This window comes from Salmo salar, chromosome ssa22, assembly GCF_905237065.1.
Source record: "Salmo salar chromosome ssa22, Ssal_v3.1, whole genome shotgun sequence".
In the NCBI taxonomy this organism is placed as follows: domain Eukaryota; kingdom Metazoa; phylum Chordata; class Actinopteri; order Salmoniformes; family Salmonidae; genus Salmo; species Salmo salar.
In genome coordinates, this window is record NC_059463.1 from 2,955,984 (window position 1) to 3,100,162 (window position 144,179).

Here is a 144,179-nt window from a genome sequence, read left to right on the forward strand (position 1 = left end):
TGACTTCATCACTACTTTTATTTATGAGAGGTATTTGACATGTTGAATGCACCGAGCTGTCTGTCTAAACTACTGGCACACAGCTCAGACACCCATGCATACTCCACAAGACAAGTCACAAGAGGTCTCTTCACAGTCCCCAAGTCCAGAACAGACTATGGGAGGCACACAGTACTACATGGAACCATGACTACATGGAACTCTATTCCACATCAAGTAACTGATGCCAGCAGTAAAATTAGATTTAAAAAACAGATAATAAAACACCTTATGGAACAGCGGGGACTGTGAAGCAACACAAACATTGGCACAGACAGACGCGATAACATATATACATATATAACTTATGTACATATACATGGATTTAGTACTGTAGATATGTGGTGGAGTAAGGGCTTGAGGGCTCACAGTGTGTTGTGAAATCTGTGAATGTATTGTAATGTTTTTAAAATTGTATAAACTGCCTTAATTTCGCTGGACCCCAGGAAGAGTGGCAGCTGCTTTGGCAGCTGATGGGGATCCATTACGAATAAAAATCTGCAATGAGCACAGATTGGCTTGCTGTGACAATGTCAGCCGCTGTGGAGAATACTTTTGCTAGGGACAGAGGTCCCAGGCACAGCCAGGTAGCGCCTTGCTAACATGGCAACATGAGGGTATATTAACTCTTTGGTCTTCCACCATGTAAGTGGATCAGCATCCAGGGGAATACAGTCCAGTTCCCTGTATGAGGACACCTCTATGACCTTGACGTTTGACTTGGTTCCCTGCTCCTGGGTCGTGAACAACTTCCCCCGAAAGCTCAGCCATGGCAGACTTATTTTCTGGAAGAGAACCCCTGTCGTCTGCCGTCTCTGGAGAGGGGTTGGCTCCTGTGGTATATGGCTTGACCCTGCAAAATTCTATTTGATGAAAATTACTTTCTTTAGTGGCTTTAAAAATATGATTTGTTGTTAGAAATATCTATCAGACACTATTATGACAATTACAATTGTTACTTTATAATGAATTGTTAAATCACTAATGAATAAAATAAATGTCACATTAACTAAATAAATACAACACCTGTTGTATATTGGTAACAATCTCTGCTGTGAGTTCATTGTAGACTCTCAGACGAGCAGCAGCATCCAGGTGCAGCAGGGTCTTGAACCGGGTCGTCCAAAGCGGTGCTCTTGTGTAAGAAGTATTGGACACCAGGGTCAGCATATCTAGGCTCCAGGTTAACTCTGATAGCAGTCTTGACATCCCTTACTGCGGGTTCATCTTCATCAGATGCCACCATTGATTTCAGGATCATTGTTTTCATAGGCAGGACCATGGAAACTGATGGAATGCTCTCAGTGCATATCAGTGTTGTGACTGTTTTGAGAGGTTTGCACACTTTGATATCTTCTGCTAATCTTATGTCATTTTCAGACAGTCAAAATATATATGACATTCTTCCTCACAGCTTGATCAGTCAGTGTAAAATACACTGCAACTTTCTGCTCAAGGTATCTCTTAACCATGTCATGGCTTGAATCTAGTAGGGACATCTTGGATTAGTTTGTGGTTTGGCAGCTCCGGCTTCTCCTATTTCATCTTGAAAACGTGTGCAGCAGTTGTGCTTTTATGAAAGAAGGATACCACCTTCCTGATCTTTTGCTATGAGGCGAGAGATTGGATTCACTGACATTGCTTTTTGAGATGCTATATTAATAACGTGAGCAAAGCATCCTATCTGTGGCCCCAGTCCAGCTGGTGCAACTGCATTTACAATATTTCTACAGTTGTCAGTGGTCACAGGAATCGTTACATTATCCCTCTCCAACTTCCACACTGCAAGTACGTCCCTTAGCTCTTCCCCCAAGTTTACACTGGTGTGACTACTCTCAAGGGGATGTGTTTGAAGGACAGGGCTGAAGGACAACTCGCTCTCAAGTTGATATTTTTTTTTTGTATAAGGCAGGTATTAATGTCTGGGCAAAATGTGTACGGGAAGGAATAGTGAAGCGCGGCTCGAACACTTTAAACATGTTTCTGAACCCCGCATTCTCTACCACAGAGAAGGGTCTCATATCTGCCGCTATGAATTTTGCTATCGCTGCGTTGATTTCTTTATCTCTACCGGAGTCAGCCGCATATTATTGCATGAAGGCTGTGGGAAGAAGCGGTTGCCCATTTGGTTGCCGTTTCATTTTTTCGCCTAGTCCCACCAATTGACACTTTGGGGTGATGTTGGCGCAAATGAGTAACTCGTATTGCCACTCGAATAGGGTATCGGCAATGAACAGAGCCTACATGTTGTAGAAGTTTTATCCACCACTCGTTGGCAATCCCCGTTTTAGTTTACAGGGAAACAGAAATGTTCCCAGATGGCTGTCACGTCCTGACCAGTAAAAGGGGTTATTTGTTATTGTAGTTTGGTCAGGGTGTGGCAGGGGGTGTTTGTTTTGTGTGGTTCGTTTTTTTTCTTCTTTTTTTTCTACATTTTCTATTTCTATAGGTTTATCTAGTTTTTCAATTTCTATGTTGGGTTTTGGTAGGACCTCCAATTAGAGGCAGCTGGTTGTTGTTGCCTCTAATTGGAGGCCATATTTAGTTGGGGTTTGTTTCACTTGTGTTTTGTGGGTGGTTGTTTCCTGTATAGTTTGTGCAACTTACGGGACTGTTTTCGTCGTTTGTTTTGTTTAAGTGTTTTTCCTTCAATAAAGAAGAAGATGATAAATATACCCGCTGCATTTTGGTCCACTCCTTACGACGCCCATGACAACGGCAGACCTGAATGATACTGGGGCGTCTTCTAGTTCTGATATGCCAATGCTTGCCATGTTGCTCCTTTGCATTTAGCTAACTGCTAATTCCTTCTTAAGCTAATTGCTGCTACGACGGTCTCAGCTCTGTTCTCGCTAGAGTGAAATAACTCATGAGCAGAGCTGCAGAGCTACGAGACGAAATAACTTTTTTTTTTTTTTAAATACAACTTTATTACTAAGTGGATATTTTTCCCACGTTATTTTATACGCCATTGGTTAATGCAATATTTTTTTTACAATGAAATATATATTTTCCTAGCTATAATATATGATTATTGTACTGCACCGTGGACTCTGTACCGAATGGTTCAATACGAATACACGTACCGTTTCACCCCTAATATTTACCCATGATAGAAAATGTCAGAATATTAATATTTGACCTGAATGACAACCGTTCAGGAGATATAGGTCCTCAAAGTTGGACCATTTAGCCTATTCTTGGACCCTCCCCCACACTCTACCATGAGACATCAATATCTTAGTCATTGATTAAGACAAAATGTTGATTTTTAGGTCATTTTGAGGTTTTAAATAATATTCTCAATCTTCTATAGGAAACATACTTATATGATAGAATTGACATTCCCATTCAAGTTGACAGTGGGAGTACTGGTGTTGTGCCGAAAATCTCCCCCCTGCCAGAATTCCCCCCCCATATAAAAGTCTGGTTCTGCCCCTGAACAAGGCAGTTAACCCACTTTTCCTAGGCCATCACTGAAAATAAGAATTTGTTCCTAACTGACTTGCCTAGTTAAATAAAGGCAAAAAAATGTAAGCTAAACTGACAACAGAGTAAAGAGCAGAAAGCAAGTCGCAGCAATGAAGAACGCGAAGCGGGGAGAATTCTGGCAAGGGGAGATTTTCAGCACAACACCGGCAGCCATCTTTGTGGTAGTAGTTGGAAGTTACAATGTCAATGCTTTTTCAATTTCAATGGTGTACCAGCTAGGATCTGAAAGGATAGGTCCAATCTGTGAATGATATTTGTCGGATTGAAATTACACCCACCCTGTATTCAAGAGTATGCTGTGTTACAACAAAGTAATGTGTAATGTGCTTTTGAAGCCAAAGAAGTGGATTTGACGTGCAAAGAAGTGCTTTCCGGAAAGTATTTAGACCCCTTCCCCTTTTCCACATTTTGTTACGTTACAACCTTATTCTAAAATGGATTCAATTCAATTAAATTGATTGGACATCATTTGGAAAGGCACACACCTGTCTATATAAGGTCCCAGAGTTGACAGTGCATGTCAGAGCAAAAACCAAGCCATGAGGTCGAAGGAATTGTCTGTAGAGCTCCGAGACAGGATTGTCTTTAGGCACAGAGCTGGGGAAGGGTACCAAAAAATGTCTGCAGTGTTGAAGGGTCCCAAGAACACAGTGGCCTTCATCATTCTTAAATGGAAGAAGTTTTTCTAAGAGCTGAGCCGCCGGGCCAAACTGAGCAATCAGGGGAGAAGGGCTTTGGTCAGGGAGGTGACCAAGAACTCGATGTTCACTCTTACAGAGCTCCAGAGTTCCTCTGTGGAGATGGGAAAACCTTCCAGAAGGACAGCCATCTCTGCAGCACTCCACCAATCAGGCCTTTATGGTAGAGTGGCTGGACGGAAGCCACTCCTTAGTAAAAGGCTCCTGACAGCCCGCTTGGAGTTTGCCAAAAGGCACATAAAGGACAAGATTCTATGGTCTGATGAAACCAAGATTGAACTCTTTGGCCTGAATGCTAAGCGTCACATCTGGAGGAAACCTGGCACCATCCCTACGGTGAAGCCTGATGGTGGCAGCATCATGCTTTGGGGATGTTTTTTAGTGGAAGGGACTGGGAGACTAGTCAGGATCGAGGGAAAGATGAACAGAGCAAAGTACAGAGAGATCCTTGATGAAAACCTACTCCAGAACCTCAGACTAGGGCAAAGGTTCACCTTCCAACAGAACAATGACCATAAGCACACAACCAAGACAACGCAGGAGTGGCTTCGGGACAAGTCTCTGAATGTCCTTGAGTGGTCCAGCCGGAGCCTGGACTTGAACCCTAACTAACATCTCTGGAGAGACCTGAAAATAGCTGTGCAGCGACGCTCCCCATACAACCTGACAGAGCTTGAGAGGATCTGCAGAGAAGAAAGGGAGAAACTCCCCAAATACAGGTGTGCCAAGCTTGTAGTGTCATACCCAAGAAGTCTCGAATGTAATCGCTGCCAAAGATGCTTCAACAAGGTGCTGAGTAAAAGGTCTGAATACTTATGTAAATGTAATATTTCAGTTTATTTTTAATACATTTGCAAAAATTTCGAAAAGCCTGTTTTTGCTTTGTCGTTATGGGGTATTGTGTGTAGTTTGAGGGGGGGAAAAACAATTTAATCAATTTTAGATTAAGACTGTAGACAGTGATGGCAGCGTATGTACCCATTAGATTAGAAAAAAGCACTTACAGACTTGTAATTCCACAGTAGCTCAATCACCCAAATCAGTGCTGCTATGAATATGCTAAACTTGTTGGGACCACATGTATACAGTACATACATATACAGTACATACAACGTTTTTTTTGTTTAATTTAAAGGGAATCAGGTTTGCTTCTACTGAACAAAAATATGAACACAACATGTAAAGTGTTGGTCCCATGTTTCATGAGCTAAAATAAGAGGCAAGACATTTTCCATATACACAAAAAGCTTATTTCTCTCATTTTGTCAATTTTTTTACATCCCCGTTAGTGAGCATTTGACCTTTACAAAAATAATCCATCCACCTTACAAGTGTGGCATATCAAGAAGCCAATTAAACAGCATAATCATTACACAGGTGCACTTGTTGTTTGGGACAATAAAAGGCCACTCAAGTGTGCAGTTGTTGTCACACAACACAATGCTACAGATGTCTCAAGGTTTGATGGAGCGTGCAATTGGCATGCTGACTGCAGGAATGTCCACCAGAGCTATTGCCAGAGAATTACGGGATTGTCTGAGGAGGGGAAGGGGGGGTGCTCAGGTGTATTTCTGTCTGTAATAAAGCCCTTTTGTGGAGAAAACCTATTCTGATTGGCTGGGCCAGTAGGTGGACCTGGCTCCCAAGTGGGCGGGCCTACCCCTGCCCAGTCATGTGAAATTCATAGCTTTGGACCTAATGCATTTATTTAAAATTCCTTTAATGAACTGTAACTCAGTAAAATACTTGAAATTGTTGCATGTTGTGTTTATATTTTTGTTGAGTATATTTATGAACTCAAGCCTTGAGGCGAAGGAAGCTGTATCTTCAGTCATAACTTTAAAAAAAATGATTTTAAAGACACCCATGTGAATACACCAATCGTTCTAATATGAGCAACTTAATTTATTCTAAAAACATTCTTTGGAATCCAGTTGACATGGACAGACCCTCAAGGTTTACACAGGCAGGCAGCCCAATTCTGTATTTTTTTTTATTACTATTTGGTCTTTTGACTGATCAGATCAGCTCTTCTGTCAATAATTGAGCAAAAGATCAGAATTGTGCTGCCTGTGTAAACGTAGCCTATGTGTTCTGTCTGATTCTAACGAAACAGGCTGGGCAACTCCTACCTCACATTCCTCAAACATTAGGAACTTCCCCTTTAGAAAAAAAACACTGTTATAGGTCCTCATTGAATCAACACCTATGTGGATAGGAGATTTTGTCAGAGGTTCAGGTGACAGCATGTGAGCTACTGGTCTCCACACTGAAACAGATCAAAGCTGTACGATGATATCTATTGGATACAGTTACATACTTTAACAGAAACATGTCCATCACTGTCAACCTGAAGAGGATCATCAATTTACCTGGGACGTATGATCGAAAAGTGGAGTTATCCTTTAGAGGTACATAAGTGCAGTTATTTTGAGCTTTCAGGGATTCAGCTTTCATGAATATGTTTGATGTGATTGTCTGCCATGGATGCAACTTATCCTCTGAACATTTATTGTATTTGACTGACATGAAAGTAAATGTTTGCTTTACCTGGATAGGAAACCTGAGGTTTAACTAGATGAAAGAGGATAGTTTCATATTGGGTGGTGGTGTACATTTAGTAATCTTGTAGATCCACAAGTGTATTACAGTTGTTCTTGAATTCTGGTGACATTTGAAGCCATAAAGTGTTTGTTTATAATTACATTGTTAACAAACAATGGAGTGAATGCAACTTATCCACAAGCTTTTGGGTTCTGATAAAGTTAGACAGTTGAACTAAGTTATATTCTTTAAGATTCAATGGCTATATACAGTTTAATTCGGAAGTTTACATTACACTTAGGTTGGAGTCATTAAAACTTGTTTTTAAACAACTCCACAAATGTCTTGTTAACAAACTATAGTTTTGGCAAGTCGGTTAGGACATCTACTTTGTGCATGACACAAGTAATTGTTCGAACAATTGTTTACAGACAGATTATTTCACTTATAACTTACTGTATCACATTTCCAGTTGGTCAGACGTTTACATACACTAAGATGACTGTGCCTTTAAACAGTTTAGCTTCCGTCCCTCTCCTCGCCCCAACCTGGGCTCGAACCAGGGACCCTCTGCACACATCAACAACTGACACCCACGAAGCATCGTTACCCATTGCGCCACAAAAGCCGTGGCCCTTGCAGTGCAAGGGGAACAACTACTTAAGGTCACAGAGCGAGTGACTTCACCCGATTGAATCGCTATTAGCGCGCACCACCGCTAACTAACGAGCCATTTCACATCAGTTACACTTGGAAAACTCCAGAAAATGATGTCATGGTTTTAGACGCTTCTGATAGGCTAATTGACATAATTTGAGTCAATTGGAGTGCTAACTGTGGATGTATTTCAAGGCCAACCTTCAAACTCAGTGCCTCTTTGCTTGACGTCATGGAAAATCAAAAGAAATCAGCCAAGACATCAGAAAATAAATTGTAGACCTCCACAAGTCTGGTTCATCCTTGGGAGCAATTTCCAAATGCCTGAGGTACCAGGTTCATCTGTACAAACAATAGTACCCAAGTATAAACACCATGGGACCACACAGCCGTCATAACACTCAGGAAGGAGATGTGTTCTGTCTCCTAGAGATGAACGTACTTTGGTGCGAAAAGTGCAAATCAATCCAAGAACAACAGCAAAAGACCTTGTGAAGATGCTGGAGGAAACGGGTACAAAATGATCTATATCCACAGTAAAACACTCAGCAAGGAGCCACTGCTCCAAAACTGCCATAAAAACCTTGACTACGGTTTGCAACTGCACAAAGATTGTACTTTTTGGAGAAATGTCCTCTAGTCTAATGAAACAAAAATAGAACTGTTTGGCCATAATGACCATCATTGTGTTTGGAGGAAAAAGGGGGAGGCTTGCAAGCCGTAGAACACCATCCCAACCGTGAAGCACGGGGGTGGCAGCATCATGTTGTAGGGGTGCTTTGATGAAGGAGGGATGGGTGCACTTCACAAAATAGATGGCATCATGAGGGAGGAGAAGTATGTGGATATATTGAAGCAACATCTCAGGACATCAGTCAGGAAGTTAAAGCTTGGTCGCAAATGTGTCTTCCAAATGGACAATGACCCCAAGCTTACTTCCAAAGTTGTGGCAAAATGGCCCAAGGACAACAAAATCAAGGTATTGGAGTGGCCATCACAAAGCCCTGACCTCAATCATATAGAAAATTTGTGGACAGAACTGAAAAAGCGTGTGTGAGCAAGGAGGCCTACAAACCTGATTCAGTTACACCAGCTCTGTCAGGAGGAATGGGCCAAAATTCACCCAACTTATTGTGGGAAGCTTGTGGAAGGCTAACCAAAACGTTTGACCCAAGTTAAACAATTTAAAGGCAAAGCTACCAAATACTAATTGAGTGTATGTAAACCTTTGACTTCAACTGTATCATTCATTTAAAACTCAGAACATTTATGTAGCTATGGCAGATTGCCCCTTTAAATGACGATCAAACCTAAGGTCATTAACCACTTAAATAATTTAATAGAGTGATATGATTAAGAATTTTGCTCACAATGTAATTTCCCTTCATTTAAATTGAGTTACACCAATGACACTCAATTAAGACATCAAATGATCAATGCGATTAGCTAATAATCCTCTTTAATATAGACACCTCCCACGATAAATTTGCTGCTCAAGGTCCTTGTGTATCTTTGTTGTAAGTGATTTTCAAGGCGTTAACACCAACAACAAAATTTAGGGATGATTTATGTATTTTTTTTAATCAAAGTTATTTTTAATAGGATTTTGTTTTTATTGATCTGTACAATACTTACTTTCTTGCATTCAAAATGATATATATACTATAAATTCCCTAATGTCAGTACAACTGTACTGGATTACTACTGGGATGAGCCAAGTACTTTAAACAAATCATAAACATAATGTTTTGTAGTATAAAGGACTTGCATTATGTTGTATCAATGGTAAACAGTTCAATATAAACAAAAACATGTATTATGTGTAACTATTTGCTATTTTAAAGTGTGTTTCATGGTTGCAAAGGAGGGGGACGCAAATGCCACTGCAATTCAAGAACGACCCATTCAATTACTTACAAGAAAACAGTGTCTTATTAAAACTACGGTGGTTTATATACTCATTTTCGAGTTGTTGCCAGTGTAATTGTCCATTGTTTTCTGTCCTACAGTATATTCATACAATGTGTGTAATATGTCTGCAGTCTTCTCAGCATATTTATCCATTTTCTAGGTTTTACCCACAAAACCAAGATTCTTCAGTGTGAAAATGTTGCCATTTTCAATGAGGTAAGATCCTTCTTGAATTAAATATTTGGCCCAGTGTCAGGGTTGTAGTCAATTTGAGTTGGAATCATTCAATTCAGGAAATTATTTTACGAACAATTTTTTCTCCTTTTCAGTTTATTGAAAAGAGATGCCCTATTTCAATTATTGTAAAGGAATTTGAGTTTATTTCCTAAATGGACTGATTTAAATTCGAATTGACCCCAACCCCAAGTTTACAGTAGGTACCAGTCTCTTCACCTTATCCACTCCCTGTAATCCATGTCATGTACCAAAGAATCTGGCCTTTCTGCCATCGTTAAATATAAACATCGATTATCCAAATATTTGAACTCATCACTTTTTTTTCTCAACAGAACACGTTGGTATCTATTTGTTTGTCCAGACGAAACCAGTTTGTCAAAAGTTGCTTGCTCACGTCTTAATTCTCAAACGAAGTAAATACTGCAATTCCAACCACAAAACGTCTTAGTTTTAAACCTCAAAATACTGCTTAATCCATCAGCCAAGCAATTTATAAACTTGATCTCCAATATAAAAAACATATAGACATGATCTCACATTTATTCTAGACAAATATTTCGTTTTCAACAGCGGAGATTTGTATAAACCTTGCTGTCTGTCTCCGACATTTTCAACATTGTTTCAATATTCAAATTCAATCTCCAGCTGTCCCATAGTAATGAACGAGTCGGGACGAGACAGACAGGCAGGCAGCGATTCTCAGCCAGTCGAAATCATGAATCAACAGGCAAAATTTGTATGGATATATACAAAGAAATGTCAATTGAAAAAAGGTAAAATGAAACAAAGTGGAACTACAGTCTTTCCAGCATCAGTTTGAAGTGATTGTGTTAGCTGTGTTGTAGGCTAGCTCCTCTGAACAACAGTGTCCTGACGAATGAGCAGATTTTCTACGGCAGGCGAAATTGCGCCTCATTAGCTCATTGCAATGGATGTATCCAAATAAATGTCACTAGCAAACAGTTTAAACAAATGCAAATGCATCTACTTTGCTGTTATTCTGGCTGCACTTTTTGACGTGACTTGTAGCTAGCTAGCAAGCAAGGGATAAGAACGTTGGCAGCAAGTATGGCAATGGAACATTTAGAACGAACTACTGCGTCCATAGATACAGAACAAAAAGACTGAAATACTGGGTCGCGTCTCTGGCAACCAGCCGGCTTGGGTAGCAACCCTAGATTTGTGTTGGGACTATATATTGTGGACAGATGAAATAGTATGAATACATTTAAGAAAATATGTATCATTATTTGAATATATTGGTAACCAGTTGTATAAAAGTGATAATGCCCTCGGAGCCGGTGTTTGGAGGATATATTGGCAGGGTTTCCCGGCCCGAGACGAACACCCGTGCCAATATTTCCTACCAAACACCTGCTTTTCGGGCATTATCACTTAATTATATCATGGTATTGTTGAATACTCGTTTCTGATTGGCTTGAAGGGAATTCTAGAGCGTGCATTATTTCCCTATAACGCACAGTATATCAGCACGGTAGAATTCAATGGCTATAGTTCAATCTTACATGTTCTATGTTTAAGCTGCTTTTGAAAGCTAAAGTCGAATTGAAAACATTATTGGCATGGTTGAATTACATTTTCATAATAGCAAGCTAGGACTGATGGTTTGATTACCAAGGCAACTACTGTAGCTAGCTATGTAGTGAAACTGCTACCTACTTCAGTGGATGTTGAACACATTTTTACCTGCAAAATAAAAAAATGTTTGCAGCAAATGTGTTAAATTATAGCCATGGTATAATGGGGATAATCAACTCGGGGCTCTATGCATTCTCTGGAAAATAAGGCAACTTCTGTGGAAAGTTAGTTCCACTCCATTATAGTGTCGTGGAACACCTTCCACATCGTTCATTATTTTCCATAGAACACATAGCCAGCCCCTCGTTGATTATCCCTAACGCCTCATGTCCACCAGATGCATCAAACTCTTTGTCTTCAGGCGGAAGTCATTCATTGTCAATGGAGCAGTCCAATACGCTACATAGCACTTGGCGTGGTGCGTTCTGTGCCTGATTGTATTCAATATTTTCAACTCGTGCATTGTTTTACTCTGCGGTGGTACAAACATAAATACACACAGACTCCAACTAGCTAGCATTTAGCTAGTTGAAAAGCAAAGCACGTGCGTCGTACGGAAAATGTGGGTTAGACATCTGGCAGAACAAAACGCATATGCAGCTGGTGAACATCGGAGCATTTTACACGACGCAACTTGCACACAAATGTAGTTGCTTGCAACTGAGTTGCTTTTTGATTGCTATGTGAAACACCCCCCTGCAACTAATAAGCAACTTATCTGCAACTTGGTTGCATTCAGTTGAAACTTTTCAACTTTGTGCAACTAGTTCTTATAATTTCTTCTTCTGTGAGGTTTAACAGCGGTCGGCATCCAATATGTTGCATTACCACGCCCAACTGAACTATAGTATAGATCCATTACACTTTGTGATACAAAATGGAGGAACCAGGATTTTTTTTAAATAAATAGAAATAAACATATATTTGAGTTACTCATTAAAACCCACCACCTTATTCCACTACTTTAACCATATCTGATCCTACCCCAGGCCAACGGCCTGAGAGGACAGGACACTGCCACTCAACACACTGTAACTCTTCTTAATTAAAATCTTGTACCCCCAAGTACTTCTCTGCAGCTGCCACAACAACACCTAGTTTCTGTGATTTAAGTTCCATTTCTGCTGTACAGTTGATAACCATTGCTACAAACGCTAAGAAGACAACCTTACTGAAGCATATTTCACTAATTGGCATATCCCTCTGTTCGCACAGATCTACTATTCACAGGGATCCTCTCAGAATCCCTCACCCTTGACGCATCATCCTCTACTTTCATCACTGCTTCAGCATACCACACTTTTTGCACTACTCTGACTTTAGCCACCTCAACCTGCCTCTCTCACTCCAGAAACTTCCAATCCCCAGCAACATGTGCACCCCTTACAGTTGACACACACAAATGTATCCACCGAAACTACACAATCCTCTATCCCATGCCCTCCTGCACACTTCCCACATCTTAGAATCTCCCTCCTACACACTGCTGTGACATGACCATAAACGTTGCCCTTGAAACAGCGCAGTGGATTCGCTACAAAAGCTTTAACAGGATAACTGATATGTCCTAACGTGACCTCGTATGGTAAAGACTGACTCAAAACTCAAAAGGACTGACAGTGACTCCTCTCTTTCACCATGCTCCCACCGGGTCAAACGGTGGGCATCACGAACATCAGGAATTTTCAACTTGAATTGTTCCACCTCCACACTTAACACTACCACAGATAATCACTCCCCTCAATGGTGCAATGTACCTAAGCGCAAAGCAAGATACAGGTCTTTCCCTAAGTTACATCGCACAGAGCGCCTGCTCCCTCTGATCTGAAGACACACAAACAAACACCACATGTCCACTTTGGATTTGTGCAACTAATTGCAAGCAACAGCCAATCAAAACGAATGCTTTTGTCACATGATCCATTCGAAGGTTCGGAACTCCGGCCCAGTTGTCATGTCAACAACACAGCTGTCAGTGCTGCAGAACCATGATCAAGGTGGACAGAAGAGACATTACCCAAACGGAAGCTGTATAAATAAATACTAGCATCAGGGCTAGTGAAGGTTTATGTACATGGTTTGGAAGTCAGTAGCTTTCCATCCAATTGGCGACGGATTTTCATGAGAATATTCTAGAATCCGCATAAAGAAAATATGAGCACTTTCCACCAAATGGACTTGTTGCAGATAAAATCAGTGCGTGAAGTTCGATGTGCTTCCATTGTATTTTCAAGTCTACTGATAGTTTTGTCACAAAAACAGCTGCATTAAATAGTAAATGTGCTTACTCTTGTCTTGGCACCTGCGCTCTAGACAGTAGCTCGCAGATACAGTGCGGGTAGGCTGTGCGGGTTGTCTAGTCTACATGGTGATATTACATATCTGACTGTTAATCTAACTGCACTGTCCAATTTACAGTAGCTCTTACAGTAAAAGAATACCATACTATTGTTTGAGGAGAGTGTGCAATTATAAACTTGAACATGTATTAATAAACCAATTAGGCCAATTTGGGCCGTCTTTATACAACCTTTTCAACATATATGCAATCGTTCATTGGATCGGTCTAAAACTTTGCACATAGCCATGTAGTGGCCAAAATCTAAATTGCGCCTGGGCTGGAATAATACATTATGGCCTTTCTCTTACGTTTCAAAGATGATGGTACAAAAAAAATATATGCATGTTTATTTCTTTGTATTATCTTTTACCAGATCTAATGTGTTATTATCCTACATTAATTTCACATTTCCACAAACTTCAAAGTGTTTCCTTTCAAAATGTATCAAGAATATGCATACTTGTTACATTTATCTCTTATTCTTATCTGTATTTTTTGAAACTGCACTATCGTTTAGTGGCTCGTAAGTAAGCATTTCACTGTTGTATTCGGCGCATGTGACTAATACAATTTTATTTGATTTTAAGAATATGCATATCCTTGCTTCAGGTCCTGAGCCACAGGCTGTTAGATTTGGGTATGTAATTTTAAGAAGGGTCCGATCCTAAAGAGGTTTTAAGCATTGGTCATCATGACACCAGAATAAAATTATCGGAAAGCAGCATCAAGCTGTATTTACAATGGTGTTTGTTCTTCACTGGTTGCCCATTTCTTGTGGGAACAGGTCACTAATCTTGCTGCTGTGATGGCACACTGGTATTTCACCCAGTAGATATGGGAGTTTATCAAAATTGGGTTTGTTTTTTAATTCTTTGTGGCTCTGTGTAATATGAGGGAAATATGTTTCTCTGATATGGTCATACATTTGGCAGGAGGATAGGAAGTGCAGCTCAGTTTCCACCACATTTTGTGGGCAGTGTGTGCACATGGCCTGTCTTCTCTTGAGAGCCAGGTCTGCCTACGGTGGCCTTTCTCAATAGCAAGGCTATGCTCACTGAGTCTGTACATAGTCAAAGTTTTGGTCAGTCACAGTGGTCAGGTATTCTCTCTGTTTAGGGACAAATAGCATTCTAGTTTACTCCGTTTTTTTGTTAATTCTTTCCAATGTGTCAAGTAATTATCTTTTTGTTTTCTCATGATTTGGTTGGGTCTAATTGTGTTGCTGTCCTGGAGATCTGTGGGATGTGTTTGTGTTTGTGAACAGAGCCCCAGGAACAGCTTGCTCTCTCTCTTCTTACTTCTTCAAGTTCTTTGTATGATCTTTTATTAGCAATGCTTTTTCTACTTGTAGGTTGGATGGAGCTCAAGGCTCTATTCTTCTCTCTGTGAGTCATCAAGTTGTCATTTACCTTACTGGTAATGGGTGGACATTCTCCACACATAGCAAACACGGGTGCTAAGCTCACAGTGGCACTGGGTGACACATGCATGCACACACAAATACAGACAGACAGAGAGAGAGACTGGGGTTAACCTTTCACAAACACAAATTGAAGGTGGTACTGAATCAACATGAGGAGTCTCCATGTCCCTCGTAAAGAAACTTATTCAGTTTCTTGTTTGCATTCGCAGTTGTTGAGGGTTAGTTAGTGACAGTTATCGACTGCTAATTATCTTTTTGCTAATTACAGGTATGTTTGATTGATGTTATTATACAATTTGAACAAACACATCCATGATCCCATTTTATGGTGTTACTGTTTTCCTGAACAGTTTTTTTACAAATATATCTACAGTGGAAAAACAATGAACTAATGCCTGAAAAGTTTTGCAGAAATTCCAATCATGTTGGTCCCTCTTTAGCAAAACTTTAAATACAGATGTCATCAGTGACTTTTAAGTGTTTTGTTTACAAGATACAAAGTTCACTTCTGTCCTGGGATCCTGGAAATGGCAAGCAAATGTGTGATTGATGAGAGAATATTGCCCCCTCACAAATTACTAACAGCTATTCTATACTCTTGAATGTCTCCATTTCTGCAGCACTTCAGGTGGCCACACTATGGGAAGGTCATCAAGCACGAGGTACTCTCTGTCAGTGTGTACAACTGCAGCAAGGTTTTCAGCAACAGGTCAGTCTACAGATCATATGACGTAACTGTGAAATGCAAGGCCACACATATCAATCAATAGTGGTTCTCTTTCAAATAATTGTTCGATATCTCACGATATCTCTCGTTGGGGTATCAGCACTTCTGTCGAAGACAGACAGGCTGCGCTGCGACCGGGACCCTCCCCCTTTATAAGTCGTTGCGTGTGAAACAAAGAGGCTCTCGAAACTAGGCTAGCTAACACTGCAAAGCTAAGATAACTAGACTTCCTAAAACTGCAAAGCGAGCTAACCAAGCTAGCTAACTCATCAAGGCAAACTAGCTACCGCTTCTAGCGAGTCCTACCCACCAATGGTGGAATTGCTATCCAGCTCCCTTGTTTAGCACACCTAGCATTCAGTCATTTTGTGCTAACTGCCCTGTCCAACCTCACGGTGCTACAGTCAAAGGGACATGCAAGACCGGAGAAAGACGCAACCCACGCGGCTTTCTTCGGCTAGCTTTGTGCTAGCTCAAGCTAGGCTACTAGCCCACGAGGCAAATGCCCGCTAGCTAACTACTAGTTTAACTAACAGCTTAGCTAAAACTAAAGCCTCACAGCTAACGTTGTGCTTAATAGACTGACCCACCTCATGGTGATAAGGTCAGAGAAACTCCAAAAGTGAAGGAAGACGCCATCCACATTGCTATCCCGTGGCTTAAGCTAGGCTACTAACCCACACAGCTAACGTCAGCTAGCTAACTGCCATCTAGCAACTGCTAGCTTAGCGCTCGTATTTATTTCAACTAGCAATCAGTTGCTTTGTGCTTACTAATGAAACCAGTCCCATCACACGGTGATCCGGTCTGACGAGATTACAAAAAACAGGCCAGCTAACGCACCAAGACGAGCTGTGCCACTGCTAGCTTAAGCTAGGCTAAATGCGCACTCGGTTTACCTCTGCTAGCACACTGCTAACTTAGCTCTCTTGTATGGGCTAAAGCCCACATTTACATTTACGTCATTTAGCAGACACTCTTATCCAGAACGACTTACTAATTTTTTTTTGGGGGGGGGGTTATAAGGATTACTTTATCCTATCCCAGGTATTCCTTAAAGAGGTGGGGTTTCAGGTGTCTCCGGAAGGTGGTGATTGACTCCGCTGTCCTGGCGTCATGAGGGAGCTTGTTCCACCATTGGGGTGCCAGAGCAGCGAACAGTTTTGACTGGGCTGAGCGGGAACTGTGCTTCCGCAGATGTAGGGAGGCGAGCAGGCCAGAGGTGGATGAACGCAGTGCCCTTCTTTGGGTGTAGGGACTGATCAGAGCCTGAAGGTACAGAGGTGCCGTTCCCCTCACAGCTCCATAGGCAAGCACCATGGTCTTGTAGCAGATGCGAGCTTCAACTGTAAGCCAGTGGAGTGTGCGGAGGAGCGGGCTGACGTGAGAGAACTTGGGAAGGTTGAACACCAGACGGGCTGCGGCGTTCTGGATGAGTTGTAGGGGTATAATGGCACAGGCAGGGAGCACCGCCAGCAGCGAGTTGCAGTAATCCAGACGGGAGATGACAAGTGCCTGGATTAGGACCTGCGCCACTTCCTGTGTAAGGCAGGGTCGTACTCTGCGAATGTTGTAGAGCATGAACCTACAGGATCGGGTCACCGCCTTGATGTTAGCGGAGAACGACAGGGTGTTGTCCAGGGTCACGCCAAGGCTCTTAGCTCTCTGGGAGGAGGACACAATGGAGTTGTCAACTGTGATGGCGAGATCATGGAACGGGCAGTCCTTCCACGGGAGGAAGAGCAGCTCCGTCTTGTCGAGGTTCAGCTTGAGGTGGTGATCCGTCATCCACACTGATATGTCTGCCAGACATGCAGAGATGCGATTCGCCACATGGTTATCAGAAGGAGAAGATTAATTGTGTGTCATCTGCGTAGCAATGACAGGAGAGACCATGTGAGGATATGACAGAGCCAAGTGACTTGGTGTATAGCGAGAATAGGAGAGGGCCTAGAACTGAGCCCTGGGGGACACCAGTGCTGAGAGCATGTGGTGCGGAGACGGATTCTCGCCATGCCACCTGGTAGGAGCGACCTGTCAGGTAGGACGCAATCCAAGAGTGAGCCGCGCCGAAGATGCCAAACTCGGAGAGGGTGGAGAGGAGGATCTGATGGTTCACAGTATCAAAGGCAGCAGATAGGTCTAGAAGGATGAGGGCAGAGGAGAGAGAGTTAGCTTTAGCAGTGCGGAGAGCCTCCGTGACACAGAGAAGAGCACTCTCAGTTGAATGACCAGTCTTGAAACCTGACTGATTTGGATCAAGAAGGTCATTCTGAGAGAGATAGCAAGAGAGCTGGCCAAGGATGGCACGCTCAAGAGTTTTGGAGAGAAAAGAAAGAAGGGATACTGGTCTGTAGTTGTTGACATCGGAGGGATCGAGTGTAGGTTTTTTGAGAAGGGGTGCAACTCTCGCTCTCTTGAAGACGGAAGGGACGTAGCCAGCGGTCAAGGATGAGTTGATGAGCGAGGTGAGGTAGGGGAGAAGGTCTCCGGAAATGGTCTGGAGAAGAGAGGAGGGGATAGGGTCAAGCGGCAGGTTGTTGGGCGGCCGGCCATCACAAGTCGCAAGATTTCATCTGGAGAGAGAGGGGAGAAAGAGGTCAAAGCATAGGGTAGGGCAATGTGAGCAGGACCATCAGTGTCGTTTGACTTAACAAACGAGGATCGGATGTCGTCAACCTTCTTTTCAAAATGGTTGACGAAGTCATCTGCAGAGAGGGAGGAGGGGGGGCGGGGGAGGAGGATTCAGGAGGGAGGAAAAGGTGGCAAAGAGCTTCCTAGGGTTAGAGGCAGATGCTTGGAATTTAGAGTGGTAGAAAGTGGCTTTAGCAGCAGAAACAGAGGAAGAAAATGTAGAGAGGAGGGAGTGAAGATGCCAGGTCCGCAGGGAGGCTAGTTTTCCTCCATTTCCGCTCGGCTGCCCGGAGCCCTGTTCTGTGAGCTCGCAATGAGTCGTCAAGCCACGGAGCAGGAGGGGAGGACCGAGCCGGCCGGGAGGATAGGGGACATAGAGAGTCAAAGGATGCAGAAGGGGAGGAGAGGAGGGTTGAGGAAGCAGAATCAGGGGATTGGTTGGAGAAGGATTGAGCAGAGGAAGAGATGATAGGATGGAAGAGGAGAGAGTAGCAGGAGAGAGAGAGCGAAGGTTGCGACGGCGCAATACCATCTGAGTAGGGGCAGAGTGAGTAGTGTTGGAGGAGAGCGAGAGGGAAAAGGATACAAGGTAGTGGTTGGAGACTTGGAGGGGAGTTGCAGTGAGATTAGTAGAAGAACAGCATCTAGTAAAGATGAGGTCAAGCGTATTGCCTGCCTTGTGAGTAGGGGGGGAAGGTGAGAGGGTGAGGTCAAAAGAGGAGAGGAGTGGAAAGAAGGAGGCAGAGAGAAATGAGTCAAAGGTAGACGTAGGGAGGTTAAAGTCACCCAGAACTGTGAGGGGTGAGCCATCCTCAGGAAAGGAACTTGTCAAGCTCATTGATGAACTCTCCAAGGGAACCTGGAGGGCGATAAATGATAAGGATGTTAAGCTTGAATGGGCTAGTGACTGTGACAGCATGGAATTCAAAGGAGGAGATAAACAGATGGGTCAGGGGAGAAAGAGAGAATGTCCACTTGGGAGAGATGAGGATTCCAGTGCCACCACCCCACTGACCAGATGCTCTCGGGGTATGCGAGAACACGTGGTCAGACGAGGAGAGAGCAGTAGGAGTAGCAGTGTTTTCTGTGGTAATCCATGTTTCCGTCAGCGCCAAGAAGTCGAGGGAATGGAGGGTAGCATAGGCTGAGATGAACTCTGCCTTGTTGGCCGCAGACCGGCAGTTCCAGAGGCTGCCGGAGACCTGGAACTCCACGTGGGTCGTGCGCGCTGGGACCACCACGTTAGAGTGGCAGCGGCCACGCGGTGTGAAGCGTTTGTGTGGCCTGTGCAGAGAGGAGAGAACAGGGATAGACAGACACATAGTTGACAGTCTACAGGAGAGGCTACGCTAATGCAAAGGAGATTGGAATGAAAATTAACTAAACAACTGGGGAAGCGAGAGAGCAGGGCCTCCCTCACTAACCATTCACTGGTTAGTCTACACACAGCTAATGTCAGCTAGCTTACAAAGCTACCAAACTTTCTCCCTGCGATATGGCTACCCTCACCCCATTCACAAGTCGACTCTAACAAGGCTAAGGACCCCGCACCTCGTCCGTGCGCATGCAGGTCTTTGATTTCAGACAAGGATTCATATCCCCTTTGTATTTCATGTCTGGGGGTTGAGCAGGGCCAAGTCTTGTTCAGTAACCCTGAATCTTGCTCGCATTGTAGTGTGCTGCTAGAGGAAAAAGTCTACAACTTTTTTTTACCAACAGAGTCCCTGTCAAGGGCTGCTCTAGTTCGGATATGTATTGAATAAAAGAGCTCAGACTGCTGACAGCTAGCTAAATACTGCTAGCTCAGCTAAATTAAACGCTGTGTGTTACCACGCTCAAGCCCATGGGTAAGGGCATGTTAAAATAGCCCCAGTTTAACACTAGCTGGGCTAACATCACAGTTGTCACCAAGCACTGTTCCTACTCCAAGGGCACAGGGCCAAGTTAAATCTAGACGTTCCGCTAGCGGAACACCTGCTCCAATATCCAATGATAGGCGTGGCGCGAATTACAAATTCCTCAAAAATCCCAAAACTTCAATTTTTCAAACATACGACTATTTTACACCATTTTAAAGACAAGACTCTCCTTTATCTAACCACACTGTCCGATTTCAAAAAGGCTTTACAGCGAAAGCAAAACATTACATTATGTCAGCAGAGTACCCAGCCAGAAATAATCAGACACCCATTTTTCAAGCTAGCATATAATGTCACTAAAAACAAAACCACAGCTAAATGCAGCACTAACCTTTGATGATCTTCATCAGATGACACGCCTAGGACATTATGTTATACAATACATGCATGTTTTGTTCAATCAAGTTCATATTTAAATCAAAAACCAGCTTTTTACATTAGCATGTGACATTCAGAACTAGCATTCCCACCAAACACTTCCGGTGAATTTACTAAATTAATCACGATAAACGTTCACAAAAAACATAACAATTATTTTAAGAATTATAGATACAGAACTCCTCTATGCACTCGCTATGTCCGATTTTAAAATAGCTTTTCGGTGAAAGCACATTTTGCAATATTCTGAGTAGATAGCCCGGCATCACAGGGCTAGCTATTTAGACACCCACCAAGTTTAGCCCTGACCAAAGTCAGATTTACTATAAGAAAAATGTTATTACCTTTGCTGTTCTTTGTCAGAATGCACTCCCAGGACTTCTACTTCAATAACAAATGTTGGTTTGGGTCAAAATAATCCATAGTTATATCCAAATAGCGGCGTTTTGTTCGTGCGTTCAAGACACTATCCGAAGGGTGACGAAGGGTTACGCACCCGACGCGTTTCGTGACAAAAAAATTCTAAATATTCCATTACCGTACTTCGAAGCATGTCAACCGCTGTTTAAAATCAATTTTTATGCTTTTTCTCGTAAAAAAGCGATAATATTCCGACCGGGAGTCGTTGTTTTCGTTCAAAGACGAAAGAATAAAAACATGGTGTCGCCTCTTGCACGCGCCTCCAGTCTCTGTTCTCTGATCAGCCACCATCCAAATGCGCTAATGTTTTTCAGCCAGGGCCTGCAAAGACATCATTCAGCTTTTTGCCGCCTTCTGAGAGCCTATGGGAACCGTAGGAAGTGTCACGTTACAGCAGAGATACTCAGTTTTAAATAAAGAGAGTGTAGAAGGCGAAGAAATGGTCAGAGACGGCACTTCCTGTAAGGAATCTTCTCAGGTTTTGGCCTGCCAAATGAGTTCTGTTATACTCACAGACACCATTCAAACAGTTTTAGAAACTTTGGAGTGTTTTCTATCCAAAGCTAATAATTATATGCATATTCTAGTTTCTGGGCAGGAGTAATAATCAGATTAAATCGGGTACGTTTTTTATCCGGCCGTGAAAATACTGCCCCCTATCCATAACAGGCTAAGGGTGAATCTCTAGAATGCCACCAGAGTGTCGGAGCACACCATCTCTGTCATCAGGCTTGTGGACAGCTCACTGCCAAAAGGGAGAATTGATGCGCATGTGCAGTTCATCCCTATGCGCTATCCACGATTGCGAGGGGATGCAGGGTTCAGTTCACCATTAAACCACTCATTTTCTACTGGATAAATCTTCCATCCTCATCCAGATCAGCTAGCCCTCTGGGCCTGGCCCGTGAATGGATTAATCTAAATGCGACAGGCCTGCCACATAAGGTTGTTGCGGGTGCCATGGCCCCTTCCACATGTTCACTGTATGACAATAAGTGCTGTGTATCCGAAGTGATATGCTTTTTACAAAACAATACAGGAGGAAAACATCCACTTGTCTGTCATTTTATGAAGGGTGTGCATCGTTTATGCCCAGTTTTAAAGCCTTTAGTCCCTCCATGAGACCCCAAGCCGAATACAACAGGTGTAGTAGACCTTACCGTGAAATGCTTACTTACAAGCCCTTTACCAACAATGCGGTTTTAAGAAAAACAAGAGTTAAGAAAATATTTACTAAATAAACTAAAGTTAAAAAAAATGTAACACAATAAAATAACAATAATGAGCTATATATAAAGCATTCGGAAAGTATTCAGACCCCTTGACTTTTTCCAGATTTTGTTACATTTCAGCCTTATTCTAAAATGGATTAAATAAAGAAAGATCTTCATCAATCTACACACAATACCCCATAATGACGAAGCGAAAACAGTTTTTTTATTTTAGCAAATGTATTAAAAATAAAAAACAGATACCTTATTTACATAAGTATTCAGACCATTTGCTATGAGACTCGAATTGAGCTCAGGTGCATCCTGTTTCCATTGATCATCCTTGAGAATTTTCCACAACTTGATTGGAGTCCATCTGTGGTAAATGAAATTGATTGGACATGATTTGGAAAGGCACACACCTGTCTATACAAGGTCCCACAGTTGACAGTGCATGTCAGAACAAAAACCAAGCCACGAGGTCGAAGGAATTGTCCGTAGAGCTCAGAGACAGGATCGTGTCGAGGCACAGATCTGGGGAAGGGTACCAAAACATTTCTGCAGCATTGAAGGTCCCCAAGAACACAGTGGCCTCCATCATTCTTAAATGGAAGAAGTTTGGAACCACCAAGACTCTTCCTAGAGCTGGCCACCTGGCCAAACTGAGCAGTCGGGGGAGAAGGGCCTTGGTCAGGGACCAAGAACCTGATGGTCACTCTGACAGAGCTCTGGAGATCCTCTGTGGAGATGGGAGAAATTTCCAGAAGGACAACTATACCTGCAGCACTCCACCAATCAAGCATTTAAGGTAGATTGGCCAGACGGAGGCCACTCCACAGTAAAAGGCACATGACAGCCCGCTTGGACTTTGCCAAAAAACACCTTAAGACTCTCAAACCATGCGAAACAAGATTCTCTGGTTACGTCTGCCAAGCGTCACATCTGGAGGAAACCTGACACCATCCCTACTGTGAAGTATGGTGGTGGCAGCATCATGCTGTGGGGATGTTTTTCAGTGGCAGGGACTGGGAGACTAGTCAGGATCAAGGCAAAGATGAACGGAGCAAAGTACAGAGAGTTCCTTGATGAAAACCTGCTCCAGAGTGCTCAGGACCTCAGCCTAGGGCAAAAGTTCACCTTCCAACAGGACAATGACCCTAAGCACACAGCCAAGACAACGCAGGTGTGGCTTCGGGACAAGTCTCAATGTCCTTGAGTGGCCCAGCAAGAGCCCGGACTTGAACCCGATCGCACATCTCTGGAGAGACCTGAAAATAGCTGTACAGTAATGCTCCCCATCCAACCTGACAGAGCTTGAGAGGATCTGCAGAGAAGAATGGGAGAAACTTCCCAAATACAGGTGTTCCAAGCCTGTAGCGTCATACCCAAGAAGACTCAATGCTGTAATCGCTGCCAAAGGTGCTTCATCAAAGTACTGAGTAAAGGGTCTGAATACTTATGTAAATGTGATATTTCATTTTTTATTTTATAATAAATATTTTAAAATTGATAAAAACCTGTTTTTCTTTTGTCATTATGAGGTATTGTGTGTAGACTGATGAGGAAAAAATACAATTTAATCAATTTTAGAATAAGGCTTTAACGTAACAATCTGTGGAAAAACGAGTGATCAAGTCAATTTGCGGGGTTATGGGTTAGTCGAGGTAATTGAGGTAATATGTACATGTAGGTAGGGGTAAAGTGACTATGTATACAGGTTGAAGTCAGAAGTTTACATACACTTAGGTTGGAGTCATTAAAACTCGTTTATCAACCACTCCACAAATTTCTTGTTAACAAACTATAGTTTTGGCAAGTTAGTTAGGAGATCTACTTTGTGCATGACACAAGTCATTTTTCCAACAATTGTTTACAGACAAATTATTTCACTTATAATTCACTGTATCACAATTCCAGTGGGTCAGAAGTTTACATACATTAAGTTGGCTGTGCCTTTAAACAGCATGGAAAATTCCCGAAAATGATGTCATGGCTTTAGAAGCTTCTGATAGGCTAATGTTTAAATGTATTTGGCTAAGGTGTATGTAAACTTCCGACTTCAACTGTAGATAATAAACAGTGAGTAGCAGCAGCGTAAAAAAAGGGGGGGATCAATGCAAATAGTCCGTATAGCCATTTGATTAGCTGTTCAGTAGTCTATGGCTTCGGGGTAGAAGCTGTTAAGGAGCCTTTTGGACCGAGACTTCGCGCCCTGGTAGCGCTTGCCATGCGGTAGCGGAGAGAACAGTCTATGACTTGGGTGACCGGAGTCTTTGACAATTTTTAGGGCCTTAATCTGACACCGCCTGGTACAGAGGTCCTGGATGGCAGGAACCTTGGCCACGGTAATGTACTGGGCCGTACGCACTACCCTCTGTAGTGCCTTGCAGTCAGAGGTAGAGCAGTTGCCATACCAGGCAGTGATGCAACCAGTCAGGATACTCTCGATGGTGCAGCTGTATAACTTTTTGAGGATCTGAGGACCCATGCCAAATATTTTAAGTCTCCTGAGGGGGAATAGGTGTTGTCGTGCCCTCTTCACGACTGTCTTGGTGTGTTTGGACCATGATAGTTTGTTGGTGATGTGGACGCCAAGGTACTTGAAACACTCAACCTGCTCCACTACAGCCCTATCGATGAGAATGGGGGCGTGTTTGACCCTCCTTTTCCTGTAGTCCCTGATCATTTCCTTTGTATTGATCACATTGAGGGAGAGGTTGTTGTCCTGGCACCACACTGCCAGGTCTCTGACCTCCTCCCTATGGAGAGGTTGTTGTCCTGGCACAACACTGCCAGGTCTCTGACCTCCTCCCTATAGGCTGTCTCATCGTTGTCGGTGATCAGGCCTACCACCGTTGTGTTGTCAGCAAACTTAATGATGATATTGGAGTCGTGCTTGGCCACGCAGTCATGTGTGAACAGGGAGTACAGCAGTACAGGAAGGGACTAAGCACACACCCCTGTCTATTGTGCTCTAAGCTACAGTATTTCACTGCAGCCTTTAGAGCCGATGGAAAGCGTGAGTGCCTCTCTTTCAAAACTGCTTTGCTACTTGCCCTTACTTCTGCAAATCAAGAAGTGTGTGAGCTGTATGCAGTTCATCACTCGTGCCTGCAATTTGCCCTGGGGTAATCTAAGGTTACCCTACAGCCTGTCCTACAATTGCTTCAGATTAGAATGCTTTTCACCCACTGCCTTTCTCCTCTCTGGAGGAAGAACAGCTCTATCGTTTTTGTCCAGCGCGCACTTTACGCATCTATATGGACAGGAGGAGAGTTTTAAGGTGGAGTAACCAGCTTTTTGTCTCCTCGGCACCTCCTCACACAAGTAAACCTCTCCGCAGTCCAACCTGTCAACCTTACTGTATGTAGAGTTTGTGACCAACCTTTCTTCACTGAGGGGAAAAATAAATCCCAACAAAAGACAAATGCTGAATTTAATCTAATGTTTAATTCAATTGATATATATAATATGCATATATGGAGGGGTGGTCCAAAGCTGTTTGACCGTGATGTCTCCCTCAGGCTCCTGGGTAAATTAATCATCAGTCTCCAGCATGTGGTGACCTCTGGGAGACTGATACTCCGAGAGCCACTGACAGACAGCAACCACAGCCAGACAAATGTAAGTCAAACACATACACCAGTGGAGGCTTCTGCAGGGAGGATACCGAGAATGAACCTCCACTTTACTGTGGAATGCATTTTTGAAACGTATGATCCTGGTACACACATGCACAACACACACACACACACACAGGTTTATTTATCTATAAAGGCACTTTTTTAATATACTTCATATGTTCAGATATACATTGAGCTGGACGTACGATACCACCCTGTGCAAGGTGCTGCCGGTGGATGGGAGGGTGAGGAATTCCTCAATGTGGAAGACAATGATGAGTGAGTGAAAGAATAGTATGTAGAATACTGCACCATTTCGTCCATCATATTTGTCTACACCTGATAACAGATTGCATGCTCACCGGCGTTATGTTCTTCCTAATGTTGATGAATTAATATATCATTATATTTAAAAAATCTTCAAGTCCCATATCAAACTCTCTTCTCATTTTTTCTCCTTTCCCCCTTTCTCAGCTCAGGTTATGTTATCAGAAACTCAGGTTTTGCTGAGCCTAGGTAAGTCCTAGACACTGTAATTGAGATTGTTATTGAAGAGTGCTCAAATTGGATTGATTGATGCCATTCTGAGATAAGATCACATTCAGTGAACTCTAGTCATATGGAAAGTTTCTGTGGACGATTTCTCAAGTTTAGACATTTTGTTCATTTGTCCAGACACCTGTATTTGTATTTCTTATTGTATTTCATATGACAATGATCCAAATGATGATACTCTGACTCTCAGGTTAAAGCAGAGTCTGCGACCCGAGAAACTCGACCGAGAGACCAGGAAATTAGGGCGCGGTCTGGTCAAAACCGGGGACGAGGATGATGAAGACGATGACGAGGATGATGACGATTATGATATATCAGACATGGAGTCTGCCAACATAATGTTCACTCCCATTTTAAGGTGTTTTTTTCCCTCTTGTTTCTGTAGAGGGATTTTTAGACACAGTAGTTTACATTGAAAACGTTTATATTTTTATGCTGAGTTGTCTGTGTTTTAGTCGTTGCAGACCTCTTTCAAAGCATGTGCTTGCTGCCACACCCCGAGTACAGAGCTTCCAGGTGAGTGATGAAAGTTATGGAGGAGAAGGCAAAGGACAAGTTTCCCCAAACACCATTATTAAGTCACCCTTTAAAAAGCACTGGTTTATGTAATATTTGACATAGTGGGTTATGTCACATTTGACATTGGTGGTTATGTCACACAGTTATGGCACATTTATGAATCCTTGATAGAGCATGACATACAGTCCTAGATGATTTGTGACACAATAATATAGTGATTTTGAAGCCTTTATTAATGCTTGATAAGGCCTTCATAAATTGCACTTAATTTAAAGCGGGACAAAGTTGGGTCCATCTAATCTTTATGATCACACCATTATTTGTCCCATGAAAAACTTAATTCAAGACCAGCATCTTAAAGTGTCTTTTGCTCTTTCTCTCAGGTTAATGTGAATGTATTGGAGGCCCAGAAACTGGTGGGCGTGAACATAAACCCAGCCGTGTACATCAGAGTGGGAGAAGTGAAGAAGAAAACTGCTACACAGAAGTCCACCAACTGTCCATTCTACAATGAGGTGGGCTATTTAACCCTGAGTCTCAGGGGTATAGAATATACACTCAACACCATTTGTATTTGGACAGGGAAGCTAAAATGTTAAATGTGTCTTTATACTCCAGCATTTTGAATGTGAAATCAAATATTTCATATGAGTCGACATTTCAGAATGTCACCTTTTATTTGAGGGTATTTTCATGCATATCTTTTTCACCAGATAATGTTTTGCTCAATAGGAACTGAATGGTGAATAATGTATTGTGCCATTTTGGAGTCACTTTTACTGTAAGTAAGAATAGAAGATGTTTGTGAACACTTCTAAATTAATTTGGATACTAGTGCTACCATGATTATGGATAACCATGAATGAACTGTGAATAATGATGAGTGAGAAAGTTACATAGGCACAAATTCACATACCCCCCCAAAATGCTAAACTCCGCTGTCATCATTATTCATGATTCATTCATGATTTTTCTTTATCATGACATTATCAGAATTAATTTGTGTTCAGAAACATCTTATCTACCAAACTTATAAAAAAAAATGACTCCAGTCATTATTCACCGATCAGCTCCTATTGGGAAAAACATAACCCAAAACACAACTAAAACAAATTGCAAATGCATAAGTGAATCTATCCAAATACTTATGACTTCTTCAAATGGGGGGACTAGATAATGCTTTCATTTCTAAACAGTAAAACCAATATGTATGAAAATACCCTCAAATAATACCCTTGTATGCAACATTTGACCTCAAATCCAAAATGCTGGAGTATAGAGACAAATAAAAAATGTTTGCTTCACTGTCCAAATACATATGATGTTGAGTGTAATCGAATAAGATAATTTACTTTATATGTGGAGGTATCCAAGAGACTTTACGTAAGGTTTCAATTCTCAACACGTTACTTCAATGTTTCTTTCCTCTCTCAGAACTTCATGTTTGAGTTCCAGGAGACACAAGATGTTCTGTTTGATAAAGTTATTGAGATAACGGTAAGTTGTAAAAATAGTTAGTTGTATGTCTGGACTTGATATTTTTGATAATCATAATTTGATTCAATATATATCAGTGTAAAGTGAAAGGAGGTATCTTTGTCCTGAAGCAGCATTTTCACACTGGAACCACAGGATCATGTGGTGTGATACATAATGTCCTGGGCTCACTGAATCAGTTAAGATAATGTAATGTTATCCTTGGATATACTGAGCCTTTGTTTTAACACATAGGTTGTTCACAAAAAGATGCTGGGATTTATGATGACACTTATCGGCACCTTCAAAATTGACATCAGCACTGTCTACAGTCAGCAAGGTAAACAGGATATGACACAAAAACTTGGAAGCATGTATAAAAGGGAAGATAAACTCTGTGGTGCCCTGATAAGACTATGATTTAAAGGGAATAGTCCTTAATCTTTCAATATTGTAATTTTAGGGAGTTGGGATAGTCATTCATTTTGACATCACTATTCAATAGAAATATCAGCCTTGTATTTTTGTACTCATAAAGAAGTATGTCTTTCTGTCACAACAGATCACAGGTTCTACCAGAAATGGGCTCCCCTTACTGATCCCAGTGACACCCGGGCAGGGATAAAAGGTTTCGTGAAGTGCACCTTGAGTGTTGTGATGAAAGGAGACGCAATGGGAATGCCCAGTTTGCCTCCTTTAGGCAGTCAGAACAATGACATTGAGACGTAAGTCATAGCTTTTTCTTGAAGGAACCTCCTAAGAAAAATGCTTAACATTTTATTAGCCATGTAGACTACTCCTTGGTGGGTGGTGTTTATAACTCACTTTAAGCTAAACTCAGCAAAAAAAGAAACGTCCTCTCACTGTCAACTGCGTTTATTTTCAGCAAACTTAACATGTGTAAATATTTTTATGAACAAAACAAGATTCAACAACTGAGACATAAACTGAACAAGTTCCACAGACATGTGACTAACAGAAATTGAATCTTGTAACAGTCAGTATCTGGTGTGGCCACCAGCTGCATTAAGTACTGCAGTGCATCTCCTCCTCGTGGACTGCATGAGGGCTCTCCGGGCTCTTCGCTGGCCATGGCAGAACACTGACATTCCTGTCTTGCAGGAAATCACGCACAGAACGAGCAGTATGGCTGGTGGCATTGTCATGCTGGAGGGTCTTGTCAGGATGAGCCTGCAGGAAGGGTACCACATGAGGGAGGAGGATGTCTTCCCTGTAACGCACAGCGTTGAGATTGCCTGCAATGACAACAAGCTCAGTCCGATGATGCTGTGACACACCGCCCCAGACCATGACGGACCCTCCACCTCCAAATCGATCCCGCTCCAGAGTACAGGCCTCGGTGTAACGCTCATTCGTTTAACGATAAATGCGAATTCGACCATCACCCCTGGTGAGACAAAACCGCGACTCGTCAGTGAAGAGCACTTTTTGCCAGTCCTGTCTGGTCCAGCGACGGTGGGTTTGTACCCGTAGGCGACGTTGCCGGTGATGTCTGGTGAGGACCTGCCTTACAACAGGCCTACAAGCCCTCAGTCCAGCCTCTCTCAGCCTATTGCGGACAGTCTGAGCACTGATGGAGGGTTGTGCGTTCCTCCTGGTGTAACTCGGGCAGTTGTTGTTGCCATCCTGTACCTGTCCCGCAGGTGTGATGTTCGGATGTACCGATCCTGTGTAGGTGTTGTTACACGTGGTCTGCCACTGCGAGGACGATCAGCTGTCCGTCCTGTCTCCCTGTAGCTCTGTCTTAGGCGGCTCACAGTACGGACATTGCATTTTATTGCCCTGGCCACATCTGCAGTCCTCATGCCTCCTTGCAGCATGCCTAAGGCACGTTCACGCAGATGAGCAGGGACCGTGGGCATCTTTATTTTGGTGTTTTTCAGAGTCAGTAGAAAGGCCTCTTTCGTGTCCTAAGTTTTCATAACTGTGACCTTAATTGCCTACCGTCTGTAAGCTGTTAGTGTCTTAGTGACCGTTCTACAGGTGCATGTTCATTAATTGTTTATGGTTCATTGAACAAGCATGGGAACAGTCATTAAACCCTTTACAATGAAGATCTGTGAAGTTATTCGGATTTTTACGAATTATCTTTGAAAGACAGGGTCCTGAAAAAGGGATGTTTCTTTTTTTTCCTGTGTTTATTACTTGAATTCATTGGCTGATTTCCCATTTTATTTTTCTTCTGCCCGTATTGTTCATTCATTCAAAAAAATATTGATGTAGGTAAGCTTTAACTGCTCACTATTCCTGGATTTGCCTTTCTTAATTGCCCCTGAGGGGATAAGTTAAGTTGTATTGATTTGAATTGAAATTGGGCTCATGTTGCTTTCCTCTCTTTGTAGGAACCTGCTCTTGCCCAAGAGAATGCCAATGGAGAGGCCCTGGGCTAAGTTCCTGGTGAAGATCTACAAGGCAGAAGGTTTACCCAGTATGAGCGCTGGCTTCCTGGGTAGCCTCTCTAAGATGATGGGGGACAAAAAGGTCTTCATTGACCCTTACGTGCAGGTCACATTCGCAGGCCAACAGGTACAGGTGCAGGTTCTTTTAGATGTTGAATAACAAGGTTTTGATCAATTCCATTTAAATTCAGTCAATTCAGGAAGTAAACTGAAATTCCAATTCCATTTTCGTCATGAGGAAAATGTACTTCCTGAATTGACTGAATTTAAATGGAATTGACCCCAATCTGTTGGATTATATGCTAGAAATAAGGTATATCAAACCAATTTCGGTCGCATTCATATAACAATAGTCTATAAAATGGTTTTGTTGGTTTTGTGTATTCAGTCATTAGTGCAGGGTTTTCTTTGTTGTGCCAGTTCACATGACAAAATACTGTAGTATACAATTATTTTTTATTTAACCTTTATTTAACCAGGGAGTCATGGCCTATTTTGCAGATGAGCCCTGCATTTAAGTATTCACTGTAGTGTTTTTGCTGTACTGTAGTGTTTTTGCTGACTTTACTGTAGTATAAATACTGTAGTAAAAGAAAACTGCAATATATACTATAGTAATTAATGTAGTGTTTTTGTAGTATACTGTAGTATTTACAGTTAACAGTTAACAGTTAACTATAGTATAAATAATTAATAAATAAATGAAAAAATAAATAAAATAACTTTTTATTTATTTTTTATTTTATTTCACCTTTATTTAACCAGGTAGGCAAGTTGAGAACAAGTTCTCATTTACAATTGCGACCAGGCCAAGATAAAGCAAAGCAGTTCGACACATACAACAACACAGAGTTACACATGGAATAAACAAACATACATTTACGTCATTTAGCAGACGCTCTTATCCAGAGCGACTTACAGTAGTGAATGCATACATTTCATTAATTTTTTGTTCCGTACTGGTCCCCCGTGGGAATCGAACCCACAACCCTGGTGTTGCAAATACCATGCTCTACCAACCGAGCCACACGGGACTCCATACAATCAACATACAATAATACAGTAGAAAAATAAGTCTATATTTAAAAATGTGAGCAAATGAGGTGACATAAGGGAGGTAAAGGCAAAAAAGGCATGGTGGCAAAGTAAATCCAATATAGCAAGTAAAACACTGGAATGGTAGATTTGTAGTGGAAGAAAGTGCAAAGTAGAAATAGAAATAAATGATGGGGTGCAAAGGAGCAAAATAAATAAGTAAATAAATAAATACAGTAGGGGAAGATGTAGTTGTTTGGGCTAAATTATAGATGGGCTATGTACAGGTGCAGTGATCTGTGAGCTGCTCTGACAGCTGGTGCTTAAAGCTAGTGAGGGAGTATATACTATAGTGTAAGCCGTCTAGTGTACCTGTAAGTAGGTTATGGACATTACTGTAGTATATACTACAGCGATTTTTTTTGTGTGGATATTCTACAATATACTGCAACATTCTATAGTTTTTATTTTTTGTATTTTTTATTTAACCTTTATTTTGACAGGGAGTACATTTTTTATTTAACTAGGCCAATTAGTTAAGAACAAATTCTTATTTACAATGACGGCCTAGGAACAGTGGGTTAACTGCCTAATTCAGGGGCGGAACAGATTTTTACCTTGTCAGCTCGGGGATTCAATCTAGCAAACTTTCGGTTACTGGCCCAACGCTCTAACCACTAGGCTACAACTGTTTCCTGTGATAAAAGTGCATCCAAGGGTTTAAGATTAAAAGCAGCTGCACTTCGATAAATAGTATCACCATAATCAAGACCAGGTAGAAAGATCAACTGCACAATCTGCTTCCTGCTGACTGGAGAGAGACATCTGTTTCTGTAAAAGAAAAAGCCACTTTAAATCTTAGTTTCTAAACAAGCTCAGTCGTGTGTTTTAAAACAATAAATCATTGTCAATCTACATACCAAGGCATTTGTATGCAGGGACTCGTTCGATTAAAGAACCATCCAATGAGTAAAGATGTAATCCAGCTGAGACAGTCTTACATGACCTTGAAAACAACGTATTTGTTTTGCACGTATTAAGTACGAGTTTCAAATCAGTAAGGGCTTCCTGCACAACTGCAAAATCGGACTGTAGTCTTGTCACAGCCAGGTCAGCAGTTGGGGAAATTGCGTACATAATAGTATCATCTGCATATAGGTTCAATTACATTTTGATTGACCAATATCATTTATATAAAAAATGAAAAGAAGAAGTCCTAGTTTCAACCCCACGAAACACCTTTACGTACTTCAAGAAATTCGGACTTAAAGGAAAATTCCACCCAAAACGATCTTTTGGTATTTGTTTCATTAGTCATTGTTGACATAGACCCAAAATGTTTTGCTTGTCAGCAATCAAGTTTTCAAAAGAAATAGCAAAAGATTGTTTTGGGTGGAGTTTTCCTTTAACCCCATCAATCACGATGGCGTGAGTTCTGTCACTAAGATAATCATGAAACCATTAACGTGTTGGAGCTCAGGCCTATCGAGGACAACTTATTTAATAAAATGTTAAACAGTATAACATTTTGACAGGTCCACAAACAAAGAAGCACATTTAATTTTAGTGCCTAAAGCATTGACAAGATCATTAACAACTAAAGTGATTGCTGTAATAGTGCTATGCCCAATGCCTAAACCATGATTGGTTTACATTCAAAATACATTTCTCAGATAAAAAAGAGAAAAGTTGTACATTTACCAAGGATTCAAGAATCTTAGCTAGACAACGAAGCCTTGAAATGGGGCTATAATTACGGCCCCGAGTGGCGCAGCGGTCTAAAGCACTGCATCTCAGTGCTAGAGGCGTCACTATAGACCCTGATTCAATTCCAGGCTGTATCACTCCCGGACATGATTGGGAGTCCCATAGGGCTGCGCACAATTGGCCCAGCGTCGTCCGGATTAGGGTTTGGCCGGGGTAGGCTTTCATTGTAAATAAGAACTTGTTCTTAACTGGGATGCCTAATTAAACATAATGGAGTCGCAGCACAAGAGCTGATTTCCATACTTTTGGAATATTTGTTGATAACAATGTTAAATAAAAAATGTGGGTTATTGAGCCAACATTGATGGGCGTTGCACACTTAAGCAGACCAGGATCCAATTTGTCAATAGTAAGTACTACACATGAACGAGGGACACTACAGTGTGTAGTATAGTATTCGACAGTATACTACATACTTCTCTAGTAAATATAGGGGTATTATATAGTAAACTGTAATATTTTTTAATATGGGATGTCTCTTCCTTATTTGAGTTCCTCTCACCTATACCCGCCTGGTCTCGTACAAGCCATCCATGTCCTCCCTGTGATATGCTTGTGTTTCTATGCCTCAACTCCCAACAACACTCACTCTTACAATACACCCACTATTTGTTTACTGGGTTGTGGTCCCTTTATTTGTACAGTACACTCTGTCTTTCCTGGTTAGGTAATGGCAAACACACCACTGTTTCCAAACAAATGGAGTGTGTCACCGTGGCTGCCTTGTCACCTCATTCACATCACGGCACAGCCCTATATTTCCTTTACTGCATTCCTTCTCTGGATGTACTGTAAGAATAGGGATAGGATTACAATAGCACTAAACCACTTTCCGGCTTTTGGGAGTTTTCAAATCAAATAATTAACCTTTATCTAAAATGAAATTAGCCTGATTTTTATAATTTAACTGTAAGACCTACAGTATGTGAATTTATCAATGGACTGCTTCAATTGAGAAATACTACGTTTTATCAAAGGGTGAGACGTCAGTGGAGTCCAACACCAACACTCCTGAGTGGAATGAGCAGATCTCTTTCATCGAGCAGTTTCCTCCCCTTGCCCGGCGAATAAAAGTGCAGATCCTGGATGATGCCAACATTGGCGATGTGGCAGTGGGGACACACTTTCTTGACCTGCAGCAAATCTCCAACCCCAACAGAAATGGTAGCGTCTGCAGCAGAAGACCTAAACTCTCCTTTTAGCAGACTACTATCGACATAGCTTCGGACCACAAGTAGGATCCTGACCACAACTAGGATCTTGATGGGACTTTGGGCTTAGATGGATCCTAGTTGCGTGAGGTTCCAGTGCCTGCCGTCTGAAATCAATACAGACCTAAAGTGTGAACGGTTTCATCCCCCCAAAAATCCCTTCAACAAAGGCATATCCATAATCTCTAGGAACAATACTTACCACCAGGCAGTTTTAAGTTGTCAGGCTTGAAAATCAGTTCAGTTCGCTACCCAAACCAGATCAAACCAGACACATCTGGTTTCAAGTGGCCAAGTCACGTCATGTGATCTGCTACTGCGATTAGTGGACGCACTGGGAATTAGACATGAGATCTGATTACATCAGTGAAAAGGTTATGACTTCAGCTTTTCTTCTATGTACTGTAATTCCTGTAATATGAAAAATTAAGGCATAGCTCGTTGTACAAGCCCTACACCTATGGGAACTGTGCATGTTTAGAGCGCCACCATTAGTTAAAAGATGTAACTTTTTTCTCTCTTCAAAAAATCTACAATCCTTTCAGAATGGTGATTTACCCTTTGCTAATCCGTGCCCCAGAATATGTGGCAACAAATTAACTGTTGTTGAGTCCGACACCTTGGACAAGCTTACATTTTAAATGCATGGAAGCCATTGAGGCCTTCCATTATAGTTTTCATGCAAAAACAAATTGTTTAAATGGCAAAATAATTAAACAGTGCACCAGTGATACTTGCTACTGTGATTCCTGAAATACAGAGCCCGTTGATGGAATATTTTTTCGAATCTGAAATCATACTTTTGTTACATTGTTTGCTAGCTCAGCTGGTTAGCTAGCTCTCAGTCTTATTGACCACCCAATGTTGCTAACGCTAGCTAGCTAGCCAGTTAATATAACTTATTTAAAAAAATGTATATTAGCTAAGTTATTCATGTTATGAAAACAACTCTTATGTGCTGTCGACATTAGGATACGATTTGAGAGTCCCAGTTAGCTCCAAAAGTGGTTAGTAACTTTGGCTGCATGCTGACAGTGCATTCAGAGCCATCCAGTGGCTAGCCACACTACAACCTTCAATTAAAATCCTTCATTTAAAATCCACCTGTATATCAATCTAAGTTGCATAATTTAAAAAATCTAAATCTGTCAATTTAAGCTAGAAATGTCAAGGTTTTTCCATTGGCAATCCACCACATCCGCCTATGTCGTCCTTTGGCTCTACGACCCCCACAAACGTCACAAGACTCATCTGAAGGTAACCCATACAAAGGAATGAAACGATGGAGGTAAATATGTGGTTAAATATGTGTCCAAAAAAGCAAAAATATTATCTGAACCTTCTTAGATCTCCTAGATATAGGACAGACACTTCAAAACCTTATTTCGTATAATTCCTTTTTTTACTGTCTTCTTTTTTCTCCATTTATGAATGTGCTATTCGATATGTTTCTATCGGCCATAGTAGTAAAGAGTCAAATTCAATATTTTATCAAATATTTTTGTTTAATACCTAAAGGTGTTCTAAAATTCAAAATCAAATGGCTAAATGATCCATGTTATGACCATCTTAAAACAATTCCATACTGTATGTTAGCTTAGTACCCCACACCTCCTCCAACGGCTTATACTTTTAGTGGTTTTAACCAGGATCCCGTGGAATTGTAATGATAGTCCATCACAACATATCCGAGAGTCTCCTGATTACCAAGGGGTAGTGTTTAATTTAATTGTGTATTAAAAACACAGTTTGAGATCAATGTGAAGGGATTTTGCCAGTGGTTCATATGGGGATATGGGCTTCCCGGGAAAATGTTGACCGAGGTTGCAACAGTAACTACGGTGGCCAGGCCTTAGAGAATGGTACATATTGTATAAATTGCAATTCATAACATATTGTTCCAATTGCAATTCGTAACATATCGTACAAATTGTAATTGATAACATGTCTGTAATGGATCTTCTTAGAGAAGTGGAGGAGTCAGGCGCAGGACACAGGGATGAAGGTAAACCAAAACGTGTTTACTAAAATTATTAAATCCATCTTCTCTTAAAAATACATAGTCTGGAGAAAACACCTCCAACTACACTAAACGGACAAACAATCACCGACAAGACAAACAGGAAATGCAGAGGTTTAAATAATGAACATAATTAGGGAAACTCAAAACAGGTGTACACAATAAAGACAAAACCAAACGAACAGTGAAACATCGATCGGTGGCAACTAGTAAGCCGGTGACGTCGACCGCCGAACGCCGCCCGAACAAGGAGTCGACTTCGGCGGGAGTCGTGACAGTACCCCCCCCCTGATGCGCGGCTCCAGCAGCGCGCCGACACCGGCCTCGGGGACGACCCGGAGGACGGGGAGCAGGGCGATCCGGACGGAAGCGATGAAAATCCTGGATTAACGATGGATCCAGGATGTCTTCCGCCGGTACCCAGCTTCGCTCCTCCGGGCCATACCCCTCCCACTCCACGAGGTACTGAAGGCCCCTCGCCCGACGTCTGGAGTCCATAATGGCTCGTACGGTATATGCCGGGGCCCCCTCGATGTCCAGAGGGGGCGGAGGAACCTCCCGTACCTCCGACTGCTGGAGCGGACCAGTTACCACCGGCCTGAGGAGAGACACATGGAACGAGGGGTTAATATGATAATCAGGGGGAAGTTGTAACCTATAACAAACCTTGTTCAATCTCCTCAGGACTTTAAATGGCCCCACAAACCGCGGACCCAGCTTCCGGCAGGGCAGGTGAAGGGGCAGGTTTCGGGTCGAGAGCCAGACCCGATCCCCCGATGCATAAACCGGGGCCTCACTGCGGTGGCTGTCGGCACTCGCCTTTTGCCGCCTGATGGCTCGTTGCAGACGTACATGGGCAGCGTTCCATGTCTCCTCCGAGTGCCGAAACCATTCATCCACCGCAGGAGCCTCGATCTGGCTCTGATGCCATGGTGCCAGGACCGGCTGATACCCTAGCACACACTGAAAAGGGGTAAGGTTAGTGGAAGAGTGGCGTAAGGAATTTTGGGCCATCTCCGCCCAAGGGATAAATGATGCCCACTCTCCCGGCCGGTCCTGGCAATAGGACCGCAGAAACCTACCCACCTCTTGGTTGACTCTTTCCACCTGCCCATTACTCTCGGGGTGGAACCCTGAGGTAAGACTGACCGAGACCCCCAGGCGTTCCATAAAGGCCCTCCAGACTCTAGACGTAAATTGGGGACCCCGATCAGAGACTATATCCTCAGGCACCCCGTAGTGCCGGAATACATGGGTAAATAGGGCCTCCGCAGTCTGTAGGGCCGTAGGGAGACCGGGCAAAGGAAGGAGACGGCAGGACTTAGAAAACCGATCCACAACGACCAGGATCGTGGTGTTCCCCCGTGACGGGGGAAGATCCGTCACGAAATCCACCGATAGGTGTGACCACGGTCGTTGCGGAACGGGAAGGGGTTGTAATTTCCCTCTGGGCAGATGTCTAGGTGCCTTGCACTGTGCGCATACCGAACAGGAGGAGACATAAACCCTCACGTCCTTGGCTAACGTGGGCCACCAGTACTTCCCCGTCAGGCAGCGCACCGTCCGACCTATACCAGGATGACCAGAGGAGGGTGATGTGTGGGCCCAACAGATCAAACGATCGCGAACATCAAACGGCACGTACACGCGCCCAACGGGACACTGGGAGGGAGTGGGTTCTGCACGTGACGCCCGTTCGATGTCCGCGTCCACCTCCCATACCACCGGTGCCACCAGGCATGAGGCTGGAATTATGGGAGTGGGCTCTGTGGACCGCTCCTCTGTATCATACAGCCGGGACAGTGCGTCTGCCTTGACGTTCTGGGAACCTGGTTTATAAGAAAGAGTGAAAGAAAAGCGTGTGAAAAACATAGCCCACCTAGCCTGGCGAGGGTTCAGTCTCCTCGCTGCCCGAATATACTCCAGATTTCGGTGGTCAGTCCAAATGAGGAAAGGGTGTCTAGCCCCCTCAAGCCAATGTCTCCACGCTTTCAGAGCCCCGACAACAGCTAACAACTCCCTATTCCCCACATCATAGTTTCGCTCCGCCGGGCTGAGCTTCTTCGAAAAGAAAGCACAGGGGCGGAGTTTTGTTGGGTTACCCGAGCGCTGAGATAGCACAGCCCCTATTCCAGATTCGGATGCATCCACCTCAACTATGAACGCTAAGGAGGGATCAGGATGCGCCAGCACTGGAGCCGTGGTAAACAAAGCCTTCAGGTTACCAAAAGCTCTGTCCGCCTCAGCCGACCACCGCAACCGCACCGGTCCCCCCTTCAGTAAGGAGGTAATGGGAGCCGCCACGTGGCCAAAGCCCCGGATAAACCTCCGGTAGTAGTTGGCAAACCCTAAAAACCACTGCACCTCCTTTACCGTGGTTGGAGTCGCCCAATTACGCACGGCTGAAATGCGGTCAGTCTCCATCTCCACCCCTGACGCGGACAAACGGTACCCAAGGAAGGAGACGAACTGTTGAAAGAACAGACATTTCTCCGCCTTGACGTAAAGGTCATGCTCCAACAGTCGACCAAGCACCGTACGCACAAGGGACACATGCTCAGCGCGGGTGGTGGAGTATATGAGAATATCATCTATATACACCACTACACCCCGCCCGTGCAGGTCCCTGAAGATCTCATCCACAAATGATTGGAAGACGGATGGAGCATTCATTAACCCATACGGCATGACGAGGTACTCATAGTGCCCAGATGTAGTGCTAAATGCCGTCTTCCACTCATCCCCTCCCCTGATACGCACCAGATTGTACGCGCTCCTGAGGTCCAATTTTGTGAAGAAGCGCGCACCGAGCAATGACTCTGTCATACTGGTGATCAGAGGTAGCGGGTAACTGTATTTCACAGTAATCTGGTTCAAACCTCGATAGTCAATGCACGGGCGTAAACCTCCATCCTTCTTCTTCACAAAAAAGAAGCTCGAGGAGACAGGTGAAATGGAGGGCCGAATGTATCCCTGTCCCAGAGATTCAGCGACATATGTTTCCATAGCCGCCGTCTCCTCCTGTGACAGAGGATACACGTGACTCCTGGGAAGTGCAGCACCCTCCAGGAGATTTATCGCACAATCCCCCGGTCGATGGGGTGGTAATTGAGTCGCCTTCCTTTTACAGAAAGCGATTGCCAAATCGGCATATTCGGGGGGAATGTGCATGGTGGAAACCTGGTTTGGACTTTCCACCGTAGTGGCACCTAAGGAAACACCTAAACACCTCCCTGAACACTGACAGGACCATCCCTTGAGAACCCTCTGTTGCCACAAAATAATAGGATCATGAGAAGCCAACCAGGGAAGCCCCAATACAACGGGAAACGCAGGAGCGTCAATCAGAAAGAGACTAATACTCTCTTCATGACTCTCCTGCGTCACCATAGCAATGGGAACTGTGACCTCCCTAATCAGCCCAGACCCCAAAGGACGACTATCTAGGGCATGTATAGGGAAGGGAACATCAACGGGAACAATAGGAATCCCTAATCTATTGGCCAAAGACCGATCTATAAAGTTCCCAGCTGCGCCTGAATCTACTAGCGCCTTATGCTGGGAATGCGGGGAAAACCCCGGAAATCTTATAGACAACCACATGTGAGCAACAGGGGGATCTGGGTGAGTCGTGTGCCTACTCACCTGAGATGAACCACCAGTGTTCCGCCTACCACCTCGACGACCTGGAAAACCTCCCCAGCACCGACCAGCAGTGTGTCCTCTGCGATCACCTCTGGTGCATGGAACGGTTTCCCCTCCGGTCTCCCTAGTACCAGCCCCGCCCAACTCCATTGGTGTTGGGTCTAAGGGACTGGAGGATGGAACCAACGGACCCCGATCCGGACGTCCGCGGGAGGCCAGCAGGTTATCCAGCTGGATAGATAAGTCCATCAGCTGGTCCAGGTGGAGGATGGTGTCCCTGCAGGCTAGCTCCCTACGAACGTCCTCTCGCAAACCACACCTGTAGTGATCGATCAGGGCCCGCTCATTCCATCCTGCACCAGCCGCTAGAGTTCTAAAATCCAGTGCGAACTCCCGAGCGCTCCTCATCTCCTGCTTTAAATGGAACAAGCGCTCTCCCGCCGCTTTTCCTTCTGGTGGATGATCAAACACTGCCCGAAAGCGGCGGGAGAAATCCTCGTAGTTTTCCCGAGTCGGGTCTTCCACCTCGCAGATGGCGTTGGCCCACTCTAGGGCTTTACCAGTCAAACAGGAGATGAGGGCGCTCACTCTCTCACGTCCCGAGGGCGGCGGCCGGACAGCCGCCAGGTAGAGCTCTAGCTGGAGTAGGAACCCCTGACACCTGGCAGCTGCTCCGTCATACGCTCCCGGGAGCGAGAGCCGAATCCCACCGGATCCAGACGGCGGTTGGATAGGATCCAGAGGTGTACCGGGCGGTGGTGTGGCTGGGTCGACGGGACATCCTTTCCTCTCCAATCTCTCCATGGTCAGCAGCACGCCCTCCATGGCCGTCAGTAGATCCTGGATCATTTTAGCCTGCTGCTGAACGTGCTGATTAGGAGAACTGGCTGCTCCTGCTGACTCCATTGGTGGTCGGTGATTCTGTAACGGATCTTCTTAGAGAAGTGGAGGAGTCAGGCGCAGGACACAGGGATGAAAAAAAAAAAAAAAAAAAAAAGGGAAACCAAAACGTGTTTACTAAAATTATTAAATCCATCTTCTCTTAAAAATACATAGTCTGGAGAAAACACCTCCAACTACACTAAACGGACAAACAATCACCGACAAGACAAACAGGAAATGCAGAGGTTTAAATAATGAACATAATTAGGGAAACTCAAAACAGGTGTACACAATAAAGACAAAACCAAACGAACAGTGAAACATCGATCGGTGGCAACTAGTAAGCCGGTGACGTCGACCGCCGAACGCCGCCCGAACAAGGAGAGGGGTCGACTTCGGCGGGAGTCGTGACAATGTCATATGAAATGGTTGATGGACATCCGCAAAATGAATACATGGTATTTAAGTCAGACATTCCAACCTATCTCTTTATGCCCTAGATTTACTATGTTACATCTACCCATGAGTCCAGGTTGGTATTTAAGTCAGACATTTCAACCTGTCTCGTTATCAAAAGTTTAGACACACCTACTCATTCCAGGATTTTTCTTTTTCTTTTTTTAAAACTATTTTCTACATTGTAGAATAATAGTGAAGACATAAAAACTAGGAAATAACACATATGGAATCATGTAGTAACCAAAAAAGTGGGACGAAATCGTCCCACCTACTCAACAGCCAGTGGAATCCTGTGGCGCGATATTCAAATACCTTAGAAATACTATTACATTAATTTCTCAAACATATTACTATTTTACACCATTTTAAAGACAAGACTCTCGTTAATCTAACACTGTCCGATTTCAAAAAGGCTTTACAACGAAAGCAAAACATTAGATTATGTCAGCAGAGTACCCAGCCAGAAATAATCAGACACCCATTTTTCAAGCTAGCATATAATGTCACAAAAAACAAAACCACAGCTAAATGCAGCACTAACCTTTGATGATCTTCATCAGATGACACTCCTAGGACATTATGTTATACAATACATGCATGTTTTGTTCAATCAAGTTCATATTTATATCAAAAACCAGCTTTTTACATTAGCATGTGACGTTCAGAACTAGCATACCCACCGCAAACTTCCGGTGAATTTACTAAATTACTCACGATAAACGTTCACAAAAAACACAACAATTATTTTAAGAATTATAGATACAGAACTCCTTTATGCAATCGCGGTGTCCGATTTTAAAATAGCTTTTCGGCAAAAGCACATTTTGCAATAATCTGAGTAGAGAGCTCGCCATCACGGGCTATTTTGACACTCACCAAACTCAGATTTACTATAAGAAAAATTGGATTACCTTTGCTGTTCTTTGTCAGAATGCACTCCCAGGACTTCTACTTCATCCACAAATGTTGTTTTGGTTCAAAATAATCCATAGTTATGTTCAAATATCCTCTGTTTTGTTCTTGCGTTCAAGACACTATCCGAACGGTGACGCGCGGACGCGTATCGTGACCAAAAATTCTAAATATTCCATTACCGTACTTCGAAGCATGTCAAACGCTGTTTAAAATCAATTTTTATGCGATTTTTCTCGTAAAAAAGCGAAAATATTCCGACCGGAAACCCTGTTTTCGTTCAAAGACTCAAAATCTAAAATGGACTCTTCACGTGCATGCGCACCCCCGTCTCATTGTTCTCAGATCGACCACTTACCAAATGCGCTACTGTTTTTCAGCCATGGGCTGCAAAGTCATCATTCAACGTTCTGGCGCCTTCTGAGAGCCTATGGGAGCCTTAGAAAATGTCACGTTACAGCAGAGATCCTCAGTTTTCAATAAAGAGAGTGTAGAATGCCAAGAAATGGTCAGAGAGGGCGCTTCCTGTACAGAATCTTCTCAGGTTTTTGCCTGCCATATGAGTTCTGTTATACTCACAGACACCATTCAAACCGTTTTAGAAACTTTAGGGTGTTTTCTATCCAAATCAAACAATTATATGCATATTCTAGTTTCTGGGCAGTAGTAATAACTAGATTAAATCGGGTACGTTTTTTATCCGGATGTGAAAATACTGCCCCCTATCCTAGAGAGGTTAAACAAATCAAAATATATTTTATATTTTACATTCTTCAAAGTAGCCACCCTTTGCCTTAATGACAGCTTTGCACACTCTTGGCATACTCTCAACCAGCTTCATGAGTAATGCTTTTCCAACAGTCTTGAAGGAGTTCCCACATATGCTGAGCACTTGTTGGCTGCTTTTTGTTCACTCTGCAGTCCAACTCATCCCAAATCATCTCAATTGGGTTGAGGTCGGATGATTGTGAAGGCCAGGTCATCTGATGCAGCACTCTATTACGCTCCTTCTTGGTCAAATAGCCATTACCCAGCCTGGAGGTGTGTTGGGTCATTGTCCTGTTGAAAAAAATAAATAAATGAAAGTCCGACTAAGCGCAAACCAGATGGGATTGCGTATCGCTGCAGAATGCTGTGGTATCCATGCTGGTTAAGTGTGCCTTAAATTCTAAATAAATCTCTCAGTGTCATCAGCAAAGCACCCCCAAACCATCACAACTCCTCCTCCATGCCTCCCGGTGGGAACTACACATGCGGAGATCATCCGTTCACCTGCTCTGCGTCTCACAAAGACGCGGCAGTTGGAACCAAAAACCTCAAATTTAGAATCATCAGACCAAAGGACAGATTTCCACCAGTCTAATGTCCATTGCTCGTTTTTCTTGGCCCAAGCAAGTCTCTTCTTTTTATTGGTGTCCTTTTGTAGTTGTTTGTTTGCAGCAATTCGACCATGAAGGCCTGATTCACGCAGTCTCTGAACAGTTGATGTTGAGATATGTCTGTTACTTGAACTCTGTGAAGCATTTATTTGGACTGCAGTCTGAGGTGCAGGTAACTAATGAACTTATCCTCTGCAGCAGAGGTAACGCTGGGTCTTTCCAGAGCCAGTTTCATCATAGCGCTTGATGGTTTTTTAGACTGCACAAAGTTCTTGAAATGTTCCATATTGACTGACCTTCATGTGTTAAAATAATTATGGACTGTAGTTTCTCTTTGCTTATTTGAGCTGTTCTTGCCATAATATGGACTTGGTATTTTACCAAATAGGGCTATCTTCTGTATACCACCCCAACCTTGTCACAACACAACTGATTGGCTCAAACACATTAAGAAGGAAAGAAATTCCACAAATTAACTTTAACAAGGCACACCTGTTAATTGAAATGTATTCCAGGTGACTACCTCGTGAGCTGGTTGAGAGAATGCCAAGAGTGTGCAAAACTGTCATCAAAGCAAAGGGTGGCTACTTTGAAGAATCTCAAATATAAAATCTATTTTGATTTGTTTAACACTTCTTTGGTTACTACATGATTCCATATGTGTTATTTAATAGTGTTGATGTCTTCACTATTATTCTACAATGTAGAAAATAGTAAAAATAAAGAAAAACTCTTAAATGAATAGGTGTCCAAACTTTTGACTGGTACTGTATATCATACAGTAGGCCGAAAGGGGATGTTAATCGTTGTTGACTCTTTAACCTTAACTCCTAACCTTAACCCCGAATTGTAATTCCTAACATAACATAAGAAATGGATGATGGACATCCACAAATTAATACATACCATACAATGTCATACTAATTGGAGAGTCCCGGATTTACATTTACTATGTTACCTAACCCTGAGTCCAGGTTGAAATTCCAGCAAAATTTGGAGAGGACAGTTAGCTGACCTAACTTCTTACAAAAAGTGTACTTCTGACTAAGAGCTACCATAGTAAGTACATAGCCATTTTAGACTGAAAGACAAGTTCATTTTGTCAAACTTGTGAGGCTCTCCATGCTCATTAGTTGCTCATTCAACATATTTGCTGCTACTTTACTCAATCCCATTTCAAACGTCTCCATTCCTAACTGTTTTACATTCCCTGAGACCAACCAGAAATATTTCCTTGGCTAAATCTTCCCAGATTTTCATAAAACAGCCACACGTGGTCTCTCGTTTCTGTATCACCACATTTTGCGCAAGGCAAAATAGTAGTACTTGGTGCTTATCAATTAGCTTGTTTGGTGCAGCAGGAGCAGGGGTGTAGTGCTGCAGGGGTGTAATGCTGCTGGAGCGCACTACACCCTCACAATGGTGCTCGTTTAGTAAAGTTAGATCAAAGCTGAATCAGTGTCTTGGAAGATCACATAATGATTATTAGTATTCTACATAACAGAAACAAATATAATAGCATAGCCTTACTGTTACACCAAAAACACCACCTCATTTCTAATAATATTTTAGGATGGTTAGCCGAATAGTAAAAAAATTATTCTCATGCGTCCAAAACTCAACAGCGCGTGCCACTAGGCAGAATGTGCTTTAATTTAAACAAAATACATAAAGGCTATATAGTTTGTTCACACCATCTTCTCTAATTGGCTTACAAAACAGTAATTCAAGAAGATCTAAATGCATATTCCCATAAAAATTATTGAGATCAAATGATTGGCATGCAGATGTAGCTTGGTTGTTTCACAGCAAAACGTGAAGAATTATCATTTTGAAATTCGCTATGCCTTATTTGGGGTTTGAGGGTATCTTATTATTTTTGTATATTTTTTTACTATGTTTGGGCATAGGCAGACGTTGCAATATGTGTATGCATTTTATGCATCTTCCAAAGGGGGGAGTGCTGCTTCTAAAAAGGATTCATGTTGGATACACTGGCCCACGAATGTCCCGCAATATCATCCTGTTGTCCCCCATCTGGGTATTTTAAATGTTGTCACCCTAAATTAGTGAGATATTTTATTTCAAACCTAGACTTTCAAATATTTTATTCCCCAACATGGGGATAATAAATAAATAAATAATAATGATAATACATTGCTTTTCTTTGCCTGCTGTTGCTCTAGCTCTGTAATAGTCAAGTTGTGGGTGACACCTGTATCAGAATCCCACGGTTCCTACCTTTCTAACAGTACTAAGCATGTTTTGATACGACTTATATAATCTAAATGTATCTAATGAGTCAGAGTTTAACATGTTGCCTGGTGGTAAGTATTGTTCTTGGAGATTATGGATATGCCTTTGTTGACAGGAAAAGTTTTTGGGGTGAAACGGTATACTTTAGGTCTGTATTGATTTCAGACGCCAGGCACTGGAGCCTCACACAACTATGATACATCTAAGCCCAATGTCCTGTCAAGATCCATTTTGCGGTCCGAAGCTACTATCGACAGAATGATAAAGGTTTTTCTTGGGGGAAGGGATTTACTATAAAAATATAGGAATTGTCTTAAGTAACACTTACCTTATAATAACTTCTTTATAATGCTATGCATGCACAACATGGGTGTTTATAACTGCTGATAAAGATGCATAATCAGGGGTGGAAATGGGAAGAAATTACTCTGGGAACCAATTCTTATGAATCAAAATTATTTCATGGTGTTACCGTCTTTGGTCCTGTCTATTACAAATTTGATGTAAACATCCATCTGTCAATTATACTGTATCTCTCAGTAATGACATTATCATTCCCCTCTCTCTGGTGTGATCTCCCTGGGTTCATCCTTTCCATCCTCTCCAGGGTTCAACCCCACCTTTGGCCCATCCTGGATCAACCTGTACGGCTCCCCTCAGAACTCTGCCCTGGGCGACATCCACCAGGTTCTGAATGAAGGTCTGAGTGAGGGCATCTTCTACCGGGGCCGCATGCTGCTGTCTCTCAGTGTGGAGGTCTACTCCTCCCCTAACACTGCTGCCGTGGAGAACAGCAAGGCCACAGCCAGTGCCAGGAGCGCCCTTAGCAAGCTCTCCCTCAAGAAGAAGAGTCGGAAGTCCAAGGAAAAGAAGCAAGAAGGTAGCAAACAGTTATTGTGCAAGTTACAATGGTTGTTGTATTTTGGATTGCAGTGTAGTATGTTGTTAGTGTGTGATGTTGTTTTATGGTATAGTGCAGTGCCATCAGTTAAAGGCTAAGTATAGGAAGGGATAGGTTGTTCTGCGAGCTTTGGTGATTTGTTGTTGTTGGTGTGATGTGTACCAGCACCAGGCTCTAGTGGGCCTGCAGAGGAGTCTGAGGAAGCAGGTACAGAGGTACCCGGGGCTGTGACTGTGGAGGTGGAGGAGATTCATCCCTTGCCTGAGGTCAGCACCGCCTACATCCCCCAGAAACCTAACACAATAATAAACCCACTCTGACATAACATTTGCTGCATTATTATTGCCTGATTGTTCAAGTTTGAGTATTTAAGACCCCTTTTCTTGTGTTCTTGTTACAAGAGACTACCTGGTGTATTTGACAACTTGTCTTATTTTGTCTTACAGAATTTCTTTGGAGAAAAGGATGAATTTTTGCTGTTCGCATCCCTCTTTGAAGTAACCATGATTGATCCCATCATTGGAAGCAAGCCAGTGACCTTTGAGTTATCCATTGGTAATACTGTGACATTTTGCCCACTTTTTCAAGATAAGAAACTAGACATTGCTGGGACTAGTGCCAAGTTAATTAGCAATCATCTAACTGTAACCTATGTAATGAAATACATTACTGAAATCTGCCCCTGGTGGTGCAGTTATATCCACCTTGAAGTGTTGCAATACAGGTTAACTTTTCAGTGCCCATAACTGTTTTTCTATCAAACATGGATTTTGTCAAGGTCTTTTCACTGAGATATATTCTGTGTGTTGTGTATTTTTTGGATGTGAACAGGGAACTACGGTAAGGCAGCAGAGGTGGTAGTGAAGCCAAGGAAGGGTCAGAGCAGAGAGGATCTAAGCAGTGAGAGACAGTCTCTGTTGGAATCATCAGAAGATGAACTGGAGAGGGAGGACATTCCAAGCCCAAGCCCCGGGTCACAGGACAGTTCTATCACTGCTCCAAGAAGACCCCAGTTTACTGAGTATGACAGGTAACTCAAAGTCTTATTCATCTGATGAAATATCAACAGACAAACTAACAATGGATGCACCCCAGCCATCTTCCAGATAGATACCAAGGCAGTGTAAATCTTTTTTAAATTTTTTTACATTTACAGATCATTTAGCTGTGTCCCAATGGCATGTGAGAAGCCTTGTATGTTTCTGTGGACCCATTTTGAGGACCACTGCTTCCGTTACCACAATGCCAACTGGCTGCACAAGATGGCTGATAGGCTGGTAAGTGCTCAGATCTAAATACTGTAACCTGTGCTTAACTTGTGACCTGATCTCCATCGGTTCTCTGGAAGCCGCAAAGATACTGATGTTGAGGGCTGTTCCCTCTTCATTAGGAATATGGCATTGATGAGGTGGAGAAACTTCTAAAGAGACCAAGGAGCAATGCCAAGGAGCGCTTAGGGGAGGTGCTTTTGGAGTTTGTCACGAGTTGCAAGTGAGTTGCTACAATACCATCTCAGCATTTGGAAACAACAAGTGGACAACCTGTAGCATTTTAGTCAATTGCTTACAGTAGGTTACGATGATGCTTTTAAATGTTTATCAATCATCCCCAGCTGACAGTTGGCTCATTCATCCCCACTCCTCTCCTCTGTAACTATTCCCCAGGACGTTGCTTTATATGAGAATGTGTTCTCAGTCAGCTTACCTGGTAAAATAAGGGTTAAATAAATAAAACAATTTAATAATAAAAATGACCATGTCTCTCCCTGCCCTGAAGGCAGTACAACTCCAACTCAGATAGGAAGACACCAGCGAAGCGCAACAACCTGGACAAATTCCGCAAGGAGTTTATCAAGAAGAACATTGTGAGTGAGGCAAAAACAAGAGCCACTAATCTCATCCGTTATTATCTTATTCCACATTACAAACCCAATTCTCACTGATTATATTGATACTATGTTTCTATCCTGTGATATGGTATCTATGAGGAGACACACACAGGATACACACTCTACACACACGTACATTGTAATAATGTTGTATGGTGGTATTATGCATTTTGTATTGTAGATATGTAGTGGTGTAATAATGTTATATGTTGTACTGTTTTATCTTTTTTTAATGTAAATATATACATATCTCTTTCCTCAGATTGTCCTAGCCAAGCAGTCTCTGCGAGTGAAGCGGAAGGTGACCAGACGTACAGTGAAGGAAAGACTGACAGACACCAAGAGGATCCTAAAGAGGCTACAACTCCTGACGAAAGAAGTGAGTCGAAGCGAGGGCTTTGCAGGGGTGGGATTGGGTCTTTCAATCGAATTCAAACAAATGTATTTATAAAGCCCTTTTTACATCAGCAGATGCCACAAAGGGGACAGCCAGGAGTAATTAGGACAGATAGTCCTGAGGCATGGTCCTAATGCTCAAGTCCTCTGGGAGGGGAGAGAAAGAGAGAGAAATGGGAGAATTAGGAGCATACTTAAGTTCACACAGGACACCAGATAAGACAGGACAATTTCACCAAATAGGACAGACTGACCCTAGCCCCCGGCACATAGACTATTGCAGCATAGATACTGGAGGCTGAGACACAGGGGGGGTCTGGGGACACTGAGTTTGACAATCCCCCCCGGATAGGGCCATCCAGGCAGGATATAACCCCACCCACTTTGCCAAAGCACAGCCTCCACACCACTAGACGGATATCAACAGACCACCAACTTACTACCCTGAGACAAGGCTGAGTATAGCCCACGAAGATCTCCTCCACAATACCAGACAGGAAGATCATGTCAGTGACTCAACCCACTCAAGTAGAGTATAGTGAAGAAAACCTGGCGTGATGCATCCCTCCTAGGGACGGCATGGAAGAGCACTAGTAAGCCAGTGACTCAGCCCCCTTAATAGGTTCAGAGGCAGAGAATCCCAGTGGAGAGGGGAGACGGCCTGGCAGAGACAGCAAGGGCGGTTCGTCACTTGCCATTCACCTTCGCAACCCCGGACCAGACTACACTCAATCATAGGACCTACTGAAGAGATGAGTCTTCGGTAAAGACTTAAAGGTCGAGAACGAGTCTGCGTATCTCACCTGGATAGGTAGACCATTCCATAAAAATGTAGCTCTACAGAAGAAAGCCCTGCATCCAGCTGTTTGCTTAGAAATTCTAGGGACAATAAGGAGGCATGCGTCTTGTGATCATAGTTTACGTGTAGGTATGTAAGGCAGGACCAAATCGAAGAGAGACACTACATGACCAAAGGTATGTGGACACCTGCTCGTTGAACATCTCATTCCAAAATCATGGGTATTAATAAAGAGTTGGTGCTCGGTGCAATTAGAGGTACATAAATTACATTTCTTACATTGTGTTTGCCAATGCCCCTAAGATCATGTACATTTGATGCAGCATTATGACGACTCATTGTCACACTGGTAGGGATTAACTGAGCTGGTCTTGGATCATTTACCAGTCATTGTTTTAACGCAGCCTTGAAATGCGTGGACAGAGTCCAGGAGCCAAGATGATTTGAATGGACTCCGTCATTCCTGTAGAGAATCTTCTGTTTCCAGAAGGTGTTGAAGTTATCAATAAAAGTGACTCCAGCAGAGCTACTGTAGTCTTTTAGCCAGATGTGTAATGTCAGCAGTCTGCTGAATCTTTCACACCCGTGGCCCAACGATGGTACTGGACCATTAACATTGAAATACTTTTTTGGAGTCTTTTCATGCTAAAATCAGTTCTTTAAATCAAATCAAATCAACGTTTATTCGTCACGTGCGCCGAATACAACCTTACAGTGAAATGCTTACTTACAGGCTCTAACCAATAGTGCAAAAAAAGGTATTAGGTGAACAATAGGTAAGTAAAGAAATAAAACAACAGTAAAAAGACAGACTATATACAGTAGCGAGGCTATAAAAGTAGAGCGGCTACATACAGACACTGGTTAGTCAGGCTGATTGAGGTAGTATGTAGATATGGTTAAAGTGACTATGCATTTATGATGAACAGAGAGTAGCAGTAGCGTAAAAGATGGGTTGGCGGGTGGTGGGTGGCCGGACACAATGCAGATAGCCCGGTTAGCCAATGTGCGGGAGCACTGGTTGGTCGGCCCAATTGAGGTAGTATGTACATGAATGTATAGTTAAAGTGACTATGCATATATGATAAACAGAGAGTGGCAGCAGCGTAAAAAGAGGGGCTGGGGGGGGCACACCATGCAAATAGTCCGGGTAACCATTTGATTACCTGTTCAGGAGTTATGGCCTTTTTGTCCTAGACTTGACACTCCGGTACCGCTTGCCATGCGGTAGTAGAGAGAACAGTCTATGACTGGGGTGGCTGGGATCTTTGACAATTTTTAGGGCATTCCTCTGACACCGCCTGGATGGCAGGCAGCTTAGCCCCAGTGATGTACTGGGCCGTACGCACTACCCTCTGTAGTGCCTTGTGGTCAGAGGCCGAGCAATTGCCGTACCAGGCAGTGATGCAACCAGTCAGGATGCTCTCGATGTTGCAGCTGTAGAAACTTTTGAGGATCTCAGGACCCATTCCAAATCCTTTTAGTTTCCTGAGGGGGAATAGGCTTTGTCGTGCCCTCTTCACGACTGTCTTGGTGTGTTTGGACCATTCTAGTTTGTTGTTGATGTGGACACCAAGGAACTTGAAGCTCTCAACCTGCTCCACTACAGCCCCGTCGATGAGAATGGGGGCGTGCTCAGTCCTCCTTTTCCTGTAGTCCACGATCATCTCCTTTGTCTTGGTTACATTGAGGCATAGGTTGTTATTCTGGCACCACCCGGCCAGGTCTCTGACCTCCTCCTTATAGGCTGTCTCGTCGTTGTCGGTGATCAGGCCTATCAGTGTTGTGTCGTCTGCAAACTTAATGATGGTGTTGGAGTTGTGCCTGGCCGGGCAGTCGTGGGTGAACAGGGAGTACAGGAGAGGATTGAGCACGCACCCCTGGGGAGCTCCAGTGTTGATGATCAGCGTGGCAGATATGTTGCTACCTACCCTCACCATCCGGTGGCGGCCCGTCAGGAAGTCCAGGATCCAGTTGCAGAGGGAGGTGTTTAGTCCCAGGATCCTTAGCTTAGTGATGAGTTTTGAGGGTACTATGGTGTTGAACGCTGAGCTGTAGTCAATGAATAGCATTCTCACATAAGTGTTCCTTTTGTCCAGGTGGGAAAGGGCAGTGTGGAGTGCAATGGGGTCAGTATGCAAATTGGAGTGGGTCTAGGGTTTCTGGGATAATGGTGTTGATGTGAGCCATTACCAACCTTTCAAAGCACTTCATGGCTATGGACTTAAGTGCTACAGGTCTGTAGTCATTTAGGCAGGTTGCCTTTGTGTTTTTGGGCACAGGGACTATGGTGGTCTGCTTGAAACATGTTGGTATTACAGACTCAGTCAGGGACAAAATTACATTTACATTTACATTTAAGTCATTTAGCAGACGCTCTTATCCAGAGCGACTTACAAATTGGTGCATTCACCTTATGATATCCAGTGGAACAACCACTTTACAATAGTGCATCTAAATCTTTTAAGGGGGGGGGGGGGGGGGTTAGAAGGACTACTTTATCCTATCCTAGGTATTCCTTAAAGAGGTGGGGTTTTAGGTGTCTCCGGAAGGTGGTGATTGACTCCGCTGTCCTGGCGTCGTGAGGGAGCTTGTTCCACCATTGGGGTGTCAGAGCAGCGAACAGTTTTGACTGGGCTGAGCGGGAACTGTGCTTCCTCAGAGGTAGGGGGGCCAGCAGGCCAGAGGTGGATGAACGCAGTGCCCTTGTTTGGGTGTAGGGACTGATCAGAGCCTGAAGGTACGGAGGTGCCGTTCCCCTCACAGCTCCGTAGGCAAGCACCATGGTCTTGTAGCAGATGCGAGCTTCAACTGTAAGCCAGTGGAGTGTGCGGAGGAGCGGGGTGATGTGCGAGAACTTGGGAAGGTTGAACACCAGACGGGCTGCGGCGTTCTGGATGAGTTGTAAGGGTTTAATGGCACAGGCAGGGAGCCCCGCCAGCAGCGAGTTGCAGTAATCCAGACGGGAGATGACAAGTGCCTGGATTAGGACCTGCGCCGCTTCCTGTGTAAGGCAGGGTTGTACTCTGCGAATGTTGTTTAGTTCAGGTTTCAGCGTTCGACAGGTTTCAGTTTCGGCGTTTGACAGCGTTCAACAACAACAAACATACGTCGCGCTCTGATGACGTGCTCATGTTATTTATAATGAGGAGAGACCTCATTTAACACAGTGAATGAATTAGGCTTGAGCCATGTTTCAGTCAGGCCAATCACATCAAGGTTACGATCAGTGATTAGTTCATTGACTGTGACTGCCTTGGAAGGGACCTAACATTAAGTAGTCCTATTTTGAGATGTGAGATATAGTTAGAGCCTTGTCTATGTTGATAGATAAAATGAGAGCACCCCACCAGCTTGGATGGAGTCCGTCACTCTTCAGCAGGCCAGGCTTGGTCCTGTTTGTGTGGGAGTCCCAGAAAGAGGGCCAGTTATCTACTAATTCTGTCTTTTGGGAGGGGCAGAAAACAGTTTTCTACGAGCGATTGAGTTGTGCAAGTCTGCTGTAGCGCTCATCACTTCCCCAACTGGGAGGGGGCCAGAGACAATTACTCGATGTCAACACATCTTTCTAGCTAAGTTACGCACTAACATAATGTTGCGTTTGGTGACCTCTGACTGTTTCATCCTAACATTGTTGGTGCCGACGTGGATAACAATATCCCTATACAATCTACACCTGACAGTTTTAGCCTTAACCAGCAACATCTTCAGATTAGCCTTTATGTCGGTAGTCCTGCCCCCGGTAAACAATGTATGATCGCTGGATGATTTTTTTAAAGCCTAATATTGCGGGTAATGGAGTTGCCAATGACTAGGGTTTTCAATGTCGGAACTAATGGTGGGAGGCTTCGGTGGCTCAGACCCCGTATTGGGTGGAGAAGGCTCGGGGTCTGAAACCGACTCCTTGCTTAGTGGAGAAAATCGGTTGAAAGTTTCTATCAGCTAAATGAGCGACACCAGTTGAGCATGCCGACAGCATTTCTTTCCAGATGACATGAGAAAATTGTCGAGCTGCGTGGACTGTGCAGGGGGATTATCACTACTACCTGTATTTACTGGTGGCACAGACGCTGTATCATCCTTTCCTACACTTCAATTGCCTTTGCCTAACGATTGCGTCTGAAGCCGAGCTTGCAACTCGGCTATCCTCACCGTAAGGCGATAGTTCTCCTGTATATTAAGAGTACAGCAACTGCAATGAGACGGCATCATGTTACTTAGCTATTTTTTCGGCCTGAGGAGGTCCTGCAGATCTATGTTCAGATAAAGCGCCCGGGGTGAAAAACATTGAATTAAAAAAGTTATGTGAGGACAAAACTAAGACGTTGGTAAACTTGTTAAATAAAGAGTTTGAATAAATAGTTATTAAGAGTAAAAAGCCACTCAAAAAGTTAGGGCAGGTCAGGTAGCCAAGTAGCAGCAAACAGTACAGCAGTAAGGAGACAATGAGGATCAACAGCTCTTACTGACTTTTAGATGTTAACTATTTCTATGCAGGACTTTTTTTCTCAATCTATTTCTATTTTTGTCTTTCTGCCTGTCTGCCTCTATCTCTTTCTCTCTCTATCTGCAGCCTCAGAGCACCCTGCCAGATGTGTTTGTGTGGATGATGAGTGTAGGGAAACGGGTGGCCTTTGCCAGGATCCCCTCCCACTCCATCCTCTTCTCTTTGGTGGAGGAGGAAAGGGGGAAAGACTGTGGGAAACTCACCACCATATACTTGAAGGTATCTCCCAAATCTCTATATGGTGTTCTATACTAACTGTATTAATGTATAATATGTATCACTGTTTAATTTAATTCATACAAGTATCATATTGCATTTTAATGTTATTCTATGGAATTTCGAGAACTTTGTATTCCTGTGTTTAACAATCAACAAACTCCAAATCAAAGTTCTCTTGTGTCTTTAGGCTCCAGGTTGCCCAGTGGGGGAGATCTTTGCTAAGCTGGAGGTGTATCTATGGCTTGGTATCACCAAATACTCCAAGAACTGTGTTACCAGCCTGCCAGCTGAGTTCAAGCCTGTGTACGAGGAGGCTATGGGCATCATCCCTGTCCCTATGAACATGGCCCCCATCAAACTCTCCTGCGAAGGTAACAGTTCCACCGTTACCTCTGATGACTCCCTCGGATGCAATACACACACTCAAACTCACTCACACACATATGCAGCCTGACACATGTAGTGGACATGAGTTGGGCTCATGGTCTCGTGATGAGGTAGCCCCGCCTTGCGACTTCAAAATCAGTGTCACCCTCGGCTCAAGGGGGAATTCCCTCTTGGACTAATGGTCAAGATATTGTTATTCACCCACACACACCCTTACATTGGCATGCACGGATGGGCACACATACAGATGTCGGATCTTAATTTGACCAGTTTCGTTGCACAAGTAAAATAATCCTGCAGTAGTATTTGATTATTTAAAAAAACAGGAAATTACTTTTTATAGGCTACGGTAGGCTGTAGTTTAGGTGTGAGATCTATTGAGACAGAGAACTGTGGTGCAGGAAAATTCTCTGCAACAGCAAAGTAAAAGAATTAAGATATCATATCTATATACACAAACCTGTTGCAATTTGTCACTCACAATGGATAAACTACACACCCATTATTTGAATCTGACATCTTAATGAGTTTCTCCGGCTTTTCTGTATTTCCAGACAGCCGCTATTTCCAGTTGCGTGCCCATATCTACCAGGCTCGTGGCATCGTGGCAGCAGATGACAATGGACTGTCTGACCCCTTCACCAAGGTGGTGTTCTCCACACAATGCCAGGTCTCACGGGTGAGTGAGTCACAAACCGGAGGCACTTGTTAACCCACCACTAGAGTACCATCTGGGTTTCAATGGGAGGAATGGAGTTCATATACTTCTGGGATAGAAGATAATATACAGTGGAAAATTATACAACTATAGGATGGACAGACAGAATACGTGAAGAATTGAACAGTTTACTATCATATAAATGATCTATCATGATCTACTGTAAAGGGGATATTCAGGTGAACAAAATATATTGTCAATCATAAATCAACCTGGTTTAATACAAGTTGCAACAGGGAGACACCTCTAGCACTGTAGCAGAGAAAATGTCTAACTCGCCTTCTCTCAGCCGGCCCTTATATTTTAATCTCACAGTACCAATGTTCTGTAAACATCAGCCCGAGAGGCTTGAACACAATCAAAACAAAAGACACTGACTACTTTGCCAGATGCTACAGAATCACACAAGGTCATCAATACAATAACTTCTTGGTGACGGGGCAGTATTGTCACGTCTGTCTAGTACCAGTGGAGATGTGGAATCAGGAGCAGGAGACAGAGGGCCGGAGCAACTGTGTTTTAATAATAATAGCAACACGCAATAGCCGTAGGGCACAGGGCGCGTGGCGAAGTCCGCCAGGGGAAAACACCTTCCCAAAATAAGCGCACTGAAGAAAAAAAAGCGCACGGGGCGCAGCCCAGCAATATAATAGACAATAACAGTTTTACAATCGCAACTGTCCTGAGTGGACAATAAACAATCCCGCACGAGAACCCCAACTGAAAATACACACTAAATAACCCCCCACTAATGACAAACACAAAACAGGTGCGAGATACAGACAAAACCAAAAGACACAGAAACAACGATCGGTGGCAGCTAATAGGCCGGCGACGACGACCGCCGAGCGCCGCCCACCTTCGTTAGATACTGTGACAAGTATTCAGAAATTCAGATTAATACGTGGCCAAATTAAACTGCCTGCTTCTCGGGCCCAGAAGGTAGGATATGCATATTATTAGTAGATTTGGATGGAAAACACTCTGACGTTTCTAAACTGTTTGAATGATGTCTGTGAGTATAACAGAACTCATATGGCAGGCAAAAACCTGAGAAAAAATCCAACCAGGAAGTGACTTGTAGTTCTTCTATCTAATCCCTGTTCAAACTACAGTGTCTGTGGGGTCATTTTGTACTTCATTAGGCTTCCAATGGCTGTCAACAGCCTGTAGAAACTTGTTTCATCCGTCTACTGTTACTGGGCAGAGAATAGGAGCTCATTCAATCAGTGGACTGCTTGGGAGCAGTGAGTTGTTTACTGCGCAGGCACGTTTGGCGCACCGCTCCTTCTTTTTCTTCTGTAATGAATACGCTATTGTCCGGTTGGAATATTATCGACGTTTTATGTTAAAAAGACGCTATTGATTGATTGTAAACATTGTTTGACATGTTTCTATGAATGGTAATGGAACTATTTTACTTTTTGTCTCTGGTTCAGCGCTCTCGCGTTATGCCTTTGGATTAGTGACCTGAACGCGCGAACAAAAGGAGGTATTTGGACATAAATATGGAGTATTTCCAACAAAACTAACATTTCTTGTGGAAGTGGGAGTCCTGGGAGTGCATTCTGACAAAGATCAGCAAAGGTAAGGGAAGATTTATAGTACTAATTCTGAGTTTAGTTGACTCCAGAACTTGGTGGGTAACTGTATAGCTTGCTTTGATGGCTGAGCTCTGTACTCAGAATATTGAAAAATGTGCTTTCGCCGAAAAGCTATTTTAAAATCTGACACAGCGGTTGCATTAAGGAGTAGTATATCTATAATTATTTCAAAACTGTTGTAAAGTTTATCAACGTTTATGATGAGTATTTTTGTAAATTGATGTGCTCATTCACCGGGTGTTTTGGTGGGAATACATTTTCTGAACATCACGCGCCAATGTAAAATGGGGTTTATGGATATAAATATGAACTTTATCGGACAAATCATACATGTATTTTGTAACATTGAGTCCTGGGAGTGTCATCTGATGAAGATCATCAAAGGTTAGTGATTCATTTTAGCTGTATTTCTGGTTTTTGTGACGCCTCTCCTTGCTTGGAAAATGGCTGTGTGGTTTTTCTTGTCAAGGTGATGTCCTAACATAATCTAATGTTTTGCTTTCGCCATAAAGCCTTTTTGACATCGGACACTGTGGTTAGATTAAGGAGAATCTTATCTTTAAAATGGTGTATAATACTTGTATGTTTGAGAAATTTGAATTATGAGATTTTTGTTGTTTTGAATTTGCCACCCTGCTATTTCACTGGCTGTACTGCGGGTGGGACGCTAGCGTCCCACAGAGCCCATACTAGATAACATATTGGTGTCCTCAGTCCTTGTACAGCCAGTCTGGCGTCAGTCGCTATCAACAGATATTAGTTTAATACATAACATAATGCATCGAGTCTAGTGAACATCAACCTTGAGAGTCACAAATAGAACTCTGGAAATCATGTGTATTACAGAAAGGGAAAACAATATGCTTAGCATTGTGTTAATCATTCTTAACTGAATATTAACTTTTACTCATCATAAATATTCCCCATTACATCTACTATCATGATCTACTAACATAGATTATCAAAGAAAAGCAACAGTGTGTGCACTAACAAAATCCCAATTCAACCTTCGAAATCACCTGTGACACATGCAATGGAACAATCTGGAACAATGTAGTTTACAATTGGCTTTTGGACTATGTGTTTGAAGTCTGTCAGTACCCATAATAATACAGTAATGATGTCTTTATTAATTAAATGAAAACATGCACAAATAAGTACCCATGTATGTACAGTAGGTCTATATGACTTCCTTTGTTGTTTTTTGTGGTTGTATTTTAGGTGATGGAGGAGACTCTCTCCCCGACCTGGTGTGAGCTGCTCCTGTTTGACCAGATCCTCATGGAGGGTAGTAAGGACGAATTAAGAGACGACCCCCCAGTAATCATCATTAATGTCTATGATTACGACACAATGGTAAACTCTGTTATGCTATGAATCCAGTATGGCTCTTTTTGTAAACTTTGGTGTTGTTGTGAATTATTTGTTCTACTGCCTGGGTTGAGTGCTAAATGTCTGACCTCTTTTGTATATGTGAGGAGGTAGAGAAATAAGTGTAGCCGATCCTATACCACCCCATGTTTAAACCAGAGCATGGGGAGCTTTGCCTAACCATACAATACAGGTTCTTAGAGCTGGTGGGAGGGAAGAGGCTGAGACTGGAATGACGTTCTGATATTTATTATACAGAATGTCTCTTCATAAAATGTATAGAAAGTATTTCAATGATTGGCAAAGGAAAAATAATAGAATAATATGAAGTCCTTGTTGATGCTGCTACTGTAATTTAGGCTGTAGTCCAGATTAGGATCCTAACAGCCGTATTTAGCACTAACTGAAGTTTATTTAGTGCTTTATCCGGGTAGTCGGAAAGTAGAGCATTGCAGTAGTCTAAACTAGAAGTGACAAAAGAATGGGTTAATTTTTCTGCATAATATTTGGACAGAAAATTTCAGATTTCTGCAATGTTACGTAGATGGAAAAAAGCTGTCCTTGAAACAGTCTTGATATGTTTGTCAAAAGAGAGATCAGGTCCAGAGTAACGCCGAGGTCCTTCACAGTTTTATTTGAGACGACTGTACAACCATCAAGGTTAATTGTCAGATTCAACAGAAGATCTCTTTGTTTCTTGGACCTAGAACAAACATCTCTGTTTTGTCCGAGTTTAAAAGTAGAACATTTGCAGCCATCCACTTCCTTATGTCCGAAACACAGGCTTCCAGTGAGGGCAATTTTGGGGCTTCACCATGGTTCATCGAAATGTACAGCTGTGTGTCATTCGCATAGCAGTGAAAGTTAACATTATGTTTTCGAATGACATCCCCCAAGAGGTGAAATATATAGTGAAAACAATAGTGGTCCTAAAACGGAACCTTGAGGAACACCGACATTTACAGTTGATTTGTCAGAGGACAAACCATCCACAGAGACAAACTGATATCTTTCCGACAGATAAGATCTAAACCAGGCCAGAACTTGTCCGTGTAGACCAATTTGGGTTTCCAATCTCTCCAAAAGAATGTGGTGATCGATGGTATCAAAAGCAGCACTAAGGTCTAGGAGCACGAGGACAGATGCAGAGCCTCGGTCTGACGCTATTAAAAGGTAATTTACCACCTTCACAAGTGCAGTCTCAGTGCTGTGAATGGGGTTTAATACCAGACTGAAGCATTTCGGATACATTGTTTCTCTTCAGGAGGGCAGTGAGTTGAAGCGCAACAGCTTTTTCAATTTTTTTAGAGAGGAATGGGAGAATCGATATAGGCCGATTTAGTTTTCTATATTTTCTGGGTCAAGGTTTGGCTTTTTCAAGAGAGGCTTTATTACTGCCACTTTTAGTGAGTTTGGTACACATCCGGTGGATAGAGAGCCGTTTATTATGTTCAACATAGGAGGGCCAAGCACAGGAAGCAGCTCTTTCAGTAGTTTAGTTGGAATAGGTTCCAGTATGCAGCTTGAAGGATTAGATGCCATGATTATTTTCATCATTGTGTCAAGAGATATAGTACTACAACACTTGAGTGTCTCCCTTGATCCTAGGTCCTGGCAGAGTTGTGCAGACTCAGGACAACTGAGCTTTGGAGGAATACGCAGATTTAAAGAGGAGTCCGTAATTTGCTCAATTAAGTTGGAAAAATAGGATGATCGAGCAGCAGTGAGGGCTCTTCGATACTGCACGGTACTCTCTTTCCAAGCTAGTCGAAAGACTTCCAGTTTGGTGTGACGCCGTTTCCGTTCCAATTTTCTGGAAGCTAGCTTCATAGCTCGGGTATTTTCTGTATACCAGGGAGCTAGTTTCTTATGACAAAGGTTTTTAGTTTTTAGGGGTGCGACTGCATCTAGGGTATTGCGCAAGGTTAAATTGAGTTCCTCAGTTAGGTGGTTAACTGATTTATGTCATCTGACGTCCTTAGGTAGGCAGAGGGAGTCTGGAAGGGCGTCAAGGAATCTTTGGGTTGTCTGAGAATTTATAGCACGACTTCTGATGATCCTTGGTTGGGGTCTGAGCAGATTATTTGTTGCAATTGCAAACGTAATAAAATGGTGGTGCGATAGTCCAGGATCATGAGGAAAAACATTGAGTCAATGATGGCTCCGAATGCCTTTTGGAGTGGGTCTGTGGACTTTTCCATGTGACTATTAAAGTCACCAAAAATTTGAATATTATCTGCTATGACTACAAGGTCTGATAGGAATTCAGGGAACTCAGTGAGGAACGCTGTATATGGCCCAGGAGGCCTGTAAACAGTAGCTATAAAAAGTGATTGAGTAGGCTGCAAAGATTTCATGACTAGAAGCTCAAAAGACGAAAACTTCTGGGTTTTTTGTAAATTGAAATTTGCTATCGTAAATGTTAGCAACACCTCCACCTTTGCGGGATGCGCGGGGGATATGGTCACTAGTGTAACCAGGAGGTGAGGCCTCATTTAACACAGTAAATTCATCAGGCTTAAGCCATGTTTCAGTCTGGCCAATCACATCAAGATTATGATCAGTGATTAGTTCATGGACTATAGCTGCCTTGGAATTGAGGGATCTAACATTAAGTAGCCCTATTTTGAGATGTGAGGTATCACAATCTCTTTCAATAATGGCAGGAATGGAGGAGGTCTTTATTCTAGTGAGATTGCTAAGGCGAACACCGCCATGTTTAGTTTTGCCCAACCTAGGTCGAGGCACAGACACGGTCTCAATGGGGATAGCTGAGCTGACTACACTGACTGTGCTAGTGGCAGACTCCACTAAGCTGGCAGGCTGGCTAACAGCCTGCTGCCTGGCCTGCACCCTATTTCATTGTGGAGCTAGGGGAGTTAGTGCCCTGTCTATGTTTGTAGATAAGATGAGAGCACCCCTCCAGCTAGGCTGGAGTCCGTCACTCCTCAACAGGCCAGGCTTGGTCCTGTTTGTGGGTGAGTCCCAGAAAGAGGGCCAATTATCTACAAATTCTATCTTTTGGGAGGGGCAGAAAACAGTTTTCAACCAGCGATTGAATAGTGAGACTGCTGTAGAGCTCATCACTCCCCCTAACTGAGACAATTACTCGATGCCGACACATCTTTCTAGCTAATTTGACTGTTCCATCCTAATATCGTTGGTGCCGACGTGGATAACAATATCCCTATACTCTCTACACTAGCCAGTTTTAGCTTTAGCCAGCACCATCTTCAGATTAGCCTTAACGTCGGTAGCCCTGCCCCCTGGTAAACAGTGTATGATCGCTGGATGATTCGTTTTAAGTCTAATACTGCAGGTAATGGAGTCGCCAATGAATAGGGTTTTCAATTTGTCAGAGCTAATGGTTGGAGGCTTCGGCGTCTCAGATCCCGTAACGGGAGGAGTAGAGACCAGAGAAGGCTTGGCCTCTGACTCCGACTCGCTGCTTAATGGGGAGAACCAGTTGAAAGTTACTGTCGGCTGAATGAGCGACACCGGTTGAGCATTCCTACAGCATTTCCCCTCCAGAAGCCATGAGAAAGTTGTCCGGCTGCGGGGACCGTGCGAGGGGATTTATACTACTATCTCTACTTACTGGTGGCACAGACGCTGTTTCATCCTTTCCTACACTGAAATTACCCTTGCCTAACAATTGCGTCTGAAGCTGGGCTTGCAGCACAGCTATCCTCGCCGCAAGGCGATCGTTCTCCTGTATATTATGAGTACAGCGACTGCAGTTAGAAGGCATGTTAATGTTACTACTTAGCTTCGGCTGGTGGAGGTCCTGACGAACCACGTCCAGATAAAGCGTCCGGAGTGAAAAAGTCTAATGAAAAAAAGTTGAGTGAGGGAAAAACTAAAAATATAAACAGTGATTAAAAGTAAAAACCTTAAAGTTGTCAGGTAGCAAAGTAATTTTAGCAACAAAAACGCACAGCCGCACGTAAACCACCAACTAACTAAGATGTTTTTTAAGGGGTAGATCAGCTTCAATGTTGCAGATAGATCGTGGCTTTAATCAATGTAATTGTCTGCATCATTTCCAATCCTCCATATATACATTTTTTAAAATTATTTTTCCATTATTATTTTCCCCTAACCCTCCCATATCTCCCCTAATTGGAGTAAACTAATGGACAACAACACTTAGGCTTATACTTCCAGTTTATACATACTATATACACTACCGGTCAAAAGTTTTAGAACACCTACTCATTCCAGGGTGACCTCTTGAGGACCTCCACAGGAATGGAAGACCCAGAGTTTCCTCTGCTGCAGAGGATAAGTTCATTAGAGTTACTAGCCTCAGAAATTGCAGCCCAAATAAATGCTTCACAGAGTTCAAGTAACAGACACATCTCAACATCAACTGTTCAGAGTAGACTGCATGAAAATCAGGCCTTCATGGTTGAATTGCTGCAAAGAAACCACTACTAAAGGACACCAATAATAAGAAGAGACTTGCTTGGGCCAAAAAACACAAGCAATGGACATTAGACCCGTGGAAATTTGTCCTTTGGTCTGGAGTCCAAATTGGAGATTTTTAGTTCCAACCGCCTTGTCTTTATGAGATGCGTTGTGGGTGAACGGATTATCTCTGCATGTGTATTTAACACCGTAAAGCATGGAGGAGGACTTGTTATGGTGTGGGAGTGCTTTGCTGGTGACACTGTCTGTGATTTATTTAGAATTCAAGGCACACTTAACCAGCATGGCTACCACAGCGTTCTGCAGCGATACGGCATCCCATCTGGTTTCGGCTTAGTGGGACTATCATTTGTTTTCAACAGGACAATGACCCAACACACCTCCAGTTGGCTACATTGAAGAATCTCAAATATAAAATAGATTTTGATTTGTTTAACACTTTTTTGGTTACTACATTATTCCACGTGTTAATTCATACGTTTTATGTCTTCACTATTAATCTACAATGTAGAAAATAGTAAAAATAAAGAAAAACCCTTGAATGAGTAGGTGTGTCCAAACTTTTGACTGGTACTGTACTTATCCAGCAGTTATGCCACACACTACATACACCGGGACGGCAGAGGAGGGCACAGCCATTGAGGCCACAATAGTGCCGGGCGAGTGCCCCTTATCACTCCTCCATCCCACCTACCCAAAAAACATACCAGGCTTCAGAGGTTACACTAAAACTAAGACTATCCAGGGTGGGATACTAAAACTAAATGCACCAATACATATGCTAAAAGATCCCTTACCAATAAATAATTGAATTACTAAAACCAATAATGTTATCGTGTTCTGGTCACTGATCCTGCCGACTATCTTCAAATGTAACATGGGGGATTTGTATAGCCTAAAGCATAAAAGACAAAGAGAATCTCACTGCCGATAGACTGCCGATAGGCATTTATCACAGCTGGAGGCCATTCCTTCTCTTGCTAGAACAAAAGCGGTACTTGTTGCGTGCCGACCCGGTAGTGACGAACCTACTGTTTCTACTTCGCACTGCTCATCTAGCTAGCTAAACGTTTGGCAAAATTATCTCAGATAGCTTGGAATCTCTAGACCAGGGGTGTCAAACTCATTCCATGGAGGGCCAAGTGTCTGCGGGTTTGAGTTCTTTCCCTTTCAATTAAGACCTAGACATCCAGGTGAGGGGAGTTATTACTAATTAGTGACCTTAATTCATCAACGAAGTACAAGGGAGGAGTGAAAACACTCTGCCCTCTGTCGAATGAGTTTGACACGTGCTCTAGACCATAAGCAATACGGACAGATATGCATTGCCAAACAACGCTACTGCCACCTTCTGGTTTGGAGTATTTTAACAAGGCTGACGACCTCCAAGATCTTTGCTGTGTGAACACAAAATAAATTCTGTTCAGAAGTGCTAAGTATTGTCGGCAGGCAAACGTTTGACAATCCTACCTGTGTGTCTGAGGTTTTACTGTTCCTGAAGCCGATACTACGCCACCTTTTTTTTTTACACAAGGTGGGAGGTTCTCTGGACTATTCTACCACACAGGTTATCTTTCACACAGGGAGGGAAGCGTTGGAATTACCAGTCAGATATCAAAAATACATGTTTAATTCATAGAAACTGGAGCAACTCAAGGAGAGCTTGTTCTCTCTGTCAGTAACTACCATAGCTTTGGGTTCAACAGGTTACAGTTTGTTATCACAAATCAACTTCATCACAGACAGGTATTCAATAAGTAACCTATTCAAGTGTTCAATATCAGGAAGTTTCAATAAACACTATGGTTTCTGGCTCAACAATAATGAAACACAACATTCCTGAGAGGTGTGCCATAAACATAATCACGATTCGTTCTCATCATAGATTTGGTCTAGGCCAGAGGTTCTCAAAGTGGGGTCCGTGTACAATATACTGCAAGGGGTCCGTGGCCAGATCTCAATATACACTGAGTGTACAAAAACATTAGGAATCCCCCCCCCCCCTTTGCTCTCAGAACAGCCTCAATTTGTCAGAACATTGACTCTACAAGGTGTCGAAAGCGTTCCACAGGGATGCTGGCCCATGTTGACTCCAATGGGTCCTACAGTTGTGTGTAGTTGGCATTTGGCTAGATGTCTTTTGGGTGGTTGACCATTCTTGATGCACACAGGAAACTGTTGAGTGTGAAAAACCCAGCAGCGGTGCAGTTCTTGACACAAACCGGTGCGCCTGGCACCTACTACGATACCCTGTTCAAAGGCACTTAAATATTTTGTCTTGCCCATTCACCCTCTAATTGCACACCAATCCATGTCTCAATTGTCTCAAGGCTTAAAAATCCTTCTTTAACCTGTCTTCTCCCCTTCATCTATACTGATTGAAGTGGATTTAACAAGTGAAATCAATAAGAGATCTTAATAACTTGCATCTGGATTCACCTGGTCAGTCTATGTAATGGAACGAGCAGGTGTTCTTAATGTTTTGTATACTCAGTATGTATGTATGTGTGTGTATATATATATATACTGCTCAAAAAAATTAAGGGAACACTTAAACAACACAATGTAACTCCAAGTCAATCACACTTCTGTGAAATCAAACTGTCCACTTTGGAAGCAACACTGATTGACAATAGATTTCACATGCTGTTGTGCAAATGGAATAGACAACAGGTGGAAATTATAGGCAATTAGCAAGACACCCCCAATAAAGGAGTGGTTCTGCAGGTGGTAACCACAGACCACTTCTCAGTTCCTATGCTTCCTGGCTGAAGCACGGCCCTCCATGTGCTCGCCAGAGGTAGCCTGACTGCCATTAGGTACCGAGATGAGATCCTCAGACCCCTTGTGAGACCATATGCTGGTGCGGTTGGCCCTGGGTTCCTCCTAATGCAAGACAATGCTAGACCTCATGTGGCTGGAGTGTGTCAGCAGTTCTTGCAAGAGGAAGGCATTGATGCTATGGACTGGCCCGCCCGTTCCCTAGACCTGAATCCAATTGAGCACATCTGGGACATCATGTCTCGCTCCATCCACCAACGCCACGTTGCACCACAGACTGTCCAGGAGTTGGCGGATGCTTTAGTCCAGGTCTGGGAGGAGATCCCTCACGAGACCATCCGCCACCTCATCAGGAGCATGCCCAGGCGTTGTAGGGAGGTCATACAGGCACGTGGAGGCCACACACACTACTGAGCCTCATTTTGACTTGTTTTAAGGACATTACATCAAAGTTGGATCAGCCTGTAGTGTGGTTTTCCACTTTAATTTTGAGTGTGACTCCAAATCCAGACCTCCATGGGTTGATAAATTGGATTTCCATTGATTATTTTTGTGATTTTGTTGTCAGCACATTCAACTATGTAAAGAAAAATGTATTTAATACGATTATTTCTTTCATTCAGATCTAGGATGTGTTGTTTAAGTGTTCCCTTTATTTTTTTGAGCAGTGTATATATATATTTAAATATATGTATATGTATGTATGTATGTGTATATATATATAATGTTTTAATGAATATTACTAACAGATTAAACAAATGTATCCATGGAATACATTTAGAGGGTATAATACAATGTCATCTTAATCTACAATTTATTGTCACGGTTGTCGTAGGGTAAAGACCAAGACGTAGCGGGAAAATATATACTCATCTTCTTTTTATTTGGTGAAGAAGGGAAACACAATAAACGTATACAAAACACAAACGAACTGGACAGTCTTGTCAGGCACACAGCTAAACAAGCACAATCTCCCACAAAAACCCATGAAAAACAAAGTCCTAATTATAGGACCCTCAATCAGAGGCAACAATAACCAGCTGCCTCCAATTGAAGGTCCAACCCCAATTAACTACACATAGAAATACAAAAGACTAGATAGAACATAGAAAATATACTAACATAGAACATAGACTAACAAACCCCGAACCACATAAACCAAACACCCCTCTACCTAAAAACATAGCCCAAACCACATGAAACAAACACCCCCTGCCACGTCCTGACCAAACTATAATAACAAATAACCCCTATTACTGGTCAGGACGTGACATTTATGTTCTTAACCCTGGGCAACATGGGCCTTGAAGGCTCACAGGGAAATTGCTTTCCACAGTACTGGGGTAATTTTTTTTTTAAACACATAAATGCACTGTAATTTAAGCTTTAAAACTGCAAAGTTTTCTCTTTGCCTCATGGACAAATTTGTAGAATTGCAGGGTATTAGCTTTAAGGTTGCAACAGCAAAAAATCTCTGGAAATTAGCTTGAAAACTGGAAAATGTTCTCTCTGATGTCAAGAGGTGGGTCTTTAAAATGTTTCTTTCCAGGGCCCGAGACTTGTTTTGTCTGGCCATACTCTGCCGAAGTCATAGTAAAACTTATTGTATGCTATTTTTATGTCACTTGAATTGTGTACTGATTATGACTGAAGGGTCTCTGATGAATTTGCTATCACAAAAGGACTCAAAACGTTTGAGAACCCCAGGTGTAGGCCACAGTCGCCGCACTCGTCCTCCCAAGGCACGCCAGCCTGCAAATAGTAAGGGGATCCCCTAAATGAATGAAACGGACAAACATTTATACCTTGGGCCACGTTCTTAATTACAACGAGGCACACCTGGGAACCAACAGGCCAATAGACAGGTTCAAGCATACAATTAGGAATTAGAATAGGATCTCTATGGGTTCAAGACAATTCAGCAGTTCTACCCTGTTACATCTTTCGCATATACAAGGATATTTGTCGACCCTAAAATGACAGGACATCATGATGCCAAATAAGTTATCCTAATATCCAATTAGGATAACAGTTTGTCAATAAAATCCCTTAAAAATAACTATCAGTTGAAAACATGCATACACAGGTGGTCATCAGGTACTTCACCCAGGTCTCATGTATTTCTCTGTGTTAACGATGTCACAGGGGAGTCCTGAGCCCCTCGGCCGAGCGTTCGCTGAGCCGGAGCTGAAGTTTGTTGAGGAGCCATATAAGAAGCCTGTTCTGAAGTTCTTTGACATCAGCCGAGGCAAATCCTCAGCGGGGGAGCTCCTGGCGGCCTTTGAGCTGATAGAGCTGGACTACTCAAGATTTGGAGAGGTCAGACACTTAAAGCATTCATTTCTTATGGAAATAGCATGGTCAGAAGCCCTGCTTTATAAGGAAAACAATATAGCAAGTGAGTGAAAGAGTGAGTGAGACTGGACAGGGGGAGATGGAGGGGGAGAGAGAGAGAGATTGGAATGTCAAAGCAAATAGAGACTAAGTAAGAAATACAATCTTGTACGTTATTAACCCACTATGTTTACACTTATAGTGTGGTAAATATATTAATAATTTAGATGTATATATGCCCCACGAAGGTAGCATTTCTGCTGTGGTTGGGAAAGTATACTCTTTCTGACTTTATTTCTCCTCTCTATCTACCCAGCCATCACTACCTGCTGATGTGGACCCCAGGGAGCCTGAGTATCTAAAGGAAGAGAAGTATTACATCATCCCAGATGGGGTTAGGCCTGTGCTGAAGAAATTTCGTATAGAAGTAGGTGAAAACCTTTCCTCTATAAAATGTGTATGACATTATAATATATGTCACTTTATAAAAGCTTTTTATCCAAAGTGACTTATACAGTACAGTGAGTGCATACAGTATTATGTGTATGTGATCCCTGTGGGATATGAACCCAAAACATTGGTGTTGCTAACGCAACGCTCACCATCTGAGCTATATCACTGAAAAATGTTATGTGGGACACAATACCTTTTGATGGCTGCTGTACTACAGTATGTTGAGTGTGTTTCCTGTCATGTGATGCTGCTGCCTCAGTGCTATTGAGTGTCAGTTGAGACCACTGTGATGCTTGTGTTCATATGAACCTCTTGGTCATGTTCTGTTCTCCCTCATAGCCTGGTTCCTCTCAGGTTTCTTCCTAGGTTCCGGCCTCTCTAGGGAGTTTTTCCTAGCCACCGTGCTTCAACTAGAGGTCAATCGATTATGATTTTTCAATGCCGATACCGATACCGATTATTGGAGGACCAAAAAAGGCCGATACCGATTAATCGGCCGATTGTTTTTTATGTATTTATTTATTTGTAATAATGACAATTACAACAATACTGAATGAACACTTTTAGTTTAACTTAATATAATACATCAATAAAATCAATTTAGCCTCAAATACATAATCAAGCATGTTCAATTTGGTTTAAATAATGCAAAAACAAAGTGTTGGAGAAGAAAGTAAAAATGCAATATGTGCCATGTAAAAAAGCTAACGTTTAAGTTCCTTGCTCAGAACATGAGAACATATGAAAGCTGGTGGTTCCTTTTAACATGTGTCTTCAATATTCCCAGGTAAGAAGTTTTAGGTTGTAGTTATTATAGGACTATTTCTCTCTATACCATTTGTATTTCATATACCTTTGACTATTGGATGTTCTTATAGGCACTTTAGTATTGCCAGTGTAACAGTATAGCTTCCGTCCCTCTCCTCGCCCCTACCTGGGCTCAAACCAGGAACACATCGACAACAGCTACCGTCGATGCATCGTTACCCATCACTCCACAAAAGCCTTGCATTAGCAAGGGGAACAACTACTTCAAGGTCTCAGAGCGAGTGACGTCACCGATTGAAACGCTATTAGCGTGCACCCCGCTAACTAGCTCGGGAGTTGATAGGCTTGAGGTCATAAACAGCTCAAGAGTCAGGGTATATGCAACAGCGAAGAGCTGAAGCACAGCGAAGAGCTGCTGGCAAACGCAGGAAAGTGCTGTTTGAATGAATGCTTACGAGCCTGCTGCTTCCTACCACTGCTCAGTCAGACTGCTCTATCAAATATCAAATCATATACTTAATTATAACATAAAAACACACAGAAATACGAGCCTTAGGTCATTGATATGGTCCAATCCGGGAAACTATCATTTCGAAAACAAAACGTTTATTCTTTCAGTGAAATACGGAACCGTTCCGAATTTTATCTAATGGGTGGCATCCATAAGTCTAAGTATGTCATAATTACGTAAAATTCTGGCAAATTAGTTCGCAACGAGCCAGGCGGCCCAAACTGTTGCATATACCCTGACTCTGCGTGCAATGAACGCAAGAGAAGTGACACAATTTCCCTAGTTTAATATTGTCTGCTAACCTGGATTTCTTTTAACTAAATATGCAGGTTTAATAAAATATACTTCTGTGTATTGATTTTAAGAAAGGCATTGATGTTTATGGTTAGGTACATTTGTGCAAATGCGCGTTTGTTAAATCATCCCCCGTTTGGTGAAGTTGGCTATCTTTGTTAGGAAGAAATAGACTTCACACAGTTCGCAACGAGCCAGGCGGCCCAAACTGCTGCATGTACCCTGACTCTGTTGCACAGAACGCAAGAGAAGTGACACAATTTCCCTAGTTAAAATAAATTCTTGTTAGCAGGCAATATTAACTAAATATGCAGGTTTAAAAATATATACTTGTGTATTGATTTTAAGAAAGACATTGATGTTTATGGTTAGGTACACGTTGGTGCAACGGCAGTGCTTTTTTTGCGAATGCGCTTGTTAAATCACCCGTTTGGCGAAGTAGGTTATGATTCAATGATAAATTAACAGGCACCGCATCGATTATATGCAACGCAGGACAAGCTAGAAAAGCTAGTAATATCATCAACCATGTGTAGTTATAACTAGTGATTATGTTAAGATTGATTATTTTTTATAAGGTCAGTTTAATGCTAGCTAGCAACTTACCTTGGCTCCTTGTTGCACTCGCGTAACAGGTAGTCAGCATGCCACGCAGTCTCCTCGTGGAGTGCGATGTAATAGGCCATAATCGGTGTCCAAAAATGCCGATTACCGATTGTTATGAAAACTTGAAATCGGCCCTAATTTATTGGCCATTCCGATTAATCGGTCGACCTCTAGCTTAAACACCTGCATTGCTTGCTGTTTGGGGTTTTAGGCTGGGTTTCTGTACAACACTTTGTGACATCAACTGATGTAAGAAGGGCTTTATAAATACATTTGATTGATTGTGTTCAGGTGCTGTACTGGGGTGTGCGAGACCTGAAGAGGGTCAACCTGTTTGAAGTGGAGAGGCCTCAAGTGAGAATGGAGTGTGCGGGACAAAGGATCGAGTCAGAGGAAATCGAGGGCTACCAAGTCCTTCCCAACTTCAAAGAGGTTGTCAAACACTTTGATGTGGTAAGTACTTATTTTCCACTGCCAAAACTGGCCCACTGTGTTTAATATTGAACTGTAGCTCCAGGTTTTAGATGTGAATTATTAACATGAGTACTTGTACAGCTAAAATGACCAGAAGGATTACTTCAAGGGGGTTGGACACATGTGCTGCCTTTAGTCCAGCCATTCATTTAGTGTAAGAGTGCAAAAGTCTGATACTTGATGATCAGATTGTATGCTGGTTTTTGTCCCCGTCTGGCGTATTTTAATCAGAGACCAAATTATACCGATCAATGACACTAATTGATCAATTAAGTCTCATAGAGAAATGACAGCCAGAACTCTGGCCCTCAAGGGACTATTCATTTGTTTACCTTTATTTAACTAGGTAAGTCAGTTAAGATCAAATTCATATTTACAATGACGTCCAAACCCTAACCCGGACGATGCTGGGCCAAATGTGCACCGCCCTATGGGACTCCCAATCACGGCCGGTTGTGATACAGCCTGGAATCGAAACAGGGTCTGTAGTGACGCCTCTAGCACTGAGATGCAGTGACTTAGACCGCTGCGCCACTCGTGAGCCCCCAACTAGAGTTGTGCATCCCTGATCTCCAGTTTCTTGTTTTATCCCCCTATAGGACCTTCCAGAGCTGACGTACCTTCACCCTCCTCTCACCATCTTTGTGATGGAGCAGCGGGCGTTTGGCAGGCTGGTACTGGTGGGCACACACGTGGTCCAAAGTCTGATGCAATTTGCACCAAAAAACCTGGAGGAATGGAGAGACGATGAGGAGGAGCCTGAACGTTGGGGTACGAGTGACTAGCATGTTAGTCCTATCTTTTGCCCTAGGTCTTATTTTGTTTACAGATAAACCTATCAGGACTCAGGATAAGACCCAGATGCAGACACAGGAGGCGGATGGTTCAGTTCTCAGATCATTTATTATAACACAGGGAGCAGGCAAAGGGCAGGTCGAAAAGGCAGAGGTTTGTAACCAGATCAGAGTCCGACAGGTACTGGACGGCAAGCAGGCTCAGGGTCAGGGCAGGCAGAAAGGTCAGAACCGGAATAGCTAGAAACAAAAAACTAGAGAGCAGGGAAAACAGGAAACACGCTGGGACGACCTGACAATACAGGACGAACTGGCAACAGACAAACAGAAAACGCAGATATAAATCCACAGGGGATGAATCAAAATCAAATTATATTGGTCACATACATGGTTAGCAGATGTTATTGCAAGTGTAGCGAAATGCTTGTGCTTCTAGTTCCGACAGTGCAGCAATATCTAACAAGTAATATCTAAAAATTCCACAACAAATACCTAATACACACAAATCTAAGTAAAGGAATGGAATAAAATATATACGGATGAGCAATGTCAGAGCGGCATAGGCTAAGATGCAATAGATAGTAAAGAATACAGTATATACAGTGCCTTGCAAAAGTACTCATCCCCCCTTGGTGTTTTTCCTATTTTGTTGCATTAAAACATGTCATTTAAATACATTTTTATTTGGAATTCATGTAATGGACATACACAAAATAGTCCAAGTTGGTGAAGTGAAATAATAAAGTGGTGCGTGCATATGTATTCACCCCTTTGCTATGAAGCCCCTAAATAAAATCTGGTGCAACCAACTACCTTCAGAAGTCACATTATTAGTTAAATTAAGTCCACCTGTGTGCAATCTAAGGGTCACATGATCTCAGTATATTTACACCTGTTCTGAAAGGCCCCAGAGTCTGCAACACCACCAAGCAAGCGACACCATGAAGACCAAGGAGCTCTCCGAACAGGTCAGGGACAAAGTTGTGGAGAAGTACAGATCAGGGTTGGGTTATAGAAACATATCCGAAACTTTGAACATCCCACAGAGCACCAGTAAATCCATTATTAAAAAATTGAAAGAATATGGCACCACAACAAACCTGCCAATCTCACGGAAGAGACCAAAGGTAACACTGAAGGAGCTGCAAAGCTCCACAGCGGAGATTGAAGTATCTGTCCATAGGACCACATAAAGCCGTACACTCCACAGAGCTGGGCTTTACGGAAGAGTGGCCAGAAAAAAAAACATTGCTTAAAGAAAAGAATAAGCGAACACGTTTGGTGTTCGTCAAAAGGCATATGGGAGACTCCCCAAACATATGGAAGAAGGTACTCTGGTCAGATGAGACTAAATGCTATGTATGGTGCAAACCCAACACCTCTCATCACCCCAAGAACCATCATCCCCACAGTGAAGCATGGTGGTGGCAGCATCATGCTGTGGGGAGGTTTTTCATCGGCAGGGACTGGGAAAGTGGTCAGAATTGAATAAATGATGGATGGCACTAAATACAGGGAAATTCTTGAGGGAAACCTGTTTCAGTCTTACAGAGATTTGAGACTGGGACGGAAGTTCAACTTCCAGCAGGACAATGACCCTAAGCATACTGCTAAAGAAACACTCAAGTGGTTTAAGTGGAAACATTTAAATGTCTTGGAATGGCCTAGTCAAATCCTAGACCTCAATCCAATTGAGAATCTGTAGTATGACTTAAAGATTGCTGTACACCAGCGGAACCCATCCAACTTGAAGGAGCTGTAGCAGTTTTGCCTTGAAGAATGGGCAAAAATCCCAGTGGCTAGATGTGCCATGCTTGTAGAGACATACCCCAAGAGACTTGCAGCTGTAATTGCTGTAAAAGGTGGCTCTACAAAGTATTGCACGCTCAAGTTTTCTGTTTTTGTATGTTATTTCTTGTTTGAATAAGTATTTTTTATTGTGAAACAATCAACATTTTCAACAACATCAAAAGCTTTTGACAGGCCCACAAACAAAGCAGCACATTTAATTTTAGTGTCTTAAAGCACTGACAAGATCATTAATAACTAAAGTGGTTGCTATAATAGTGCTATGCCCAGGCCAAAACCCTGATTGGTTTACATTGAAAAAGCATTTCTCAGATATAAAAGAGCAAAGCTGAATATTTACCAAGGACTCAATCTTAACTGGACAAGAAAGCCTTGAAATGGGGTGATAATGATCATTACTATCCCCGCCCTTATGGAGTGGCAGCACAAGAGCTGATTTCCATAATTTGGGAATATTTCCTGATAACAATGTTAAATTAAATATATGGGTTATTGAGCCAACCACGACGCACTCTTAAGCAGACCGGATCCAATTTGTCGTTCTCTGTTGATTTCTTGTTGTCTATTGCTAGCAAAGCATCCAGGACTTATTTTTCTGTAAATATCCCCCCCAAAAAGTTTTTCATATCAGCATCCAGCCCAGTATCATTGTGAATAGACTTAGCAGTTCTTTCAAAAAGAGCCTGCTGAAATAAAATTATTAAATGCATCAATGATGGCATTTTTGTCCAGAATGAGGCCAGTGTCTGAATTAATTTGTTGTGGCAGAGAGGAGGAAGTAGAAACCTTCAGTGATTTGACAGTTTTTCAAGAATTTAGCTGGGTTTCCATTACAATACGAAAGAGCGGTTACATAATAGTCATATTTAGCCTTTCTGATTTGTCTTACACAATGATTCCTCAGTTGCTTAAAAGCTTGCCAGTCCCGTCCTAAGCCTGTGTTCCTAGCCTTGACCCAAGCATCATCTCTTTTATTAATGACTCTGATCAATCAGAGTTGACTTTGAAGGATCTTTAGGGTTGGGCCGTGTAGGCTTAGTCACCAGCTGGGTTAGGTTTAGGTCATTACACGTCTTTTAGATTGTCTGAAGCCTGCATCCCAATCATAATTTAGGTCAACCAGGATAATAACTTCTGTTTTAGTAAAAAGAGGACAACAAAATAAACTCAGCAAAAAAAGAAATGTCCTCTCACTGTCAACTGCGTTTATTTTCAGCAAACTTAACATGTGTAAATATTTGTATGAACATAACAAGATTCAACAACTGAGACATACACTGAACAAGTTCCACAGACATGTGACTAACATAAATGTAATAATGTGTCCTTGAACAAAGGGGGGGTCAAAATCAAAAGTAACAGTCAGTATCTGGCAGATGTGGGACCAAGTCATTGTTTTACAAGTCACAAGTAAGTCTCAAGTCTTAGCACTCAAGTCCCAAGTCAAGTTCCAAGTCAGGAGAGGCAAGTCCGAGTCAAGTCTCAAGTCAAGACCGACAAGTATCAAGTCTCAAGTCCTAAACTTTGTGTTTCGAGTCCTAAACAAGTCATAATGTGCTCTTCACCAAATGTAATACCATTTCATATTTTTAACAAGAGTAATAGTTAGTATATTACATTAACGCAAATCATGAATGCTTTTAAAAATATCTATATATTTATTAGTTTCCAAATAAACGTTATATTTCCATGGAAATACATGGGTAGCCACGAGAACCCCCCCCCCCAATAGTGATTGCTATGGGGCGCAATCGGGCGATGTAGGCTTGCTTGTACAGCCCAACCTTAACACACACACACACTCTCTCTGTGTGTGGTTACAGTAGGCTAACATATGTCAATGGTTTTAGTAACAGCAGTAACATCAAGGAGGATTTAGGCTACCAACTGCCTAGCCAGTTGTAGCTCAATCTTGGGTGAAATGAGCACGTTCTAGCGCTGACTGACTGTGTGGAGGCTTATTGATTTAACGTTACGTTAGTCTACATGCTACACTAGCAAAGTTATACATTTTGTTGGCTATATTAGCCACGACTTACCGTTCTTTGTGCAGCTTCAAATGTCGAACAAAGTTGTAAAATATTGCGCCTCCCTGTAATTTTCTTCCCGCATGTTTTTCAAGTTGCAATCTGTTTTTTTTGTTGATACAGCGTCGTTTCAAACTGTAATCCGTTAAATGAAGAGTTGATGCACTGCACACTTTTTTTAATAGCATAATTTTTTATATTTGGGCTTGGTGAGGGTATCAAGTCAGGTCGAGTCAAAAGGCTCAAGTCCAAGTAAAGTCACGAGTCATTGGTGTTAACTTCTCTAGGGCCAGTGGGACGATTTCGTCCCACCTACGTAACAGCCAGTGGAATCCTGTGGCGCGATTTTCAAATACCTTAGAAATGCTATTACTTCAATTTCTCAAACATATGACTATTTTACACCATTTTAAAGACAAGACTGTCGTTAATCTAACCACACTGTCCGATTTCAAAAAGGCTTTACAACGAAAGCAAAACATTAGATTATGTCAGCAGAGTACCCAGCCAGAAATAATCAGACACCCATTTTTCAAGCTAGCATATAATGTCACATAAACCCAAACCACAGCTAAATGCAGCACTAACCTTTGATGATCTTCATCAGATGACAATCTTAGGACATTATGTTATACAATACATGCATGTTTTGTTCAATCAAGTTCATATTTATATCAAAAACCAGCTTTTTACATTAGCATGTGACGTTCAGAACTAGCATACCCCCCGCAAACTTCCGGCGAATTCACTAACAATTTACTAAATTACTCACGATAAACGTTCACAAAAAGCATAACAATTATTTTAAGAATTATAGATACAGAACTCCTCTATGCACTCGATATGTCCGATTTTAAAATAGCTTTTCGGTGAAAGCACATTTTGCAATATTCTAAGTAGATAGCTCGGCATCACAGGGCTAGCTATTTAGACACCCACCCAAGTTTAGCCCTGACCAAAGTCAGATTTACTATAAGAAAAATGTTATTACCTTTACTGTTCTTCGTCAGAATGCACTCCCGGGACTTCTACTTCAATAACAAATGTTGGTTTGGTCCAAAATAATCCATACTTATGTTCCAACAGCGGCGTTTTGTTCGTGCGTTCTAGACACTATCCGAATGGTAAATAAGGGTCACGCGCACGGCGCATTTCGTGACAAAAGATTTCTAAATATTTCATTACCGTACTTCGAAGCATGTCAACCGCTGTTTAAAATAAATTTTTATGCCATTTTTCTCGTAAAAAAGCGATAATATTCCGACCGGGAATCTGCAATTAGGTAAACAGCCGAAAGAAAATACAGCATGGGGTCGACTCGGGCACGCGCCTAATTCCTTTGTCCTCTGATCGGCCACTTGGCAAAGGCGATTATGTGTTTCAGCCTGGGGCTGCCTCGACATCGTTCAGCTTTTTCCCGGGCTCTGAGAGCCTATTGGAGCCGTAGGAAGTGTCACGTTACAGCTAAGATCCTGACTCTTCAATAAACAGAGGCAAGAACAACAACACCTTGTCAGACAGGCCACTTCCTGCATGAAATCTTCTCAGGTTTTTGCCTGCCATATGAGTTCTGTTATACTCACAGACACCATTCAAACAGTTTTACAAACTTTAGGGTGTTTTCTATCCAAAGCCAATAATTATATGCATATTCTAGTTACTGGGCAGGAGTAGTAACCAGATTAAATCGGGTACGTTTTTTATCCGGCCGTGTAAATACTGCCCCCTAGCCCTAACAGGTTAACACTTTTTTGGTTACTACATGATTCCATATGTGTCATTTCATTGTGTAGAAAACTGTCATGGTCAAAACATATTGATACAACAGTAGCTAAGATGGGGAGATGTCTGTCCATTATAAAGCGCTACTCTATCTTCCTAACAGCACTATCAACAAGGCAAGTCCTACAGGCTCTCGTTTTGTCGCATCTGGACTACTGTTCAGCTGTGTGGCCAGGTGCCACAAAGAGGGACTTAGGAAATTTGGCTCAGAACAGGGCAGCACTACTGGTCCTTGGATGTACACAGAGAGCAAACATTAATAATATGCATGTCAATCTCTCCTGGCTCAAAGTAGAGGAAAGATTGACTTCATCACTAGTTGTATTTGTGAGAGTTATTGACATGTTGAAAGCACCGAGCTCTGTTAAAACGACTAGCACAGTACTACATAGAGCCATGACTACATGGAACTCTATTCCACATCAAGTAACTGATGCCAGCAGTAGAATCAGATTTAAAAAAACAGATACAAATACACCTTACGGAACAGCAGGGACTGTGTAGCAACACAAACATAGACACTGACACATGCATACACACACATGATAACATACTCACTATACACACAAGTACACATGGATTTTGTTTTGTAGATATGTGGTAGTGAAGTATTGGCCTGAGGGCACACACTTAGTGTGTTGTGAATTCTGTAATGAATGTATTGTAATGTTTTTAAAATAGCATAACTGCCTTAATTTTGCCAGACCCCAGGAAGAGTAGTTGCTGCCTTGACAGCAGCTAATGGGGATCCATAATAAATATAAATAATCAGTCCCATGTCCTCTCTTTATTGCCTTCAGAAAATAACCCCCCCATGAGGACATCCCTTCTCAATACAGTGAAGCAAATGGACCTGAGAGGTCTTCCGATCAAAACCTCCAAGATTCCCATCAACCCCCTAAACTTCACTGTGAGTAGTTGTACCTTAGCCTATCTCATCTTTCTGCTCAACTGAGCCTTCTGCAGCTCCTCTCTTTACCGATCAATCAACCCACCTACAAATGCTTTTTCCCTCTTCCATAAAGACTAAAAAGACAAAGGTTGCCATTTATGCTACAGCCCTGTTTATGCCTGGTGCTAACATGCATCCTTTGTCCTGATCCTGTCCACATTCTGATTGTGCCCAAACGTGTGCCTGAGCTAGCCAGGCACACAATGTGCAGTGGGGTTTGCTGTAATACTGGTGCCAGTCGTTTGTCTCAGAGGCCACTGATTACTGTTGGATTAAATGCACATCATGCTCACAGCAGGTGTCCTGTTGATTCCCCGCTGAGGAGCAGTCAATCTGTTTCACACTCTCTCGCCCTGCACCTCGGCTGGGTATCTGTGCTCAGTGTACTGTCAATGCTTGTTTGTTTACCGGAGCTTTGGTAGTCCCACCGTGACGCTGGCACGTTTTGGATTTCTAACCCCTTTTTAACATTGTGTGTTTGAGCTACAGACTATCTATTTCTTCTGCATCCACTGATTTCATTAGTATGTATGATTAGCAGGGGGGGGGGGGGGTGAGCTAGAGCGGTGTTTGTGAGAGAAGGGCGGATCCCGAAAACAGTTATTATTCTCACAAAAACATCTGTAAATTCGTAACGGTTTAAGCTACAAACAATCATGACCCATCTATGAAAAGCTGAGACTCATGAACGCTCAACAGTTTTCAGTGGTGGCAAAAATACCCAATTGTCATACTTGAGTAAAAGTATAGATACCTTAGTAGAAAATTACTTAAGTTAAAGTCCTTCAGTAAAATACTACTTGAGTAAAAGTCTAAAAGTATTTGATTTTAAATATACTTAAGTATCAAAAGTTAAAGTATAAATAATTTCGCATCCCTTATATTAAGCAAACAAGATGGCACGATTTTTTTGTAAATGATGTCTGAGTGTTGGAGTGCACGGCTTTCGACCTTCGCTTTCGACCTTTCAACTTGTTTGCTTAATATAAGGGATGCGAAATGATTTATGATTTTTTTGTATATATTTATATGTTTTTACCCCTTTTTCTCCCCAATTTCATGGTATTCATGGTGGTTGTTACAGTCTTGTCCCATCGCTGCAACTTCCGTACGGAGTTGAAAGGTCGAAAGCGAAGGTCGAAAGCTGTGCACTCCAACACTCAGACATCATTTACAAAAAAATCGTGCCATCTTGTTTGCTTAAATATAAGGAATGCGAAATGATTTATACTTTAACTTTTGATACTTAAGTATATTAAAAATCAAATACTTTTAGACTTTTACTCAAGTAGTATTTTACTGGAGGACTTTCACTTAAGTCATTTTCTACTAAGATATCTATGCTTTTACATCATTTACAAAAAAAAGCAGTGGTGTAAAGTACTAAAGTAAAAATACTTTCAAGTACTACTTAAGTGTTTTTTTGGGGTTACTATTGATATTTTTGACAACTTTTACTTTAACTTCACTACATTGTACTTTTTATTCCATACATTTTCCCTGGCACCCAAAAGTACTAGTTACATTTTGAATGCTTAGCAGGACAGGAAAATGGTCTAATTCACACACTTATCAATAGAACATCCCTGGTCATCCCTACAGCCTCTGATCTGGTGGACTCACTAACACATGCTTTGTTTGTAAATTATGTCTGAGTTGGAGCGTGCCCTTGGCTATCTGTAAATAAATAAAAAAACAGAAAATGTGTCCATCTGCTTTGCTTAATATAAGGAATTTGAAATGATGTATACTTTTACTTTTGATACGTAAGTACATTTTAGCAATTACATTTACTTTTGATATTTAACTATATTTAAAACCAAATACTTCTAGACTTTTACTCAAATAGTATTTTACTGGGTGACTTTCAAACACTTATTTTAATGGGTGACTTTCAAGTATTTAGTGAGTCCGCCAGATCAGAGGCAGTAGGGATGACCAGGGATGTTCTGGTAATTAAGAAGTGCATGAATTGGACAATTTTCCTGTCCGCCAAAGCATTCAAAATGTAATGAGTTCTTTTGGCTGTCAAGGAAAATGTATGGAGTAAAAATTACATTATTTTCTTTAGGAATGTATTGGAATAAAAGTTGTCAAAAATATAAATAGTAAAGTACAGATACCCCAAAAAAACTACTTAAGTAGTACTGTAAAGTATTTTTACTTCAGTACTTCACACCGCTGCCGGTTGTTGGGGACTCGGCAGAGGTGAGGACCCTACAGCCAGATGTTCCGGTTTTCAGGGGAAATGGAAAGAGAGCTTGTTATGAGACTTCTGCTTTTGGACATTAACAAGGCGACACTCAATCTTGGCTCCTCTTCCACATTTACTGGATTGGTTGAACAGTGCAGCAGAGAACCTCCACCAAAAAATGATTTCCCTTCTTGTCAAGACCATTATGTAGGCGATCTAGTTTCAGATGTTTCTTTAACACCTGCTACGTTAGGTTAGAGGTTCTTCAGTACACAGTTAAAATATAAGCACCACCTATTTGACCTTCAACCTTTTTTGAAGATCATAGGAAATCCCAGGACAGAGTGTCTTTAAGTTCACATAGTTGCTGTCACAAACTCCACCATTGTCTCTGACTAGTTGGATATTTATATTTACATACAGCATTCTTATAAATGTCTTTTTTATCAGGTTTTTGCTGACATTGGTGAAATGTGAGGGTAGAGCAAGCAATGAATGAATTAAGTTAATTTCACTGTGGGATTTCCTGGGACTGATAAGATTAAATGTTCCTACCACTGCTTGTTTTGAATAATACAAAGCAGCAATATGGTATTATTGTATATTTCCATATTTTACTGCAAAGGCACGGGGTCTTATAGTGCAGTATGAGATTTGTGACAGAATAAATCCATTTCAAATCAACTTCTCATCCTCAGTCTCCACTGAACAAACTAAAGAAGAACAAAGTGGAGGAGCTTGAAGAGGAGACCCCAGAGAAAGACGAGCTGGATTGGTGGTCCAAGTACTATGCGTCACTGGAAGAGCTTAGAAACCAGGTATATAGTGAGTGTAACTAAGCAATGTTTTTATACCAAGGGTGGGCTTGGTGTGCTGAAATGTAATCCAATAGTGAGCTGCAGGCTAACAAATAAAAAGACAACATTGTTCATAATTACATCAGATGTTTCTGGAAGTCTCTGGTGGGCCAAACCAACATTTGTTGTTGAGGGCCAGGTTTGTTGATACTTTATACAGCATCAGCATACAATCAAATCACTCTTTTAATTTGTTTTGCAATACATTTTTCATTCACAGGAAATGTCAATATTTGGTTTTGCTACAGTACTATCATAGAATTGAAGCCAGTAATGTTTATCTGTTTTGATGATAGTGAGACATATTTTTATTATTTCCAGACTGAGAACGAGGAGGACATGGATGAACAACAGGAAACAGGTACTCCACACAGCTGAGAGTTGTTGTCTGTCTAATACAGAGGTCTACGGCCCGGTCTTAGTTAGATGCATAGGGGAATGAAAATTGTCACAGACTATTTGATTTTATTCTTACCACTTATGTTCAAAATTGCAAGTCTATATTGTGTGAACTCCTCCTTACAATTGTTCAATTCAACTGGGGTGAGTTTCCCAAAACCGCATAGCTACAATGGAAAATGCAACCATTTTAAAATCAATATTTGACTGTCAATCTTAATGAAGTCTTAAGTACTTTGCTGCTCTACCAGTGATGTAGGTGTGGTTCATCAAGAAAAACAGTACCTTTTACTTACGAAGCATTTGGTAAAATCACCCCAGAGCTTTTGAAATTAAAGAATTCTATGTATGCTTTACTTTCTTATTTGTGCCCTGTTCTTCATACATTTTTGGCAATTCTAATCTTTTATACAAGAGTTTAATATAATGACATTCCCAGCATCCATTAATACAGTGTTAGGTTCTAATTCTCAGAGTAAAAAACTTAACGGACGATATGGAAGCTTAACCAAGTTTATTCTTCCAAGAGGATCAATACAGCTGCATTAGACAAAAACATTTCCACACAAGCACTGATATTTAACCCTTTCTCCTAGGCTGAGTCTCCTCCTACCCATCTGAACAAACATTGTATCTTTACTGCTAGGCAGGAAACTAAGTAATAGGCCATATACTTTTCTTTCTCCCTTAACGTGACCTGACCAGACTTCACCCCTTCATCACTAATCCATGGCTCTCTCCCCTTATCAATGCCTGCCACATGTGATCGCTTCCCTGCACTCAGCACATTCCAAGCTTAATTGCACACACTATATACCTTCCTCCTACAGATAACCATTAACTTCTAGTGTAGACCCTCTAACCCTAAGCACTCAATATTTCAATAAGATCGCTGATATAATGTAAACGTTATACATTACCCTCTTTCCCTCAGTGACATGAATAAGTATGTTTCATATTCTCAGAACCCAACAGCAGAAATGTATTTATTTATTTTGTTTGACCTTTGTTTAACCAGGTAGGCAAGTTGAGAACAAGTTCTCATTTACAATTGCGACCTGGCCAAGATAAAGCAAAGCAGTTTGATACATACAACAACACAGAGTTACACATGGAGTAAAACAAACATACAGTCAATAATACAGTACAAAAATAAGTCTATATACAATGTGAGCAAATGAGGTGAGATAAGGGAGGTAAAGGCAATAAAAAGGCCACGGTGGCGAAGTAAATACAACATAGCAATTAAAAACACTGGAATTGTAGATTTGCAGTAGGTGAATGTGCAAAGTAGAAAGTATAAATACTGGGGTGCAAGAGAGCAAAATAAATAAATAAATACAGTAGTAGTAATGCATCAGCCATGTGTGCCAAGTGATCCTTTCCCCATCTCAGTGTGGAAATCTGCACACGCTGTATCTCATTGAAGGCTTCAATGCACAGAGCAATTGTAATCTCTGAGTTAAAAGTCATGTTTATTCAACAGATGGTGGCACATTAGAGGCAGAGGAGGAGGATGCTGTGATAGTGGAGATAGAGCCACCGCCCAAACCGAAACGGAAAAAGATAGCAACTCTCCAGGTGAGAATTTTCTCTGTGAGAATTTGATGAAGCCTGTACAGCACTATGGCAGGAGCACAAAAAGCCCTTTCTAGAGTATGTTCACTCAAAAAATAAACACGTTATGGCCACAGTAATGTTATGGTAAAGCTACAATTTTGGAAATGTTAGATATCTACCACGGTATATCCACAGTTAAATACAGTAAGGCTGTGGGCTGGTGTGGTCTCGCAGTATGTATGCCAATGCTGGTGTAGCTTCAAATCCGGTCCACGCCCTTCTAGCACACCATCCCTCCTCCTTACATTCTTCTATCTCCTCATTGTGTCTGTCCAATATACTTGAAAATGTGAGCACAAAATACAGTAAGGCTACATTAATAACCTGGGTGTTTTCTCAGCTCTATAAATCAGAATTGGAGAATGAGTTTAGCGAATTCATGGATTGGCTGCACACATTCCCCATCTACAAAGGCAAAGCCAATGAGGAAGAGGATGACGATGAAGAGGAGAGAAGCATGGGGAAATACAAGGTGAGCGAGATAAGAACAAATTGTTACTCTAGACCTAAAAGAGAAATGTGTCTCCCTCAATAAATCAAATCAGATAGATTTTTACTGTCATAAGTGTCTTAGAGAGTGACACTATTGTGTCAAACCACTCTTCAGTACTGATACTGTGTGGTTGGTTGAGACAGTGTTAGTAAAAAAAGTGTTTTTTGTTGTCACAGGGTTCCTTTTTGATTTATCCCATCTCACCTGAGGACGAACATGCAGAGCGCCAGATTACCAAAGGAATTCCCCAAAATACACCCATTAAAGTACTAGTGCGGGTGTATGTTGTGAAGGTAGGCTTATAAGCTAGCATGTTTTTGTTGCTTATGTTTTCAAGACATGTGAACTGAATTTCGAAAAACCTCAGCACAACTCCATTGCTATGCAATTTCAAAGTAATTAATAAATGACTTTGTAATATGTTAATACAATGTTATTATTCAAGTAATAGCAACCTTACTACATAAGAGCAAATTAAAGAACAATGTTATCAATCTCCCCCATGAATTTCCAGGCCACCAACCTGGCCCCTACTGACCCTAATGGAAAGGCAGATCCCTATGTGGTGGTGAAAGTTGGTGGACAGAGCATGGACAGCAAGGACAGCTATATTCCCAAACAGCTCAACCCAGTGTTTGGCGAGTGAGTGGCAAAAGGAAGAATTATAAATATTCAACTACCGAATATGATTATCCAGAGTTAAATCAAACATTAAATCAAAAACTCTTGCTTGTCGAACTGCTGACATGAATGATGTCATTGTGTTTTTTAAGGCGGAACCATTTTCAAGGAGTATTGCAGAAACTATCACTATTTAACAAACACATTAAAGGCCCAGCGCAGTCAAATTCAGATTCATATCCTCTTTGTACAATAGCTGAAAAATCTGTGAAAGTGTGACAATATGATTAGCTTTATTTTACGACCGTTTCCCAAAATACGCTTACACAGGTCCTTTTTCAGGAGGTTCTGCAAGTTTTTACATGTTGCACTTCTCCTGTAGAGTGTTTGAGCTGACCGTGTCCTTCCCACTGGAGACGGAACTTACTCTGATGGTGTTTGACCACAACTTGGTGGGCTCTGATGACCTCATCGGAGAGACACGAATCGACCTGGAGAACCGTTTCTACAGCCACCACTACGCAGGCTGTGGCATCGCCCTCTACTATGACACGTGTGTCTGATATTCCTGTCCATACCGGACATTACATCTCAATAATGGCACAAGATATTACGGTGCATCAGAATGGCATAACCCCATCACTGGTCTTTGCAGCGTCATTTAAGGCAGCTGTTTTCTGTGATTGCAGAGACGGATACAATAAGTGGAGAGATGCCAAGAAACCATCTGCCATTCTGGCAGAGCTCTGCAGGAAAAATGCGATTCCCTCTCCGGAATACCGGGAATTAGAAATCAAAGTTCTAAACAAGATCTTCAAAGTGCCTGATGAAGCGTTTCCTGAAGGTATGTTTCCTTTAATTCCTTTAACATGTGGGTCGTTCTGTACGAAACTGAAGAAAAAAAAGACCATGTCCAGGATTCAATCAGATCATCGGCAACCCGGGTTAGCCGACAAACGCATAGCTTTTCATTGCTTTTGTTTAGGCGGTGTCGGAAGTGTAATTGCGTTGGAACTGTCAAATCGGTGAGCAGTTGCTCTTATGGTCATTGTCACGAAACCACAGTCATCCTTATATCCCACCAGCGTTAGATGTTTAGAACGAGAAAGTGTAGGCTATATAGAGACAATGATACTCAAATTGAAAATCATTAGACAAAATAATAAGGATTTATAATAAGGATTACATCACACATTCCAGTTTTCAAACTTGTAAGGAAATTAAATGTTGTAGAGTCTAGATCCAAATATCAAATATACAGCATATACCAAATATCCTTGCTCCAGAAGACATTTTCATGTATTACATTTCAGAATGATCCAAAAAGTAATTCGCTTTTTCTTTTTTCTTCTTCAGTTTCGTGTGGAACAACCCATAACTGATTTACACAGATAGCAATCATGTGCCCATAGACAATATTTGCAGCTGCATTATTAGCATTTTAATAACTAATCCATAACATGAACAAGTGGCACTATCATAATCATGTTTCCTTTGTGTCCTCAGAGTTGCTGAAGAAGAACAAGAAGACAGAAGAGGATCTGCGTGAGCTGGATGAGCACAAGGCCCTGAGTGTATTGCACCGGTGGGGGGAGATGAGAGAGTTTTGTGAGGGAGCCTGTCCCCTTGTACCAGAGCACCTGGAGGTGCGCTCCCTCCTCAACCCTGAGAAACCAGGACTGCCTCAGGTGAGGGCACATTTCTTACAACAAATGCAGTTCAAAGTGCTTAACAACAAATAAAATAAAAGGTGAGAAATATAACAAAAACTTTACGTTTCTATACAAATATAAAATTAAGATAGACAAGATTACAGTAGTATAACAATAGTAAAATAACAGTGAATATGAGAGACTAATGCAGCAATAAATTAAAGGGGATAAAATAAATAAGATTTACAGTATGGGATAAAATAAATAAAGTAAATAATATGTCTTAGACAACTAAGAACACCCTTGGTAAAAGCACAGCTAAAGAGAAGCTTTTATTTTTTCTTAATTTCTTTTACAGTTTTTGAAGTTATCAAAATCCTCAGTAGTCCATGGGCCAGTGGAAAAATGTGTCCACTTTGAGGGGTTAACCAATATTTGAAATTTGGCCGGCTGGCCCATGGGCTAACTGGCAAGCTGTTCCAAAGGCTAGGACCATAGTGACTAAAGGCAGTCTCACCAAAAGTTTTTGTTCTGGCTTTGGAACAAAAACAGTGTCAGGGGATCTGAGGGACCGACCAGGCACATACAGTGAGCTACAAAAGTATTTGCTGTTTGTTTTGGTTTTGTTTCAGATTATTTTGTTCCCAATAGAAAGGAATGGTAAATTATGTATTGTGTCATTTTGGAGTCACTTTTATTCAAAATAAGAATATGTTTCTAAGCACTTATACAATTATGTGGATGTTACCATGATTACGGATAATCCTGAATGAGTCGTGAATAATGATGAGTGAGAAAGTTACAGATGCTCAAATATCATACCACTCCAAAAATGCTAACCTCACGTGTTATTGTAATGGTGAGAGGTTAACATGTCTTGGGGGTATGATATTTGTGCGTCTGTAACTTTCTCAGCTGACAGTCTGCACTTTAACATCATAGTCTTTTTATCATTTCAAATCTAAAGTGCTGGAGTACAGACCCAAAACAAACAAAAAATGTGTCACTGTCCCAATACTTTTGGAGCTCACTGTATCTTAAGCCTTGTTATCACTGTGTCACATGTGTCGTAGGGTGTAGACCAAAACGCAGCGGGAAAATGTATACTCATCTTCTTTTTATTACTGAAGAAGGAAAAACACAAACAACGTATACAAAAAACAAAACGAACTAGTCAGGCACACAGCAAAACAAGAAACAATCTCCCACAATTCCCAAAACAAACACACTCCTAAATATAGGACCTTCAATCAGAGGCAACGATAGACAGCTGCCTCCAATTGAAGGCCCCAATCCCCATACCTAAACATAGAAATACAATACCCTAGCACAGACATAGAACTAACAACATAGAACTAACCAAAAAACCCCGGAATAATAAATCAAATACCCCTCTACATGAACACATACTCTGAACCACATAAAACAAATACCCCCTGCCACGTCCTGACCAAACTAATAAGAACAAATAACCCCTTTACTGGTCAGGACGTGATAGTACCCCTCCCCCAAAGGTGCATACCCCGGATGCACCTGACAAAAAAACCTTACCAAAGGGAGGGAAAGGGAGGGTGGCTGCCGTCACCGACGGCTCCCATGCTACACCCCCCCTCCCCAACCCTCCTACAGTGTAGGTGGCTCAGGCTCAGGCCTTAATCCCCTACCTGACCAATCCAACCCCACTGAATACCTCTGCCTGAGGCCATTCACTCTAGACCCTGGACTGGACTCTGGGAGCTCCGGACTGTAGGGTGACTCTGGGAGCTCCGGACTGTAGGACGACTCTGGGAGCTCCGGACTGTAGGACGACTCTGGGAGCTCCGGACTGTAGGACGACTCTGGGAGCTCCGGACTGTAGGACGACTCCGGGAGCTCCGGACTGTAGGACGACTCCGGGAGCTCCGGACTGTAGGACGACTCCGGGAGCTCCGGACTGTAGGACGACTCCGGGAGCTCCACTCCGGGAGCTCCGGACTGTAGGACGACTCCAGGAAGCTCCGGACTGTAGGACGACTCCGGGAGCTCCGGACAGTGGGCCGACTCTCTTGGTTCCGGACAGTGGGCCGTCTCTCTTGGTTCTGGACAGTCTGGACGAGGCACTGTTGCCGGAAGTTCTGGACGAGGCACTGTTGCCGGAAGTTCTGGACGAGGCACTGTCGCCGGAAGTTCTGGACGAGGCACTGTTGCCGGAAGTTCTGGACGAGGCACTGTTGCCGGAAGTTCTGGACGAGGCACTGTCGCCGGAAGTTCTGGACGAGGCACTGTTGCCGGAAGTTCTGGACGAGGCACTGTCGCCGGAAGTTCTGGACGAGGCACTGTCGTCGGACACTCTGGACGGGGCACTGTCGTCAGAAGCTCGGGACTGGGCTGACGCACTGGAAGCCTGATGCGTGGGGCTGGTAGTGGAGGTACCAGACTAGGGACACGCACCTCAGGGCTAGTGCGGGGAGCAGGAACAGGACGAGTTGGACTGGGCTGACGCACTGGAAGCCTGGTGCGTGGTGCTGGTTCTGGATATGCCAGACTGGAAACACGCACCTCGGGGCTAGTGCGAGGAGCAGTAACAGGACGAGTTGGACTGGCCTGACGCACCGGAAGCCTGGTGCGTGGTGCTGGTACTGGATGAGCCAGACTGAAGACACGCACCTCGGGGCTATTGCGAGGAGCAGGATACACTGGACCGTAGAGGCGCACTGGCGGTCTCGAGCGCAGGACTGGCACCGCCCGTACTGGCTGGGTGCCCAATTCCCCCTGGCAAATGCGGGGCGCTGGCACTGCGCACACCGGCCTGAAGATACTTGGCCTCGCCACAGTACGCATTAACCCGAAGCACGGGACCTGTCCAGTCAAAGGTTGCTTAACAAAAGCACGAGGATTTGGCTTGGGGCTTAATTCTCGCACAGCCAAACTACCCGTGTGCCCCCCCCCCAAAAAATATTATTGGGGCTGCCTCTCCGGTTTGAACGCCAACCGTGTTCCCCTGTAACATTCCCGGTCCTCTTTCGCCTTCCTCCATGGGCCCACTCCGGCTTTAATCTCCTCCCAGGTCCATGACTCCCGACAGTCCATCTGTTGCTGCTCCCTCCTCCGCTGCTTGGTCCGTGTTTGGTGGGAGATTCTGTCACAGGTGTCGTAGGGTGTAGACCAAAACGCAGCAGGAAAATGTATACTCATCTTCTTTTTATTAGTGAAGAAGGAAAAACACAAACAACGTATACAAAAAAACAAACGAACTAGACAGTCTCGTCAGGCATACAGCAGAACAAGAAACAATCTCCCACAATTCCCAAAACAAACACACTCCTAAATATAGGACCTTCAATCAGAGGCAACGATAGACAGCTGCCTCCAATTGAAGGCCCCAATCCCCATACCTAAACATAGAAATACAATACCCTAGCACAGACATAGAACTAACAACATAGAACTAACCAAAAAAAACCGGAATAATAAATCAAATACCCCTCTACATGAACACATACTCAAACACACCCTGAACCACATAAAACAAATACCCCCTGCCACGTCCTGACCAAACTAATAAGAACAAATAACCCCTTTACTGGTCAGGACGTGACACACTGGCAGTTTGAAGTAACTCAAATCCTATTTTTTTTTGCATATCTGATTCGAATCTGAACTTTTTCTTGCAGTATGAACAGCCAAAACGCACATGTAATCAGATATTTCAAGCCACATTTTAAACTACCTTCATAGATGGTTTGAAAAGTCTGATTCCTGTCAATGCGATTTGTGTCTGAACTGTCAAATCTGATTTATTTGCCATCAAGTGTTTCTTTTTTTACTGTTATTTGGCATATCTTGTCACTTGTTAGTTACTCTGTTGACAGTTTGACAAGAACATGTGGTAGCTAACTAACTTGTTAATTGTTTACAAACAAATTTGTGAATGTTCTAGCAAACTTAACAGCTAGCTTTAAAAGTGATCTTAAGGCCTTTGCAGACTGTATGTCGGATTCAATCTTTTACGGTTATCACGTCACACTGTGCAATGTTACCAAATTACAATCTTGCTATCAACCTGGTCAGTTCTGTCAGCGATTGGCTTGCAAGTCTACGTCAGCCGATGTATTTGATCTGCGCATGTGCCAGCAGCACAAGCCTCACTCTATTCTTATGGGTGAGTGAAGTGAGTTCGGGAAAACTTAAAGTATGCATCTTATATGTTCGAACTCAGAATCAAATAGGCTTCCCCAAAATAACATGTGGTAGAACGTTTATTTTCATTGCTGATTTTGTGCATTTATCAAAATCCCATCAGGTAGCCTGATTTCAGATGTGTCATGTAAACAAGATTATTAGGGAAATGGTTATTCTTGCACAGCATGTAGGCGAAACGTTTAAATCAATCTATTATATTAATCTGACTATTCATAATAATCGTATTATTGTGTCAGTCACTGGGATCGGCTCTCAACACCAGCCACACTACACGACAAAATGCAAAAACAATCTGACACTGCTAGAACTTTGTCGGAGCCTACGACTGCACGTGTCGGTACTTCATTGGCAGACCTAGACCCTGTCACACTGAACGAGCCAAGGAGTTACAACCTAAGAATTTGCCTACGACAGAGACATCTTGGCTGGGACAGCAAAATCGTTGCATAAAACGACTAAAATCATACAGTCTGCAAAGGCCTTGACGCTATGATTTCGAACATGCAATGCAACTGGGAAACTTCTATGGCAGGCATTGTTGTCACCTTGCTTGCTACACAACCAGCCTACACCACAGCACACACACCACCATGACATGTAGGGTAGCCATGTCAGCAAGTTACTACAGTCTGAACACACACAAATCCAATTTGGTCACTTGTAACTTGCTGTTTGGACTGTCAGTATTCCAAAGCTGATTTAAAAAACAAAACTGATTTGAGCATTAAGGCCTGCAGTGTGAACAAGGCTTTAAAAGCATATCAGACATGTATTCAAATACATAATCTTGAAACAAAGTGCTGGTGTGCTTTCCTCCCACGAAAACAAAGTGAAAATTGCAATGCAAATAAGGCTTGTCTGGGAATTTAGTTGTAGAAATAAACTACTTTTAAGAACTTTGCATATGGCCGCCTTGCTTGGTTTCTTTACCTCTGCTCCTCGGTAAGCCACATGTCACATGAACAGATCAAGGAGGTGGTATACAAAGTGCTCAAAAGTTGTTTATTTAGGATTTTTGAGAAAGGACACCCCAGCGCTTGGACAGAAAAGTTTGTCAGCACTCTAGCAACATTTTATTTATTTAACAGGAAAAAACCCTTGAGGTTAGAAACCTCTTTTGCGAGGGAGACCTGGCAAGAGGTCAGCAGGTTGTAGTCCGCGTGTACATAACACAAAAGCACAATACAATACATGGTCTTAATGGTCAACAACATTTTCTTCAATCAGAGCTTTAAACTCAGCAAGCGATACACTCTCCTTCTGTTTTAAAGTATTTTGCAGGTCGTTCCAAGACCAAGGAGCAATAAAAGAAAATTGTATTTTTCCCATATTTAGTCCTGGTCTTAGGAACAGTGAAAGATAGTAGTATCTGAGACAGAGGCTATACATTTGTGATTACCTTATTAATAAGGAGCATAGATAAGTAGGCAGTAGTCCTTCTTGTGGGAAGGGAGGGCCACTTCACCATATCTGATAGATCACAGTGATGGGTGTGTGGTCTTGCATTTGTTAGAAATTTAGGCGTCCCGTGATACAGTGTCCAGTATCGTATGAGTGAATTCAGTCCCAAAACAAAATTCCTCTATGGGGCATCACACTCGGTGCTTCATGGTGCCTGGGAGGCATTAACCTTTTACTGCAGTGGGCTAAATCAGGGTCACAGTGTTTCTTGGTAGTCTTAAACATGTATACTTTGAAACAAAAGTATACACCTCACACACATGGTTATGGGATAAAAAAAGAAGAAGAATACTGCACCATGTCAGATATAGAGTTCAAATGTATTACATTTTTAGTTTGCATCCCAATATTACACTTTATATACACATCACAGAAGACTGAAATATAACAAAACCATTTGACATAGAAACAGTAGATTTTTGGCGTTTACATTTTTTGTATGTTTATTAATTATGAAATGATGAAAAGGATGAATAAAATTACACCCATGAGGCCAAGGGCCAGTTGGCTGCAGGAAACGGCTACAAAAGCTGCACATGACGGCCTGGACCAGAGGTAGTGGATGCCCTGATTTGTGTTTAATGTAACCACAAGTTTTAGACATGGCGATATTGGTGTTCCAGTGATTACCCCGGAACACTGGTTCAGGTTTCTTTCACGAGTCCTTGTCCTGACTGCTTTGTGCCCGGTGCTTTCAGGGCTACGCTCACATGTGGATCGATATGTTTCCTATGGACGTACCAGCACCTCCACCTATCGATATCAAACCCCGGCTGCCTATAAGGTAATCCAGACTCATGTTCAAAGTTAAATGTTACAGTGTCTGTGAGACACCATGTCATACTACTACATACTAGGATCCACAACCTCAAAGATAACTCAGCAACACCCACTTCTCTCTCTCACTAAAGCTATGAGTTGCGCGTGATCATATGGAATACTGATGACGTCGTCCTGGATGATGTCAACCCCTTCACTGGAAATCCTTCCAGTGATATATACATGAAAGGGTTGGTAAAAACCACACACACACACACACACACACACACACACAACGACCTAGGAAACCAAATGGATGAATTATTTTGTAAATCAATTTGGTGATGAAATGCCAGATGTAACAATGGGGCCATTTGAGTTGTTCTTACCAGATGTGCCTCTCAGATGTACAGTAACTGGATTCTGATTTTATGGATGATATATAAAGATTATTTGTAGAAAGATGTTTGAATTGACGTTGAATTGTTTGTCACTCTGAATATAGCTGGATTAAAGGCTTAGATGGGAACAAACAGGAGACTGATGTCCACTTCAACTCCTTGACTGGGGAGGGGAACTTCAACTGGCGTTTTGTCTTCCGGTTTGACTACCTCCCCACAGAGAAAGAGATCACCTATACAAAAAAGGAGTCTATCTTCTCTCTGGAGGAATCTGAGTTCCGCCAGCCTGCCGTTCTTGTGCTTCAGGTCTGGGACTATGACCTCATCGCCTCAAATGACTTCCTGGGTGAGTGTTCATGATGAGTTTGTATCTTTATGGTTCTGTTGTCCTGTGTGAGCATGGAGCTTGCTATGCCAAATGTCGTGGGTTTGATTACGCTGGAGCCACCCATACGTATAATTTATGCAGACATAACTGTAAGTCGCTTTGGCTAAAAGTGCCTGCTAAATGGCATAAGTATTCAATTATTTAGATTTTTAGTTTTTCCTCTTCTCAGTTCATATTGGCTACGAAACAAACCAGAACGACTGATGAACGTACCAACTACTAGTAAACATAAACTATAAATTAGCACTTCATCTTTGTATATATATATTTTTAACCTTTATTTCAACAGGGAGTTGAGACCAAGGGCTTTTTCACATGGGAGCCCTGCATTTTACAATGTTACACCTTTTGCAAAATACAGGAAAATACAAAAATATAGATGGATTCAAGAAAAACAATCACATATCTCAATAAAGAGGTCCTCTACATTTTTATTTGCCCGAGAGTCACCAATGTATCCAGTTTAAATAATTCACTGGCCCAGGCACTAACGTATCCACTTAAAGTTTTTACTGGCCCAGGTCTTTTAATGATGACTTAATCAAGTGTTTTCCGCTTGTAATGAAGTAGAACAAAAGCAAATATGAAGAGTTAATGGTGCTGTTGACAAAATAAATCACACACAATCCTTTATCTAGGGTATGTTTTTCATAATACATAATGGTTTGTTTCTAGATTGGTTAGTAGAATTCAACACTGTATATCCCTACAAGTAAACATATACTAATAGAGAAATGAAGGCAAAGGCTGCTAAAGGTTCAGATCTTAGTTGTGAGTGTTGGCATGACAAACATTGGTCTATATTCATACTGTCCAAGCAGAAATTCATAAATTCAGAAAAAAATTACCTTAACAACCTCTTACATCTAGATGTTCCGCTAGCGGAACACCGCTCCAATATCCAATGATAGGGCGTGGCACAAATTACAAAACCTCAGAAATCCAAAAACTTAATTTTTCAAACATATGACTATTTTACACCATTTTAAAGACAAGACTCTCCTTTATCTAACCACATTGTCCGATTTCAAAAAGGCTTTTGTCACACTCGTCATTAGAAATGGCGGACCAAAACGCAGCAGGTATGTGTATACTCATCCTCTTTATTACGGGAAAAGAAGGAAAAACCAAACAAACACGTATACAAAAATAACAAAACGATGAACGACAAAATAACAGTCTTGAAGGCAACACAGCAATCCAAGAACAATCTCCCACAACAGACAAACACAAACACACCCTCATATATGGGACTCTCAATCAAAGGCAAATAGACAACACCTGCCTTCAATTGAGAGTCCCAACCCCAATGAACCCAAACATAGAAACAGACACACTAGACTCAACATAGAATTACATAAACATAGATCAAAAACCCGGAAATACTAAATCAAACGCCCTCTTACCAACACACCACCCTGAACCACATAAAACAAATACCCACTGCCACGTCCTGACCAAACTACAATAACAATTAACCCTTATACTGGCCAGGACGTGACAGCTTTACAACGAAAGCAAAACATTAGATTATGTCAGGAGAGTACCCAGCCAGAAATAACCAGACACCCATTTTTCAAGCTAGCATATAATGTCACAAAAACCAAAACCACAGCTAAATGCAGCACTCACCTTTGATGATCTTCATCAGATGACACTCCTAGGACATTATGTTATACAATACATGCATGTTTTGTTCAATCAAGTTCATATTTATATCAAAAACCAGCTTTTTACATTAGCATGTGACGTTCAGAACTAGCATACCCACCGAAACTTCCGGTGAATTTACTAAATTACTCACGATAAACGTTCACAAAAAACATAACAATTATTTTAAGAATTATAGATACAGAACTCCTTTATGCAATCGCTATGTCCGATTTTAAAATAGCTTTTCGGTGAAAGCACATTTTGCAATATTCTCAGTAGATAGCCCGGCCATCATGGCTAGCTATTTTGACACCCACCAAGTTTGGCACTCACCAAACTCAGATTTACTATAAGAAAAATTGGATTACCTTTGCTGTTCTTCGTCAGAATGCACTCCCAGGACTTCTACTTCAACAACAAATGTTGGTTTGGTTCCAAATAATCCATAGTTATATCCAAATAGCTGCGTTTTTTCTTGCGTTCAAGACACTATCCGAAGGGTGACGCGCCGGCGCGTATCGTGACAAAAAAAAAGCAAAATATTCCATTACCGTACTTCGAAGCATGTCAAACGCTGTTTCTCGTAAAATAGCGATAATATTCCGACCGGGCGACGTTGTTTTCGTTCAAAGACTGAAAATGTAAAATGGACTCTTCACGTGCACGCGCGCACCCGTTTCATTGTTCTCTTATATCGACCACTATCCAAATGCGCTACTGTTTTTTAGCCAGGGACTGCAGAGTCATCATTCAACGTTCTGGCGCCTTCTGAGAGCCTATGGGAGTCTTAGAAAATGTCACGTTACAGCAGAGATCCTCTGTTTTCGATAAAGAGTCTATAGAAGGCCAAGAAATGGTCAGAGAGGGCACTTCCTGTTTAGAATCTTCTCAGGTTTTGGCCTCCCATATGAGTTCTGTTATACTCACAGACACCATTCAAACAGTTTTAGAAACTTTAGGGTGTTTTCTATACAAATCAAACAATTATATGCATATTCTAGTTTCTGGGCAGGAGTAATAACCAGATTAAATCGGGTACGTTTTTTATCCGGCCGTGAAAATACTGCCCCCTATCCTAAACAGGTTAAAGTGACAGTTTCCTGACATCTTAACCATCTTCTTACCTCAGAAGGAGACCATGAACAATTTATCACAGCAATCAACTAATGTATTTAATTACAATAGTTTGTCACGTTAGCATAATGTGACCAGTTGAAGGATGTAGCCGCTACATCACCTTTTTGGAGAGGTGATCGGTCCTCTGATAATTACGTTAAGATCTAAAACACTATAAAGCACACAGGTTCTTTATCACCAGCGGGTGGAACGTGAAAATAACAAGCACACAACGAGATTGCAATAGAAGTCATTTTATTTTCAGCAGCAGCAATTAATAGTTTTAGCGTCAGCTTTGTATTCAATAGATTCGTAGTTTCACACATCAATAATCAACATCGGAGTGCTCAGCATATAAGCATAGATAACCAAATCTTCAGTGCTGTAACGCGTACAATTATTCTATCACCATAGTTAACTTTATAGAGAGTAAATAGATGAGGAAGTGCCCAAGGAGAGCGGATCCTGGCTGAAGGGCACATTCTTGCCAACCACACACTCGGCATACGATTAGGCTACCAAACTGCCACACTGGAATTTGGACTGAAGGCACAGTCACCGCTCTCGTCCTCCCGAGGCACGTCAACCTTCACACGTAAAGTGAAACTGCTGAGCACATGGAAACACTGGCATTTCTAAGGCAAACCCCACTACCCAATAATAAGATGCAAATGCGCGCAATCAGTCTAGATGTGACGCATGTCACATATTCCCCCTGCAATTTCAAAATGTGTCCTCACATTTTGGACAATAATAAAATTAGCATGCAATAAAAATAAGAAAATATGCATGCAAAATATTAAGAAATCAAATCTTCAATACACATTAGCAAATGTTAAACATGTGTGACACACAATAGTGTGTTGCGAAATTTGTCATGAATGTATTGTAATGCTTTTAAAATTGTATAACTGTCTTAATTTTGCTAAACCCCTGGAAGAGTAGCTGCTGCATTGGCAGCAGCTAATGGGGATCCATAATAAATTAAATTACAAAGATACAAATACACAATATCATATAGGAAAAGCACTCCACAAGATCCAGGTCTTGGTTCCGGAGTGGGTTTGCACAGCCAAGCCAATCAGGGTTACCCCGGGATAGTCAGCTCAACCTGCCGACTACGCCAAATGTAACATGTTGCCGATACTACGGCACTTTTTTCTATACACGAGGTGACCTCAGGATTAAACTAACACACACAGGTTCTTTTAATCAGAGGTGGCACATGGGAATAGCGATCAACAATGGTCTTTTTTTCCCTGCTGAGTAACACAACACAGAACAATATTTTCATCTTCAGCTCCAGGTACATATCCCTATACCAGGACAAATATTAAAACTTTAGAAACAGTTGGCATATAGATCAACAATTAAATCACCGGTCAATATATGTAACTCAGATCAATATGTTGTGCAGCACTCACATTCACAGGAGGGTGTGCCCAGCGAGAAGGTGAGCAGGTCAATGGCATATGGGCACTTACACCATATACAGACATACTCACAGCCATTAGGCTTGTTCTCTGTTTGGACTATGCAACAATGGGTACGTTCACATACAGACAATATTAAGATTATTGTGAATAGTCAGATTCATATAATAGTTCTATTTAAAAGTTTACAAGCGTTTGCAAGAATAACACATTTTCTAATAATCCTGTTTACATGGACACCTCTGAAATCAGGCTACCTGATGGGACTTTGATAAATGCAGAAAATTGCCAGTCAAAATAAACGTTCTACTAAGCTGGGAAGCCTAGTTGATTCTGAGTTCGGACATTTGTATTTGTATTTATTTAGGATGCTCTTCCTGGGGTCCAGCAACATTAAGGCAGTGATATACAATTACAAATATTACATAACACTTTTCACAACACATTAAGTCTTTTCACTCAGGCACTGCTCTACTATCACATATCTACAATACAAAATCCATGTGCACGTATGTGTAGAGAGAGTGTGTTAGCATGTCTGTGTGTGTCTCTTCACAGTCCCCTCTGTTCCATGAGATGTATTTTTCATCTTTTTTAAATATCTGATTCTACTGCTTTCAGTTACCTGATGTGGAATAGAGTTCCATGTAGTCATGGCTCTATGTGGTACTGTGTGCCTCCCATAGTCTGTTCTATACTTGGGGATTGTGAAGAGACCTCTGGTGGCATGTCTTGTGGGGTATACATGGGTGTCCGAGCTATGTGCTAGTTGTTTAGACAGACAGCTTGGTACATTCAGCATGTAAATACTTCTTTAAAAATAAGTAGTGATGAAGTCAATCTCTTCTCTTGAGCCATGAGAGATTGACATGCATATTACTAATGTCAGCTCTCCGTGTACGTTTAAGGGCCAGCCGTGCTGCACTGTTCTGAGCCAATTGTAATTTTCCCTCTTTGTGGCAGCTGACCACACGACTGGACAGTAGTTCAGGTGCAACAAAACTACGGCCTGTAAGACCTAACTTATTGATAGTGTTGTTAAGAAGGCAGAGCAACGCTTTATTATGAACAGACTTCTCCCCATCTTAGTTACTATTTCATCAACATGTTTTGACCATGACAGTTTACAATCCAGGGCAGTGGTGTAAAATACTTAAGTACAAATAATTTAAAGTACTACTTAAGTAGTTTTTTGGGGTATCTGTACTTAACTATTTATTTTTTGGACTACTTTTACTTCAATACATTCCTAAACAAAATAATGTATTTTTTACTCCGTACATTTTCGATTTACATTTTACTCAATTAGAATTTTACTGGGTGACTTTAACTTTTACTTTAGTAACTTTCTATTAAGGTATCTACACTTTTACTTAAATATCACAATTGGGTACTTTTTCTACCACTGATCCAGTTACTTGAAGCAGTTTAGTCACCAATTTCCACATTATTAATTTCAATATTTAGTTGAGGTTTAGGGTTTAGTGAATGATTTTTCCCAAATACAATGCTTTTAGTTTTTGAAATATTTAGGATCAACTTATTTCTTGCCACCCATTCTGAAACTGACTGCAGCTCTTTGTTAAGTGTTGCAGTGATTTCACTCGCTGTAGTAGCTGACGTGTATAGTGTTGAGTCATCCGCATACATAGACACACTGGCTTTAGTCAAACATATACAGTACCAGTCAAAAGTTTGGAAACACCTACTCATTCAAAGGTTTTTATTTTATTTTTACTATTTTCTACATTGTAGAATAATAATGAAGACATCAAAACTATGAATTAACACACATGGAATCATGTAGTCACCAAAAAAAGTGTTAAACAAATCAAAATATATTTTATATTCGAGATTCTTCAAAGTAGCCAACCTTTGCCTTGATGACAGCTTTGCACACTCTTGGCATTCTCTCAACCAGCTCATGAGGTAGTCACCTGGAATGCATTTCAATTAACAGGTGTGCCATGTTAAAAGTTAATTTGTGGAATTTCTTTCCTTCTTAATGCGTTTGAGCCAATCAGTTGTGTTGTGACAAGGTAGGGGTGGTACACAGAAGATAGCTCTATTTGGTAAAACACCAAGTCCATATTATGGCAAGAACAGCTCAAATAAGCAAAGAGAAACGATAGTCCATCAGTACTTTAAGACATGAAGGTCAGTCAATCCTGAACATTTGAAGAACTTTGAAAGTTTCTTCAAGTGCAGTCGCAAAAAAACATCAAGCGCTATGATGAAACTGGCTCCCGTGAGGACTGCCACAGGAAAGGAAAACGCAGAGTTACCTCTGCTGCAGAGGATAAATTAATTAGAATTAACTGCACCTGCAATTGCAGCCCAAATACATGCTTCACAGAGTTCAAGTAACAGACACATCTCAACATCAACTGTTCAGAGGAGACTGCGTGAAATACCCACTTCCATGGTCGAATTGCTGCAAAGAAACACTACTAAAGGACACCAATAATAAGAAGAGACTTGCTTGGGCCAAGAAACACAAGCAGAGTTGGTGAATGGATAATCTCTGCATATGTGGTTTCCACCGTGAAGCATGGAGAAGGAGGTGTGATGGTGCTTTGCTGGTGACACTGTCAGTGATGTATTTATAATTCAAGGCACACTTTTTATTTATTTATTTTAACCTTTATTTTACGAGGTAAGTTGACTGAGAACACATTCTCATTTACAGCAACGACCTGGGAAATAGTTACAGGGGAGAGGAATGAGCCAATTGTAAGCTGGGGATGATTAGGTGACCAAGATGGTATGATGGCCAGACTGTGAATTTAGCCAGGACATGATATGTGCCATGGGCTCTTTAGTGACACCAGAGAGTCAAGACACCCATTTAACCTGGGGCGGCAGGTAGCCTAATGGTTAGAGTGTTGGGCCAGTAACCGAAAGGTTGCTGGATTGAATCCCTGAGCTGACAAGGTAAAAATCTGTCGTTCTGCCCCTGAACAAGGCAGTTAACCCACTGTTCCCCAGTAGGCCGTCATTGTAAATAAGAATTTGTTCTTAACTGACTTGCCTAGTTCAATGAAGGTTAAATATAAAAAAACATCCCATCTGAAAGACAGCACCCTACATAGGGCAATGTCCCCAATCACTGCCCTGGGGTATTGGGCTATATTTTGACCAGAGGAAAGGGTGCCTCCTACTGGCATCCAGCACCACTTCCAGCACCATCTGGTCTCCCATCCAGCAACCAAACCAGGACCAACCCTGCTTGGCTTCAGAAGCAAGCCAGCAGTGGGATGCAGGGTGGTATGCTGCTGATTAACCAGCAAGGCTACCACGGCATTCTGCAGTGATACACCATTCCATCTGGTTTGTGATTAGTGGGGCTATCATTTGTTTTTCAACAGTACAATGACCCAAAACACACCTCCAGGCTGTATAAGGGCTATTTGACCAAGGAGAGTGCTGCATCAGATGACCTGGCCTCCACAATAACCTGACCTTAACCCAATTAAGATGGTTTGTGATGAGTTGGACTGCAGAGTAAAGGAAAAGCAGCCAACAAGTGCTCAGCTTATGTAGGAACTCCTTCAAGACTGTAGGAAAAGCATTCCTCGTGAAGCTGGTTGAGAGAATGCCAAGAGTGTGCAAAGCTGTCATTAAGGCAAAGGGTGGCTACTTTGAACAATCTAAAATATACACTATATTTTGATTTGTTTAACACTTTTTTGGTTACTACATGATTCCATATGTGTTATTTCATAGTTTTTATGTCTTCACTATTATTGTACAATGTGGAAAATAGTAAAAATAAAGAAAACCTCTTGAATGATTCGGTGTGTCCAAACTTTTTACTGGTTTTGTAAATATACATTTTGTATGGGAAAACTATTTCTAAAATGCATACTTTTTCCGAACTCACTTCAATCATGCATAAGAGGGAGGCTTGCGCTGCTGGTGCTGGCACATGCGCAGATCAAATATACCGCTTGAACTCCGATTAAGCTGTTTACATGACCTAATAAAAAGAAAGATTGCTCAGAAAAACAGGTGTTTTAATCAGTGTATGCTTACTTCAATTATGACATTACGCCGATTAAGATAAGCAAGGTAAGGTGTTTACATGACTAATGCCATACTCGGCCTATTGCCATAATCAGTTTAATATGAAATGACTAGTGTGCATGGTAACATACTCAATCGACCACCTCTCCTGTGTTCCCTGTGCACGCCAACCTTCTCACAGCAATGGGATCTGCTGAAAGAATAAAACAGCAATTTTTATAGTGAAGGCCACACTCTTAATTGCAATCTCACACACCTGGCACTGACAGGGGCACAAGGCTGCTTTTACAAACTGTACCCTGTTACACATTTAATGTTAGCATCCTATTGGTTTCCATTCATTCACGTCACTACTAGCTGCAACAAAGGCTTAACAAATGTTTTCCTTTTCAACAGACTGGTATTACTTATAATTTATTTAGTGTTGTTTACACTGTTCCAAACAGTCAGAAAAATAATATTGTAATCTCACAGCACATGTTTGTCACACACAATATACACGCAGCTCTCGCTCCTAAACCCTCCTTTTCTTGATCTCCATCTTATTCTTAAGAGTACTTATTATTATTATTATAATGATAATCATAATAGGCAATGTCGTTATCATTAGTAGGCTTTGTATAGTAGCCTTGTATTACCACCATTGAGCTGTAGGCCAAAGAGCGTGTCCTGTTTAGTTTTAATACCGTAACTTACTTAGGCTTATACAGTGGGGGAAAAAAGTATTTGATCCCCTGCTGATTTTGTACGTTTGCCCACTGACAAAGAAAGGATCAGTCTATAATTTTAATGGTAGGTTTATTTGAACAGTGAGAGACAGAATAACAACAAAAATATCCAGAAAAACGCATGTCAAAAATGTTATATATTGATTTGCATTTTAATGAAGGAAATAAGTATTTGACCCCCTCTCAATCAGAAAGATTTCTGGCTCCCGGGTGTCTTTTATACAGGTAACGAGCTGAGATTAGGAGCACACTCTTAAAGGGAGTGCTCCTAACCGCAGCTTGTTACCTGTAAAAAAGACACCTGTCCACAGAAGCAATCAAGAAATCAGATTCCAAACTCTCCACCATAGCCAAGACCAAAGAGCTCTCCAAGGATGTCAGGGACAAGAGTGTAGACCTACACAAGGCTGGAATGGGCTACAAGACCATCGCCAAGCAGCTTGGTGAGAAGGTGACAACATTGGTGTGATTATTCGCAAATGGAAGAAACACAAAAGAACTGTCAATATCCCTCGGCCTGGGGCTCCATGCAAGATCTCACCTCATGGAGATGCAATGATAATGAGAACGGTGAGGAATCAGCCCAGAACTACACGGGAGGATCTTGTCAATGATCTCAAGGCAGCTGGGACCATAGTCACCAAGAAAACAATTGGTAACACACAACGCCATGAAGGATTGAAATCCTGCAGCGCCCGCAAGGTCCCCCTGCTCAAGAATACATATACAGACCCGTCTGAAGTCTGCCAATGAACATCTGAATGACTCAGAGGACATCTGGGTGAAAGTGTTGTGGTCAGATGAGACCAAAATGGAGCTCTTTGACATCAACTCAACTCGCCGTGTTTGGAGGAGGAGGAATGCTGCCTATGACCCCAAGAACACCATCTCCACCGTCAAACATGGAGGTGGAAACATTATGCTTTGGGGGTGTTTTTCTGCTAAGGGGACAGGACAACTTCACCGCATCAAAGGGACGATGGACGGGGCCATGTACCGTCAAATCTTGGGTGAAAACCTCCTTCCCTCAGCCAGAGCATTGAAAATGGGTCGTGGATGGGTATTCCAGCATGACAATGACCCAAAACACACGGCCAAGGCAATAAAGGAGTGGCTCAAGAAGAAGCACATTAAGGTCCTAGAGTGGCCTAGCCAGTCTCCAGACCTTAATCCCATTGAAAATCTGTGGAGGGAGCTGAAGGTTTGAGTTGCCAGACGTCAGCCTCGAAACCTTAATGAAGATCTGCAAAGAGGAGTGGGACAAAATCCCTCCTGAGATGTGTGCAAACCTGGTGGCCAACTACAAGAAACGTCTGACCTCTGTGATTGCCAACAAGGGTTTTGCCACCAAGTACTAAGTCATGTTTTGCAGAGGGGTCAAATACTTATTTCCCTCATTAAAATGCTAATCATTTTCTAACTTTTTTGACATGCGTCTTTCTGGATTTTTTTGTTGTTATTCTGTCTCTCACTGTTCAAATAAACCTACTATTAAAATTATAGACTGATCATTTCTTTGTAAGTGGGCAAACGTACAACATCAGCAGGGGATCAAATACTTTTTTCCCCCACTGTATTTCAATATACGGTATCAATCAATCATTCAATCATTCATTCATTCGATCACACAGCATACGAGACATTCATGCTTTGAAATGCAATCAAGCATTTTAGGTTTAAAATGAAATAATAAAGGGAGCTTTGAATAATTAGCCTAAACAATAAATAAACCGCAATTCAGAAATGCATGCAACTGTTTTCAGTCTGCTGTAATGAAGGCTTTCTATATATTTTTTTCCATTAGAACAGGCTCTCTGTGTTCATGCATATATTATGACTACATTTTGTGAAGTTTTCTTTTCGGTTGTTCAGGCACACAACATATTTTTTGGAGGTAACACCCCTTCGTCAGTGATTGGTCAACAGTAGGGATTCTTCAATGAAGTTTGTTGTCATTCAACAAGAGACGACTAGTTTTCAAGCAACTTTTGTCATTGAGTAATACTGCACCAAACATCTTAGAGATCTTAGCCGTGCAACTTTATATCTTCCGCAAAAACGATAATTAATGATAGAGTTCTTGAGTCATCTTAGATTAATTCTGACTATTTTGAGGAAGTGTATACTGGCTACGGTGTATCAAAATGGACAAACAGTACTTTTGCCACTTTTTTCAAATTTTTGAAGTGAAGGTGTTTTTAGGGAAGACCATTTTTATAACCATAATGCAACACACTTTGAAAAGGGGTGGATCCCGTTTGTGAAGTCGGTGACCATCGTTGGTCACCCCTTTACAAAGTGTGTTGCATTATGGTTATAAAAATTGTCCTCCCTTAAAAGACCTTCGCTTAAAAAAATTGAAAAAAGTCGCAATAGTACTGTTTGTCCATTTTGAGACGCCGTAGCCAGTATACACTTCCTCAAAATAGTCTGAATTAATCTAAGATGACTCAAGAACTCTATCATTGTGTGTGTGATATGGGGGTATAGAAAAGCTTATTTCAACATTTATACAGATACGCTTTTATAAACAATAGCAGATATGTTGAAACTGCCATATTGAACTGAGCCTTGCTGTTGGAAAACCACTACAGTGTCCAACTAACGGCTGTCGCAAATGCACCTCCCCCGACTTCACTCCTCGACTTGTCTGCAGTTGGCTTCGTTAGGCTTACCACTCAAACAAACCATTGTTAAAAACATGACCTTTGGGGCCTCCCGAGTGGCGCAATGTTCTAAGGCACGCTTGAGGCGTCACTAGGGACACAGGTTCGATCCCAGGCTGTGTCACAGCCGGCCGTTATTGCTGTGATGTTGACTCCTTTTGGGGTGTGTAGATATTAAAATGGCAGGAAAACTATTGCTTAGCTTGATACTCTTCAGCTGCTAAAGGTTGCTCTCACCCCTCTGTCACCTCTCTCCCAGGCTCCATTGAGCTGCGTCTGAACGACATGGTGCGGGCAGCCAAGACCTCAGGGCAGTGCAGCATAAAGATGGCCGAGGACAAGGCCAGTCCCCGCTTCTCTATCTTCCTTAACAAAAGGATGAAAGGATGGTGGCCCCTCATCAAGCTCAAGAGTCAGGAGGACATTGAGAGGGAGGAGAAGGAGGCTGAAGAGGCAAAGAAGAACAAGAAGAAAAAGAAAAATAGAAAGATGAAGCCGGAGGACCTTCAGTTTGTAGACAGCAGTGGGAGCACTTATCTCCTTATGGTAATGCAAATTGAGATTATAATTGACCTGGAGGGTTGGGCAGGAGTAAATCCTGGTGTGGGTCACACATTAATAACTGAGGTAATGGGGAGGATCCTAGTTAGCCCAAACTCCATGCAAGTTTGGTATTTTATACCTTCCTCTTAATTGTCGTCCACTTAATTGTGCCGTTGTTAAACTTTCCAGACACTTTTAAAGTGCATGGCAGTTATCCTTAAGAGTCTATTGACGCCCGTGCGTCATTCTAAGAAACATAATTTAAAAAATCCACATCAAAATCCGTCAGTTTAATCAGCATGACTATCTTGGCAAAGGAGAAATGCTCACTAACAGGGATGTAAACAAATTTGTGCACAAAAGTTTGTGTGCATGGAAAATTTCTGGGATCTTTTATTTCAGCTCATGAAACATGGGACCAACACTTTACATGTTGCATTTATATTTTTGTTCAGTGTAGTAAAGGCCAAATTAAAAATAAATAAACATGTTTTTATACCTGAAGCGGTGGTCCTAAAATTCAAAATCAAATAGCTAAATGTTAATGACTTCGAGCAGCTTTGGTTGAGCCTCCAATGACTATAGTGGAATCAGATTAGTGAGGGTATGGGTTAGTCTCGAATTGGTGGTAGTGATACGTGTAGAACTTAAATATAACCTTTCTGTATGTGTATTGTGATTAGGGCCCTGTGTTTTGCGCAATCATCTGACATAGTAAGATTGTATCTTGTCTTTTAAACCTTATCCAAAAATTTGATTTACACAAAAAATGAAACCAAAGAAACCAGGATTTGAATTACACCCAAAAAATTGAATTACACACAAAATGAAACCAATGAAACCAGGATGGTGCTGGACAATCTGACATAAAATGAAAAGTGGAGAAAACTTTAAATAGGGTAAAAGGTTAAAGTCCAGGCATGTCACATGATTGTGCAAGACACGGGGCCCTTTATGATAACTCTTTGTATTTTCTTTGTTGTTTAGGGAAAAGTGGAGGCAGAGTTCCAGTTGGTGACACTCGAGGAGGCAGAGCTGGCTCCTGTGGGAAAAGCCCGCAAGGAACCTGAGCCACTTGAAAAACCAGAGTAAGTGACAAAAAGTATCGTTATTCAATCAAAAAAATTGTGCAAGAAGCTCTCATGGTCATATCAAATTAAATGCTTTCCTTTTTTTAGAATGTGTGAGTGCTGAGTACGTGGGCAGACCTTTAAGCAATAAGGCCAGAGGGGATGTAGTATATTTAAGTAATAAGGCCTGAGGGGCTGTGGTATATGGCCAATATACCACGGCTAAGGGCTGTTCTTAAGTACATGTTCTTAGGAACGACGGCTAAGGCTTGGATACAGCCCTTAGCCGTGGTATATTGGCCATATACCACAAAACCCCAGAGGTGCCTTATTGCAATTAGAAACTAGTTATCCACTTAATTATAGCAGTAAAAATAAATGTTTTGTCATACACTCAGGGCTCGAACCACCCAGTTTATAGCAATAACGCGCAAGGGGGTGTGGTATATTTAAAAAATAAGGCCCGAGGAGGTGTGGTATATTGCCAATATACCACGGCTAAGGGCTGTTCTTAGGAACGACACAAAGCGGCCATTATAAACCGGGTCGCTCGAGCCATGAATGCTGATTGGCTTAAAGCCGTGGTATGTCACGGGTATGACATAACATTTACTTTTACTGATCTAATTATGTTGGTGACCAGTTTATAATAGCAATAAGGCTCCTCAGGGGTTTGCGATATATGGCCAATATACCACGGCTAAGGGCTGAGTCCGTGTAGCGTCGTGTGTAAGAACAGTCCTTAGACATGGTATATTGGCCATATACCACAAACCGCTGAAGTGCCTTTTTGCTATTATAAACTGGTTACCAACCTAAATATAACAGTAAACAAGTAGTTTTGCGTAATACCCATGGTACATTCTCTGATGTACACACAGCTGGAATGCTGTTTCATCCAATCAGCATCCAGGACCCAAGCTAACTGGAAGCAAACATTTACACCATGTATTATCGCTATCCAAACAGGTGTGATAGGATGACATTCCGAACACGGACCTCATACTCCTGGTATTAAAATGCGTGCACTCTGGCCGCATTGTGTCTGCATTGTTTTCGGATCTCACTTTTCCCTCCCGTTGATGCAGATTTGTTTGTGGTCACAGTTCTAGTAGTAAAATGAAATATAGCATATAGGCCTACATCAGGGTATTGTAGTGCTATTTCAATGTTTTTTCACGGGTCTGTTATTTTCCCATTTCCATCTTCCAAAACAACCCTATGCTTGGCATGATTGTATGGCCACAGGGCAATTCCATGGTAATGGAATTTTTACACCCGGTAACCGAATTGCATTAACAGAATTTCATCATGGGTCCCTGATCTGTAGTAAACAGAAATTAATAATTATGGATATGAATGTCATAAATGGGTACACCAAGGCAGAAATCTGCAATATCCTCCTTTGCATATTTGGGTATTATTCTACACAATGGTTTATTTTAATGAGCTCCGCCACCAAACAAGACCAAATTTGGTTGGTATAGACCGGACCAAACCTGAACCAATCATAGATTGGACATCAACATACAGCACAGTATAGTACTGCATAGAACAGTAAAGTAGAGTTCAGTTCAGTACAGTATTGTTCAGTAGAGTTCAGTACAGCAGAGTTTAGTTCAGTACAGTACATTACTGTGCTGAACTATACTCTACTTTTATTTACCATACTGAACTATACACTACTTTTCTTTACTGTACTCTACTGTGCTGTAATGTACCCACCCCCCTTTTGCGAGAAATGTTGTTTGGCTACATTGTTTCTTCTTCAAAGTGCACTGGCGACATTTCATGTCATTTTCCAGTGTTTTTTAATTTACTCATATTAACTGTTTTCTAATTTCCATCATCCCTTTGACTGTCCTGATTAAAATACATTTCATTCAGTTAAGCATTTTGGGCTATTTCGGAATGAACATGCTGCCATCTTCGCCACAATATTGCAATAACTATTTACCTATTGTGTACTAAACTGCGGGCATATATTCTGCATAGGTTTATTGCCTATTGTGATGAGTGTGAATGTGCTCGTTGCGCGCAGTGCCCAGCCCAGCTGGTGGTGCGGAAATAGCAGAGGCAGCACTTTTTGCATGACTTACAGTAATGTCTGTGGTCCTAAAATAGGTGTGCGCCTTTTTAATGTAGGGTTACCATCAGTAATCTGGGGGCTTCTCCCTATACTTAGCCTGCAACATGTCAAAGTTGAAGTGCATTGCCGTTGTATTTCCCATTATAATAATCTTGCTGCTTTGGAAACATTTTAGTGAGGACTTTAATAGCATACAAGCAAACCAAAAGTGAAATTTGCAGCAAGATTATTATTATAGGAACTTGCATTTGATCATGCTGTGTAGGTCACCTAACTGTCACATGCAATATTTGCTTTGGGGACTTTGCCAAACAGATTTTTCTCTCCGGTTTTAACTGTGATAAACACAAATAGCCTAGGCTATGTGGTTTAATTTATTCTGCCACTGTTTAGGCCAACTGGAACAGTGTCTGTAAAAGCCAGGTCACCTGTGATACAAGTCAGTATTCGATGTCCATCCATGCCTGTGGATGTCAGGAGATGATGTGGAAACAAGCCACTATGGGCAACAGTAAGCACTGTTACCTTCAAGTAGGTTTTGGTTTTGCTAGGGCATTGTGGACAAGGATGGTGGATGCATTTGCCTCTGTTGCAAGTTCGAATCCGGCAATAGAAAGTTGTTTTTTAGATTTTTATTTTAAGTCTATCCCAAACCTTAACCCTTACCTTATCAATTTGGAGTTAATGCCTAAACCTAAGCTTGAACACTACAAAATGTGATGTTTGCAACAACTTTGAAATTTGACATTTGATTAACATGGATGAACATCTAATTCTGATGTGAGACTGTGAGAGCTAGATGGATCTCTAAACGATGTATGGCTTGTCGGCCTTACTGTATATATCACGGTGGTGTATGAATGCAATTGTAATGTATTATAGAGAAAACAACGCAATTATTACAACCGGTTGTATATTTTAATATTCATTGCATTGTGTTGTTGTAGGTAGGATAACTGTCTTGTCCCTAAAAACGTAGGCCTAATCAGTAGGGGAGTTTTATCGGGGTCTGGAAGCGCAGCCTGGAGAGCTCACACAATGCACCTGTCATTTCATAATATGATATCTTATTTTATTGCGACAAGATTATCTGCAGTAGGCCTAATCTATACTCTTTCAAAAATACCTATATCAAAATATCAGAAATAACATTGCCAATAGCCTACCGGATAATGCGAAGACAAAGTGTTATAAGAAAGCTCACTAGACCACCCAAGAGGTGGGGCAAGTACTGGATTGAGCAGAGTAGAGTGATGCTGCCACCACCTTTGTTTGACCGGTATGGTCCAGCATCAAAGTATAGGACACCAAAACTCAATACAGATACAGCAAACAATTATCTTTATTAACTAAACAATTTCATAAGAAAGCATGCATGAAATGCTAGACGACCTACTAAATTCCTGCAATCTCTGTAACCCTGTCAGAAGTGCTGCTATGACCCGAAGAAGGTGCTAAAAAGTGACACTACACACATCAGTGAGGTATACGTTAAGGAGAACTGAACATCCAAGGTTCTACTACTATTCACTGCAAACAAGCTTAAAAGTTTACACACGGACCAGAGACCCACACCTGATTCAAAAAGTAATAAAACATTTAAGGTTCTACTACTACTTCACTGCAAACCTGGCTTAGCCCATGAAACACAATTGTACAAACATGCAAATTCACTGCACACGGGCATACTAGCTAACAAAAATACTCTGATCTTGTAGATTATTTACGCACATTTTAGGGTTAGGAAAGTATGTATGAATTATTAAAAAAAACTGGTTTGGAGAGCCTTTACGCACTAAATATATTGATGAATCAAAAATACAGTGGTTTGATTCATCCTGAAAGTTGTCATATTCAAGTTCAATCCATGAAATATTGGAAATGGGAAAAAGTGTACAATAGGGGTTGAACAATAGTCATATAAATCTGCCCTAATTCTCACTAATCATGGAACTATAGGACAAGTGTCCAGTTGTGGTGAACCAGGCTCCAGGTTTAACCTGCTACATGTGATCTTGAATTCCATAATGATTCAAATAGGCTACTTGTCCCGAATTATTGCACAACATTAGCCTAATATAATCCAGTAATGCTAGCGACCCACAGGAATAATTTACACGGAAGTGACAGAGGAAGTAAAAGGTAAACAGAATGGAATGATGCAAAATGTAATCTACAAAATGAAGAAAATGAACACTAAAGTGACAGTTATAAATATATGTGGGTATTACTGATGGTGGCTCCCGATAGTGGCTAGTATTTAACAAATTGTATGATACAAATTGTAAAATAAAATGGAGAAAAGCCCAGGCATACTGTAGACTATCATTAAAATATTCTAAAGCGCATACATCAATTTGGCAGGTTCAGCCCTACAGAAGCCTATAGCTTGGGTGTCCAGATTTAATCCATTCAAATTTTGAGGGCACACAATACAAATTCTGAGTACCGGCACAGCTACAGTGCCTTTGACTTTTTCCACATTTTGTTACGTCACAGCCTTATTCTTAAATTGATTAAATCGTTTTTTTCCCCGTCATCAATCTACACACAAAAATCATCATAATGACAAAGCAAAAACAGTTTTTTAGAAATGTTTGCTAATTTATTAAAAATAAAAAAACATATCACATAAGTATTCAGACCCTTTACTCTGTACTTTGTTGAAGCACCTTACAGCATCGAGCGATTAAAGCATGGAGTCTATTGGGGTATGACGCTACAAGCTTGGCACACCTGTATTTGGGTAGTTCCTCCCATTCTTCTCTGCAGATCCTCTCAAGCTCTGTCAGGTTGAATGGGGAGTGTTGCTGCACAGCTATTTTCAGGTCTCTCCAGAGATGTTTGATTGGGTTCAAGTCCAGGCTCTGGCTGGGCCACTCAAGGACATTCAGAGACTTGTCCCAAAGCCACTCCTGCGTTGTCTTGGCTCTGTGCTTAGGGTCGTTGTCCTGTTGGAAGGTGAACTTTTGCCCTAGTCTGAGGTCGTGAGCGCTCTGGAGCAGGTTTTCATCAATGATCTCTCTGTACTTTGCTCCGTTCATCTTTGCCTCAATCCTGACTAGTCTCCCAGTCTCTGCCGCTGAAAAACATCCCCACAGCATGATGTTGCCACCATGCTTCACCGTGGGGATGGTGCCAGGTTTCAACCAGACATGATGCTAGGCATTCAGGCCAAAGAGTTCAATCTTGGTTGAATCTTGTTTCTCATGGTCTAAGAGTCTTTAGATGCTTTTTGGCTAACTCCAAGCGGACTGTCACGTGCCATTTACTGAGGAGTGGCTTCTGTCAGGTCACTCTACCATAAAGGCCTTATTGGTGGAGTGCTGCAGAGATGGTTGTCCTTCTGGAAGGTTCTCCGATCTCCACAGAGGAACTCTAGAGCTTTGTCAGAGTGACCATTGGGTTCTTAGTCACCTCCTTGACCAAGGCCCTTCTCACCCGATTGCTCAGTTTGGCCAGGCAGCCAGCTCTAGGAAGAGTCTTGGTGGTTCCAAACTTCTTCCATTTAAGAATGATGGGGGCCACTGTATTCAGAAATGTTTTGGTACCCTTCCCCAGATCTGTGCCTCGACACAATCCTGTCTTGGAGCTCTACAGACAATTCCTTCGACCTGATGGCTTGGTTTTTGCTCTGACATGCACTGTCGACTGTCGGACCTTATATAGACAGGTGTGTGCCTTTCCAAATCATGTCCAATCAATTGAATTTACCACAGGTAGACTCCAATCAAGTTGTAGAAACATCTCTAGGATGATCAATGGAAACAGGAAGCACCTGAGCTCAATTTCGAGTCTCGTAACAAAGGGTCTGAATACTTATGTAAATAAGGTATTTCTGTTTTTAATTCTCTAATTTGCAAAAAAACTGTTTTTGCCTTGTCGTTAAGGGGCTATTGTGTGTAGATTGCAGAGATGTTTTATTGATTTAATCTATTTTAGAACAAGGCTGTAACGTAACAAAGTGTGGAATAAGTCAAGGTAAATGAATAATCCGTTTGGAGAATGGGGATTATAAATACACATAGCAATTGTTTTAGATGATTTTTCCTTATGATCACTGTGAAAGCAGACATATGGAAGCAAACTGAAAATCATATCAACATGACATGTATTGTGGCCCCTTTTCAACAGTGAAATTGGCAATACAGTGCCTTCGGGAAAGTACTCAGACCCCTAGCTCTTATCAATAGCCATTTATAAATGACAGTGCATGGAGAATGCTGTTATTTGCTTCAGAAAAAATAAAGTATATGCTTTTTCCACTTGGAACCGGTAGGTTTGCAAAACCTTGTTCATGGTTTCCTTGTGCGTAAAGGTGGTGGAATTAAGTTAGTCAGAATACGGCTTATCTGAAGACATCTCTACCACACCTTCATTTCTTAGATCTCCACCCTGAACGAATAGCGGGTGAATAGCTTAAGATCAAGGTCAGAATAGGTATAGAGTGCATAAAAAGGGAATAATGTTACATTTACATGTGCTTAATCAGGGCCATTGAGCGCATTTGATCTTGCATTAACATGTGTTTGTTGTTAAGTGAATACAAATGCACATACCATTCACATGTTTTATACAAGGTGTAAATGGGGTCACAGACTGCATTTAAACATTGCTACAGTTTAGAAGGTTTGATTGAATCTGATCCGTGGGCACACTTTGTGCAATTCGCTAAGTTTACACTGAAGACAAAGCTAAAACATGAACATGTATTCATTTATTATTTACCTTAATGCCTTATTCCTTTTATTCTACTTTTACTTGACCTTTTTTCCTATCTTCTATTCCCCCTGGAGAAATCGGTGCAAACTCTACACATGAGTCCTACTGCTCACACTATGTCATAGCCTACTGTATAAAAAACAATTATGAAAAAAATCCATGAAACTGGGAACATTGCTAACTTTTTTGTTAATTTTGTCTCTTTCCTCATTCTACCTTATATTAGTCGCCCCAAGACAACCTTCAACTGGTTTATCAACCCCCTGAAGACCTTCGTCTTCTTCATTTGGAAAAAATACAAGAAGTACATCATCGCTCTACTCATCCTGGCAGTCCTGCTGGTTTTTCTCATCCTCATCCTCTACACACTCCCTGGACAGATCAGTACGCTCATCGTAAATGGATGAACAGTCAACAAGTGCATAAGGATCAGACGGAGAATGAAACATCTATATGAGAAATATACTTCGTTATCATAAGTTCCATTTAATTTGTGTTAGGACATTGTGTGTGGTAGATTTGCTATTGTGATATACTCTATGTAAGTGCTAATGTCCTTTGTATAAGTCTTGTAATTTTCAAATACTTGGTTATTATTAGACCAATCTTAAACATATATTGAACAATCAAAGCTACTGATGAGGTATTCTTTGCACTGACTTGGCTCAGAACAGGGTAGGGCGGCTGGCCCTTAAAAGTACACGGAGAGCTAACATTAATGACATACATGTCAATCTCTCATGGCTCAAAGTGGAAGAGAGATTGACTTCATCATTACTTGTTTTTGTAAGAGGTTGTTGACAAGCTGAATGTACCGAACTGTACCAAGCTGTCTGTTTAAAATACAGCTCGGACACTCATGCATACCTCACAAGACATGCCACCAGAGGTCTCTTCACAGTCCCCAAGTCCAGAACAGACTATGGGAGGCGCACAGTACTAGATAGAGCCATGACAACATGGAGCTCTATTCCACATCAGATAACTGATGCAAGCAGTAGAGTCAGATTTAAAAAGAAGTTAAAAATACACCTTATAGAACAACGGGGACTGTGAAGAGACACACACAAAGGTATAGACACATGCATAGGCACACATATGTATGGTGGTATTGAACATTTTGTGTTATGGATATGTGGTGGTGTAGGGATGTTATATGATGTACTGTTTTATCTTTAGCTCATTCAGTACAAACATAGTTCACTGCTTTATCTTTTGTTTTATATGTAATGTGGGTGCTTTGGTGTGTTTGGACCCCAGGAAGAGTAGCTGCTGCCCTGACAGGAACTAATGGGGATCCATAATAAATACAAAAATACAAATACTATTCAGGAATGTTTGTGTTCATCAACCACATTATTTACAATATGTACTTTTTCAATACATTTCTGTCAGTGAAATAACCTGCCTCATGTCATTCTTAATATATGGAATGTTTAGGCTTTGCTGTCTTTGGTCCACTACTAGGTCATGAAGGTTATTGCAGAATTTCTATTAAAGGGAAATGGAAATACTAGGCTTTAGAACACCAGCTGACTGTAACCATAGAGATCCTATTAAATTACTTTTTTTGTATATATTTTTTTATTCTAATTCCTAATTCTATGACTAACTGTAAATCGCCATTTTGGTATTTTTACATCATCGGTAGAAGAGTTTTGGAATTCCTGAATTTACTGAGATCATGACCTCTGTGTACGTTAATCAGCATACTTTTCTGGTGTGAAACCACATATGAAAACATTATACATATTTTGAACGCTGAAACACAGCCCTTTCAAATGATATAGCATACAATAGCACCACATCATTCAAATGGCAATCAGTCAAGAAAAAAACACCATCTTATATGTTTTTTTCCAAAACAACTGCCATTTACACAACTTCCTAATGAAGAGCATACTGAGGCTTCCTTATTTTCTATGGATTGATAATCTTCGATCAGCATAGTAATTCCTTTTACTGTGAATGAGTTACAGCCGTTTTAGTGACCGGTGGTATTTTTCTAGAATTCTATGGAATGTTCTGTGATCAGACACTTTCTTATGCGGATAGTATATTTATTAGATATTTTGGGGCGGCAGGTAGCCTAGTGGTTAGAGCGTTTGACCAGTAACCTAAAGGTTGCTAGATCGAATCCCTGAGCTGACAAGGTAAAAATCTGTCATTCTGCCCCTGAACAAGGCAGTTAACCACTGTTCCTAGGCTGTCATTGTAAATAAGAATTTGTTCTTAACTGACTTGCATAGTTAAAAAATAAATAAACACATATACTGAGTGTACAAAACCTTATGAACATCTGCTCTTTTCATGACAGACAGACCAGGTGAATCCAGGTGAAAGCTATGATCCCTTATAGATGTCACTTGTGAAATCCACTTCAATCAGTGTAGATGAATGGAGGAGACAGGTGAAAGAAGGATTTTTAAACCTTGAGACAATTGAGACGGATTTCGACTCTCTCTCTCTCTACCGCATCTGCTGCCTCGAACTCTGAATGCTCGTCTATGAAAAGCCAACTCACATTTACTCCTGAGGTGCTGGCCTGTTGCACCCTCTACAACCACGGTGATTATTATTATTTCACCCTGCTGGTCATCTATGAGTGTTTGAACATCTTGGCCATGTACTGTTATAATCTCCACCCACCACAGCCAGAAGATGACTTGCTACTCCTCAGAGCATGGTTTCTTTCTAGGTTTCTTCCTAGGTTCCTGCCTTTCAATGGTGTTTTTCCTAGCCACCGTGCTTCTACAGTACATCCGCATTGCTTGCTGTGGGGTTTGGTAGTAAGTGCCAAGCACACCGGTTTGTGTCAAGAACAGCAAAGCTGCTGTATTTTTCATGCTCCCATGTGTATCAAGAATGGTCCACCACCCAAAGGACATCCAGCCAACTTGACACAACTATGGGAAGCTTTGGAGTCAACATGGGCCAGCATCCCTGTGGAACGCTTCAACACCTTGTAGAGTCCATTCCCCGGATGAATTGAGGCTGTTCTGCAGCTCAATACTCAGAGTGTAAAATAGTTATCTCTGCGGCACGGATTCTGTTGCTATGTAGAGACATAGCAACAGAATCTGTGTTGCAGAGAACTATTTACATGGAGGCTTCCCAGTTCAGAGGAAAAATGTTGCTTTTGTGCGCTGCAGGAGCTGTATTTACTATGCTCTCCTCTGGAACAATGTGGATCAACTGGAGCTCCAATGCATAAATTGTTTACTAGCAGAGGACTATAGAGAAGAAGTGGCTACTCTTAGCAAACAGATTAAGAACTTACACAATCTACTAGGGAAAGCACCCCCGCCTACCATCTCTACTCCACAGGCTGGACGCCGTTCCGATGTGTTGAGAGTATTACCGCCATGTCAACATTCAATGACTGAATGGCCATTGCCTTCCAGGGACCCCTTCCCTGGAAAATGGAGTAGGACCGTCACTTCTGATGGATATAGTAGATGATACTGTCACCATGGAAGCATGTCACGCACCATAGGCCAAATGGAGGGAAGCTGCCTGGGCTTCTCCGGCTTTGGAGGTTCCAGCACCATCATCCCCTATCCTGCCTCGGATTCTGCTTTGGACTCGGGTCACCGGACCTCGAGGGTGGCTGATGCACCGGCTCCTCCGTCAGCCATAATGGGTTTTGTGTCTAGCTCAAGGTGCAAAAATTGTCGGACCTCCTTTGCCACCTCACCAGCCATTTTATTAAATTAATCAAATGTATACATCAGACGATGTCACAAAATGCTATACAGAAACCCAGCCTAAAACCCCAAACAGCAAGCAATGGTGAGAAAAATCTTGGCTCCTGGGGCAAAAACCTTGTGCTATTCTGGGGCTCGGTACAGGACATTACTAGTCTGCTTCTTACCATTTTAGGGCTGTTGCTATCGTAATCCATGTGGGATCTAATCACATTAGGATGGCTATCTCAGCTCTTCTGAAACTGAATTTATAGAACTGATTGGAACTCTGAAAGACTCCAATAAATGTCCAAGATTCAGTAGGTTGCTGGCAGTACACGACTGGCTACTTTAGCTCTGTTGGAGTTACTTTTATGGATAACTTTGAAACCTTTTGGAAACAGAAGATGTTCTACAGAGAGGATGGGGTCCATCCAAATCATCTTGGTGCCTGGATCCTGTCCTTGCATTTCAAGGCTGCGCTGAGACAATGACTTATAAACACCCCAAGTCCCGCTCTCGTAATCCCAACCATAAATTATCTGCATTATCATCATACAGCAGGCCCGCAACAAGTACCATCATTGACTCTTGTTTTAACCCATGTCCTTGCTCGAGGCATCGGCCTAATGGTACAGTTCGACAATCTATGCCAATTCAAGGTAGCCCTATGGTATTTTCAAAATAGGGGTTACCAACTGAGAATAATTCAATGCACAGGCCTAATGGTTCAGTTCTAGGCAATCTTGTATCTATTCCAATTCAAGTCAACCCCATGGTATTTTTAGTTGGGGGATACCTATTGAACATAGAATTTACATTGAACCCCCCCCCGTACACTGCTGCTACTCGCTGTTTGTTTGTTACCTATGCATAGTCACTTCGCCCCCACCTACATGTACAGATTACCTCAACTAGCCTGTACCCCTGCATACTGACTCAGTACCGGTGCCCCCTGTATATTGCCTTGTTATTCTTATTGTGTTTTTATTATCACTTTTTAGTTTAGCCTACTTGGTAAATATTTTCTTCTTCTTGAACTGCACTGTTGGTTAAGAGCTTGTAAGTAAGCATTTCACGGTAAAGTCTACAATTGTTGTATTCGGCGCATGTGGCAAATAAAGTTTGATTTGAAGTACCCAAACTGGCTAAAGTTGGCTAGCTACTTCTAGACACAAATGAGAGAACAGTTCACTCTGACCATTTTATTTGCCCTAGCAGAGCTGGTTAGGCTGTTTTTATTTTATCCAGATTGTTGGTGACTGTTACTGTAATGCTGGCAACAATTGAATTACGCTTTTTTGCCAACGTTTACCGACACCAGCCATATTCAACCGGTGTTGAGCTTTTGTAAATTCGTCAGTTATTCTGCGCTCTTACACACTCAGACGAGAGTGCTCTGAAATCGGAGTAGTTAGCCAGAACAAATCTACCAGCTACATACATCTATGCCCAGAAGTGAGTTCTGGGCATACAGCACCTAGGGAAGGAACTGGGCCCACTCCCCCTGTCGGTCCTGGCAGTGACTCCTAAGGAACCTCCCCAGCTCCTGGTTCATCCTCTCCACCTGCCTGTTGGACTGAGGCTGGTACCCGGATGTGAGGCTGGCCAGGGCCCCAAACTTCTCCATGAAGGCTCTCCATACCCGCGACGTGAATTGGGGGCCGCGGTCGGAGATGATGTCCTCTGGAAGACCTGCTGGAACACTGCCTCAGCGACCTGGAGAGCATTAGGGAGACCAGAGAGAGGGATAAAATGGCAGGATTGAGAGAATCTGTCCACAACAACCATAAGAGTGGTGAAACCATCAGACGGAGGGAGATCAGTAATGAAATCTATGGACCAAGGCCAATGAGGCACAGGAAGGGAAGGAGTTTCTCTGCTGGAGCATGCCGGGGAGATTTTGTTTAGGCACATATGGAGCAGGAGTTGACCTAGCAGGCGACGCCCTGCTCCAAGGTGGGCCACCAGTACTTTCCGTGGATGGATTGATTGGCGTGGGTGATACCGGGGTGTCCAGCGGTGAGGAATGTGTGCGTCCAGGTCAACAGCCGATCCCTTACCCCCATTGGGACGTAGGTGCGCTCAGGAGGGCAGGTTCCCTCTCCAGAGTCTGGCTGATGTCCACATTTACGTCCCAAAACATGGGACCAATGATACTGGAGGACGGAATGATGGGCTGGAGGTCACCTACAGGACTCTCAACTGACATGGAACCACAGGGTAAGGGAAAGCAGGTCCTCCGGCATCCTGGTGCCCAGGCGGTGATTGTCAACCTCAAACAGGAGATTACTTTGTGTATGGGTGCGGTGATGATGAGGAAGTTAATTCTTTCTTGGTGCATGGGTCCCACAGTGAGGGTGAAGGGTGCTGTGATGTGCGTGATTGTGCCGGATACCTATGGTCAATTATCCAGGGCTTGAACCAGAAAAGGAGAGGGGAGCAGGTACGAGGTGATGTTTGGGAGGAGGCGAGGGCCTAGTCAATGAAATTACCTGCGGCAACAGAGTCCACTAGAGCTGTAGAGACAACACCTGACCCAGTGGACCTCGGGTTGGGATTCACCGGACACCGCTGGGTCTGGTGCCCCTCCTGGCCACAATAGGAACACCGCTCTAAAGTGGAGAGGTGTGTGACCCCTATCTCCATGGGTTCAGGCTCTGCCTCAGGACGGCCAAAGGAGGAGGGCGATGGGCAAGGGAGGTGCTGGTGCTCCTGAAGAAGGTTGTCCAGACAGATGGCCATCACGATGAGCAGGTCCAAGGAAAGATTTTCTTCCCGACACGCCAACTCCATTTGGACCTACTTGCGCAGTCGTCTACGGGTTTGGGCGCAGAGCACCGGTTCATTCCAGTCGCTGGAGGCTGCCACATTCCGGAAGGTGAGGGCATACTCCGCTGCAGTCTGGGCACCCTGCCAGAGCTGGAATAATCGCTCACCTCCCTCTCTGTCCTCCGGTGGATGGTCGAAGACTTATTACAAAAATCCCTGACCTATATTTTTAACTTGACAATTGTTTCTAGTATTATCCCTAAGATCTGGAAAGCGGCACATCCTCTCCCTACATAAAGGAGATCCTTCTAACTTAGATAACTACCGTCTAATTTTCTTTCCAAGGCCTTTGATAACTTTGACCATCACATTCTTATTCAAAGGTTGACTGAATTAGGCCTGGATCAGGCTTCTTGCAAGTGGTTTGAAAATTATCTGTCAGACAGGACTCAATGGGTGAACTCTGATGTTGTGTGGCGGAAGAATCAGAAGTAGTTAGGTAACATAGATAATTAAGATGTATTTTATGCATAATATGCTTTTATGATATGCGTGTTATCCCTTCGGTCTCTGGTGTTGGCAGTTGCACTTCTTCCATCAGCTGGGGCTCAGTCACCTGGGGCACAGAGAGGGAAGTCAGGCTTGTCTTTCACATGTCCCTGGTACTATACAGAATATCAGAAAGAGAAGAGGACAGGAGGGAACATTGTCATCATATGTGAATGTGTTTTTACCTATTCTTTAACCATGGGAAGGGATGGCATGATTAAAGCCTGTTGGGGCTAGGGGGCAGTATTTTCACGGCCGGATAAAAAACGTACCCAATTAAACTGGTAACTACTCGTCCCCAGAAACGAGAATATGCATATAATTAGTAGATTTGGATAGAAAACACTCTAAAGTTTCTAAAACTGTTTGAATGGTGTCTGTGAGTATAACAGAACTCATATGGCAGGCCAAAACCTGAGAAGATTCCATACAGGAAGTGCCCTGTCTGACAATTTGTTGTCCTTCTGTTGCATCTCTATCGAAAATACAGCATCTGTGCTGTAACGTGACACTTTCTAAGGCTTCCATTGGCTCTCTAAAGCCGCCAGAAAGTGGAATGGGGTGTCTGCTGTCTCTGGGCAAAGTACAGCAGCTCTGTTTGTAAGTGGTCAGCCTGGGGACAGTGAGACTGAGATGCGCGTTCACGAGACTTCTCCATTTTTTTTCTTTCAGCCTTTGAATGAATACAACGTTGCCCGGTTGGAATATTATCGCTATTTTCCGAGAAAAATAGCATAAAAATTGATTTTAAACAGCGTTTGACATACTTCTAAGTACGGTAATGGAATATTTTGAATTTTTTTGTCATGAAATGTGCTTGCGCGTTACCCTTCGGTTAGTGACCTGAACGCACAAACAAAATGGAGGTATTTGGATATAACTATGGATTATTTGGAACCAAAACAACATTTGTTGTTGAAGTAGAAGTCCTGAGAGTGCATTCTGACGAAGAACAGCAAAGGTAATCCAATTTTTCTAATAGTAATTCTGAGTTTAGTGAGCCCCAAACTTGGTGGGTGTCAAATTAGCTAGCCTGTGATGGTCGAGCTATGTACTCAGAATATTGCAAAATGTGCTTTCGCCGAAAAGCTATTTTAAAATCTGACATAGCGTTTGCATAAAGGAGTTCTGTATCTATAATTCTTAAAATAATTGTTATGTATTTTGTCAACGTTTATCATGAGTAATTTAGTAAATTCACCAGAAGTTTTCGGTGGGTATGCTAGTTCTGAACATCACATGCTAATGTAAAAAGCTGTTTTTTGATATAAATATGAACTTGATTGAACAAAACATGCATGTATTGTATAACATAATGTCCTAGGAGTGTCATCTGATGAAGATCATCAAAGGTTAGTGCTGCATTTAGCTGTGGTTTTGGTTTTTGTGACATATATGCTTGCTTTGAAAATGTCTGTGTGATTATTTTTGGCAGGGTACCCCCTTGACATAATCTAATGTTTTGCTTTCGCTGTAAAGCCTTTTTGAAATCGGACAATGTGGTTAGATTAACGAGAGTCTTGTCTTTAAAATGGTGTAAAATAGTCATATGTTTGAGAAATTGAAGTATTTGTATTTCGCGCCACGCGATTCCACTGGGTGTTGACTAGGGTGGGACGCAAACGTCCCACCTATCCCATAGAAGTTAACGTGGAACCAACTACTTGTCTCCACAATGTCTGTGCGCCTTTTCACTCCCTCCTTTGGCCTTGTGGGAGATAAGGTTTGAGACAACAGATGTGTGGTGTAGTGTCTGGAACCATTGTATGTCATCTCTGATGTTGCACTTATCCTGGGATAGTGTATCACCTAGAGGCTCCCTCCCCTCAGTGAGCTTGTCCAGGCGTGTGGTCAAGAAGGGGTTTTACTTGAGATGGGAGTATTTGGAATTGACAATTGATTTATGCCATAGAATGAGTTGGTGTTTTTGTGCTATGAAGTACAAGGAACGAGATCGGAGCCTCGTCTTAGGGTCCAAACTGAACGATAAGAACAGAATTTATAGCAAATGCTATCTGGCTGCGGGATACTCCTTTCTCATCTATCAAGTCTCACCTTGTGACCCGTACTACACATCTGTTGTTTTTTATGTAGACTAGGGGGTGGATCTTTGCTGTAAAAGATCTCAGTAGCCTTTGTGTGGTGGCTCTCAACGAATCATCTGAGAGTGGTTCGTCGACCAGCCATCGCCATTGCAGAGCTCTCACTAATAAAGATTCAGTATAAGTATAACTCAGAATTGTGTGATAGGTTTGTCTCTACTCATTTGATAATTCAGAAATTAACCACCACATTTGGCAACAGGGATGGGGATGTGAATCTTCACTTGGTTACCACTCCTGACGACCTGGGTAAATCATGCATGAGGATCCCTCAAACTTGGGATCTCAGGGAGACCACACTTCGGGAACGGAGCAGATGGACCAACCTAAGATCTGAGAGGCAGGGAGCCGAGTGGATACCACATCCCGAACATAGTTAAAAAAAGAAGAGGTGAGCGAACCACACTTGAAGTTGAGTTTTTAACAAAAGTCTCTGTTACGTGGGCTCTTAGTGTGTGTTCCTGTGTGAGGGGGGCACCTTGGAGGCATAAGCAGGGCCGAGTCAGCTGCAGTAATCTGCGAGTTCGTAGACTCAAAGATACTATGCCACTGGTCGGTTGTGGGTGACTTAGAGCTGTCCTGACATATAATTGATCACAGTGGGGATTGGTGCAGTCTGTAGGGCCGAGGGGCCAGGGTGACTGTGGGTTCTGTGTGAAACACGGTACTTGGTGAAGCCCTATTGGAAGAAGGACCTCGTTCGGAAAAGTATGTAAGTGACCCTCAGAAGTGGGGAAATTTTAAATGTGCTAGCCAGGTGTGCCTTGGGTTACTCTGTGTAAGTGTTTTGTTTTGTGACAACTAGGTAATATTTTGATAATGTTTTGGATTTCCCTGTTCATATAGACAGGGTATGAAATCCTGTGTGGGTAATCATTGGAGATGCGTTCTGTGTGGGCGCGGTAGGTTGACTCTGTGGGTAACCTTTCAATTATGTTCTGATGTTCTGTGTAGACATCTGACCAGTCTGTGTGAGTGGTCTGACAAATCCTGTGTGGATGGTTATTTAGTAATGTTCTGTGTGAGCATTTGATAAATCCTTTGTGGGTGATCATTAAGGTTATGTGTGAGTACCTAAGAATTTAACCAATATGGATTCTGTGAATATATGAAAATATGATGAACTGTATGAGTGTATAATCGATTACTAGAGATCTGAAAAAGTAATACTGGGAATATATGGAGATGCAACTTAAACAACCCATACATAGACGTATGTAGGTTCAGAGAGGTCTCTTTATGGATCATTTGTTAGAGATAAGGTTAAAGTATTATATGACTGTCTAGATGTGTCAGGTGGTGGGTGTAGCTGGTGCATGAAGTCAGGCGCAGGAGAGCAGAGATGAGTGAACAACGCACTTTACTAGAGAAAATAGCACAAAGTAACAAAACCAATGTGCGAACAATAATGGTTGCCATACAACACGGGTGAACACAGCACCTGGAACAAACCAGCCGGAAACGTACCGACCCTATCAATAAACAAACACACACAAAGACATGGGGGAAACAGAGGGTTAACCTCTCTAGGGTCGGCGGGACGAAATCGTCCCACCTACTCAACAGCCAGTTGAATCCCGTGGCGTGTTATTCAAATACCTTAGAAATGCTATTACTTCAATTTCTCAAACATATGACTATTTTACACCATTTTAAAGACAAGACCCTCATTAATCTAACCACACTGTCTGATTTCAAAAAGGCTTTACAACGAAAGCAAAACATTAGATTATGTCAGCAGAGTACCCAGCCAGAAATAATCAGACACCCATTTTTCAAGCTAGCATATAATGTCACATAAACCCAAACCACAGCTAAATGCAGCACTAACCTTTGATGATCTTCATCAGATGACAACCCTAGGACATTATGTTATACAATACATGCATGTTTTGTTCAATCAAGTTCATATTTATATCAAAAAACAGCTTTTTACATTAGCATGTGACGTTCAGAACTAGCATACTAAATTTACTAAATTACTCACGATAAACGTTCACAAAAAACATAACAATTATTTTAAGAATTATAGATACAGAACTCCTCTATGCACTCGCTATGTCCGATTTTAAAATAGCTTTTCGGTGAGAGCACATTTTGCAATATTCTGAGTAGATAGCCCGGCATCACAGGGCTAGCTATTTAGACACCCACCAAGTTTAGCCCTGACCAAAGTCAGATTTACTATAAGAAAAAGGTTATTACCTTTGCTGTTCTTCGTCAGAATGCACTCCCAGGACTTCTACTTCAATAACAAATTCTGTTTTGTTCGTGCGTTCAAGACACTATCCGAATGGTAAAGAAGGGTGACGCGCACGACGCATTTCGTGACAAAAAAATTCTAAATATTCCATTACCGTACTTTGAAGCATGTCAACTGCTGTTTAAAATCTATTTTTATGCCATTTTTCTCGTAAAAAAGCGATAATATTCCGACCGGGAATCTGTGTTTAGGTTCAAAGACGATAGAAAATAAAAACATGGGGTCGACTCGTGCACGCGCCTCAGCCCATTGTCCTCTGATAGAGCACTTGCCAAAAGCGCTAATGTGTTTCAGCCTGGGGCTGGAATTACATCATTCAGCTTTTTCCCGCCTTCTGAGAGCCTATGGGAGCCGTAGGAAGTGTCACGTTACAGCAAAGATCCTCAGTCTTCAATAAACAGAGTCAAGAAGCTCAAGGAATGGTCAGACAGGCCACTTCCTGTAAGGAATCTTCTCAGGTTTTTGCCTGCCATATGAGTTCTGTTATACTCACAGACACCATTCAAACAGTTTTAGAAACTTTAGGGTGTTTTCTATCCAAAGCCAATAATTATATGCATATTCTAGTTACTGGGCAGGAGTAGTAACCAGATTAAATCGGGTACGTTTTTTATCCGGCCGTGTAAATACTGCCCCCTACCCCCAACAGGTTAAATACATGCCCGAACAAGGAGAGGAACCGACTTCGGCGGAAGTCATGACAGTACCCCCCCCCTGCGCGCGCCGACGCCGGCCTCGGGGACGACCCGGAGGGTGAGGCGCAGGGCAATCCGGATGGAGACGGTGGAACTCCCGCAGCATTGAAAGGTCCAACACGTCCTCCACCGGGACCCAGCATCTCTCCTCCGGACCGTACCCTTCCCACTCCACGAGGTACTGAAGGCCCCTTGCCCGACACCTCGAGTCCAGTATAGATCGACCTGAATACGCCGGGGCCCCCCTCGATGTCCAGAGGGGGTGGAGGAACCTCCCGCACCTCAGACTCCTGGAGCGGACCAGCCACCACTGGCCTTAGGAGAGACACATGGAACGAGGGGTTAATACGGTAATCGGGGGGAAGCTGTAACCTGTAACATACCTCTTTCAGTCTCCTCAGGACTTTAAATGGCCCCACAAACTGCGGACCCAGCTTCCGACAGGGCAGGCGGCGGGGCAGGTTTCGGGTCGAGAGCCAGACCCGGTCCCCCGGTGCGAACATGGGACCTCACTGCGGTGACGGTCTGCGCTGGATTTCTGGCACAGCACGGCCCGCTGAAGGTGAACATGAGTGGCGTCCCATGTCTCCTCCGCTCGCCTGAACCAGTTGTCCACCGCAGGAGCCTCGATCTGGCTCTGATGCCAAGGCGCCAGAACCGGCTGGTACCCCAGTACGCATTGGAAGGTGGAGAGGTTAGTGGAAGAGTGGCGGAGTGGCGGAGCGAGTTCTGGGCCATCTCTGCCCAGGGCACGTACTCTGCCCACTCCCTCGGCCGGTCCTGGCAATAAGACCTCAGAAACCTACCCACATCCTGGTTCACTCTCTCCACCTGTCCATTACTCTCGAGGTGAAAACCAGAGGTAAGGCTGACCGAGACCCCCAGACGTTCCATGAACGGCCCCCAGACCTTCGACGTGATCTGGGGACCCCGATCAGACACTATATCCTCAGGCACCCCGTAGTGCCGGAAGACGTGTGTAAACAGGGCCTCTGCAGTCTGTAGGGCCGTAGGGAGACCGGGCAAAGGGAGGAGACGACAGGACTTAGAAAAACAATCCACAACTACCAGGATCGTGGTGTTACCCTGTGAGGGAGGAAGATCGGTCAGGAAATCTACCGACAAGTGCGACCACGGCTGTTGTGGAACGGGTAAGGGTTGTAACTTACCTCTGGGCAGGTGCTTAGGAGCCTTGCACTGGGCGCACACCGAGCAGGAGGAAACATAAACCCTCACATCCTTAGCCAAAGTAGGCCACCAGTACTTCCCACTAAGACAGCGCACCGTCCGACTGATACCCGGATGACCAGAGGAGGGTGACGTGTGGGCCCAATAGATCAGCCGGTCGCGGACAGCAGATGGAACGTATAGACACCCAGCTGGATCCTGGAGGGGAGCGGGCTCTGTACGCTACGCCTGCTCAATGTCCGCGTCCAGCTCCCACACGACCAGAGCTACCAGGCAGGAGGCCGGGAGTATGGGAGTATGATCCATGAGCCGCTCCTCTGTGTCATACAGCTGGGACAGTGCGTCTGCCTTCACATTTTGGGAACCTGGTCTGTAGGACAGGGTAAACACAAAACGGGTAAAAAACATGGCCCACCTTGCCTGACAAGGATTCAGTCTCCTCGCTGCGCGGATGTACTCCAGGTTGCGGGGGTCAGTCCAGATGAGAAAAGAGTGTTTAGCCCCCTCAAGCCAATGTCTCCACGCCTTCAAGGCTTTCACCACAGCCAACAACTCCCAGTCTGCCACATCATATTTATGCTCCGCCTGGCTGAGCTTCTTCGAGAAGAAAGCACAGGGGCGGAGCTTCAGGGGCGTGCCCGGGCGCTGAGAGAGCACAGCTCCTATCCCAGCCTCGGATGCATCCACCTCCACTATGAATGCCAAAGAAAGATCCGGATGGGCCAGCACAGGAGCCGAGGTAAACAGAGCCCTTAGTTGACCAAAAGCCCTGTCCGCCTCAGCCGACCACTGCAAACGTACTGGACCCCCCCTTCAGCAGTGAGGTAATGGGAGCTGCCACCTGACCAAAACCCCGGATAAATCTCCGGTAGCAATTGGCAAACCCTAAAAAACGCACCACCTCCTTTACCGTGGTGGGAGTTGGCCAGTTACGCACGGCTGAAATGCGGTCACTCTCCATCTCCACCCCTGATGTGGAAATTCGGTACTCTAGGAAGGAGACGGCCTGCTGGAAGAACAGGCATTTCTCAGCCTTGACGTACAGGTCCTGCTCCAACAATCGCCCAAGCACCCTGCGCTCCAGGGACACATGCTCGGCGCGTGTAGCGGAGTATATCAGAATGTCATCAATATACACCACTACACCCTGCCCGTGCAGGTCCCTGAAAATGTCTTCTACAAAGGCTTGGAAAACTGATGGAGCATTCATCAACCCGTACGGCATGACGAGGTACTCATAATGCCCTGAGGTGGTACTGAATGCCGTCTTCCACTCGTCTCCCTCCCGGATGCACATCAGGTTGTAAGCGCTCCTGAGCTCTAGTTTCGTGAAGAAGCGCACCCCGTGCATTGACTCAATCGCCGTGGCGATGAGAGGTAGCGGGTAACTGTACCTCTCCGTGACTTGATTTAGACCTCGACAGTCAATACACGGGCGCAGACCTCCCTCCTTCTTCTTCACAAAAAATAAACTCGAGGAGGCGGGTGAAGTGGAACACCGAATGTACCCCTGACGCAGGGATTTGGAGACATATGCCGTCTCCGCTTGAGACAGGGATACACGTGACTCCTGGGAAGTGCGGCGTCTACCAGGAGATTTATCACACAATCCCCCTGTCGATGGGGTGGTAATTGAGTCGCCTTCTTCTTACAGAAGGCGAGAGCCAAATCGGCATATTCAGGGGGAATGTGCACGGTGGAGACCTAGTCTGGACTTTCCACCGTAGTAGCAGCAACGGAAACCCGTAAACACCTCTCCGAGCACTCTCGTGACCACCCCGTGAGAGCCCTCCGTTGCCACGAAACAGTGGGATCATGACAGACTAGGCCTAGCACCACGGAAAACGCAGGAGAATCAATAAGGAAGAGACTGATTCTCTCCTTATGACCCTCCTGTGTCACCATGCCCAGGGGCGTGGTGATCTCCCTAATCAACCCTGACCCTAATGGTCGACTGTCTAGGGCGTGAACTGGGAAGGGCATATCCACTGGAACAATGGGGATCCCTAATCTATGGGCAAATGATCTGTCAATGAAATTCCCAGCTGCGCCTGAATTGACGAGCGCCTTACGTTTGACCACCAGCTGGTCAAACGTAAGAGTGGTGTCCCTGCAGGCAAACTCCCGACGGACGTCCTTGTGCAGACTGCACCGGTAGTGATCGATCAGGGCACTGTTGTTCCATCCCGCGCTGGCGGCCAGAGTCCGGAAGTCCAAGGCGAACTCCTGTGCGCTCCTCGTCCCCTTTCTCAAGTGGAACAGACATTCACCCGCCGCTCTACCCTCAGGCGGGTGGTCAAAAACTGCCCGAAAGCGGCGAGTGAACTCCGCGTGATTGTCCAACACCGCTTTTCCTTCCCCCCATACGGCGTTGGCCCACTCCAGGGCTTTCCCTGAGAGACAGGAGACGAGGGCAGACACGCTCTTACGTCCCGAAGGAGCCGGGTGGACGGTCGCTAGGTAGAGTTCCAGCTGGAGTAGGAACCCCTGACATCCAGCAGCCGTCCCATCATACTCGCGAGCCGAATCGAGCCGAATCCCACTGGGACCGGGTGAAGGAGGAGTGGACAGTGAGGCCGAATTTCAAGAAATTCAGATTTAACCCCATCTACCATAATACCTTTGGTTCTGTCACTAAGATAATTGTGAAACCACAAACAGGCATCAGTGCCAAGACTTAACCTCTTACATCTAGACGTTCCGCTAGCGGAACACCTGCTCCAATATCCAATGATAGGCGTGGCGCGAATGACAAATTCCTCAAAAATACTAAAACATCAATTTTTCAAACATATGACTATTTCACAGCATTTTAAAGACAAGACTCTCCTTTATCTAACACACTGTCCGATTTCAAAAAGGCTTTACAGCGAAAGCAAAACATTAGATTATGTCAGCAGAGTACCAAGCCAGAAATAATCACACACCCATTTTTCAAGCTAGCATGTCACAAAAACCCAGAAGACAGCTAAATGCAGCACTAACCTTTGATGATCTTCATCAGATGACACACCTAGGACATTATGTTATACAATACATGCATGTTTTGTTCAATCAAGTTCATATTTATATCAAAAAACAGCTTTTTACATTAGCATGTGACGTTCAGAACTAGCATACCCCCCGCAAACTTCCGGGGAATTTGCTAACAATTTACTAAATTACTCACGATAAACGTTCACAAAAAGCATAACAATTATTTTAAGAATTATAGATACAGAACTCCTCTATGCACTCGATATGTCCGATTTTAAAATAGCTTTTTGGTGAAAGCACATTTTGCAATATTCTAAGTACATAGTACATCACGGGCTAGCTATTTAGACACCCGGCAAGTTTAGCCTTCACCAAAATCAGATTTACTATTATAAAAGTTTTATTACCTTTTGTTGTCTTCGTCAGAATGCACTCCCAGGACTGCTACTTCAATAACAAATGTTGGTTTGGTCCAAAATAATCCATCGTTATATCCGAATAGCGGCGTTTTGTTCGTGCGTCCCAGACACTATCCGAAATGGTAAATCAGGGTCGCACGCATGGCGCAATTCGTGACAATTTTTTTTCTAAATATTCCATTACCGTACTTCGAAGCATGTCAACCGCTGTTTAAAATCAATTTTTATGCAATTTATTCCGACCGGGAATCTCCTTTTCGGCAAACAGAGGAAAAATCACGAAGACGGGGGCGGCCAGGGCACGTGCCTAAGCCCACAGTCCCTTGATCGGCCACTTGAGAAAGGCGATAATGTGTTTCAGCCTGGGGCTGGGATGACGATATTCAGGTTTTTCCCGGGCTCTGAGCGCCCATGGAAGACGTAGGAAGTGTCACGTTAGAGCAGAGATCCTTTGTAAAAGATAGAGATGGCAAAGAAGTTCAAGAAATGGTCAGACAGGCCACTTCCTGTAAAGGAATCTCTCAGGTTTTGACCTGCCATTTGAGTTCTGTTATACTCACAGACACCATTCAAACAGTTTTAGAAACTTTGGAGTGTTTTCTATCCAAAGCCAATAATTATATGCATATTCTAGTTACTGGGCAGGAGTAGTAACCAGATTAAATCGGGTACGTTTTTTATCCAGCCGTGAAAATACTGCCCCCTAGCCATAACAGGTTAAACTTCTTATGGCTCAAATCCCGTTAACGGGATTGATTTGACAACATCCGGTGAAATGGTAGAGCGCCAAATTCAAACATTTAAAAAAAATATTTAACTATCATACATTCACAAGTGCAATACACCAAATTAAAGCTGAACTTCTTGTTAATCTAGCCACAGTGTCAGATTTCAAAAAGGCTTTACGGCGAAAGCAAACAATGCTATTATGTGAGGACAGCACCCCATCAAACAACACAGACAATTATATTTCATCCCGCCAGGCGCGACACAAAACTCAGAAATAACGATGTAATTCATGCCTTACCTTTGACGAGCTTCTTCTGTTGGCACTCCAATATGTCCCATAAACATCACAAATGGTCCTTTTGTTCGATTAATTCTGTCGTTATATATCCAAAATGTGAATTTTTTTGGGCGCGGTTGATCCAGAAAAACACCGGTTCCAACTAGCCCAACATGATTACAAAATATCTCAAGTTACCTTTAATCTTTGTCCAAATATTTCAAACAACTTTCCTAATACAACTTTAGGTATTTTTTAACATAAATAATCAATAAAATTTAAGACGGGATAAACTGCGTTCAATTCCGGAGGAAAACAAAGTGGAGCGTGCTTTTCAGGTCACGCGCCTCTATCAAACAGTACACTTCCCTCGAGCCTCATTCTGAACAGGGCTACTTCTTCATTACACAAAGGAAAACCATCAACCAATTTCTAAAGACTGTTGACATCCAGTGGAAGTGATAGGAACTGCAAGCAACTGCCTTAGAATTATGGATTCTCAATGAAAACCCATTGAAAAGAGAGTGACCTAAAATAAAAAAATCCTGGATGGTTTGTCCTCGGGGTTTCGCCTGCCAAATATGTTCTGTTATACTCACAGACATCATTCAAACAGTTTTAGAAAACTTAGAGTGTTTCCTATCCAGATCAACCAATTATATGCATATCCTAGCTTCTGGGCCTGAGTAGCAGGCAGTATACTTTGGGCACACTTTTCATCCGCACGTGAAAATTGAGCCCTCAAGCCATAAGAAGTTTTAACACAGACAACTTACTCAATAAGATAGAATGATCAACTGTATCAAAAGCTTTTGACAAATCTATAAATAGGGCAGCACAAGTCATCTTAGCATCCAAAGCATTGACAATATAATTTACAACTGATGTGGTTGCAGTAATAGTACTGTGCCCTGGTCTAAACCCTGATTGATGTACATTCAAAATACAGTTAACAGATAAAAAAGAACAAAGTTGCACATTCACATGAGGCAATGGCAACGACAATGGGCCTCAGGATCTCGTCACTGTATCTGTGCATTCAAATTGCCATGATAAAATGCAATTGTGTTTGTTGTCCATAGCTTATGCCTGCCCATACCGTAAATCCACCGCCACCATGGTGCACTCTGTTCTCAACGTTGACATCAGAAAACATCAGCCCACACAATGCCATACACACTGTCATCTGCCCGGATTCATCTGTGAAGAGCACACCTCCAGCCTGCCAGTAGACATCGAATGTGAGAAGTCGGTTATGATGCCGAACTGCAGTCAGGTCAAGAACCTGGTGAGGACGACGAGTACACAGATCAGCTTCCCTGAGACGGTTTTTGAAAGTTTCTGACAGCAGAAATTCTTCAGTTGTTCAAACCCACAGTTTCATCAGCTGTCCGGGTGGCTGGTCTCAGATTATCCCCCAGGTGAAGAAGCTGGACGTGGAGGTCCTGGGCTGGTGTGGTTACACGTGGTGTGCGGTTGTGAGGCCATTTGGACAAACTGGCAAATTCTATAAAACAACGTTGGAAGTGGCTTATGGTAGAGAAATTAACATTCACAGCTCTGGTGGTCATTCCTGCAGTCAGCATGACAATTGCACGCTCCCTCAAAACTTGAGACATCTGTGGCATTGTAATGTGTGACAAAACTGCACATTTTAGACTGGCCTTTTATTGTCCCAAGCACAAGGTACACTTGTGTAATGATCATACTGTTTAATCAGCTTCTTGATATGTCAAACGTGTACGGTGGATAGATTATCTTGGCAAAGGATTTTTGAGAAATACATTTTTTGTGCATAAGGAACATTTTTTGGATTGTATATTTCAACACTTTACATGTTGCGTTTATATTTTTGCTCAGTATATATTTCTGTCATAAACATTACAATTATACATATGAAAACCTATATGAGTGCATTTTCATTTCACTGGTACACTTCCTGTGTATGCAGATACCGCCCGCTAGGCAGTGTGAAACCCCATATTATCGGCATATTCAATAACATTTAAGAAATACATTACCTACAACAGTGTTATCCTGTGATCAAGTCATCAATGTTTTGTGATTATTGGTGTTGTAAAAATGTTAGCTAACAGGTTAGCAATTAGCATTTGTTTACAATGTATAAGGGGTCAAAATGGCTGACGTCTCCAGTTACCTTGGAGAACTCAGCCTTTAAAGGGCCAAAGTATGCCCTTTAAAGGCTGGAAGACAAAGAAGTATAACCCATCCCTTAGTGCTGCCGGGAGCACCTTCGGGTCCATGTGAGAGGAGAAGGAGAGGGCATGCTTAATTATGTGCTGAAACCACTTCCTGAATAGGTCGCTGTCAATGTAGCCACTGTTTGACCGTCCATACAAGGCTTGGGGCCTCCCAGTGTAGTGGCCTCAGAGAAAACACTTGGGGTAGTTGATAAACAGGGGGACGTCCTCCCCAGCTGCGTTGAAGCAGGCCACCACTGTGATGTGCTCCTTGGTCCCCGGAGTCTGCTGGTACACATGTTCTGTGCCCCGGGGAGCCAGCACATTGTTCCTGCTCTGGTCACTACGAAACTAATCGCAGTTATAGATTTGTCTGGGTTTCTCCCTCAACTCACTCTCCTCCAAGTGCTTCTCATAAGAAGTGAAGAAGGTGTCCATCGTCGGACATGTGGCACACTCATTTGTTTTGTCTTGTCCCATACACACCTGGTTTTCATTCCCTAATCAATCTACATGTATTTAGCCCTCTGTTTCCCATCATGTCTTTGTGTGTAATTGTTTATTGTTATGAGGTTTGTCAGGCGCATTACTTTTGTTATTTCCGTGGTTTTGGCACTTGTATGTTTTTATTGTGCTGTGTATTTGGAATGGAATTAAAGTGTGCCTGTTTGCTACACTCTGCTCTCCTGCACTTGACTTCACCTCCGCTACACACGCTTAACAGAATTACACACCGAGCCATGGAGTCAGCAGGAGCAGGTACCCCGGTTAGAGGAGTCGAGGAGCGCATCCAGGAACATTCGTCAATGTTAAATCAACTTGGTGCCATGATGGATCGTGTTGTTCAAACCATGGACCGCTGGGAGAGACAGGTAGTCTCTCCAGCGCCTCGACCAGCACAACCGGGGTTTCCTCCACCCGTCCTGTCCGGAGAGAATTCCAATGGGATGCGTCTCTCCCTTCCCAGGGAGTATGATGGAACGGCAGCACAGTGCCTGTCATGTCCTGACCAGCAGATGGAGCTGGTGTAGTAGTTTGGGGGTCAGGACGTGGCAGTCTTGTGTGTGTCTTGTGACTCCTGATCAGGAACAGCTGGGAATCGTTGTTCCTGATTGGGAGTCATATATGTAGGAGTTGTTTGTCACTGGGGTTTGTGGGTGGTTGTTTTTGCACTGCGTTAGGATAGCCTGCAAAACTGTTGCACTGTCATTGTTTATTGTTTTCTGTGGATGCTTTACTCCTTTTGTTGGTTAATTAAAAATGAGTATTCACATACCTGCTGCGCCTTGGTTCATTTCAGAAGACAGCCGTTACAGTGCCAGGGTTCCTGTTACAACTGGACCTCTACCTGTCCACTGTGCACCCAGCTCCCTCGGGAAGGGAGAGAGTGGCTGCCCTCGTCTCCTGCCTCACGGGAAGAGCGCTGGAGTGGGCAAACGCCTTGTGGAGAGAGGGAGACACGGCGTTGGACCACTTTGAGGAGTTCACCCATCGCTTCCGGGCTGTCTTCGACCATCCACCCGAAGGTAGTGCAGAGGGGGAAAGGCTCTTCCATTTGAGGCAGGGGACGAGGAGCGCCCAGGAATTCGCCCTGGAATTCCGGACCTTGGCCACCGGAGCAGGCTGGAACGACAGGGCCCTCATCGACCACTACAAGAGGACGTCTGACGTGAGCTGGCCTGCAGGGATGCCACCATCTCCTTTGACCAACTGGTGGATTTGTCCATCCGGTTGGATAACCTGCTGGTCACCCGCGGACGTCCAGAGGGAGCTCTGTCGGTGCCATCTTCCAGCACACCCGCTCCGGTTCCCATGGAGTTAGGAGGGACTGCTCATAGGGAGACTGGAGGAGGAGCCATCACGTGCACCATCTGTGGCCGCAGAGGACACACTGCCAGTCGGTGCCGTGTTGGTTCCTCTGGGAGTCGAGGCAACTCTGGCGTCACCCCAGGTGAGTTCGCACCACACTCATCCAGTCCTCTGTTGATCAACTGTTTGTGCCTGTTCGTTTCCCTGAGTTTTCTCCACATTCCCAGCATAAGGCGCTCGTCGATTCAGGCGCAGCTGGGAATTTTATCGACAGAGCGTTAGCCATTAGTTTAGGGATCCCCATTTTTCCTGTAGTTAGACCCTTCCCGGTACACGCTCTGGATAGTCAACCATTAGGGTCCGGGCTAATCAGGAAGGCCACCATCTCCTTGGCCATGGTTATGCAGGGGGAATCATGAGGAGAGAATCAGCCTCTTCCTCATTGACTCTCCTGTGTTTCCTGTGGTACTAGGCCTTCCCTGGTTGGCTCTGTATAACCCCACTATTTCCTGGCAACAGAGGGCTCTCACGGGGTGGTCGCGAGAGTGCTCAGGGAGGTGTGTAAGGGTTGCCGTTGGTGCTACGACGGTGGAAAATCCAGACCAGGTCTCCACCGTGCACATCCCCCCAGAATATGCCGATTTGGCTCTCGCGACTCAATTACCACCTCATCGACAGGGGGATTGTGCGCTGTGCTTCCCGGGAGTCATGTTTATCCCGTCGCAAGCGGAGACGGTGGCTATGGATAAATATGTCTCTGAATCCCTGCGTCAGGGGTACATTCGGGCCTCTACTTCACCCACCTCCTCGAGTTTCTTTTTTGTGAAGAAGAAGGATGAAGGTTTACACCCGTGCATTGACTATAGAGGTCTCAATCAAATCACGGTGAGGTACAGTTACCCGCTACCTCTTATCGCCACGGCGATTGAGTCAATGCATTGGGCGCGCTTCTTCATGAAACTAGATCTCAGCAGTGAGTATAACCTGGTGCGTATCTGGGAGGGAGACGAGTGGAAGACAGCGTTAAGTACCACCACAGGGCATTATGAGTACCTAGTCATGCTGTACGGGTTGATGAATGCTCCATCAGTTTTCAAATCCTTTGTAGAAGAGATTTTCAGGGACCTGCACGGGCAGGGTGTAGTGGTGTGTATATATATTCATTCAAAGGCTGAAAGAAAAAAATGGAGTCGTCTCGTGGACGCGCATCTCCAGTGTCATTGTTCCCTGCCTGACCACTCACAAAAACTCCTGCTGTTTTTCGCACAGAGACTGCAGAGACGTCATTCCACTTTCTGGCGCCTTCTGAGAGCCAATGGAAGCCTTAGAATATATATATAAAGGGAACACTTAAACAACACATCCTAGATCTGAATGAAATAAATAATCTTATTAAATACTTTTTTCCTTTACATAGTTGAATGTGCTGACAACAAAATCACACAAAAATAATCAATGGAAATCCAATTTGTCAACCCATGGAGGTCTGAATTTGGAGTCACACTCAAAATTAAAGTGGAAAACCACACTACAGGCTGATCCAACTTTGATGTAATGTCCTTAAAACAAGTCAAAATGAGGCTCAGTGGTGTGTGTGGCCTCCACGTGCCTGTATGACCTCCCTACAATGCCTGGGCATGCTCCTGATGAGGTGGCAGATGATCTCCTCCCAGACCTGGACTAAAGCATCCGCCAACTCCTGGACAGTCTGTGGTGCAACGTGGCGTTGGTGGATGGAGCGAGACATGATGTCCCAGATGTGCTCAATTCGATTCAGGTCTGGGGAATGGGCGGGCCAGTCCATAGCATCAATGCCTTCCTCTTGCAGGAACTGCTGACACACTCCAGCCACATGAGGTCTAGCATTGTCTTGCATTAGGAGGAACCCAGGGCCAACCGCACCAGCATTTGGTCTCACAAGGGGTCTGAGGATCTCATCTCGGTACCTAATGGCAGTCAGGCTACCTCTGGCGAGCACATGGAGGGCTGTGCGGCCCCCCAAAGAAATGCCACCCCACACCATGACTGACCCACCGCCAAACCGGTCGTGCAGAACGATCTCCACGGCGTCTCCAGACTCTGTCACGTCTGTCACATGTGCTCAGTGTGAACCTCCTTTCATCTGTGAAGAGCACAGGGCGCCAGTGGCGAATTTGCTAATCTTGGTGTTCTCTGGCAAATGCCAAACGTCTGTTTCTGACCGTTTGAGCAGACACATGCACATTTGTGGCCTGCTGGAGGTCATTTTGCAGGGCTCTGGCAGTGCTTCTCCTGCTCCTCCTTGCACAAAGGCGGAGGTAGCGGTCCTGCTGCTGGGTTGTTGCCCTCCTACGGCCTCCTCCACGTCTCTTGATGTACTGGCCTGTCTCCTGGTAGCGCCTCCATGCTCTGGACACTACGCTGACAGAGACACCAAACCTTCTTGCCACAGCTCACATTGATGTGACATCCTGGATGAGCTGCACTACCTGAGCCACTTGTGTGGGTTGTAGACTCCGTCTCATGCTACCACTAGAGTGATAGCACCGGCAGCATTCAAAAGTGACCAAAACATCAGCCAGGAAGCATAGGATCTGAGAAGTTGTCTGTGGTCCCCACCTGCAGAACCACTCCTTTATTGGGGGTGTCTTGCTAATTGCCTATAATTTCCACCTGTTGTCTATTCCATTTGCACAACAGCATGTGAAATTTGTTGTCAATCAGTGTTGCTTCCTAAGTGGACAGTTTGATTTCACAGAAGTGTGATTGACTTGGAGTTACATTGTGTTGTTTATGTGTTCCCTTTATTTATTTGAGCAGTATATTTGAGCAGTATATATATATATATATATATTTATACACAGTATCTCACAAAAGTGAGTACACCCCTCACATTTTTGTAAATATTTGAGTATATCTTTTCATGTGACATCACTGAAGAAATGACACTTTGCTACAATGTAAAGTAGTGAGTGTACAGCTTGTATAACAGTGTAAATTTGCTGTCCCCTCAAAATAACACAACACACAGCCATTAATGTCTAAACCGCTGGGAACAAAAGTGAGTACACCCCTAAGTGAAAATATCCAAATTGGGCCCAAAGTGTCAATATTTTGTGTGGTCGCCATCATTTTCCAGCACTGCCTTAACCCTCTTGGGCATGGAGTTCACCAGAGCTTCACAGGTTGCCACTGGAGTCCTCTTCCACTCTTCCATGAAGAAATCACGGAGCTGGTGGATGTTAGAGACCTTGCACTCCTCCACCTTCCGTTTGAGGATGCCCCAAAGATGCTCAATAGGGTTTAGGTCTGGAGACATGCTTGGCCAGTCCATCACCTTTACCCTCAGCTTCTTTAGCAAGGCAGTGGTCGTCTTGGAGATGTGTTTGGGGTCATTATCATGTTGGAATACTGCCCTGCGGCCCAGTCTCTGAAGGAAGGGGATCATGCTCTGCTTCAGTATGTCACAGTACATGTTGGCATTCATGGTTCCCTCAATGAACTGTAGCTCCCCAGTGCCGGCTGCACTCATGCAGCCCCAGACCATGACACTCCCACCACCATGCTTGACTGTAGGCAAGACACACTTGTCTTTGTACTCCTCACCTGGTTGCCGCCACACACGCTTGACACCATCTGAACCAAATAAGTTTCTTGGTCTCATCAGACCACAGGACATGGTTCCAGTAATCCATGTCCTTAGTCTGCTTGTCTTCAGCAAACTATTTGCGGGCTTTCTTGTGCATCATCTTTAGAAGAGGCTTCCTTCTGGGACGACAGCCAATGCAGACCAATTTGATGCAGTGTGCGGCGTATGGTCTGAGCACTGACAGGCTGACCCCCCACCCCTTCAACCTCTGCTGCAATGCTGGCAGCACTCATATGTCTATTTCCCAAAGACAACCTCTGGATATGATGCTGAGCACGTGCACTCAACTTCTTTGGTCGACCATGGCGAGGCCTGTTCTGAGTGGAACATGTCCTGTTAAACCGCTGTATGGTCTTGGCCACCGTGCTGCAGCTCAGTTTCAGGGTCTTGGCAATCTTCTTATAGCCCAGGCCATCTTTATGTAGAGCAACAATAATTTTTTTCAGATCCTCAGAGACTTCTTTGCCATGAGGTGCCATGTTGAACTTCCAGTGACCAGTCAGTATGAGGGAGTATGAGAGCGACGACACCAAATTTAACACACCTGCTCCCCATTCACACCTGAGACCTTGTAACACTAACGAGTCACATGACACCAGCGAGGAAAAATGGCTAATTGGGCCCAATTTGGACATTTTCACTTAGGGGTGTACTCACTTTTGTTGCCAGCAGTTTAGACATTAATGGCTGTGTGTTGAGTTATTTTGAAGGGAAAGCAAATGTACACTGTTATCCTGTTAGAGACAGACGTTCCGCTAGCGGAACGCCTCACCAATATCCAATGGTAGAGCGTGGCGCGAAATACAAATACCTCAAAAATGCTATAACTTCAATTTCTCAAACATATGACTATTTTACACCATTTTAAAGACAAGACTCTCGTTAATCTAACCACATTGTCCGATTTCAAAAAGGCTTTACAGCGAAAGCAAAACATTAGATTATGTCAGGAGAGTACCCTGCCAAAAATAATCACACAGCCATTTTCAAAGCAAGCATATGTCACAAAAACCAAAACCACAGCTAAATGCAGCACTAACCTTTGATGATCTTCATCAGATGACACTCCTAGGACATTATGTTATACAATACATGCATGTTGTGTTCAATCAAGTTCATATTTACATCAAAAAACTGCTTTTTACATTAGCATGTGATGTTCAGAACTAGCATACCCACCGCAAACTTCCAGATAGCCCTATTTGGTAAAAGACCAAGTCCATATTACGGCAAGAACAGCTCAACTAAGCAAAGGGAATTGACAGTCCATCATTACTTTAAGACATGAAGGTCAGTCAATCTGAAAAATTTCAAGAACTTTGAAAGTTTCTTTATGTGCAGTCGCAAAAACCATCATGCACTATGAAGAAACTGTCTCTCATGAGGAAAGGAAGACCCAGAGTTACCTCTGCTGCAGAGGATAAGTTCATTAGAGTTAAAAACCTCAGAAATTGCAGCCCAAATAAATGCTTCAAAGAGTTCAAGTAACAGACACATCTCACCATCAACTGTTTGAGTTTGAGTTTATTTTATTTTTACAGGGACAGTGCACATTAATCAACGTTTCAGTGAAAGTGCCGGTTTTAGCCAGCCGGCTAATTTTCAACCGCAGTCCCTGGGCAGGTAATTTAAAACAATTACAATATAGACAATCATTGACCAGTGAGCACACTCAGAGCAACATAGGACAAGCAAGACATAGCATACAGACAGAGCAACATAGAACAAAAAGCAACAAGACAAAATCCATAAAAGCAACAAAATGTTTCCATACCTCACAGACAACATGGAAAGCGGCAATACACAGCTAGGGATTATGTTCACAAATCTGATTGACCTTTAGCCTTGTCTTCATGCATTTTGTGAAAGTGTGATATGTGGTGCAGTTATGTGTGTCTGATGGCAGTGTATTCCAGACATGGGAAGCTCTCACAGAGAAAGCAGATTGACTAAAGGTGCTTTTCCTTAAGGGAACTATACAGTCACCTCTCATGGCAGACCTTGTGGATCTGCTGCCATATGTTTGGGTTTTCTGTTTAATAAAAATACTGAGTGGAGGGGGAGCCAGGCCATTTAGGATCTTGAATACAGGACATGCGTTGGTGTATTGCACAAGATTTTCCCAACTCAGGAGCTCATGCTTACTGAGGATGTAACAGTGATGATGGCTATTGGGCTTTCTATCGAGCACTTTGAGAGCCTGTTTGTAGACAGACTGAATAGGTTTTAATGTTGTACAGCAAGCTTGGGCCCAACTAGTCAAGCAGTATGTTAAGTGGGGGAGTATCATAGATTTGAAGTACAGTTTTGCTACCTCTGTAGTCAAACAATTTCGTATAAATCGGAAATTAGCTAGGTTGAATTTGGTTATTTGAATTACATTTTTCACATGCTTTTTAAAAGTATGATGCCAAGGTACTTAAAATCGGATACCACCTGGAGGTTCTCCCCTGACACATAGACATCTGGCTCAGTAGCATCTGTTGCCCTCTTTGTGAAGAACATGCAAGCAGTTTTTTTCACATTGAGATGCAAACACGAGTCACTGTTCCACTTTGTAACCTGGACCATTACACTAGTGAGTTCTTGTGCAGCTTGTTGTTTGCTCTTTGCATGCACATATATCACTGTATCATCTGCATACATTTGAACTTCAGACCCAGTACAGACAGAAGGCAGATCATTAATGTACAGGCTGAACAGGAGGGGCCCCAGTATTGACCCTTGGGGCACGCCCACATCATAGCTAAGAGTGGGCGACAGCTCATTGCTCAGTCTGACACACTGAGTTCTGCCTTCAAGGTATGATTTCATCCCTCTCAAGGCATCGGGGGAAAAGTTGAACTTGGACAATTTTGTGATGAGAATCTCATGGTTAACAGTATCAAAAGCCTTCCTTAGGTCCAGAAACACAGCCCCAACAACACCCCCTTTGTCCATTTTGGACTTCACAGAAGAAAGCAGTTGGTCGTTTCTGTGGAGTGTTTCGCTCTGAAGCCAAACTGCATGGACTGTAATGTGAAGGGGCTGTTGTTGAGGTGGGCAATCAGTTGTTCTGCTACACACTTTTCAACAACCTTTGACACCACAGGTAGTATACTAATGGGCCACGAGTCACTTACTTACGTCAGCAGGGTCGCCCGATTTAAAGATGGCCGTTATTATGGCCGACTTCCATATCCTTGGAAACACCCCCAGACCAATAGATGTGTTGGTGACCTTAGTAATGGGGCCAATGAGTGACTCTTTGTAGTTTTTAAGAAAGGTAGAGTCCAGCCCAAACACATCTTTGGCTTTAGAGTTCTTTAGTGAGCTAATCACCTTGTTCACCTTTGACTCAGAAACCTCCCTTATGATGAAGACAGGTTGAGCGTCATTTACTTGCACTGAGCCCAAGAAACCAGTGGAGGGGTTCTGTGTCAGTACCCTGACAGAGTCAATAAAGTAGGAATTGCAGGCTATTGCTATTTCGACTGCATCCTGTGTTAGATTGTTATTCACCTTGATTTCTAGTCTTTTTGCAGTGTTACTATGGTCTTTCCCTGTTAACTTTTTTAGATTCTTCCAGATCAATTTACAATTTCCCTTTGCTTCACCAATTATGTTAATAAAAAAGTTTGCCTTGGCCTGTCTGATTTCTTTCATCACCTTACGTCTGTCATGCTCTAATTTGGATTTTAGGGCTGTTTTTAGAGCATAATCTTGTTCTTTCATCAATTTCCAGATTTCTCCATTTAGCCAAGGTTTGGATTTGATTTTCTTTAGGAAACCATTTATTGTAGTCTGGATTGTGGATAGAAAAACCTCACTATCAGCTTCCACGTCTGTATAGGAAAAGAGATCATTCCAGTTAATTCCCTTAATTGCGTTTTCAAAATAGTTTAATTCACTCCTAGGTATTCTTAGTTGATCAGGCTTTCTAACAGTAGAGAAGTTAAACCTGCTCTTAGACAGCTTTCTGGCTATAAGTGTCAGATTATGATCAGATAGCCCAGTAACCATATTGAATGATTTAGTCACTCTCTCTGGTTTATTACTGAACACCAAATCAATCTGTGTTTTAGTGCAACAAGTCACCCTGGTTGGCCCTTTAACTAGCTGTGTAAGGTATTAGTGATCCGTTTGAGGGTTTTCCTACAAGACTTGTCTTCATAATTAATATTAAAATCTCCCATTAAGATGACCTCTTTCCCAAAATCACATTCCCTAAGCATGTTATTAAACTGATCAAAAAACACACTTTTGGTGGAAGGTGGTCTATACATTCCAACAAGGGTAAAAGACATTTGGGGAGACAGTGTAATGTTTAGGCCAATACATTCTAGTTCATTATCACATGACCACTCAATTTGTTTACATCGGATATGTTCTTTAATGTAAATCATCAGACCCCCTCTTCCTTCAATCCTGTCTCTCCTGAAAACATTGTAGCCAGGCACAATCAAAGCAGCATATGGAGAGTTTTTATGGAGCTATGTCTCTGAGAGGCAGAGGAAGTCAAGGTTGGAGTCTGTGAGAAGATGTTGAATTTGATCACTTTTTGGAATGACACTACAATGTTCAAGTTGCCCCCCTAGTAGTCCCCCGGGCTTAGCTCGTGGGTCCCAGATGACTCGA

General features: G+C 42.7%; 1 protein-coding gene across 1 annotated transcript; it reads left to right on the top strand.

Moving 5' to 3' along the window:
• Nucleotides 1-6,431: 6,431 nt before the first annotated feature.
• On the top strand, nucleotides 6,432-115,671 carry fer1l4 (fer-1 like family member 4). The gene is made up of 46 exons (XM_045705303.1): nucleotides 6,432-6,640; nucleotides 9,502-9,557; nucleotides 15,562-15,650; nucleotides 25,755-25,854; nucleotides 26,038-26,132; nucleotides 26,328-26,369; nucleotides 26,599-26,766; nucleotides 26,864-26,924; nucleotides 27,311-27,442; nucleotides 28,362-28,424; nucleotides 28,659-28,743; nucleotides 28,966-29,128; nucleotides 30,767-30,950; nucleotides 34,603-34,789; nucleotides 46,997-47,269; nucleotides 47,456-47,556; nucleotides 47,737-47,845; nucleotides 48,122-48,320; nucleotides 48,447-48,567; nucleotides 48,681-48,781; nucleotides 49,067-49,154; nucleotides 49,441-49,557; nucleotides 54,947-55,099; nucleotides 55,287-55,470; nucleotides 56,041-56,165; nucleotides 59,030-59,164; nucleotides 68,537-68,710; nucleotides 69,042-69,152; nucleotides 71,649-71,810; nucleotides 72,431-72,602; nucleotides 79,044-79,153; nucleotides 82,088-82,207; nucleotides 82,568-82,607; nucleotides 84,132-84,226; nucleotides 84,606-84,737; nucleotides 84,935-85,051; nucleotides 85,273-85,400; nucleotides 85,762-85,932; nucleotides 86,069-86,223; nucleotides 86,886-87,067; nucleotides 93,373-93,458; nucleotides 93,586-93,684; nucleotides 93,939-94,180; nucleotides 106,104-106,390; nucleotides 107,375-107,475; nucleotides 114,495-115,671. The coding sequence occupies exons 1-46, from the start codon at nucleotides 6,562-6,564 to the stop codon at nucleotides 114,673-114,675; spliced, it is 6,075 nt and encodes a 2,024-aa protein (XP_045561259.1). The 5' UTR covers nucleotides 6,432-6,561; the 3' UTR covers nucleotides 114,676-115,671.
• The last annotated feature ends 28,508 nt before the right edge of the window (nucleotides 115,672-144,179 follow it).

Excerpts from the sequence above, each read along its gene's own strand:
- fer1l4 (XM_045705303.1), top strand. The coding sequence starts at position 6,562 with ATGTCCATCACTGTCAACCTGAAGAGGATCATCAATTTACCTGGGACG. Across the intron at positions 47,557-47,736 it reads AGATTCATCCCTTGCCTGAG|AATTTCTTTGGAGAAAAGGA; the intron begins GTCAGCACCGCC and ends TTTGTCTTACAG. Across the intron at positions 68,711-69,041 it reads ACTACTCAAGATTTGGAGAG|CCATCACTACCTGCTGATGT; the intron begins GTCAGACACTTA and ends CTATCTACCCAG.